The 144,179-nt window shown below is 44.9% G+C and overlaps 1 protein-coding gene across 2 annotated transcripts; it reads left to right on the top strand.

The window, feature by feature from the left end:
* Window positions 1-33,321: 33,321 nt before the first annotated feature.
* Window positions 33,322-126,959, top strand: coq8b (coenzyme Q8B). 2 transcript variants are annotated; one of them, XM_072274502.1, is made up of 15 exons: window positions 33,322-33,407; window positions 39,788-39,966; window positions 52,434-52,820; window positions 57,072-57,138; window positions 57,249-57,326; window positions 60,084-60,206; window positions 76,034-76,119; window positions 89,468-89,608; window positions 99,655-99,736; window positions 99,834-99,927; window positions 114,144-114,285; window positions 114,938-115,045; window positions 119,170-119,235; window positions 121,934-122,020; window positions 126,132-126,959. In XM_072274502.1, coding segments are annotated over exons 1-15 (1,956 nt in total). In that variant the 5' UTR covers window positions 33,322-33,406; the 3' UTR covers window positions 126,447-126,959. The 2 variants fall into 2 exon arrangements, with proteins under 2 accessions (XP_072130603.1, XP_072130604.1); XM_072274503.1 differs by having other exon boundaries at window positions 33,322-33,418.
* The last annotated feature ends 17,220 nt before the right edge of the window (window positions 126,960-144,179 follow it).

The following is a 144,179-nucleotide window of genomic DNA, read 5'->3' as shown; positions in this document are numbered from 1 at the left end:
TTTTCTAAATCAGTATATAGAGGGACCAGCTAGAGGGGATGCAATATTGGATCTCCTGTTAGAAAACGAATTAGGGCAAGTGACAGAAGTCTGTGTAGGGGAGCACTTTGGTTCCAGTGATCATAACACCATTAGTTTCAATTTGATCATGGACAAGGATAGATCTGGTCCTAGGGTTGAGGTTCTGAACTGGAAGAAGGCCAAATTTGAAGAAATGAGAAAGGATCTAAAAAACGTGGATTGGGACAGGTTGCTCCCTGGCAAAGATGTGATTGGTAGGTGGGAAGCCTTCAAAGGGGAAATTTTGAGAGTACAGAGTTTGTATGTTCCTGTCAGGATTAAAGGCAAATTGAATAGGAATAAGGAACCTTGGTTCTCAAGGGATATTGTAACTCTGATAAAGAAGAAGAGGGAGTTGTATGAAATGTACAGGAAACAGGGGGTAAATCAGGTGCTTGAGGAGTATAAGAAGTGCAAGAAAATACTTAAGAAAGAAATCAGGAGGGCAAAAAGAAGACATGAGGTTGCCTTGGCAGTCAAAGTGAAGGATAATCCAAAGAGCTTTTACAAGTATATTAAGAGCAAAAGGATTGTAAGGGATAAAATTGGTCCTCTTGAAGATCAGAGTGGTCAGCTTTGTGCGGAACCAAAGGAAATGGGGGAGATCTTAAACAGGTTTTTTGCATCTGTATTTACTAAGGAAGCTGGCATGAAATCTATGGAATTGAGAGAATCAAGTAGTGAGACCATGGAAACTGTACAGATTGAAAAGGAGGAGGTGCTTGCTGTCTTGAGGAAAATTAAAATGGATAAATCCCCGGGACCTGACAGAGTGTTCCCTCGGACCTTGAAGGAGACTAGTGTTGAAATTGCGGGGGCCCTGGCAGAAATATTTAAAATGTCGCTGTCTACGGGTGAAGTGCCGGAGGATTGGAGAGTGGCTCATGTTGTTCCGTTGTTTAAAAAAGGATCGAAAAGTGATCCGGGAAATTATAGGCTGGTGAGTTCAACGTCAGTAGTAGGTAAGTTATTGGAGGGAGTACTAAGAGACAGAATCTACAAGCATTTGGATAGACAGGGGCTTATTAGGGAGAGTCAACATGGCTTTGTGCGTGGTAGGTCATGTTTGACCAATCTGTTGGAGTTTTTCGAGGAGGTTACCAGGAAAGTGGATGAAGGGAAGGCAGTGGATATTGTCTACATGGACTTCAGTAAGGCCTTTGACAAGGTCCCGCATGGGAGGTTAGTTAGGAAAATTCAGTCGCTAGGTATACATGGAGAGGTGGTAAATTGGATTAGATATTGGCTCGTTGGAAGAAGCCAGAGAGTGGTGGTAGAGAATTGCTTCTCTGAGTGGAGGCCTATGACTAGTGGTGTGCCACAGGGATCAGTGCTGGGTCCATTGTTATTTGTCATCTATATCAATGATCTGGATGATAATGTGGTAAATTGGATCAGCAAGTTTGCTGATGATACAAAGATTGGAGGTGTAGTACACAGTGAGGAAGGTTTTCAGAGCCTGCAGAGGGACTTGGACCAGCTGGAAAAATGAGCTGAAAAATGGCAGATGGAGTTTAATACTGACAAGTGTGAGGTATTGCACGTTGGAAGGACAAACCAACGTAGAACGTACAGGGTTAATGGTAAGGCACTGAGGAGTGCAGTGGAACAGAGGGATCTGGGAATACAGATACAAAATTCCCTAAAAGTGTCGTCACAGGTAGATAGGGTCATAAAGAGAGCTTTTGGTACATTGGCCTTTATTAATCGAAGTATTGAGTATAAGAGCTGGAATGTTATGATGAGGTTGTATAAGCATTGGTGAGGCTGAATCTGGAGTATTGTGTTCAGTTTTGGTCACCAAATTACAGGAAGGATATAAATAAGGTTGAAAGAGTGCAGAGAAGGTTTACAAGGATGTTGCCAGGACTTGAGAAACTCAGTTGCAGAGAAAGGTTGAATAGGCTAGGACTTTATTCCCTGGAGCGTAGAAGAATGAGGGGAGATTTGATAGAGGTATATAAAATTATGATGGGTGTAGATAGAGTGAATGCAAGCAGGCTTTTTCCACTGAGGCAAGGGGAGAAAAAAACCAGAGGACATGGGTTAAGGGTGAGGGAGGAAAAGTTTAAAGGGAACATTAGGGGGGGCTTCTTCACACAGAGAGTGGTGGGAGTGTGGAATGAGCTGCCAGACGAGGTGGTAAATGCGGGTTCTTTTTTAACATTTAAGAATAAATTGGACAGATACATGGATGGGAGGTGTATGGAGGGATATGGTCCGTGTGCAGGTCAGTGGGACTAGGCAGAAAATGGTTCGGCACAGCCAAGAAGGGCCAAAAGACCTGTTTCTGCGCTGTAGTTTCTATGGTTCTATGGTTCTAAGATGGCAGCGCGACACAGCACGTGCAGCTCTCCGGTGAAATGATATCGTATTTTTAAGTAGGATGCCGTGCACAATTCTGATTTGATGGAGACAGATGTGAAAGCACAGAGGAACATCTGGGAAAATTTCTGAAATGCCCGGTTCGCTGCCGCTGCTACTGTGCGATCGAGAATCTCCGGAGGGAAGGCCCCAAAATCCCCGGCTTTACCTGCTGCTGGCGACCGAGGCTGAGGTCAAAGCGTTCGGCAGAGATGGTGCTCGGTATTCGATGTCGGAGGGCTGATCAGAGGCACGAAGTTTTCGGATGACTCAGAGTCGGACTGTGGTCGGGCATGGCAGGGAGAGTTTTCTTCCTTCTCCCGTCTGAGTGGGATGTGGGACTTCCGAGAGACTTTGAACTTTTTTACTGTGCCATGGCCTGTTCTTCATCAAGTTATGGTATTGCTTGCACTGTTATAACTATATGTTATAATTATGTGGTTTTTATTAGTTTCTCAGTCTTGGTCTGTCCTGTGTTTTGTGATATCACACTGGAGGAATATTGTATCATTTCTTAATGCATGCATTACTAAATGACAATAAAAGAGGACTACGTGTCTTCATAATCCAATCTAATCATCTCCAGCTGCCCAGTAAAAGCCAAGCGCTCTCCAGTAGACTGAAGGGTACTGGTGAGCGTGACCCCTGTCCGACCCTCCTCGACACCACTCACTCTCATACCTGCTTCTCTGGAGTGGGGCATCCAACACCGAGCAGTCTCCATCTTGGTTGATTCTGGTGCGGAGGGGTGTTTTATCGATTCCGGCTTGGCTGCCCAGTGGGGACTATCCACTTCTGCTCTCCAGTCACCATTGGTGGCCAACGCCTTGAGCAGTCAGAGACTGGCCAACATCACCCATGTCACCACCCCGGTGAGTCTCAGTTTATCCAGCAGCCATCATGAACAGTTAACCCCTTACATTATTGACTCTCCTCAAACTCCCATTGTCGTGGGCCATCCCTGCTTAGTCAGACACAACCCCCACATTGACTGGCTCAGTCACAAGATTGTAGGCTGGAGCCAATTCTGTCACTCCCACTGCCTCCGCCATGCTCAGATCCTCTTGTCTCCAAGCCCAGATCCCTCGAGGAATTTCCGGACCATAGTGCCATCCCTCCTGAATACATGGACCTTAAGGCTGTGTTTAGCAAGTTCCGGGCCACCTCCCTGCTGCCTCATCGTCCATACAATTGTGCCATTGACCTCTTGCCTGGCACAACTCCCCCAAGGGGCCGCCTGTATTCCCTGTCCGTACCTGATACAGAAGCCATGAATAAGTACATTCAAGAGTCTCTGGCTGCATGCATTATCCGGCCGTCTTCCTCCCCTGCTGGGGCCGGTTTTTTCTTTGTTGAAAAGAAGGACGGTTCCTTACGTCCATGCGTTGATTATCGGGGACTGAATGAAGACACTGTTAAGAACTATTTCCCTCTTCCAATCAGGACCACGGCATTTGAACTACTGCAAGGAGCCTCAGTTTTCACTAAGCTTGATCTCCATAACATATACCATCTTGTACGCATCCGTGAAGGGGACGAGTGGAAGACAGCCTTCAACACCACCTCAGGCCATTATGAGTATCTGGTTATGCCATTCTGCCTCACCAATGCCCCCGGCCGTCTTCCAAGCCCTGGTAAATGACGTTCTCAGGGACATGATCAACCAATTTGTTTTTGTGTATCTCTACGACATTTTGATTTTTTTCTCTAAAGTCCCTTGCTGAACATACAGGTCACGTCCACAGAGTTCTACAACGCCTTTTGTAGAACCAGCTCTTTGTGAAGGCTGAGAAATGTGAGTTTCATCGCAATACAGTCTCTTTCCTGGGGTATGTAATTTCAGGTGGTTCCATTCAGATGGACCAACAAGGTCAAGGTGGTGGTCGATTAGCCCCAACCCTTGACTTGTCAGGAGTTGTAACACTTCTTGGGCTTCGCTAACTTCTATCGCTGCTGCATCAGAAAGTACAGTACACTGGCTGCACCACTCACTGCTCTTACCTCATCAGCTGTCAGATTCTCCTGGTCCCCTACTGCTGAGAAAGCATTCTCTGAACTGAAAGAACGTTTCCCCTGTGCCCTCATCCTGATTCAACCCGACACCTACCGGCAGTTCATTGTGGAGGTGGATGCGTCTGATATTGATGAAGGAGCTGTTCTCTCTCAGCGCTCGGCTAAGGATGAGAAGGTCCACCCCTGCGCCTTCTTCTCTCACCGCCTCACTCCCACCAAGCAGAATTACGATGTCGGAAACCCGGAGTTGCTGGCTGTGAAGCTAGCTCTGGAGGAGTGGAGGCATTGGCTGGAGGGAGCAAAGGTGCCATTCTTAGTCTGGACTGATCACAAGAATCTGGAATATATCTGTACTGCCAAGCGTCTCAACTCCTGTCAAGCTCGTTGGTCCCCGGTTTTTCTCAAGATTCAATTTTACTCTGTCCTTCCGCCCCAGTTCCAAGAATGGAAAACCTGATGCCCTCTCCTCTGAGACCCTTGGGGTCCCCAATGCTATCCTCCCTGCTCACTGTCTCGTGGGTGCAGCACAATGGGACATTGAATCCATTGTGCGAGCTGCTCACAGAGCGAGGCAGCCCCTAGTCAATGCCCCACTAACCGTGTTAATGTTCCCAGCTCTGTCCGCTCACAGGTATTGCAGTGGGGTCATTCTTCCCAGTTATCCTGTCACCCTGGAACCAAACGTACTCAGGCCTTCATCGGTCGGCAGTTCTGGTGGCCCTCCATGGAAGATGACATCCGCAACTTTGTCTCAGCCTGCTCGGTCTGTGCTCAAGGCAAAAACTCTAACTGGTCACCTGCTGGTCTGTTACAATCCCTGTCTATCCCCAAGAGACCCTGGTCCCACATTGCCCTGGATTTTGTCACCGGTCTTCCCCCATCAGATAGTAACACCTCCATTCTCACAGTAGTTGATCGTTTCTCCAAGTCTGTACACTTCATTCCTTTACCTAAACTCCCCTCGGCCAAAGAAACTGCCAAATTACTAGTACTGCATGTTTTTAAATTACATGGTCTATCTGTAGATGTTGTGTCAGACAGGGGCTCTCATTTCACATCCAGCTTCTGGAGGGCATTCTGTAATCTTCTGTGTGCCTCTGTGAGTCTGCCTTCAGGATTCCACCCACAGACCAATGGCCAGACCGAGCGGCCAACCAACAGCTAGAGACTGTATTGCAGTGCCTGGCTACCAACCTCCACTGTTTCCTGCCCAGGAGGAGGAGATTGGCGTTCCATCTGCCGAGGCATTCAGCCGCCGTTGTCAGCTGATGTGGAGGCACATTCGCTCTGCCCTTCTCCGTGCCTCTGCTAGGATCAAGCGTCAAGCTGACCACCATCACTCCAAGGCCCCATGTTGCCGCCAGGGACAGCATGTGTGGATTTCAACCCGAGACCTGCCCCTCAAGGTGGATTCCTGCAAGCTCGACCCCCCCGCTTCATTGGCCCCTTTCCCATTGCTAAAGTCATCAGCCCTGCTGCCGTCCGTCTCAAGCTCCCCTCCACTCTCCGCTGCATTCATCCCACCTTCCATGTGTCCCGCATCAAGCCTTTCATGAGCTACCCCCTGTGTCCTGTCCCCAAACCCCCACTCCCCACGGCTCATCGATGGGTCAGAGGCCTTCACGGTGCATCAGCTGCTGGGCGTTCGTCGCCAGGGCTGTGGCCTCCAGTACCTTGTGGACTGGGAGGGCTACGGTCCTGAGGAGAGGTGCTAGGTCCCTGCCTGTAACAGCCTGAACCCCTCTCTCATCAGAGACTTCCATTGCCAGCACCCAGCTCGACCTGCCGTGATGCCAGGAGGTGTCCGGGGGTGGGGGTACTGTCAGTACCTCCAGTTGAACTCTGTCTTTTTGTGTGTTTTCCCCCTAGCCGTCAGTCTGTGGTTTTGTATTGCCACATGCTCTTGTTTGTTTTCATGCCCCATGTGCTCCTGTCCCCACTCCTGATCTACTGGGGCCCCTGTGTTACTGAGTACCCCGCCTCTCACCTGTTTCTCATTATTACCTGTATTGCTGCCACTTCTGTCTCATTGTGCTCCACCTATCATCTGCCTCTCTGTTTACTGTTCAGTGTATTTCAGTCCTGTGTTTTCACCTGATTGTTGCCAGATTGTGCCAGTGAATTTTCCTGAGTCTTTCCAGTGTTTGTGTTTGTATCTGTACTCTGTCCATCTGAATATCGACTTTTCCTGTTTCCCGATTCTGGTTTTTGGATTTCTCTGGATGTTTTGATCTCTGCTTGAACTTTGACGTTGACTTTGTTTGCACCTCGGGATTTGTTACTCAATTAATATCACTGTGAGCACAGTACTGGGTCTGCAATTGGATCCCTGCTCCACGCCCCGACATATTGCCAATGCACATCATGACAAATGGGTTAAATTAATCTTTCTCATGCCCGTTATACCTCTGTTATTTAGTGCAATGAAGATCCTCCATCACTGGCAGTCCTCAGGGCTTCCTTCATCGTGTCAGTAGCTTCCTCTCAGTTTTCACTACTGTCGGTCATGCACGTCCCGGGTGGAGACTCAGGAATACTGTCACACTCAGATGTAGAAGGGTTCTTCATTGCTGTTTCCATAACAGTTTTGTTTGACCAGTCAGGGTTGCTAGCCTTGAGCTAAACCCTCCAAACCTGGATGACCGGTGGACCACTCTTAGTCTGACCTCTACCCTTTGACCTGTTTGGCATGGGTGACCTGACCAAGAGCCAAAGCATAAAGCCCTGACTCCAACCAGCGTAGCTCTCTGGGTCATCGAGGTACGCAAACCTCCAAACCCTACGACAAGGTTTTGGTCCTCTTGGAAGTAGGTTGATCTTGGAGTAGGTTAAAAAGTCAGCAGAACATTGTGGGCCAAAGGGCCTGTACTGTAGTATACTGTTCTATGTTGTTTGTTCTATAAAAGCTTGTGACCTAGATGGGAATTGGACAATCTTTCTTGCCTGTTCCAATCTATCTTGCTTGTATCACATAGATTTAGCCAGACTCAAAACGAGAGCAAATTAATTCATCTTCAGGGCTAGTCAGCATTTTGTGTTCGATAAGAGCCAGTAAACTAGACAGACAGATTGGAAAATAATCCCTTTTATCCCCGCGACAGATGGGGAGCGGATATAGCAGGCTGGACAAAGGCGAATTAAACTTTGAAGAGCGAGATTGGAGGGCAGAGTAAATGTGGAAACCAGGTAAGGGCAGAAGCCGATGGTCTTCGCTGAGAGATATCTCCATTTTTAATAAAGTGCCGCACTCAGATACAATATCACTCACATGCAATTACTGGAGGAGGGTTGGTGGGGGGGTGGGGGGAAGAGACTGAACAAGCTGGCTGTCTGCTTCAAACCCTGGGGCCATGGCTTATAGGAGACAGATTAAAAATCTGGCTGAGTGGTGCCACAACAACAACTTCTCACTCAAATTCAGCAAAACCAAAGGGCTGATTTTTGACTTCAGGAGGAAGAAACCAGAGGTCTTTGAGCCAGTCCTTATTGGGAGATTGGAGGTGGACAGGATTGGTAACTTTAAATTCCTTGGCATTATCATTTCACAGGGTCTGTCCTGGACAGAAATGGCATCATAAAGAAGGCACAACAGTGCCCCTACTTTCTGAGAAGTTTGAAAAGATTCAACGTGCCACCAACAACTCTGACAGCTTCTACAGATGCACAGTGGAGAGTATCCTGACTGGTTGCATCACAGTCTGGTATGGAAACACCAATGCCCGGGAACAGAAAGTGTGGACACTGCCCAGTCCATCACAGGTAGAGCTCTCAATACTACCAGTGCTTTATAAAGTTTCAACATTACATCCTTGCTTTTATGTTATAGTCCTCTTGCAATGAATGCTTACATTACATTTGCCCTCCTCTGCAAATTAATCTTTAGGGAATCCTGCACAGGGACTCCCAAGTCCCTTTGCAGCACCATTTTTTGTATTTTCTCTCCATTTAGAAAATAGTCAACCTTTTCATTTCTTCACCAAAGTGCATGACCATACACTTCCTGACACTGTATTCCATCTGCCATTTCTTTGCCCATTCTCCTAATCTGTCTAAGTCCTTCTGTAGCCTCTCTACTTCCTCAAAACTACCTGCCCTCCACCTATCTTCATATCATCTGCAAATTTTGCAATAAAACCATCAATGCCATTATTCAAATAATTGACATACCGTATAATGTAAAAAGGATCAGTCCCAACACAGACCCCTGTGGAACACCCACTAGTCACTGGCAGCCAGTCAGAAAAGGCTCCCTTTATTCCTACTCTTTGCCTCCTGCCAATCAACCTCTGCTTTATCCATGCTAGAATCTTTCCTGTCATACCATGAGCTTCCAGCTTGTTAAGCAGCTTCATCTGTGGCTCCTTGTCAAAGGCCTTCTGAAAATCCAAGTACTCAACATCAACCAGTGTTACTTTGTCAATCCTGCTTGTTATTTCTTCAAAAATTTCCAACAGATTTTTCAGGCAAGATTTTCCCTTGAGGATACCATGCTGACTAAGGCCTATTTTATCATGTGCCTCCAAGTACCCTGAGACCTCATCCTTAATAATCGACTCCAACATCTTCCCAACTGCTGAGGTCAGACTATAGTTTCATTTCTTCTGCCTCTCTCCCTCCTCGAAGAGTGGAGTGACATTTCCAATTTTCTAGCCTTCAGGAACCATTCCAGAATCTAGTGATTCTTGAAAGATCATTGCTAATGCCTCCACAATCTCTTCAACCACCTCTTTCAGAACTTTGGGGCATATACCATCTGGTCCAGGTAACTTAACTACCTTCAGATCTTTCAGTTTCCTAAGAACCTTCTTCCTTGTAATGGTAACAACACACACTTCATGACCCTTGATACCTGGAACTTCCACCACACTGCTAGTGTCTCCCACAGTAAGACTGATGCAAAATACTTATTCAGTTCATTCACCATTTCCTTGTCTCCATTAGTGTTCATCCACTGTCAACGTTGATGGGGACCTCAACACCAATATGATGGTGTCGAGACAAGCGCTTGATTTGGATTTAAGTGACGGAGAGTTGTGCAGCGTCAGCCTCACTCTCTCTTCCCAATTTCCATCTGGATCCAGTGGCAAGACAGAGTTGAGATGGCTGGAGACGGAATTAGGCGCAGTGGATGACCAGGACATCTTCTGTATCTTGTCCTGCTCTACACGTTCCACGATGCTCGCAGAGACCGCCTTCTTGACTGTTGGACCTTCCATCGGTCTCGTCCGCTCAATCCGCCAGAGTCTGTCTTCACATGCTGGGATAGACAACTCCCTATCTCACGGAGGGTTTGAGACCCCTCGACTACCTTCACCTGGTTTAGCCAGCTTGACGAAGCTGTTGCCTGGGGTATGGCCACTGTTGCATGCAAACAGCTCCAGGGAGCCACAGGTGAGAGCTGAGTGCCAGTTGGGGACCAAAAGTGGACTAATCGCCTTGAAAAGGACGTGACATGTTCCCCCACCAGAGGTGCTACCCCTCCCTGACACCCCATACACCCCAAACAACCGATTACAACCTCTCCAGCATCGTTTTCCAACTGTCTAATATCCATTATCACCTCTCTTTTACACTTTATGTATCTGAAAAAACTTCTGGTATCCCTCCGTAATATTATTGGCTAGCTTACTTTTGTATTCCATCTTTACCTTATTGACTTTTTTAGCTGCCTTCTGTTTTGAGTGATGATAAACCTGATTCTGATCTGGGTCTCTATTGTGGACTGAGAGTGGGAAAGGGACAGGGAGAGGGGAATCATGGTTGGGGAGAGGGGAGGGAGCAAGAAGCACCAGAGAGACATTCTGTAATGATCAATAAACCAATTGTTTGGAATCAAATGACCTTGCCTGGTGTCTCAGGGCTGGGTGTGTCTGCACCCTCACCACATCTCACCCCTGCCCCTCTGCCACCTGTCCCACACCCCACATCCCTCCCACGGCACTCCACCCTCACCATTCCTAACATCCTCTGCTCCCACCAGATTTACCAACTCGCTCTCTGCTCCACTTTGTCAAATACCGTGCTGTGCAAATGTCTCAGGCACCCCAGCTATATATATGTGCCTAAGACTTTCGTGCAGTACTGCACATCCCAAGTGTGACTTCTCCTCATGGCTTTAGGAGCTTTGGGATGTTAGATTAGTTTTAATTATTTGTGAAGCGTGTTATTTTATGCCAAATCAAATCAGCGGGGACTGTGCTGGGGCAGCCCGCAAGGTCACCACACTTCCGGTACCAACAGTAGCTCACTGATCCTAATCCGTATGTGTAGTGGTCAGCACGATGCCTCGGCGACCTGGGTTCAATTCCTGCCACTGCCTGTAAGGAGTTTTATGTTCTCCCTGTGTGCGTGTGGGTTTCCTCCGAGTGCTCCGGTTTCTTCCCACAGTCCAAAGACTGACCAGTTGGTAGGTTAATTGGTCAATGTAAATTGGCCTCTGATTAGGTTAGGATTAAATTGGGGGATTGCTGGGCAATGTGGCTCCAAGGGCTGGAAGGGCCTATATTGAGATACAATAATTGGCTAGAGGAGGTAGTGCAGACAAGCTCCCACTACCTATTAAATGGCATGTGCCTCAAATAGCCTCTGATAACCAAGTCCAACTCTTGGCCTTCATGAGTGGCTTAGCTACTAAGCCCTGTGGAACCGTTTCTACTGACAGGAGAATGGACGAAGGCAGGTTACAGGCACCTTAAAACCAGTCGTTTTCGGCATAAGACCATAAGATCTAGGAGCAGAAGTAGGCTATTAGGCCCATCGAGTCTCCTCCACCATTCAATCATGGGCTGATCTAATTCTTCCAGTCATCCCCACTCCCCTGTCTTCTCCCCATACAATTTGATGCTCTGGCTAATCAAGAACATATCTATCTCTGCCTTAAATACACCCAACGACTTGGCCTCCACAGCCGCTCCTGGCAACAAATTCCACAGATTTACCACCCTCTGACTAAAGTAATTTCTCCGCATCTCAGTTCTAAATAGATGTCCTTCAATCCTGAAGTCCTAGACTCCCCTACCATGGGAAATAACTTTGCCATATCTAATCTGTTCAGGCCTTTTAACATTTGGAATATTTCTATGAGATCCCCCCCATCATTCTCCTGAACTCCAGGGAATACAGCCCAAGAGCTGCCAGACATTCCTCATATGGTAACCCTTTCATTCCTGGAATCATTCTTGTGATTCTTCTCTGAACCCTCTCCAAAGTCAGTATATCCTTTCTAAAATAAGGAGCCCAAAACTGCACACAATACTCCAAGTGTGGTCTCATGAGTGCCTTATAGAGCCTCAACATCACATCCTCTTATATTATATACCTCCACAAATGAATGCCAACATTGCGTTTGCCTTCTTCACCACCGACTCAACCTGGAGGTTAACCTTTAGGGTATCCTGCATGAGGACTCCCAAATTCCTTTGCATCTTTGCATTTTGAATTCTCTCCCAATCTAAGTAATAGTCTGCCCGTTTATTCCTTCCACCAAAGTGTATGACCATACATTTTCCAATATTGTATTTCATTTGCCACTTCTTTGTCCATTCCCCTAAACTATCTAAGTCTCTCTGAAGGCTCTCTGTTTCCTCAACACTACCCACTCCTCCACCCATCTTTGTATCGTCAGCAAAATTAGCACAAATCCATTAATCCCAGTGTTCAAATCATTGACATACATAGTAAAAAATAGCGGTCCCAACACCAACCCCTGTGGAACTCCACTGGTAACCGGCAGCCAGCCAGAATGGGATCCCTTTATTCCCACTCTGTTTTCTGCCGATCAGCCAATGCTCCACCCATGCCAGTAACTTCCCTGTAATTCCATGGGCTCTTATCTTGCTAAGCAGCCTCATGTGCGGCACCTTGTCAAAGGCCTTCTGAAAATCCACATACACCACATCTACTGCATCTCTTTTGTCTACCCTGCTTGTAATTGCCTCAAAGAATTGCAGAAGGTTTATCAGGAAACCATGCCTGCTTTGGCCTATCTTGTCATGTGCCTCCATGTACTCCATTATCTCATCCCTAAAAATCAATTCCAACAATATCCCACCCACTGATGTCAGGCTAACAGGTCTATAGTTTCCTTTCTGCTGCCTTCCACCCTTCTTAAATAGCGGAGTAACATTTGCAATTTTCCAGTCATCTGGTACAACGCCAGAATCTATTGATTCTTGAAAGATTGTCGTTAATGCTTCTGCAATCTCTTCAGCTACTTCCTTCAAAACCTGAGGGTGCATTCCATCAGGTCCAGGAGATTTATCCACCCTCAGACCATTAAGCTTTCTGAGCACCCTCTCAGTCGTAATTTTCACGCACATACTTCACTTTCCTGACACTCTTGAATGTCCAGTATACCGCAGATGTCTTCCACTGTGAAGACTTATGCAAAATACACATTCAGTTCCTCTGCCATCTCTGCATCTCTCATTACAATATCTCCAGCATCATTTTCTATTGGTCCTATATCTACCTCAACTCTCTTTTACCCTTTATATACATAAAAAAGCTTTTAGTATCTTCTTTGATATTAGTCTCCAACTTCCTTTCATAATTCATCTTTTCCTTCCTAATGCCCTTCTTAGTTTCCTTCTGCTGGTTTTTAAAAGCTTCCCAATCCTCTATCTTCCCACTAGCTTTGGCTTCCTTGTATGCCCTCTCTTTTGCTTTTACTTTGGCTTTGACTTCACTTGTCAGCCACGGTAGCATCCTTCTTCCTTTCAAAAATTTCTTCTTTTTGGAATATATCTGCCTTCCACTTCCCTCATTTTTTGAGAAATTCCTGCCGTTGCTGCTCTGCTGTCCTTCCTGCTAGTGTCCCTTTCAGGAATTACAGGGAAGTACCAGTCAACTTTGGCCAGTTCCCCTCTCATGCCATTGTAATTTTCTTTATTCCACTGAAATACTGAAACATTGGAATTTAGTTTCTCCTCAAATTTCAAAGTGAACTCAATCATATTGTGATCACTGTTCCCTAAGGGTTCCTTAGCCTTAAGCTCTCTTATCACCTCTGGATCATTGCCAAACACCCAATCCCCTAATGGGCTCAACAACAAGCTGTTCTAAAAAGCCATCCCTTAAACATTCTACAAATTCTCTCTCTTGAGGTCCAGTACTGGCTTGGTTTTCCCAATCCACTTTCATGTTAAAATCCCCCATGATTATCATGACATTGCCCTTCTGACATGCCTTTTCTATCTCCTGCTGTAATTTGTAATCCACATCCCGGCTGCTGTTTGGAGGCCTGTATACAACTGCCATTAGGGTCCTTTTACCCTTGCCATTTCTTAACTCAACCCATAGAGACTCTACACCTTCCAATCTTATATCATCTCTTTCTAACGATTTAATATTATTTCTTGCACACAGGGCCACACCACACCCTCTGCCTACTAACCTATCTTTCTGATACACTGTATATCTTTGGATGTTCAGCTCCCAATGGCAACCATCCTTTAGCCCAGTTTCAGAGATGGCCGCAATGTCATACTTGCCAATCTGTAGCTGAATTTCAAGATCGTCCATTTTATTTCTTATGCTGCGTGTATTCAAATACAACACTCTCAGTCCAATATTTGTTGCTTTCTGTTTTAACTGCACCTGTAACTCATCGCACTGGCTGTGATTATGCCTCACCTCCTGCCTGTCCTTTCTATGGCGGATGGCGCTTGTCAGCTGCAGTTGGCAGCTCATCTCGAAGAAGGAAGACTCTGATCTCAAACCTCCGCTGCCTTGCAGCTACACTCACACATGGGGAAGGCTTCGGGAGTAAACCATGAGGGAAAAATCCGGAGCTGGGGTCCCTAAGGCAGTCCTACATTGAGTCCTGCGACAGTGTTGGTACCAAACTGTAACGGTCTCCACCATTCCTTTGGGTTCATCGGATGTGCGGAGAATGGGAGCTGGCTACATGGGCAACAGCTTGCTCTCCATATCGTGCTGCCCAGGCTTGCCGACCTAGAGAGCCGGGATGAAACATTCATGGTCAACCTGGACCGATGGAAGTCTCACCTCATTACCTCGGTGAATTACTTCATGCCATACATCCTGAGCATGTGAAAGGTGCTAAAGAAATGTCGCTTTCTGCTGGCATTTAGTGGGTTATTTTCAAAGTGAATTTATTATCAAGGTACATATACGTCACCATATACTACCCTGAGATTCATTTTCTTGCAGGTATTCACAGGAGAACAGAGAAGTACAATAGAATTTATGAAATATGCAAGTAAAAATAGACAAACAACTAACATGCAATGTTTGCCAGTTCTGCCTGCTGCTGCATGACGTTTACTCCACTCTCCATGCCACTGAGGCTGAGCCTGTGGCCTTGACCGGCTGCTCTGAGCTTTGAGCTCCATGACCATTTGCCCCACTGTGTGATGAACTGAGGGTGAGGTTGTGGGCCTGCTCTGGGCTTTGTGTCTGTGGACTCACTTTCATTCTGAATGCTGTTTGTTTGATTTTATTGTTTACGCAATTTGTGTTTTTTACTCTCTCTTCACAATGGGTGTTTTGTTAGTCTTTTTTAAAATGGGTTCCTTCAGGTTTCTTGTTTGTGGCTGCCTATAAGAAGATGAATCTCAAAGTTGTATAATTTATGCACACTTTGACATTAAATGTACTTTGAACTTTGGTGTGGGACCTAAGCCTGCTGTACCCCTTTTCTGAAGAGAACATGGCATGAAATCGTAACTAGATTTGCCCAACCCATGTGACAAATTACCCATCATAAACACACAACACAAAATACAATACAGACACAAAATTGATACTCGGCTCCTAGAGTAAAAATACAAAAACAAATACAACTAATACTTACCAAAAATACATAATAAAGACCAACAAATTCAAATGATAAACACAGAGAATGCCAAAAGAAACCAAAAACAATCCAACACATTACAGGATCCTGTAGCAGTTTAACTCAATCTGATTACTTAAACAGTAATCAAGTGGTAAACATCATTCACCAAAATGTTGCTTTAAAAAACAAACTTAAAACAGACAAATATCTTACTATAAATACAAATCTGATCCAGTATTAGAGTCAGTTTCCCACAAATTCTATTACAGTCGACCCGTTTTTACAGATAGGACAATCCATAATAACTGTCTGGATATAATATTACAGGATAAACAAGCAAGAACAACTTACTTAATAGATATAGCCATTCCAAACACACACACCATACAGAAATCAACAAGTGAAATACACTAGCGATATGCTGAATTAAAAGAGGAAATTGAAAGACTTTAGAACACGAAGAGGGTATACATTGTCCCAATAGTAATATCTACAACTGGTGTCTTCCAGAAGACACTACACAATAGCATTAAACAATTAGGGCTACAAGAATAATCCAAAAGTTCTTAGCGATTGACAAATGAGTGTGCTTGGCTATGCCCATACCTCAGGTTTTACCAGCTTGAGCTGAGAAAATGTAAATAATAATAATAAAAGAGTTAATAATTAATATTGAGAACATGAGTTGCAGCCCTTGATAGTGAGTCCATAGGTTGTGGAATCAGTTCAGTGTTGTGCTGAGTGAAGTTATCCACACTGGTTCAGGAGGCTGATGGTTTTGGGGTAATAACTGTTCCTGAACCTGGTGATCTGGGACCTGAGGCTCATTGAGGTGAGTGAAGTTATCCACACTGGTCCAGGAGCCTGATGGTTGTGGGGTAATAACTGTTCCTGAACCTGGTGGTCTGGGACCTGAGGCTCATTGTGGTGAGTGAAGTTATCCACACTGGTCCAGGAGTCTGATGGTTGTGGGGTAATAACTGTTCCTGAACCTGGTGGTGTGGGACCTGAGGCTCATTGTGGTGAGTGAAGTTATCCACACTGGTTCAGGAGCCTGATGGTTGTGGGGTAATAACTGTTCCTGAACCTGGTGGTGTGGGACCTGAGGCTCATTGTGGTGAGTGAAGTTATCCACACTGGTTCAGGAGGCTGATGGTTGTGGGGTAATAACTGTTCCTGAACCTGGTGGTGTGGGACCTGAGGCTCATTGTGGTGAGTGAAGTTATCCACAGTGGTTCAGGAGCCTGATGGTTGTGGGGTAATAACTGTTCCTGAACCTGGTGGTGTGGGACCTGAGGCTCATTGTGGTCAGTGAAGTTATCCACACTGGTTCAGGAGCCTGATGGCCCGATTCAATGGGAACCGTTGCCTGCTGGGACATGTTGATGGTGGAGCTGCTATTTCACAGATCCAGAGACCCAGTTTTGATCGCTACTTCTGGCGCTGTCTGTGTGTGGAGTTTGCACATCCTCTTTGTGACCACCTGGCTTTCCCCATGTTCTCTGCTTTCCTTCCACTTTCCAAAGGTTCAGCCTGTGGGTTGGTAAATTCACTTGCCACTGCAAATTGCTCCTAGTGGGAGTAAAATTTGTGGGGAAAAAAAAGTGCAGGATTAGCATGGGCGGCTGGTGAGCAACAATGCCTACATTTTATTAGGCTTTTGAGGAGATTAGGTATGTCACCAAAGTCTCTTGCAAAAGTCTACAGATGGACCTTGGAGAACATTCTAACTCCTTGCATCACCATCTAATATGGAGGGGCCACTGCACAGGATCTGCAAAAAATCTGCAGATGGTTGCAGACTCCGTCAGCTCCATCATGGTCAGCAGCCTCCCCAGCACTGAGAACATCTCCAAAAGGTGATGCCTCAGATAGACGGCACCCATCATTAAGGACCCCCATCACCATGGCCATAAGACATAGGAGCAGAATTAGGCCACTTGGCCCCATCGAGTCTGCTCCACCATTCTATCCTGGATGATTCTTTATCCCCTCTTCAGCCCCATTCCCCAACCTTCTCCTCCCGTGGCTAAGCAAGAACCTATCAATCTCCACCTTATATACACCGAGTGACCTGGCCTCCACAACAAGTTCCACAAATTCACCACCTTCTGGCTAAAGAAATGTCTCTGCATCTGTTTTAAATGGACACCCCTCCATTCTAAGGCTGTGCCCTCTTGTTCTAGACTCCCCCACCATGGGAAACATCCTTTCCACATCTACTCTGTCTAGGCCTTTCAACATTTGAAAGGTTTCAATGAGATTCCCCCTTCATCTTTCTAAATTCCAATGAGTACAGATCCAGAGCCATCAAATGTTCCTCATAAGATAACAAAATTCTATTCCACCATCTAAAACATTGATATACAGCATAAAAAGAAGCAGTTCCAACACTGACCCCTGTGGAACACCACTAGTCACTGACAGCCAATTAGAAAAGGATCCTTTTATTCCCACTCGCTGCCTCCTACCAATCAGCCAATGCTCTAACCATGTTAGTAACTTTCCTGTAAAACCATGGGCTCTTAACTTGGTAAGCCACCTCATGTGTGGCACCTCATCGAAGGCCTTCTGAAAGTCCCAATATACAACATCCACTGCGTCCCCTTTATCTATTCTACTTGTAATCTCCTCAAAGAATTTCAACAGGTTTGTCAGGCAAGATTTTCCCTTAAGGAAACCACGTTCTATCTCTGTTCTATCTTGTCTTGTCACCAAGTACTCCATCATCTCATCCTTAACAATTGACTCCAATATCTTCCCAACCACTGAGATCGGGATAACTTGTCTATAATTTCCCTTCTGCTGTCTTCCTCCTTTTTTAAAGAGTGGACTAACATTTGCAATTTTCCAGTCCTCTGGCATAATGCCTCCACAATCTCTACATACCCAACAATCTGTGATAGCTGAACAAGATCATTCACCTTATTTCTTCTACTCTGTGCATTGAGATATAACACTTTGAGTACTGTATTTGCTACCCTTTTTGATTCTGCATTCCTAGTGCACTGATACTCACCCTGCTGGCTGCAATTTTGTCCTATCATCTGCCTGACAGTATAACTGCACGTTATCTTTGCTTTTTTACCAACCATCCTATCCTGAGTCTCTTCACTCTGGTTCCCACCCCCCTGCCAAATTAGTTTAACCCTCCCCAACAGCTCTAACAAACCCGCCCACAAGAATATTGGTTCCCCTCGGGTTTAGGTGCAACCCATCACTTTTGTACAGGTCATACCTCCCCCTGAAGAGATCCCAATGATCCAAGAACCTGAAGCCCTGCCCCCTGCACCAGCTTCTCAGCCACACATTTATCTGCCAAATCATCCTGTTTCTAACCTCACTGGCGCGTGGCACAGGCAGTAATCCAGAAATTACTACCCTGGGGGTCCTGTTTCTCAGCTTTCTACCGAGCTCTCTAAATTCTCTTTTCAGGACCTCTTTGCTTTTCCTTCCTATGTCATTGGTACCAATATGTACCAAGACATCTGGCTGCTCCCCCTCCTTCTCCAAAATGTTGTGGACACGATCCGAGACATCCCTGACCCTGGCACCTGGGAGGCAACATACCATCCGGGTGTCCCGTTCACATCCACAGAATCTCCTGTCTGTTCCCCTGACCATTGAGTCCCCCATCAGTAGCACTTCCCTCTTCTCCCTCTTTCCCTTCTGCACCACAGACCTATGCTCAGTGCCAGTAACCCAGTCTCTGTGACATTCCCCTGGGAGTCATCCCCCACAACAGTATCCAAAACGGTATACTTACTATTGGAGGGATTGGCCACAGGGGTGCTCTGCGCCAACTGCCTATTCACATTTCCATTTCTCTTGACGGTCACCCAGCTACTCGCCTCCTGCAACTTCGGGGTGACCACTTCCCTGTAACTCTGATCGATTATCTCTCACTTTCCCACACAAGCTGAAGGTCATCCAGCTGCTGCTCCAGATCCCAAACATGGTGTTCAAGAAGCTGCAGTCAGATGCACTTCATGTAGATGTAGCTCCCTCAGAGACGCTGGGTCTCCCAGGACTCCAACATCTGGCATGAACACCCAACGGCCATTTACTACACTAGGTACAGAAAGATGGAAAAAAGGGAACCAATAGAAACTTACCCAGAGCCAATGCCTCTTTCGAGTCGAAACCTCCTTTGACCCAGGACGTGCCTCTTCTCATTGTTATCATCAGGAAGGAGGTACAGGAGCCTGAAGACACACACCATGAATCAGGAACAGCTTCTTTCCCTCTGTCATCCGATTTCTGAATGGACATTGAACCCATCTACAATTTTCTATAACAAAAAGTAAAAAACTTTATTTGAATACAAAAAACATACGAAGGACAGGGGTTGCAATCCTGTTGCTAAATTCAAATTGAAATAGAGTTAAGACCATCTGTAATACACTCAATTCCCTGGAGGGCCCACTGTTTTCAGAAATCTCTCACTAACCATGTACACCACCTCACTAGCTTTCCTGCTTTATTTCTGCAGTTATAGTTTTATAATTTATTGCAATGGACTGTTATCACAAAACAACACATTTCACAACATATGCCGGTGATGATTCTGATTCTGGGGACTCAATGATTAATGGGTAATTGACAAACTTCTACAGATGCCCAGTGGTTAGTATCCCAGCCCATCACAGGCAAAGCCCTCCTCACCATTGAGTACATTTACAAGGAGCGCTGCCACAAGAGAATATCTATCATCCAGGATCCCCACCATCCATGCTCTCTTCTCACTACCACCATTGGGCAGGAGCTACAGGAGCCTCAGGTCCCACACCACCAGGTTCAGGAACAGTTATTACCCCACAACCATCAGGCTCCTGAACCAGTGTGGATAACTTCACTCACCACAATGAGCCTCAGGTCCCACACCACCAGGTTCAGGAACAGTTATTACCCCACAACCATCAGCCTCCTGAACCAGTGTGGATAACTTCACTCACCACAATGAGCCTCAGGACCCACACCACCAGGTTCAGGAACAGTTATTACCCCACAACCATCAGGCTCCTGAACCAGTGTGGATAACTTCACTCACCACAACGAGCCTCAGGTCCCACACCGCCAGGTTCAGGAACAGTTATCACCCCACAACCATCAGGCTCCTGAACCAGTGTGGATAACCTCACTCACCACAATGAGCCTCAGGTCCCACACCACCAGGTTCAGGAACAGTTATTACCCCACAACCATCAGGCTCCTGAACCAGTGTGGATAACTTCACTCACCACAATGAGCCTCAGGTCCCACATCACCAGGTTCAGGAACAGTTATTACCCCACAACCATCAGACTCCTGAACCAGTGTGGATAACTTCACTCACCACAATGAGCCTCAGGTCCCACACCACCAGGTTCAGGAACAGTTATTACCCCTCAACCATCAGGCTCCTGAACCAGTGTGGATAACTTCACTCACCACAATGAGCCTCAGGTCCCACACCACCAGGTTCAGGAACAGTTATTACCCCACAACCATCAGGCTCCTGAACCAGTGTGGATAACTTCACTCACCACAATGAGCCTCAGGTCCCACACCACCAGGTTCAGGAACAGTTATTACCCGACAACCATCAGGCTCCTGAACCAGTGTGGATAACTTCACTCACCACAATGAGCCTCAGGTCCCACACCACCAGGTTCAGGAACAGTTATTACCCCACAACCATCAGGCTCCTGAACCAGTGTGGATAACTTCACTCACCACAATGAGCCTCAGGTCCCACACCACCAGGTTCAGGAACAGTTATTACCCCACAACCATCAGACTCCTGAACCAGTGTGGATAACTTCACTCACCACAATGAGCCTCAGGACCCACACCACCAGGTTCAGGAACAGTCATCACCCCACAACCATCAGGCTCCTGAACCAGTGTGGGTAACTTCACTCACCACAATGAGCCTCAGGTCCCACACCACCAGGTTCAGGAACAGTTATCACCCCACAACCATCAGACTCCTGAACCAGTGTGGATAACTTCACTCACCACAATGAGCCTCAGGTCCCACACCACCAGGTTCAGGAACAGTTATTACCCCACAACCATCAGGCTCCTGAACCAGTGTGGATAACTTCACTCACCACAATGAGCCTCAGGTCCCACAGCACCAGGTTCAGGAACAGTTATTACCCGACAACCATCAGGCTTCTGAACCAGTGTGGATAACTTCACTCACCACAATGAGCCTCAGGTCCCACACCACCAGGTTCAGGAACAGTTATTACCCCACAACCATCAGGCTCCTGAACCAGTGTGGATAACTTCACTCACCACAATGAGCCTCAGGTCCCACACCACCAGGTTCAGGAACAGTTATTACCCCACAACCATCAGGCTCCTGAACCAGTGTGGATAACTTCACGCACCACAACTCTGAATTGACTTCACAAACTACACTTTCAAGGACTTTACAACTCATGTTCTAACTGTTATTTATTTTTTATTTGCAGAATTTGTCTTCTTTTGCACATTGGTTGTTTGTCAGTATTCATGTATAGCTTTTCATAAATTCTATTGCAAGAAAATAAATCTCCAAGTGGTATATGGTAGTTTACAGGTACTCAAACTCATTCATAAGGCCAGTGTTGTTGTGGGGATGGAACTGGACTCTCTGACGGTGGTGTCTGAAAAGAGGATGCTGTCTAAGTTGCATGCCATCTTGGACAATGTCTCCCATCCACTACATAATGTACTGGTTGGGCACAGGAGTACATTCAGCCAGAGACTCAGTCCACCGAGATGCAACACAGAGCGTCATAGGAAGTCATTCCTGCCTGTGGCCATCAAACCTTACAACTCCTCCCTTGGAAGGTCAGAGACCCTGAGCCAATAGGCTGGTCCTGGACTTACTTCCTGGCATAATTTACATATTACTATTTAACTATTTATGCTTTTATTACTATTTATTATTTATGGTGCAACTGTAAGGAAAACCAATTTCCCCGGGATCAATAAAGTATGACTATGACTATGACTACCTAGGCAATTAATGTACTTTGATTTTGACATTGTTTTTCCTAAGGTATGGCTGAAGGTGAGGGTAGATTTACCTCTATTCCTGGGTCCACATGTAAATAGGTCTGGCGTCTGCTGACGATATCTCCAGCCTCTCAGCTCTGCCAAAAGCAAGCAGAGAGGGAATTGTTTCCACCTCAAGAGACACAGTGCTTAAAGGGAGATAGTCCTGCCCAGAGCGAATCTTGACTGACACAAGCCTGTGAATCTAGCAGGGGAGGCAGATTCATTTCAGAAACTAGCCAAATACGTGATTCTACTACCCAAGCAGGTTCTCCACTCTCTCTCTCTCTCCCCCTCTCTCACTTGTCTCAGTCTCTGTCTCTCTCTCTCCTTGTCTCTGTCTCTTTATCACACTGTCTCTCTCACTCATTCTCTCTCTTCCTGTTTCTGTCTCTCTCACTCTGTCTGTCTGTCTCTCCCACACATACACACTGCCTCTCATTCACTCTCTCTCACTTTTTTTTCTTTCTCTTTGTCTCTCTTTCTCTCTCTCAGTGTCTGTCCGTCTCTCTCTACATCTCACACTGTCTCTCTCACTAATCTCTGTCTGTTTCCCTCTCTCTCACACACTCTGCCTCTCTCTCTTTCACTCTCTCCCTCTGCTCTGTTTTTCTCTAACTCTGTCTCTCTTTCTGTCTCTCTCTCTCACTGTCCCTATTTCCTTTTCTCTCTCTTTATCTCTCTCTCGCTGTCTCTCTTTCTCTCTCTCTACCTCTCTTTCTCACGCTCTCTCTCTCTCTCTCTCTCTCTCTTTTGGTCGAGAGATCTAACTTATATTTGCCTTGCAGGGAACAAAAACAAGCAAGAACCCTCGATTTCTTTTGAAGGGCTTCGAGTTGATCCTGATGTGGGACAGTTTCAGGAAGAGAGGCGCCTTGGCTGGGAATTGTTTGACAGCTGGGCAATCCCACCTCAGTCAGACAAAGCCTCCTGTGTAACCTAATTGGGCACGGATGCCCCGAGAGCTACGAGAAAGCTCAACTTTAAAGAAGGAAGGCGCTCTTCCCGGTCAGGAGGTCTGTCGGTACAAAACTCGGTTGCCAAAATTTTGACTGACGCACCCTTTTTGATATTAGTTTTTACTTAGGCATGCAGTATGGTACCAGGCCCTTCTGGCCCAATGAGCCTGCGCTGCCCATGTGACCAATTAACCTATTAACCTGTAATCTTTGCAATGTGGGAGGAAACCAGAGCACTTGGAGAAAACTCATGTGCCTTGTGGCAGGAATTGAACTTGCTCCCAGGTCCTCCTCGCTGGACTGGTTTGATTAACTGCAAAAGTGGCGAGGGGAGAATGAGAAAATGGGGTTAGTATGGTTAGCATGAGCTGAAGGTGCCGGTGTCCTTGCAGTCCAAATATTCATTGTCTTAGAGTGCTCATGTTTTAAATTGTGAAAATATTATTATATTTATTCATTCTAAAATAAATTTAAATTATTATTTATTTAGTATACCAACAACTCAGTAACCTTAACTGATTGGAGGATTGTGACTAGTGGTGTCCCACAAAGATTTGTTCTGGGACCTCTACTTTTATTAACGACCTGGATGTGGGGTAGGAGGCTGGGTTGGCAAGTTTGCAGACGACACAAAGGTTGGTGGTGTTGTGGATAGTGTAGAGGATTGTCAAAGATTGCAGAGAGACATTGATAGGATGCAGAAGTGGGCTGAGAAGTGGCAGATGGAGTTCAACCCGGAGAAGTGTGAGGTGGTACACTTTGGAAGGACAAACTCCAAGGCAGAGTACAAAGTAAATGGCAGGATACTTGGTAGTGTGGAGGAGCAGAGGGATCTGGGGGTACATGTCCACAGATCCCTGAAAGTTGCCTCACAGGTGGATAGGGTAGTTAAGAAAGCTTATGGAGTGTTTGCTTTCATAAGTCGAGGGATAGAGTTTAAGAGTCGTGATGTAATGATGCAGCTCTATAAAACTCTGGTTAGGCCACACTTGGAGTACTGTGTCCAGTTCTGGTCGCCTCACTATAGGAAGGATGTGGAAGCATTGGAAAGGATACAGAGGAGATTTAACTGGATGCTGCCTGGTTTAGAAAGTATGCATTATGATCAGAGACTAAGGGAGCTAGGGCTTTACACTCTGGAGAGAAGGAGGATGAGAGGAGACATGATAGAGGTGTACAAGATAATAAGAGGAATAGATAGAATGGATAGCCAGCGCCTCTTCCCCAGGGCACCACTGCTCAATACAAGACGACATGGCTTTGAGATAAGGGGCAGGAAGTTCAAGAGGGATATTAGAGGAAGGTTTTTCACTCAGAGAGTGGTTGGTGCATGGAATGCACTGCCCGAGTCAGTGGTGGAGGCAGATACACTAGTGAAGTTTAAGAGACTACTAGACAGGTATATGGAGGAATTTAAGGTGGGGGTTTATATGGGAGGCAGGGTTTGAGGGTCGGCACAACATTGTGGGCTGAAGGGCCTGTAATGTGCTCTACTATTCTATGTTATACATCTGTTGGAATGTGTGAGGAAACCAGAGAGAACGTACAAAGACCATACGGGATTTGAACCCATGTCACTGGCTCGGTAATAGGGTACACTAGCTGCTATGCTACCATGCCACCGCTGAACAAACTCCCAGCTTTGCTTCACATCCTGAGCTCAAACACGGAGACCCTGCTCATCCTGTCCTGGTGAGCAACCTGCCCCATCAGGGAGTCGAGCCAAGGCCTCTCTTGCTCTTTTAACCGGACGCTAAGGATTGCCACAAAGACAACAAATTTCAAGTCATCTGCCGGTGACATCAAACCTGATTCTGATTCTGAGCTGTCCCAGTCTGGACACGAGAAACCACTTTACCAGAATGTGTTACGTCATCACGCTACCACGTAATACGTATGTGCTTCGCTTGAAGTAAAAACTAAAGGCAGACTTGCATTCCCGTCTCCCTTGTTCTTCTATTAATGATTTAATGTTTTGAAGTTACAAGACATGCCAGAAAAGCCTTGTGATATTTCATTGCGTTATCCAACACTCGATAAGGGGCAGCATGGAAGGTTGTTGTGAAAGACAAGCTCTGGATGTGGGAGGGAATGTATTGGAACGGACGGAATAGCAAGATAACGGGAAGCAGGGAACAGGGACAAGTGGATCTTTTTATCTGGTTGGCAAAATATACCAAGTGTTGCGTCAGAGAGAGAGAGAGATCAGTTCTGGAGCTTTACCTTCCTGTAAATGATTTGGGTAGATGCACACCGGGTGGAGATACGTCTCTACCAAAGGAGGTGTGAGGCGCTCCATCCCTCCACTAGCCTGCAGGTCACCCTTGGGCAAAGTGTAGTAACTGTTAACCCCCTCCCCCCCCATCAGGGTCACGTGAAGCCATGGGATCAGGTGGTGGATGGTCGTATGAGCAGCTGGTGCATATCACAAGTCCTGCTTATGTGACCACTGACACCAGGCGGACAATCTCTGAAGAGTATTGGTAATAGCCGGAGTCACCCATCTTGTAAAGACACTGCCAAGAAGAAGGTAATGGAAAACCACTTCTGTCGAAAAAAAATTGTCGAGAACAATCATGGTCATGGAAAGACCATGATTGCTCTCGTCAAACGACACAACAATGATGATGAAAGGCAACAAACACATAGACAGATCTGGCACCCGCTGGCGATATCTCCAGCTCTGCACTGGAGATGAAGGATCATAGAGGGCTATGGGCTACTCAGAAGGAAGGGGTTAGATTAATCACGGAGAGATTTTTTTTACAATTATTTTGTTTAGAAATACAGTTTGGAGCTGACCTTTCCGGCCCAATGAGCGTTGATGTTCACCAACCCAGCTTTTTACCCCTAGCTTAACCACAGGACAATTTACAATTACCTGCCAACCAGTAGGTCTTTGGACTGTGGGAGGAAACTGGATCACCCGGAGGAAAGCCAGGCAGTCATGGGAAGAATATACACACTCTGTATGGACAGTGGTGAGAATTGAACTCTGACGCCCTGGGCACTAACCGCTGCACTGGCATGGCGCTCTGTGGGGTAGAGGTGGGTCAGGCTGAAGAGCCCATACTGTGCCACACTGTACTATGCCCTTTGTTCAATGGCTCCATCACCAAATGGGCCAGGGTTTCAGGAGAGGACAGTACTAACTCTGCTGGGATTGGATGAAGCTGATCAGACAGACAACTAGGTCCAGCAACAAGCTTAGATGTGTTTGCCATGTGCCAGAGGAAGATAAGTGTCCCACCAATACCCTATAAATATTCTGAATGCCATCTAAGAATACTCTGCAGTTACTCAGAGACCAGGAAAGTCTACCACCCTGTATAGCAGGGGCATGGAAATACCAACCCCTTCCCACCAGAATCATCCCAGGAATGAAAGGGTTAATGAATGAGTCGCTTTTGATGGCTTTGGGCCTGTACTTGCTGGAGTTTAGGAGAATGAGGGGGGACCTCACTGAAACCTACCAAACTTTGGAAGGCCTACACAGACTGGATGTAGAGAGGATGTTCCTATAGTGGGAGAGTCTAGGACTGGAGAGCACAGCCTCAGAATAGAGGTGACTTCTCGAACTTCTGGTAATTGCCTCCCCTCTCCTTCACCACTCCCCATTCCTGTTTCCCTCTCTCACCTTATCTCCTTGCCTGTCTATCACCTCCCTCTGGTTCTCCTCCCCCTTCCCTTTCTTCCATGGTCTTCTACCCTCTCCTATCAGATTTCTCCTTCTCTAGCCCTGTATCTCCTCCACCAATCAACTTCCCATCTCTCTACTCGACCCCCTCCCAGTTTTACCTATCCCCTACTACCATGTACTCCTCCTCCCCTCCCCGTACCTTCTTACACTGACTTCTCAGCTTTTTTCCAGCCCCTGTCCAAAACGTTGACTGTTTACCCTTTTCCATAGCTGCTGACTGGCCTGCTGAGCTCTTCCAGCATTTTGTGTGTGTTGTTCAGAATAGAGGAACATGCACTTAGAACAGAGACGAAGAAAAAATTCGTTAACCAGAAGGTGGTGAATCGGTGGAATTCATTGCCACAGGCGGCTATGCAGCCCAGCTCATTGGATATATTTAAGGCAGAGGTTGATAGATTGGTGATTAATCAGTCTTTGGAGGGAAGGCAGTAGAACGGGGTTGAGGGGGTAACAAATCAGCCATGATGGAATGAAGGAGCAGACCTGAAGGGTCTAGTAGCCTAATTCTGTTCCTATGCCTCATGATCTTATGGCTCCCCCACCCAGCTCACACACTCTCTTGACTTACAGAACATAGTTATTGAGCCCATCATCCCTAGTGCTCATCAGAGTCCTCTGTCCCAGGTGGACCTTGGAGAAGATTAAGGGGGAGTTTCCAGACAAAGAGCCATCGATCCAAGCACCAGCCCAATGGTGGAGCCGGCAGGAGATGATGTCACATCACAATGGCTGCGGCAGATTAGGGTCCCCGGTCATTTTACACTCCATGTCACTGGACCCTGACCCCGATCTGTCAAAGACTGTGTGGTGACTCCTCCTGCATCAGCTTTCCCATGTTAAATGAAGTCACCATTAATGCATTCTGCATTAAGGGAATCTGCCCTAATGCCCCAGATTAACACATCGGAATATGTGAATCCCAGATTGGCCTCTACAGCCACCTGAAGATCCAGCAATAGAGGACAACCTCTGAGGAGAACATTGTACTCAACTCAAGTGGTCGCACTGCAGGTGAGTGTTAAAATCTGAGGGGTTGGAAGGTTAAAGGGAACATGAGGAGGATTGAAAAAGGGAATGGAGGTAGGATGAATATAAAGAATCGTTGAGGGTCAAAGTGGACCCAATGGGCTAATTGGCCTGTTTCCCCTATGAATTCTATGAATCATTTCTTTGAATCTTTCCTGAACCTGGAGCAACACACACCAAATGCTGGGGAACTCAGCAGGTCAGGCAGCATCTGTGGAGAGGTCTAACTAGTTGACATTCTGAGCACCTGCCCATCTTTTCTCTCTAGTTCCCCTTGTGAACCTCTTCATGGTTTTTAACCTTCACCCTTCCTTTGCATTCACCAAAAGACCAACCTCCACCATCTTATTTTCTCCTCTCTCCTCCCTCAGCTTCCCCCCAACCACACCCTCACCAGAGGGGATGCAGTGGTTCCTAGAGGTGCTTCACCCCCGCCTCCTCTTTCAGCAGCTTATTTTGATCCTGTGCAGTGCCCCCCCCATACCAGATGGTGACGCAGCCTGTTAATATGCTCTCCACAGTATACCTGTGGAAATTTGCAATCTCCTCAAACTCATAATGAAATATAGCCGCTACATCGATACATTGGGAATAGGTTGGAGTATTGTGTACAGTTCTGGTCACCTAACTATAGGAAGGATATCGGTAGGATTGAAAGAGTGCAGAGAAGATTTACTAGGATGTTGCTGGGTCTTCAGGATTTGAGTTACAGGGAAAGATTGAACAGGTTAGGACTTCATTCCTTGGAGCGTAGAAGAATGAGGGGAGATTTGATAGAGGTTTACAAAATTATGAGGGGTATAGACGGAGTAAATGTGAATAGGCTCTTTCCACTTAGATTAGGAGAGATAAATACGAGAGGACATGGCTTTAGGGTGAAAGGGGGAAGGTTTAGGGGGAACATTAGGGGGAACTTCTTCACTCAGAGAGTGGCGGCAGTGTGGAATGAGCTGCCATCTGACGTGGTAAATGTGAGCTCACTCTTAAGTTTTAAGAATAAATTGGATAGATACATGGACGGGAGAGGTCTGGAGGGTTATGGACTGGATGCAGGTCAATGGGACTAGCAGAATAACATTTCAGCACAGACTAGAAGGGCCAAATGGCCTGTTTTTTGTGCTGTTGTGTTCTGTGGTTCCATAATTAGGTCCTCAGAAATATTGACACCCAGGGACTTGAGATTGCTCACTCTCTCCACTTCTGATCCCCCTATGAAGATTGGTGTGTGTTCCCTCATCTTACCCTTTCTGAAGTCCACAATCAGTTCTTTGGTCTTACTGACGTTGAGTGCAGGGTTGTTGCTGTAACACCACTCCACTAGCTGGTATATCTCACTCCTGTATACCTTTCACCACCATCTGAAATTCTGCCAACAATGGTTGTATCATCAGCAAACTAAAAGTTGGCATTTGAGCTGTGCCTAGCCACACAGTGATGAGTGCAGAGAGAGTAGAGCAGTGGGCTAAGCACACACCCCTGATGTCTGCCAGTGTGGATTTCCTCCAGCGAGTTCAAACCCGGAGCTCAGTTGTTAAGTCATAGTCACAGATCTCTCATTATGCGATCAGTACATATCATCTCCCTGCTGCTCTCTCCCCTTCCCAAGGCCCAAAGGCATAACTCAATACTCCTTCCGTCTCAACTTTCTGATGTACTAATCCCGACAGAATGCATACCACGAGCTACGGCTGGTTAGCGTAAGGCGAGAGGTGACTGGTCTTGCCGCCCCCCAGCTGGTGAGGCTCCTGTTTACAACACTGCGTGGGCTTGTTGGGTTTGACACGGGGTGATTGAAGGGGAGTCGGTGAGCGGCCCCCCCTCCCCTCCCCACCCCACCCCACCCGCCCCCGTTACGGTGTGGTGGCGTTGGGCTATGCCGCTGGAGGCGAGTGGGCATTAAGTCTATCTTGGCATCTCCCAGCACTAATCCAAGCAAAGAACACTCCAGGAGATTTCCCGGTCGATCTGTTTAACTTTCCAACCTGTCAGTCAAAGCTGGTGCTTTGGACCCGAAGGAAAGCTACCCACCCCTTCACCCTTTCGGCTTTTCCATCCTCCCACCCGCTCAGATTCAGATTCATTTATTTATCACACATATACGTACATCAAATCATACAGTAAAATGTGTCTAATGCAGGCGACCCGGTTTCAATCCCCACTGCTGCCTGGGAGAGTTTGTACGTTTTCCCCTGTGACCGTGTGGGTTTCCTCCGGTTTCCTCCTGGGTGGCAGGTTGATTGTAAATGGTGCTGTGATTAGGCCAGGATTAAATTGGGTGACTACTAGACAGCATGGCTCGAAGGGCCAAAAGGTCCTAATCTGTGCAATATCTCAATAAATAAAAAATAAATAAAACAGTTAATGTGCAAAAGAAGATAAATTGTGCAAATAAAAAATAAATAATACTGAGAACATGAGTTGTCGAGTCCTTGAAAGCGAGTCTGTAGTTTGTGCAATCAGATCAGAGTTGTGGTGAGTGAAGTTACCCACACTGGTTCAGGGGCCTGATGGTTGTGGGGTAATAACTGTTCCTGAACCTGGTGATGTGGGACCTGAGGCTCATTGTGGTGAGTGAAGTTATCCACACTGGTTCAGGAGTCTGATGGTTGTGGGGTAATAACTGTTCCTGAACCTGGTGGTGTGGGACCTGAGGTTCATTGTGGTGAGTGAAGTTATCCACACTGGTTCAGGAGCCTGATGGTTGTGGGGTAATAACTGTTCCTGAACCTGGTGGTGTGGGACCTGAGGTTCATTGTGGTGAGTGAAGTTATCCACACTGGTTCAGGAGCCTGATGGTTGTGGGGTAATAACTGTTCCTGAACCTGGTGGTGTGGGACCTGAGGTTCATTGTGGTGAGTGAAGTTATCCACACTGGTTCAGGAGCCTGATGGTTGTGGGGTAATAACTGTTCCTGAACCTGGTGGTGTGGGACCTGAGGTTCATTGTGGTGAGTGAAGTTATCCACACTGGTTCAGGAGCCTGATGGTTGTCGGGTAATAACTGTTCCTGAACCTGAGGCTCCTTTACTTCCAATGGTAGGAGTGAAAAAAGATAATGGCGTGGATGATGGGGTTCCTTGATGATGGACGCTGCTTTCTTCTGACTACGCTCCTTGAACGTAAATGTGCTCAATGTCTGAGAGGGCTTTGCCCGTGATGGACTGGGCTGTATCCATCACTTTCTGTGGAATTTTCTGTTCCTGGACATGGGTGTTTTCATATCAGTTGGGATATTCCCAACTGTGCATCTATAGAAGTTTGTCAACATTTTAGGTGACATGCTGAATCAAGGGAAACCTCTAAAAATGTAGTGTGCTCTCATGCCTTATTGGTGATGGCACTTACGTGTTGGTCCCAGGATATAGGGCTTAGTGCTGATATGATAATGATAAGGAATTTAAAGTTACTGACCCTTTCCCCCTCTAATCCCTTAACGAAGACTGTCTCATGGACCTCCGGATTCCTCCTTCTGTAGTCGATGATCAGCGCTTTGGTTTTGCTGGCACTGAGTGGTTGTTGTGGCACCACTCAGCCAGATTTTCAATCTCTCCCTGATACTCTGATTCATCACCGCCTTTGATATGGCCCATGATAGTGGTGTCACCAGCAAACTTAAATATGGCACTGGGTCTGTGCTCAGCCTCACAGTCTTAAGTGTAAAGTGAGTATAGCAGGGGGCTAAGCACACATCCCTGTGGTGCACCTGTGCTGATGGAGATCATGGAGGACTGACTGTGGCCTACAAGCGAGGAACTCGAGGATCCAATTGCACAAGGAAGTATTGAGGTCAAGGACTTGAAGCTAATTGATCAAGGGGCTTCAGTGACTCCTCCATCCTTCAAATCGTTCGTCCAGTCTCTGCACTTGTCTCCCTCTCTCCTAAGCACATTTTGTTATCTATTTAGGGACAAGTTTACAAATTCTGCTTACAATCTGCTTTCAGATTCTTATGTAACGCGCTGTAAGGTTTCACTGCTAATGTAATGGCTTCTCTGTAATGTTCACTGTTGAGGTAATGGTTTCTCTGTAGCAGCAATGTTTGGGTTATGGCTGGAGATAACAGGACTGTAGTATGCATGTTAGCCAATCGGAGATTGTTGTTTTGTCTTGTGTACCTGGAAGGATGTTGTTTTCGCAGTCTTTTGTCGAGGAGAGATGAAGAGGGAAGATGCGTGTGGAGAGAGCTGGTAGGCCACCGGATGGAGTGGACTGGGATCTGAGGGTCTGAAGGTCGGCGACTTTCGGAGATCGATGGTGGAAGAATGACTACTGAACGTGAACTTTTGACTTTTCCTTGAAATAGACCCTTTTTAAATTTTCATTACTGACCCTATATTCAGATTAAGATTCATAAAGTTCAATCATGTAATTGCATATGGTGTACTGTCTGATATTTTGCGTTGTGGGTTTGTAACTGGGGGTACATTACACAGCATCCACACAAACGTGATTTCTCAGTTTGGCAGGGCTGTTTCCCCCAGACGAAAACGAGCTGGGCGAGCCTGAGGGTTACACTTACAACCCCCCCCCCCCCCCCCCCCCCGCCTCGACCTCAGTATTCACACACACACATACACAACTAACTAGCTTGCCTCTCCTTTTGTTCACTGTTCCGGTCAGAATCGGAATCAGGTTTATTAGCCGAGAAAGATGGATGCATCATGGAGAACATTCTAACTGGCTACATCACTGTCTGGTACGGTGGGGTGGGGGACTGAAATAAGCCGCAGAAAGTTGTGAACTCAGTCAGCTTCATCATGGGCACTAGTCTCCATGGTGTCCAGGACATCATCAAGGAGCGATGCCTCAAAAAGGCGGCATCCATCGTTAAAGACCCCCATCACCCAGGACATACCCTCTTCACATTGCTACCATCAGGAAGGAGATACAGGAGCCTGAAGACACACACTCAATAGCATTTTGACCCAAACCTTTGACTGTCTGTTTCCCTCAACAAAGGCTGCCTGACGCACTAAGTTTCCTCCAGCACTATCTTAATGATTCTTGACATTACCAGTGTTAATTATCAGTGATCTGTTCGCTGTTCCCTTTATGGGAATTCACTATGTACAATAGAGCTGCTCTATTTTCTGCATTGCAAAATAATTACAACTAAAAGAAAATCGCTGGGATAAAGTTACGAAAGATATGCTGAACTCTTTATGTAATTCCACCGCTTTGATCCCACATTGATCGTGTTTGCAAAGTTTGATTGGTGACAAATTATGTCAATCAAAATGATAAGTGGGCGTACCCTTTATATCTCTTGTTGATTGGTGAATTTATCTGTCCATCATAGTTAGTGGGCAGGCAGAGACGATCTCGGGACTCGAGACGTCGGAGAGGGCCGATTGGTGGAGACGGACGCCAGTCAGCCGTTCGGGGCGGGACGTGGCCTGGCGGAGGGAGGCTGCGAGTGGACGTAATTCCCGGCGCCGGAGTCCGGGAGTGAAGTAGGTTCGGGGTGAGTGTGAGTGGAAAAGGTTGGGGGGTGGGGGTGAGTGTGAGCAAAAAAGGTGGGGGTGGGGGTGGGGGTGGGGGGTGAGTGTGAGTGGAAAAGGTTGGGGGTGGGGGTGAGTGTTTGTGAAAATGATGGGGGGTGGGGGGTGAGTGTGAGTGGAAAAGGTTGGGGGTGGGGGTAAGTGTGAGTGGAAAAGGTTGGGGGTGGGGGGTGAGTGTTTGTGAAAATGATGGGGGGTGGGGGTAAGTGTGAGTGGAAAAGGTTGGGGGGTGGGGGTGAGTGTGAGCAAAAAGGTGGGGGTGGGGGGTGAGTGTGAGTGGAAAAGGTTGGGGGTGGGGGTAAGTGTGAGTGGAAAAGGTTGGGGGTGGGGGGTGAGTGTGAGTGGAAAAGGTTGGGGGTGGGGGGTGAGTGTTTGTGAAAATGATGGGGGGTGGGGGTGAGTGTGAGTGGAAAAGGTTGGGGATGGGGGTGAGTGTTTGTGAAAATGATGGGGGTTGGGGGGTGAGTGTGAGTGTAAAAGGTTGGGGATGGGGGTGAGTGTGAGTGGAAAAGGTTGGGGGTGGGGGTAAGTGTGAGTGGAAAAGGTTGGGGATGGGGGTGAGTGTTTGTGAAAATGATGGGGGGTGGGGGGTGAGTGTGAGTGGAAAAGGTTGGGGGTGGGGGTGAGTGTGAGTGGAAAAGGTTGGGGGTGGGGGTAAGTGTGAGTGGAAAAGGTTGGGGGTGGGGGGTGAGTGTTTGTGAAAATGATGGGGGTGGGGGTGATTGTGAGTGAAAAAGGTTGGGGGTGAGTGGGCCATGACCACAAAACATAGGAGGAAAAAACAGGCCATTCAGCCCTTCGAGTCTGCTCCGCCAATCCATCATGGTTGATCCCGGATCCCACTCAACCCCATACACCTGCCTTCTCGCCATATCCTTTGATGCCCTGACCGATCAGGAAACTATCAATTTCCACTCTAAATAAACCCAGGGACTTGGCCTCCACTGCAGTCTGTGGCGCAGTATTCCACAGATTAACTACTCTCTGGCTAAAAAAAAAAATCCTACTTACTTCTGTTCTAATTTTGAGGCTGTACCCCCACCAAAAGGAAACATCCTCACCACATCCACCTTATCTAGTCCTTACAACATTTGGTAGGTTTCAATGAGATTCCCCCCCCCCCCGCCCCCGCCCCCGCCCCCACATTCTTCGGAATTCCAGTGAGTACAGGCCCAAAGTTGCCAAACAAACACTCCTCATATGTTAACCCCTTCATTCACTGAGTCATCCTCATGAACCCCTCTGGACTCTCTCCAATGACAACACATCCTTTCTGAGATATGGGGCCCAAAACTGTTGACAATACTCCAACTGCAGCCTGACTAGTGTCGTATAAAGGCTCAGGATTATCTCCCTGCTTTTATATTCTGTTCCCCTTGAAATAAATGCCAACATTGCACTTGCCTTCTTTACCACAGACTCAACCTGTAAATTAACTTTCTGGAAGTCTTGCATAAGGATTCCCAAGTCCCTGTTTAAAATTTCTCCCCCTTTAGATGATAGTCTGCACTATTGTTCCTTTTACCAAAATACATTACCATCCATTTCCTACACTGTATTCCATCTGCCACTTTTTTGCCCATTCTTCCTCAGCACTACCTACCCCTCCACCTATCATCGACAAACTTTGCCACAAGGCCATCAATTCCATTATCTAAATCGTTGACAAACAATGTGAAAAGTAGCGGTCCCAATACTGACCCTTGAGGAACACCACTAGTCACTGGCAGCCAACCAGAAAACGGCCCTATTTATTCCCACTCACTGCCTCCTGCCTGTCAGCTATTCCTCTATCCATGCCAGTATCTTTCCTGAATCCAATCATATTATGATCACTGCCTCCGAAGGGTTCCTTCATGTTAAGCTCCCTAATAAGATCTGGGTTGTTACACAACACCCAATCTAAGATAGCCTTTGCCTGAGTAGGCTCAAGCACAACCTGTTCTAAAAAGCCATCTGGCAGGTATTCAACAAATTCCATCTCTTGCAACCTGATTTTCCAACTCCCCTTGTGTGCTGAAGTCTTCCATTACAATTATGACATGCCTTTTCCAACCCCACATTTTAGCTACAATTTGGAGGCCTTTTTATGGTTTCCCATAATGTTTTTTTTTGCTGTTTCTAAACTCTATCCACAAAGGTTTGACATTCTCTGACCCTATGTCACCTCTTTCTAAAGATGTAATTCCATCTCTTACCAACAGAACCACACCACCACCTATGCCTTCCTGCCTGTCCTTTCAATACACAGTATATCCTTTGATGTTAAGCTCCCAACTATTGGCATTCTTTCAGCCATGACTCAGTGATGCCTGCAACGTCATTCCGACCAATCTCTAATTGCGCCACAAGTTCATCCATCTTATTCTGAATACTATGCGCATTTACATACAGCACATTCAGTCCAACATTCCTCACTCTTTTGAATTTTGCCTCTGGTACAATGTAACTCTGTCTACATTTGTATCCAATCATTGGCTTGTCCTTCCTTACATTCATGTTATATCACCTACTTGTAAACCTGCTGGCTCATCCTCAGCTCTGTCAAACTGGTTCCTATCCTCCTGCCATATTAGTTTAAACCACTCCCAACAGCTCTAATAAATTTGCCCACGAGGATATTGATCCCCCGCAGATCTTCTTCTTCTTCTGTTGTTTTATGGTGGTTGGCAAACCAGCTTTAAGGTGCATTACTACCACCTGCTAGACTTGTGGTGTTCCGATTTCAACCAAGTATGTCCTGGAGTACTGTACTTCAGCCAAGCTAGTTCAGCCTGCAGATCTCTGTTTGCATCACACTGTAATTGCAATTCCTCTTGCGAATGCTGTATGTGCTCATTAGATAGCAGTGCCACAAACTGTGCTTCTTCCCGAGTTTTTGTCACATGGTTTTCAAGTAATTGCATTACCTCAATTACATTGATTTCATCTGCATCATTTGTAAGACTAAAATCTTCTTGTTTAAGAATATTAATTATCGCATGCTTCACTTTTAAAATTGCTGTTTTTCAGGTCTATCTGCTATTTCCAAGTTTTCCTTTCCTTGAATCATAGCCTGTAATTGTTTACTGAGATCTCGAAGTTCTTCATTTGTTTCCATGTTTTCATTTTATAATCTGAATGTAAATAATTCATTTTGCAACAATTCCTTTTCCTTTTGTAACTTTGTAATAAGTTCCTCCATTTCCAATCTCTTTTCCAACTCAGTTGTTCTTATTGAGTACTTCTATTTGTTGTTGGAGTTCTGCACAGTTACCCTGGGTTTCAAACATGTTTCTTGTATACATAAAATCTGAGGTTTTTCCTTAAGTTCTGATACATATTTCTTAAATTCTTGACCATTTGCGATAAGACTCCTTGCATTCCATTGTAAAATATATACTGCCATTAATATCCCGCCTCCCCTACCTGTGAACAGTTTGATCCTCCGTTCAGCATCTCTGACTACTTCCCACCTAACCCCTGTAATACCAAGATATTTTTCTGCAGACTTGACTATAATCTTAATTTTTTCAGTTCTTTTGTTTGTTTGCGCTCTTAACACATCTACCCTAAATAAGCTTTAGTCAGCAATCTTTCTTCATCAAAGTTAATCATAATCGATAAACTATCACACTTTTTTCTATTTCTTGTAACTTTCAAATGTTTGGTCTCAATAATTTTTGCTCCTTTTATAAAAGTTGCTGGTGAACGCAGCAGGCCAGGCACCGTCTCTAGGAAGAGGGACAGTCGACGTTTCGGGCCGAGCTCCTTCGTCCATCCTGACGAAGGGTCTCAGCCCGAAATGTCGACTATACTTCTTGCTAGAGATGCTGCCTGGCCTGCTGCGTTCACCAGCAACTTTTATGTGTGTTGCTTGAAATTCCAGCGTCTGCAGATTTCCTTGTGTTTGCGCTTGCTCCTTTTATGTTCTGTTTAATCTCATCCACGGTAACTTTTGTTGGTATCCCTGAAATAACTCCTCTAGTCCACTTTCTATTGTTGGGTATTGAGCATTGTACTTTTTTGCCGTCTATTTTATTTAATCTTATCACTTTGCCTTGCTGAGCACTATCCTGACAAATCACTAATAGCGATGCATTTCGTAAAATTCTTGCTCTTTTGACCTCGCCTATAAGTTTGTTGATTATCTTCGTCAAATGAAGAGTTCCAGTCACCAAAAGACGCCCTGTCTTCACTCAGTTTTATAATTGCTTTAATCTCATCTTTTTTCCATTGTTTTGCTATCCTATTTTGATCATCCCCTGACTCCTCAGAGTTTGACATCTCATACCTCTGTTTTCTTTTCGTACTGTTTCCACTCCATTCCTCTTTCCCGCCAACCTCCATCTCTAACTCACTTCCACTATCTGGTTCACCTAGAAACCATAGAAAAACTACAGCACAGAAACAGGCCTTTTGGCCCTTCTTGGCTGTGCCGAACCATTTTCTGCCTAGTCCCACTGACCTGCACACGGACCATATCCCTCCATACACCTCCCATCCATGTATCTGTCCAACTTATTCTTAAATGTTAAAAAAGAACCCGCATTTACCACCTTGTCTGGCAGCTCATTCCATACTCCCACCACTCTCTATGTGAAGAAGCCCCCCTAATGTTCCCTTTAAACTTTTCCCCCCTCACCCTTAACCCATGTCCTCTGGTTTTTTTCTCCCCTTGCCTCAGTGGAAAAAGCCTGCTTGCATTCACTCTATCTATACCCATCATAATTTTATATACTTCTATCAAATCTCCCCTCATTCTTCTACACTCCAGGGAATAAAGTCCTAACCTATTCAACCTTTCTCTGTAACTGAGTTTCTCAAGTCCTGGCAATATCCTTGTAAACCTTCTCTGCACTCTTTCAACTTTATTTATATCCTTCCTGTAATTTGGTGACCAAAACTGAACACAATACTCCAGATTCAGCCTCACCAATGCCTTATACAACCTCATCATAACATTCCAGCTCTATGTAGAAAGTATTTCAAATACTTACTATATTCCATCACCAAGGGTACTTATTTCCACTGATTCCAAAATACAACCCCTCCCCCCACCTCTGTACTGTATATTCCCTGAGAAAACTTTGCCTTCTTCATTTTTCCCTCCTGTTGAGATCCCCTGTGCACCAATATATCCTGAACTCCATTAACTGGATCATGACTGTCTCTCCTATTCCATTATTTCCTTCCCAACACTAGATTCTTATCACTAACACTAAAAAATCCCTTCATATTGCTCTGTAACATCTCCACCTATGCTTCTGCTCATGAGATCTGAGTTGTCTCTGGAGTATTCACTTTGGTCCTACTCCTGACCAAAACTCTCCCTGCTGCCTTACTCATCCTCTTCGCCCCCCCCTCCCCCCGATCAAGTGCAACCTGTCCCTTTTGTACAGGTCCCACCTGCCCCATAAGAGGTTCCAATAATCCAGAAATCTGAATCCCTGCCCCCTCCTCCAATTCTTCAGCCACGCATTTATCCTCCACTTCACTCTATTCCTATCCTCACTGTCCCGTGGTACAGGCAGCCATCTGAGATTACTACCCTTGAGGCCCTGCTTCATACCTTCCTCCCTAACTCCCTATATTCTTGTTTCAGGACCTCCTCCCTCTTTTTAAACCTGTGTCAATATGTGCCATCACATCTGTGAATGGGCCCTTTCAGTGTGAGTAAAGTGTGTGGGGGAGGGGGTGAGTGGGCCCAATGAAAGTGAGCAAAGGGAGGTAGTGGGCCCTGTGAAAGTGAGCAAAGGGAGGTAGTGGGCCCTGTGAGTGTGAGCAAAGTGAGGAAAGGGAGGTAGTGGGCCCTGTGAAAGTGAGCAAAGGGCTGGTGGGCCCTGTGAGTGTGAGCAAAGTGTGTAGTGGTGAGTGGGCCCATTCAGTGAGTATGGGGGGAGGGTCCCTGTGAGAGCAGAGAAGGGAGGCAGAGGGGGCCTGGTGTGTGTGAGCAAAGGGGGTTGACTGGGCCCAGTGAGTGTGAGCAAGGGGGTGTGAGTGGTGAGTCAGCCCAGTCAGTTAGTAAAGGGGGAGGGGGAGGGGGTTGGTGAGTGTGAGCCAAGGGCATTTTTCCCAGAGAGAGGAGGGCGGTCCCTACAAGTGTGAGTCTACAGTGAGTGAACGAACACTGGTACAAGCTTCCCTGTGAGTATGGGCAGAGTGTGTTGGTGGGTTTCTGGAGTTAGTGCAGACAAGTGTTTAAATGACAGAACAGTTTCAAGGGGCCTTCTGCTGCCCTTATCGAATACCAGTCCCACCTGTTGCTGACTGCAGTGTGCATTTTGACTCTCATGACCTCTGACTGCTACATCTCCTTTGCTCGTTAACAACTGGCCGCCGTTTGGTTGCAGTGATGTGGAGAGAGGTGGTTAGCGTCCTGCGCGGCGCTGCCCTGGTGGGCAAGGCTTTCGCGGAGACACGGGTGGATCAGCTGCGATTTTCTGCCTGCAACTCCATGCTAAGCGTCGGGGTGAAGAAGGCGCAAGTCTCCGCCGAGCAGTGCATCAGTTCTCTTCTTACGCAACGGCAGGTAAGGGCCTGGACGATGCTTTGTGTTGCTTGGTTGGGTGGTGGTCAAAGTGGCATTTTGCAGCTCACATGAGATGCTTCAGCATCATTTTGACCCAGACATGCCAGGTTATGGATTTAGTCCTGTTAACATTGTCCAGGACATCTTCAAGGAGGGATGCCTCAAAGAGGTAGCATTCATCATTAAATCCCATATTACCTAGGACGTGCCCTCTTCTCATTGCGACCATCAGGGAGGATTAGATTAAATTAGATTAGATTATGAAGACATGCAGTCCTCTTTTATTGTCATTTAGTGATGCATGCATTAAGAAATGATACAATGTTCCTCCAGAATGATATCACAGAAACACAAGACAAACCAAGACTAAAAAAACTGACAAAAACCACATAATTGTAACATATAGTTACAAGCAATACCATAATTTGATAAGAACAGACCATGGGCATGGTAAGAAAAAGTCTCAAAGTCTCTCGAAAGTCCCATCATCTCACGCAGGTGGTAGAAGGAAGAAAAACTCTCCCTGCCATGAGCTTCCAGCGCTGCAAACTTGCCGATGCAGCACCCTGGAAGCACCCAACCACAGCCGACTCTTGAGTCCTTCTGAAAACTTCGAGCCTCCGACCAGCCCTTCGACACCGAGCACCATCTCTGCCAAGCGCTTCAACCCCGGCCCTGGCAACAGGCAATAGGCAAAGCCGAGGATTTGGGGCCTTCACCTCCGGAGGTTTTCGATCGCACAGTAGCAGCAGCAGCGAAGCAGGCATTTCAGAAGTTTCTCCAGATGTTCCTCCGTGCTTCTCACGTCCATCTCCATCAAATCAGGATTGTGCACGGCATCCCACTTACAAATACGATATCATTTTGGAGCGGCCGCGCGCACTGCATCGCGCCACCATCTGCTCCTCCCCTCAGGAGCCTGAAGACACACACTCAGCGATTCAGGAACAGCTTCTTCCCCTCTGCCATCTGATTTCTGAATGGACATTGAACCCGTCAACACTAACTCACTACTTTTTTAACATTTTTATTTTGCACTACTTATTTAATTTAGTTATTAAATATATATAGTAACTGTAATTCAGTTTTTTCTATTATGTATTGCATTGTACTGCTGTTGCAGAGACAACAAATTTTACGACATATTCCAGTGATATTAAAGCTGATTCTGAAATTGACATACTGTATGTTGTGAGATTCCCCCTTCTCCAGCCCCTTATCTCTTTCCAGCAATCAACTTACCAGCTTTTTATGTCACCTCCTTCCCTTCCCCTTTCCTGGTTTCACCAATCAGCTACCATCTTGTATTTCTTCCTCCCCTCCACCCACCTTCTTACTCTCGACTATTCCCCCTCCTTTCCCGTCCTGATGAAGGGTCTTGGCTCAAAATGTCAACTGTTTACTCTTTTCCATAGAGTCTGCCTGGCCTGCTGAGTTCCTCCAGCATTTTGTGTGCATTGCTTTGTGTCTTGAGCATCTGCAGATTGCTTTGTGTTTGTTGTGAAATTTGTTGTTTTGTGGGAACAGTACAGTGCAAGGCAATAAAATCACTAAGAGACATCAATCAATCAGTAATTAATTTGAAAGAGGAATAGTGAGGTAGAGGCACTCATGGACTGTTCAGAACTCTGCTGGTGGAGGGGATGAAGCTGTTCCTAAATTGTTCACTGAGTGTGCACCTCCTCTCTGATGGAGGAGTAATGAGAAGGGGGCATGTTCTGGGTGGGGAGGGTCCTTAATGATGGATGCTGCCTTCTTGAGGCAGCACCTTTTGAAAGTGTCCTCGATGGTGGGGAGCATTCAGAATCAGGTGCTGTAAGTTACCAAAGATAAGGAATGCAAAAGAGGAACAGTGAGGTAGTGTTCTTTGGACTGTTGAGAAATCTGAAACACGCAAGAGCAGTGGTCCCCAACCACCGGGCTGCGGACGGGTACCGGGCCGCGAGGAAACTATGTGAGTCAACTGCACCTTTCCTCATTCCCTGTCACGCCCACTGTTGAACTTGAACGCACGCAAGGTCATCAGTCGGTCATTAACCTACAACTACTCGATGAGTAAAAAATAAACGTCGCTTGAGAGTTTCTTTGGAAGAGATGGTAGGGGACATAAAAGGCCTAACGATGATGATAATGCAGAGACAGCTGAGGCTGAGACTGCAAAAAAAAGAAAGTTTCTTCAACAGAAAATACGATGAGTCATACATAAAATATGGCTTTATTGCGACCGGTGATTCACACGCACCAAGCCCCCTGTGTGTGATATGTGGAGACAAGCTGTTTAATGAGGCAATGAAGCCCTCAAAACTGCTTCAGAACCTTGAGTCCAAGCACCCTGCACTTAAAGACAAACCCGCTGAGGTTTTTGAGTGGAAAAAATGTGAGCAAGCGGGTCAGAAGCAAGTGCTGAGAGCCACCACCTCCACAAATGCTGCTGCTCTGAGAGCATCGTACTTAGTGGCTAGCCGTATTGCAAAGGCTAAGAAGCCTTTCACTGTTGGTGAATTGACTGTGCCTGCTGCTAAGAATATGTGCCGTGAACTGTTGGGAGAAGCTGCAGCTAACAAGATGGCACAGGTTTCTCTTTCAGCTACCACAGTTTCAAGGAGAATCAATGACATAGCGGAGGACATCGAAGCACAGCTGTTGGAACGGCTTAACGAGTCTGGTTTCACCACCCGAGTCAGAGAGGTTGCTCCTGAATGCCAGTCTACAAACTGTGTCACACACAGGGAAACGCTGGCTAGCCGAAAAATGTCACCTGATCTTAACAGCATATTGAGTGAAGTTGTTGAAGTTATCAATCACATCAAAGCAAAAGCCCTCAACTCACGTCTGTTTGAGCAGATTTGTGAGGAAATGGATGCAGAGCACAAACGCCTTCTCTTACACACTGAAGTCAGGTGGCTATCAAGGGGGAGAGCCCTGGCCAGGGTTTTTGAGTTAAGAGAGCAGCTACAGAGATTTCTTTCAGGAATAAAGTTACCACTGGCAGCCCACTTCAGTGACAAGGAGTGGATAGCAAAACTCGCTTATCTGTGTGACATCTTCAACCCGCTCAATGAACTCAATTCGTCACTTCAGGGGAGAATGACAGCTGTCTTCAAATTGGCAGATAAAGTGTCTGCTTTCAAAGCCAAACTGGAACTGTGGGGATGGCGAGTGGGCAGGGGCATATTTGACATGTTCCCAACATTAGCTGGGATTTTGGGAGAGAATGAGGCTGCACCGTCCTTCTCACAGCTGTCGACCGAATTCGAGCGTTACTTCCCAACCACAAATGACCCAAGACGTGCAAAGGAATGGGTCTGTGACCTCTTTGTGAATGTCCCGGTGAATCATCCATGTCAGCGCGGGAAGAAGGTCAACTCCTTGAGCTTGCAAATGACGGTGGGCTGAAATGTATGTTTGACATAACATCTCTGCTGGCATTCTGGATCAAAGTCAAGGCTGAATATCCTGAGATAGCCACGAAAGCACTGAAAACTTTGCTTCCATTTCCAACATCATATCTCTGTGAAGCGGAGTTTTCTGCAATGAATACAATGAAAACTAAATTGCAGAATAGACTGGACATAAGGAACCCCCTTATGACTTGTAATTGACTTATCACTATATTCATGCAAGGAAAATATGCGCTGTGTGTTGTTAGATAAACCCTTTTAGAAACAAAATTGAGTTTATTAGCCACTGATAAGTGACTTATAGTTGACTTATCACCAATATTCCGGTCGTGATTAACACCACCCCGGCGCGCACCCCCCCCCCCCCCCCCCCCAGTCGGTCGGTCCGCCCGCAAGAATATTGTCAATATTAAACCGGTCCGCAGTGCAAAAAAGATTGGGGACCCCTGCACAACTGACTGAATCTTGTTCTTAGTTTGTGACCTGGATTATAATGGGTGAATCATAGTCACAGAGCACAGAAACAAGCTTCTTGTTCTACTGAGCCTGCAACAGTAGGTCATAGAACATCATAGCACTGTACAGGCCATTCGGCCCATAATGTTGTGCTGACATTTTACCATGCTCTAAAGATTAATCTAACCCTTCCCTCCTGACTTGATGCACAAGGGCGAGGGTTCCCAACCTGGGGTCCATGGCATAAAAACGATTGGGAATCCCTGCACCAGGGGAACTTTACAGCGGCCAGTCAACCTTCCAAATTGGAAGGTTGGAGCACCCACAGGAAACTGGAGCACCCACAGGAGTCCCACACGGTCACAGGGAGAATGTATAAATACCACACACATTACCAAAGCAGGATCACTGAGGCAAGGGCTCTGCAAATTGTACTGCCATCCCACTCAACGCCACTGTGTACATACAAAGTATGCACTTAAAAAACGCTTGGGGCTGCAATTGTTAAAAAGTCGTCTCAGTGTCCAGGAAACCATCTGCTAAGAGGCCAGCATGAATTTAAGATTAAAACTCTACCCAGCGGCAGTAAAGCAGAGGAAAAGACTTGATAGAAATAGAATGAGGTGGCAGATAAATGTGTGGAGCAGGGGGCAGAGATTCAGATTTCTGGATCCTTGGGACCTCTTCTGAAGTGGGTGTGATCTGTACAAAAGGGACAGATTGCACTTGAGTCCCAGGGGGTCCAACATCCTTGCAAGCAGGTTTTCCAGAGCTGTTGGGAGTGGTTTAGCCTAATATGGCAGGGGCATGGGAATCAGTATGATAGAGCGGATGATGAGCTAGCAGAATATGAATGTAAGGAAGGACAAGCTAATGATTGGGTACAAATGCAGACAGTTCAAGGAGTTAAATTGTACCACAGAGGCAAAATTCAAAAGGGGCGAAGAATGCAGGACTGAAGGTGCTGTATTTACATGCACATACTATTTGGAATAAGGTGGATGAACTCGTGGTGCAATTGGAGATTGGTTGGTATGATGTTGTGGGCATCACTGAGTCGTGGCTGAAAGAAGGTCATAGTTGGGAGCTTAACGACACAGAATATACTTTGTATCAAAAGGACAGGCTGGAAGGCATAGGCAGTGGAATCACATCTTTAGAAAGAAGTGATGAATGTCGAATCTTTGTGGGTGGAGTTAAGAAACTGCAAGGGTAAAAAAAAAACATTATGGGAATCATATATAGGCTCCAAATAGTAGCCAAGATGTGACGTTGAGATTGCAAAGGGAGCTGGAAAAAGTATGTAATAAGGGTAGTGTCACAATTTTAATAGGGGACTTCAATTTGCAAGGGGATTGGGAAAATCAAGTTGATGTCATGACAAGAGAGGGAATTTGTTGGATGCCTACAAGATGACTTTTTAAAGCAGCTTGTGCTTAAGTCTACTTGGGGAAAGGCTATCTTAGATTGGGTGTTGTGTAATAATCCAGGTTTTGTTAGGGAGCTTAAGGTAAAAGAACCTTTAGGAGGCAATGATCATAATATGATTGAATTCGTACTACAATTTGAGAGGGTGCAGCATAACTCACATGTATCAGTATCGTATTGGAATAAAGGGAATTACAGAGGCATGAGAGAGGAGCTTGCCCAGATGAATTGGAGGAGGATACTGGCGGGGATGACGGCAGAGCAGAAGTGGCTGAAGTTTCTGGGAACAGTTCACAAGGCACAGGATAGGTATGTCCCACAGAAGAAATTGTTCTCAAATGGCAAGGGTAGGCAACTGTGGCTGACGGGAAGTTATTGAATGCATAAAAGCCAAGGAAAGGGCATATAAGGTAGTAAAAGTGAGTGGGAAGTTGGATGATTGGAAAATCATCCAACAAAAGGCAACTAAAAAAGCCATAAGAAGGGAAAAGATGAAATATGAGGGCAAACTAGCCAATAATATAAAGCAGGACATTAAAAGTTTTGTTCAATTTTACAAGGATTAAAGGGAGGTGAGAGTTGATATTGGACCACTAATACTGGTGAGGTAGCAATGGGGGCCAGAGAAATGGCGGAAGAACTTAATGGGTATCTTGCATCAGTCTTCACTGTGGAAGACACTAGCAAACAGTGTGTCTGAGGTTCGTGAGTGTCAGGGAGCAGGAGATAGTAGATGCATTGGGTATGATCTTTCAAGAATCAAATAGATTCTGGCATGTTTCCGGAGGACTGGAAAATTTCAAGTGTCACTCTACTCTTTAAGAAGGGAGTAAGGCAAAAGAAATGAAAGTAGCCTAACCTCAGTGGTTAGGAAAGTGTTGGAGCCTACTATTAAGGATGAGGTTTCAGTGTACTTGGAGACTAATGATAAAATTAGTCAAAGTCAGCATAGTTTCTGTAAAGGGATATCTCGCCTGACAAGTCTGTTAAGAGTTCTTCGAGGAAGTAACAAACAGGGGGACAAAGGAGAGGCAGTGGATGTCATTTACTTGGATTTTCAGAAGGCATTTGATAAGGTGCCACACATGAGACAGTCCCATGGCTTTACAGGAAAGATACTGGCATGGATAGAGGAATGACTGACAGGCAGAAAGCACCCAGTGGGAATAAAGGGGGCCTTCACTGGTTGGCTGCCAGTGACCAGTGGTGTTCCTCAGGGGACAGTATTGGGACCGCTATTTTTTACATTGTTTGTCATTTATTTGGATAATGGAATTGATGGCTTTGTGGCAAAGTTTGCAGATGATACGAAGATAGGTGGAGGGGTAGGTAGTGCCGAGGAAGCAATATGATTGCAGCAGGACTTAGACAAATTGGAAGAATGGGCAAAAAAGTGGCAGATGGAATACAGTGCTAGGAAATGTATGATAATGCATTTTGGTAAAAGGAACAATAGTGCAGTCTATTATCTAAATGGGGAAAAATTCAAATATCAGAGGTGCAAAGGGACTTAGAAGTCCTCGTGCAAGACTCCAGAAGGTTAACTTACAGGTGAGTCTGTGGTAAAGAAGGCAAATGCAGTGCTGGCATTTATTTCAAGGGGAATATAATATAAAAACAAGGAGATAATGCTGAGGCTTTATAAGACACTAGTCAGGCTGCACTTGGAGTATTGTCAACAGTTCTGGGCCCCATATCTCAGAAAGGACGTGTAGTCATTGGAGAGAGTCCAGAAGAGGTTCATGAGGATAACTCCAGGAATGAAGGGGTTAACATATGACGAGTGTTTGGCAGTTTTGGACCTGAAGTCAGTGTAATTTAGAGGAGAGAGTGAGTGTGTGTGTGTGTGTGTGTGAAATCTCATTGAAGCACTACTGAATGTTGAAAGGACTAGATAAGGTGGATTGGAGAGGATGTTTCCTATGGTGGGGATATCCAGAATTCAAGGGCACAGCCTCAAAATTGAGGGGCAACCCTTTAGAACTGAGGTAAGGAGGAATTTTTTTTAACCAGAGTGTAGTGAATCTCTGGAATGCTCTGCCACAGACAGCTGTGGCAGCCAAGACCGTGGGTATATTTAAAGCGAAAATTGATAGTTTCCTGATAGGTCAGGATATCAAAAGTTTTGGTGAAGAGGCAGGTGTATGGGATTGAGTGGGATCCGGAACCAGCCGTGATGGAATGGCAGAGCAGACTGGGTGGGCTGAATGGCCTAATTCTGCTCCCATGTCTTGTGGTCTTATGGATTTGGTGTCTCTGAGCTGCGTAAATGCATGGCTATGCTGAAATGGCCCCACGCATAAATCCTTTGTTGCTGCGCAGCTGGAATTGGAAACAGCCTGAAAAAGCTTATGAAATATGAAAAATTTTCTTTATTATACTGTATTTCATTTTACCCTTCAATTAATAGATAAAAACAAAACTATATGATTTTTCAGTTTTCATTCTAAATATTCATTGTAAGGATATTACAAACAAAAAACATTTAAAGTACTGCACAGTTTTCAGGCCGTGTAAAAGTTTACTGTTCAGAGCAATGGTTGGTTTGCACAGCTGTAAAATAAATTCGAGCGAATGTTGCTGGCGCGTATCCTAGTATTCCAACTATAGGAAAATACAGGCCACACCTGCATTACGGCCTTTCATAGAACTATATGGCACAGACAGTACAGGCCCTTTGACCCACAAAGTGCTGTCAGCCTTTTAACCTACTCTAAGATCAATCTAACCCTTTCCTCCTACAAAGCCCTTCATTTTTCTTTCATCCACGTGCCTATCTAAGAGTCTTTTAAAGGTCTCTAATGTATCTGCCTCTTCCACCACTCCATACACCCACATTCTTTGCAGATAAAAAAAATTATTTTTGGGGACATCTCTCCCCAATACTTTCCTCCAATCACCTTAAAATCATGCCCACTCGTATTAGCCATTTCTGCCCTGGCAAAAAAGGCACCGGTTATTCATTTGTCTCTGGAATCCACATGGAGGGGAGGAGAAGATGATGGCGTGACGCAGCGTGGGCGGCCGCTCCGAATTGATATCATATTTGTTAAATAGGGGCCATGCACAGTCCTGATTTGATGGAGGCGGACGTGAGAAGCACGGACAAACATCTGGAGAAACTTCTGAAATGCCTGCTTCGCTGCCGCTGCCACTGTGCAATCAAGAATCTCCAGAGGGGAAGGCCCCAAATCCTCAGCTTTGCCTATTGCCTGTTGCCAGGGCCGGGGTCGAAGCGCTCGGCAGAGATGGTGCTCTGTGTCAGAGGCTCGAAGTTCGGACGGACTCAGAGTCGGACTGTGGTCGGGTGCTTCTGGGATGCTGCATCGGCAAGTTCGCGGTGCTGGAAGCTCATGGTAGGGAGAGTTTCTCCCTTCAACCATCTGCGTAAGATGATGGGACCTTCGAGAGACTTTGAGACTTTTCTTTTACCGTGCCCATGGTCTGTTCTTCATCAAATTACGGTATTTGCTTTGCACTGTTGAAACTATATGTTATAATTATGTGGGTTTTGTTAGTTTTTTTTTAGTCTTGGTTTGTCTTGTGTTTCTGTGATACCATTCTGGAGGAACAAATTGTATCATTTCTTAATGCGTGCATTACTAAATGACAATAAAAGCAGACTGTGTGTCCTCATAATCTAATCTAATCTAATCTAATCTCATCATCTGGTACACCTTGTATCAAGTCACCTCTCATCCTCCTTCACTCCAAAAAGAAAAGCCATCACTTGCTCAGCGTATCCCCAGCAAGGGAAATTCTCCCTTGCAGAAATCACATAATCACCTAAGAATCTGAGGTGGTGGAATGAATCTCCTCCAATGGAATTCATATGTGGATGTGAAACTTTTTTTTAAACTGTTAACCACGAGAAATTCTGCAGATGCTGGAAATCCACAGCAACACATGCACAAAATTCTGGTGGTCAGGCAGCCTCTATGGAAATGAATAAACAGTTGATGTTTGGGGATGAGACCCTTCATCAGGACTGGAAAGGAAGATGCCAGAATAAAAAGGTAGGAAGAGGGCAAGGAGGCTAGCTGGAAGTTGATAGGTGAAGCCAGGTGGGTGGGAAAGATAAAGGGCTGGAGAGGAAGGAATCTGATAGGAGAGGAGAGTGGACCGTAGGAGAAAGAGAAGGAGGAGGGCACTCAGAACGAAGTGAGAAGAGGTAAATGGCCAGAGTGGGGAATAGAAGAAGAGGGGAGGGGGAGGGAGTTTTTTTTTTACCGGAAGGAGAAATCAATATTCATGCCATCATCTTGGAGGCTACCCAGACAGAATATAAGTTGTTGCTTCACTACCCTGAGGATGGCCTCATCCTGGCACAAGAGGAGGCCATGGACTGGCAGGTTGGAATGGGAATGGGTATCTGAAGTGAAATGTTTGGCCTCTGGGAAGTTCTACTTTTGGTGGGTGGAGCAGAGGTGCTGGACAAAATGGTCCCCCAGTTTACGACTGGTCTCACCAGTGTAGAGGAGCACCAGACACAGCAGACAACCCCAGCAGATCTGCAGGTGAAGTGTTGCCTCACCTGAAAGGACTGTTTGGGGGCCCTGAATGGAGGTGAGGGAGGAGGTGAATGGGCAGGTGTGGCACTTATGCTGCTTGCAGGGGATAAGTGCCAAGAGGGAGATTAGCGTAGAGGTTTGAATGGACAAGGGAATTGTGGAGGGAGCAATTCCTTGTGGAGAGTGGAGAGAGTGGAGCGGTAAAGATATGTTTAGTGGTAGGATCCCTTTGGAGATGGTGGAAGCTGTGGAGGATAATGTGTTGTGATACATGGAGATGATAAGACCACATTACAGAAAATCATGATAGGACTGTTTACTAGGAATGGAACTCCACTCCCATAATTCAGGGCTTGTCTATATCTTGTAAATTATCCTGACCTGGAGGGTACTGAGGTGGGTAAACATGCCACTGCGCATGTCCACCCACCCAGGCATTCTGTCAGAGAGCACTGAGTGAGAATGTGCCCTCAGTGGCCACTTTATGCCTGTGGTCAGGTGGTACATTTGCTATATTGAAGAGGCATTTGAATAGCTACATGAAGTGGAGGGGTTATGGGCTGAATGCAGACAACTGGAACTAGCAAAGGGGATGCTGTGGTCAGCATGGGCCAGTTGGGCCGAAGGGCCTGTTTCTATGCTGGATTACTCTACGTACACTTTATGTACAGTATGTGTGTACACCTGCTTGGTAATAATCTAATCAGCCAATCATATGGCAGCAACTTTTTTATACATAAAAATCATGCAGACACGGTCAAAAGATTCAGTTGGTGTTCAGACCAAATGTCACTATAGGGAAGAAATGTGATCTAAGTGACTTTGCCTGTGGAATGATTGTTAGTGCTAGATGGGGTGGTTTGAGTATCTCAGGAACTGCTGATCTCCTGGGATTTTCATGCATAATAGTCTCTAGCTCTTGAAGAGAATGGTGTGAAAATCAAAAAAAAATCATCCAGTGAGTGGCAGTTCTGTGGGTGAAAGTGCCTTACTAATGAGAGAGGTCAGATGAGAATGGCTGGACTGGTTCAAGCCAACAGGAAGGTGATAGTAACTCAAATAACCACACGTTACAACAGTGGTGTGCTGAAGAGTATCTTTAAATGCACAACATGTTGAACCTTGAAGTGGATGGGCTACAGCAGTAGAAGACCAGGTTCCACTCCTGTACCTTATAAATTAGCCACTGAGTATATACTGAAACATGTATTTTTATGCAGATGCTGCTGGGCTAGAGAGCTGAAGATATTAGCCATGCAAGAGAATGGGTGGTGGCCGAGCTTATAAGTTTGTGGACACTCTTAGCCTTTCCCCAGGGTTGGGGAGTCCAAAGCTGGAGGACATGAATAGAATAGAACTTTGTTGCCATTTCTCAGTACAACGAGATTGTGGTGCTCCAATCCGTGCAAAACAGATATTTACAATGCATGTGCGACGGTTTAATAAAAAAGTCCATTTACATGCAACAAATGACTTTGATAGTCCATAACACTGGAAGGCCATGGGCAAGCCGTGAAGTAGCATTATTCAGCTGCACAACAGCTCTCAGCACACCATTGGCATCGAGAGTTGTAAGATAAGAGGGGAGAGATTTGAAAGAGGTCAGAGAGCTAACTTCTTTACACAGCGTAAATGAGCTGCCAGAGGAAGTGGTCAGGTGGTACATTTGCTATATTGAAGAGGCATTTGAATAGCTACATGGAGTGGAGGGGTTATGGGCTGAATGCAGGCAACTGGAACTAGCAAGGAGGATGCTGTGGTCAGCATGGGCCAGTTGGGCTGAAGGGCCTGTTTCTATGCTGGATTACTCTATGAAACATTATACCAGGGGTTCCCAATACTGTTTATGCCATGGACCCCTACCATTAACTGAGGGGTCTGTGGACCCAGGTTGGGAACACCTGCCTTACACAAATCGCTGGAGGAACTTAGCCAATCAGGCAGCAACTGTGGGGGGGGGGGGGTGGAATGGACCATTGATTTTTTGGGTCATCTTGACTGAAAGATAGAGTAGAGGTAGCCAGCCATTTGTATTAAGTCAAATCAGCGAGGATTGTGCTGGGCAGCACGCGAGTGTCTCTGTGCATCCAATATCAACATAGCATGCCCACGTTTGTCTTTGGAATGTGGGAGGAAACTGGAGCACCCAGTGACCCAGGCTCAGTCGTGACCTCCAGCGCCGTCTATGTGGAGTTTACACGCTCTCCCTGTGGATTTCTGCGTGCTCGGTTTCCTTCTATATCCCAATGATGAGCAGGGTTGATGGGCTAATCAGCCAGTGTAAATTGTCCCCAGTGTGCGTCTGAGGGGCAGAATCTGGGGAAGGAGAGGTTATTTATCTATATTTATTTATTTGGAGTTACAGCGCAGAACAGGCCCTTTAGTTATTTATTTATTAAGGTGCAAGAGGCCCTTGGAGCCGTGTCACCCAGCAACCCATGTGGTTACAGGGAGAACATACAAAATCGTTACAGCCCTTTGCGGGAATTGAACTCCACTCTTACAGCTGGCACTGTAAGGGGTTGTCCTAATCGCTGACCTACCATGCTGTGAAGCAAGAGTTGGTAGGTGATATTCTGAAACTGAATTGCATACTTAGGTCCCATTGGGCCTGGTAGCTAGTCTTTTCATCTGCCTTTTGTCATGTGTCATGTTGTTAATTAACTTGCAGAGGGGTGTCCGAGAATTTGAAGAAGAAACAGCTTCTTATGAGGCAGAAGATGATGCTTCGCTGTGGAACTTTGCGTCGGAAATGGCTCCTGAGTACTCTGCCGGCGATAGAACAGGAGGGCACCACGGATCGCCAGACTCTTCGCAGGGTGGGAGTCCGTCTGGCGCTGGAGCTGCACAGAAACAGGATGTTGCCCCTCCAGCAGGCAGGGGTTTTGCAAGAGGTGGCAAGGATTTCGCAGGGCCAACTAGCCCTGGTGTGGGGCAGACGAGGTCGTTCCATGACAAGACCTCGGTGAGGGGCCTGACACCTGAAGACATTGCCCAAGCCAGAGACACCAAACAAAGCAGAGAGAAATTGACTCAGCACAGAACACCGAAGCAAACGGTAAGGTCTCTGTAAGTTGTTTATGTTACATGGAAACATACAGTGAAGTGCTTCATTTTTGTGTCAGCAACCAACACAGTCCAAGGTTAGTGCTGGCGGTAGTCCACAAGTGTCAGCATGCTTCCGGTACCAACAGAGCACGCCCACAACTCACTATACCCAATCTGTATGTCTTTGGGATGTGTTCTCTCATCTTCGGAGGTCAATTTTCCTTTAGTGAAAAGACTTGCTCTAATTTTTGGTGCTGGACTCATCACCAGCCAAGGAGAGATCAAGACAAATTGTCAGCTCTGTTTGTACCCTCAACACAGGTGCACCAGAAGGCTGTATTCCAAGTTCAAAGTAAATTTTATATCAAAGTACATATATGTCACCTCATACATCCCTGAGATTCACTTTTCTTGTGGGCAAACTCAATAACTGTAGAAATGTACCTATAACAGGAGCAATGAATATCTGCCCTTCTGAGGAGTTCAAACAGCGTGCAAAAGATGACAAAATGTGCAAATACAAAAATAAATAATAATAAATAATTAAGCAATAAATATGAGAGTGAGATGAAGAGTCCTTGAAAGAGAGTCCTTGAAAGTGAGTCCATAAGTTGTGGGTACATTTCAATGATGGGGTAAGTGAAGTTATTCCCTTTGGTTCAAGAGCCTGATGGTTGAGGGGTAATAATTGCTCCTGAACCTGGTGATGTGGGTCCTGAGGCTCCTGTACCTTTTTTCCTGATGGCAGCAGCAAGAAGAGAGCATGTCCTGCGGGGTTGGGGGTGTCTCTGATGATGGATGCTGCTTTCCTATGACAGAGTTTCATTTAGATGTGCTCCATGGTGGGGAGGGTTTTAACCATGATGGATTGGTCTGAATCCACTACTTTTTGTAGAGTTTTCCATTCAAAGGCGTTGGTGTTTTCATACCAGGCTGTGATGCAGCCAGTTAATACACTCTCCACTACACGTTTATTGAAGTTTGTCAAAGTTTTAGATATCAGGCCAAATCTTTGCAAACTTCTCAGGAAGTAGAGGCACTGTCATGCTTTCTTTGTAGTTGCATTTGTGTGCTGGCCCAGAACAGGTCCTCTGAAATTCCTCTGAGGAATTTAAAGTTGCTGTCTCTCTCCACCTCTGATCCTCCAATGTGGACTGGCTCATGAACCTCTGGTTTCCTTCTCCTGAAGTCTATAATCAGCTCCTTGGTCTTGCTGACATTGAGTGAGAGGTTGTTGTCATGACACCACTCAGCCTTTTGCCACTCAGATTTTCAAACTCCCTCCTATGTGCTGATTCATCTGCACCTTTGATTCGGTCCATGACAGGGTGTCATCAGCAAACGTGAATATGGCATTGGACACACGGTCATAAGTGTAAAGCAAGCGTGCTTAACCCCCTGCCCTAGTTATGACTGTGAGGCTAAGCGCAGCTTCAATCACATTTAACTTTCCTGATGATGCTAATGTTGTAGACCGAAGCAAAGATGATGGAATAAGCATATAAGAGGGAGGTTGAAAATCTGCCTGAGTGGTTCCACGATAACAACATCTCACTCAACATCAGCAAGACCAAGGAGCTGATAAGTGAATTCAGGAGGAGGAAATCAGAGGTCCATGAACCAGTCCTCATCGGGGGATCAGAGGTGGAGACAGTCAGCAACACACAGAAAATGCTGGCGGAACTCAGCAGGTCAGGCGTCATCTGTGGAGGGAAATAAACAGTCGTGTTTTGGGCCAAGACCCTCCTCCAGGACCAGAAATGAAGGGGGAAGATGCCAGAATAAGAAGGTGGGGGGAAGGGAAAGCGAATAGCTGGAAGGTGGTGGGTGAAACCAGGTGGGTGGGAAAGGTCAAGAGCTAGAGAGGAAGGAATCTGATACGAGAGTGGACCGTTGGAGAAAGGGAAGGGGGGGGACCCATGGGGAGGTGATAGGCAGGTGAAAAGAGATGTTATCATTTCAGAGGACCTGTCATGGGTTCAGCACACAAATGCTATTCTGGAGAAAGCATGGCAGCACCTCTACTTCGTTTGGAGTTTGTGAAGATTCGGTGCGACATCTAAAACTTTGACAAACTCCTATAGATGTGTAATGGAGTGTATATTGACAGGTGTTAGAATTCTGGTAAATTTGATCGTCTCAAAATCCTGTATTTCCACAAGCAAGGGCTGCTCAGACAAAATGTCTGCTTCTCCCCGGGGGTGAAGGGCTTGCGAATCAGGATCATGGGCTGGCTCAGGTCGTCAGGATTCTCGACCTGATGATATCTGACCTCAGTAGTTGCCATCCCAACAGATTTTCCTGGGGATAATCTATCCCTCAAATATTTCCCAAAATATACAGAGGCCTCCATAGGTCAGGGTTGACCATGGATATTGCGTCCTAGCTATCTAGATATGTAAGCCAAGGCAGTACGATATGGAGAGTGAGCTGCTGCCCATGTAACCAGCTCCCCCTATCCATTCATCTGATGAACCCAAATGAATGGCATGGACTGGTACAGTTTGGCACCAGCAGCATTGCAGGAGTTGCCAGTCAGTGTTGAACTCAATGTAAGGCTGTCTTAGGGACTCCCCTTGTGGTTTCCTCCTGAAGCCTTCCCTATGAGTGGTTATAGCTGAAAGGCAATGGAGGTTTGAAGTCAGAGTTTTCCTTCTCCTAGATGAGCTACCAACCACGGCTGACAGGCCTCATCTGTCCAAAGTGACTGGTTTTAAGGCACCAGTAATCTGCCTTTGCCCCTTCTCCTATCAGTAGAAACGGTTCCGCCAGACTTAGTAGCTAAGCCACACGTGAAGGCCGGGAGCTGGACTTGGTTGTGTCAGAGGCTATTTGAGGCGCACGCCACTGGGAGCATTTAATAGGTAGTGGGAGCTTGTTGCCATTACCACCCCCGGCTATAACAACCTTAAGGAACCAAAATACAAAGAATGGATACAAAATGAAACAGTACATACTTAAAACCACAGAATATGTACTCTGCAATCTTCCACTTCTGTGCTGCTGAACTCATGCCTGTTGTATTCCCTTGCATTTAAAATGGTTGTTACCAAGGTTTCAGACTTGCTCTGAAACACGTAGAAGTACTTAGAAGTCCCAACAAGGGAGTGTGTTGTTCTCAGGGAATGAGACAGGGCAGCTGTCAGATGTTTATGCAGGGAACACTTTGCATCTAGTGATCATAATGCCTTCAGTCTGAAGGTAATATAGAAAAGGATAGGTCTGGTCTGCGGGCTGACATTCTGAATTGGAGAAAGACCAATTTTGATGGTTTCAGAAAGGATCTGACAAGTGTGGACTGGGACAGGCTGTTTTCTGGCAAAGGTGTACTTGGTAAGTGGTAGGTCTTCAAAAGTGAAATTTTGAGAGTTCAAAGCTTGAATGTGCCTGTCAGAATAAAAGGTAAAGATAACAGGTTTAGGGAACCTTGGTTTTCAAGAGAGGTCAAAGCCCTGCTTAAGAAGAAAAAAAGAGGTGCATAGCAGGCATAGGCTGGTGGGAACAAATGAAGTACTTGAGTACACTTAAGGAATAAATCAGGAGAGCTAAATGAGGGCGTGAGGTTGCTTTAGCAGACAGGTGACGGAGAATCCAAAGGGATTCTACAGGAATGGTAATGGCGCTGAGGAGTGCGGTAGAACAAAGTGGTTTGGGAAATCTGGTCCATAATCCATGGAAAGTAGCAGAGCAGGTAGATAGGGTCATAAAGAAAGCTTTTGGCACATTGGCCTTCATAAATCAAAGTTATGAGTACAGGAGATGGAATGTTATGTTGAAGTTGTGTAAAAGGTTGGTGAGGCCTAATTTGGAGTATTGTGTGCAGTTTTGGTCACCTACCTACTGGAAAGATGTAAATAATGTTGAAAGAGTCCAGAGAAAATTTACAAAGATGTTGCCGGGTCTGGAGGAACTGAATTATAAGGAAAGATGGAATAGGTTAGGACTTTATTCCTTGGTACATAGAAGATTGAGGGGAGATTTGATAGAGGCATACAACACTAATGAGGGGTATAGATAAGGTAAATACAGGCAGCCTTTTTTCTACTGAGGATGTGTGGGACTACAACTAGAGGTTATGGGTTAAGGATGAAAGATGAAGGGGAACATGAGGGGAAACTCCTATGTCTTATGGTCTACAAATGTTTTGAAAATTTTGACTGCCTTAGCACCACCAGGAGATGAAAAGGTCTGACTAAAAGATTAGTGTCCAGTGTGTTTGGACTTTTCACTGATTCCTTATCTTCCATTGACTTTTGCCTAGCTAAGCGACCGAGCTCGGGAAAGAAAAGTTCCTTCTTCACGAATCAGTCGACTGGCCAACTTTGGAGGTAAGCAATGAATGTGACCTTAGAACACAAGAATATTTTGGCAGCGGATTCCTCTGTTTCTGTTTTGTGGAGGTGTGCACTGAGATACATCTCTCTGCTTTTGTTGACAGGTTTGGCAGTAAGTTTGAGCATCAGTGCCTTAGCAGAAGTAGCCAAAAACTCATTGAATGGGAGACAGACATCGAACGGTGAGCTCTTGCTTCAGAGCTAGAAGTCCAGATAGATTTTATCATAGCATCTCATTGTTATTGTTAAATCTGCGGTAGCAGTACGATGCAATATATGATAAATATAGGAAAAATCTGTAAATTGAAGTGTATATATGCATGTATTAAATAGTTAAATAAGTAATGCAAAAATAGAAAATAAAAGTAGTGTTTATGGGTTCAATGTCCATTCAGAAATTGGATGACAGAGGGGAAGAAGCTGTTCCTGAATCATTGAGTTTGTGCCTTCAGGCTCCTGTACTTCCTCCCTGTTGGTAGCAATGAGGAGAGGGCATGTCCTGGGTGATGGGGGTCCTCCATGATGGATGCTGCCTTTCTGAGGCACTGTTCGAATGACAATAAATAATCTTGAATCCTGAATTCAGTGCCGAGTGAGGTCAAGATTAAAATGAGGTTTAATATCACTCACATATGTTGTGAAATTTAATTTTTTGCAGCAGCAGTACATTAAAAAACTATAAACTACAGTATGAAAAATGCATAAAAAGTATTGAAATCATTTCAATTTCACTCTCGGCCACTTCTGATATCTCCAAGCCTGAACGCTTGAAAGCACACTGAGCAAAACAGTTCTGAATTGTCTGCTTATTTCTTGCCAACTATCAGTGACAAAAAAATATACAGAATGAAATTAGATTAGTGAGGTAGTGGTCATGGGCTGGTTCATTGTCCGTTCAGAAATCTGATGGTGGAGGGGAAGAAGCTGTTTCTAAAGCATTGAAGAGTTAAAGGGCCATTAAAACAAAAACATCACTCTATCTTATAAATTTCTTCCCCCCAGGCAGTTAATCTGATCAACCATTCTAGCTTCTCCCCCACCACCCCTCCTATCCACTGCATTGTAAACACTTTAAACCACTTTAAGCTGCTCTTTGCATTTTATTCCATATTTGCACTTTAACTTTAGTTTTTATATAATTATAATTGTTGAATTTTGTTTTTGCATGTTGTGCCCTGGACCAAATACCATAGCAAATTCCTAATACATGTAAGTGAGTTAATCCTTGATATTGGGCAAATGTTTGGGGGTCCTTGGAAAAGTAATGGATGTTGTGGATGAAGAGGGGATGTTGGAAAGCATTTGGAAGATTTGAGTGTTATGGGGAATTGGCACAGAAGAAGTGTTGAGGTCAATAAAAACCAGCCATGATTGAGTGGATGAAGCAGGGTTGAGGGGCCAATTGGCCTTTCCCTGTTTCTTTCGGCCTGGTATGGAAACACCAATGCCCTTGAACAGAAAATGCTCGAAAATGTAGTGGATATGTTTCAGCCCATCCCCACCATGGAGCACATCGACACAAAGGGAGCACTGTTGCAGGAAAGCAGCATCCATGGTCAGGGATCCCTCGACTATGTTTTCTTCTCACTGCTGTGGTCAGGAAGAAGGTACAGGATCCTTAGGGCTGTCACCACCAGGTTCAGGAACAGTTATTACCCCTCACCTATCAGGCTGTTGAAACAATGTGGATAACTTCATTCACCCCATCACTGACCTGTTCCTACAACCAATGGTCTCACTTTCAAGGACTCTTCATCTCATGTTCTCGATATTTATTGCTTATTTATTAAGAACTATTTTTTCCTTTTTTTTTCATTTGTATTTGCCAGTTTGTTGTCTTGTTCACATTGGTTGTTTATCCGTCCTGTTGGGTTTTTCATTAATTCTATTATGCTTTTTGGATTTACTGAGTATGCTTGCAAGAAAATGAATCCAGGGTTGTACAAGGTAACATATATGTACTTTGATAATAAATTTTTGGGCTGATGGAGCAATCTGGGGCTTTGCTGTCTCCGAGTGAGTTTGGTGAGGTTTTGTGCGAAGTGTGTGGCCTAGAGGTCAAGAAGCCTGGAGATGGGGCATAATCCCACAATCGACTCTATTTCTTGTTGATCTTACCAATTAAAGAATCGAGGAAGATGGAAATCAACAAGGACGAGAGTGGAAGGCAAGCGGGTGTTCAGCACCATGTAATGGGTCTCTCTCGCTCCCGTCCACTGCTCCAGAGGAAGGTGCTTGCATTTGACTGGTCTCTCTCTCTCCCTCCCTCACTCAATGGTGCCAGGGTCTTGGGCGAGCTTTAATTGACACAGTTTGTGGTTTGGACTCTAGTTCATATCATGGTTTCTGGTCACTCCTTTTCTTTTGTTCCTGTATTGTGTAATTTTTTTGCTTGGGTCGGACTAGCGCTGTGGCCTGCAGATAGCGAGCGACAGTGCTGGATTGAACTGAACTGATCTGAATATACCTGAATTCTTTCGAAGACTTTATGATTTGGTGTTTTGTATTCTGTGTCTTTCACTCTTTTCCTGCCATTTGTGCGATTTGTTCTTTTTTATTGCGCATTATTGGGCTTTTGATGCTTTTCTTTGAATGGGTTTGTTCCATGGTGTTTCTTTGTTTCATGGCTGTCTGTAGGAAGACGAGTATCAGGGTTGTATACTGATTACATACTTCGATAATAAGCATACTGCGTATCTTTGAAATTTACTTGAACTTTATGATCTTATGCTGAGTTTTCTGAACATTTTCTGTTTTCATTTTAGATTTCCAGCTGATATTTTGTTTTATAAATTAGTGAATCAAATAAGCAGCTTTATTTTCTCTGCTGTAATGAATTGTGAATTCACTCATGCAGTGTTGGCAGAGGTTCTATTGGCCTGAATTTGTAGCTTGCTTCTGTGCCTCACTAATCCTCTGTTATCCTTGTGTCGGCACAGGTAATAAGGCGCTCCTTGACTCCAACCCCTTCCTCTCAGAGGCTAATGCAGAACGAATCGTTGACACCTTGTGCAAGGTGCGAGGAGCCGCACTGAAGATTGGACAGATGCTGAGCATCCAGGGTACATTTTTACTGGGCACACACCCCTTTCAACCTTGTTGTCACTTTCTTTCTGACCAGCTGTTTCCCTTTAGTGGCACACCAGGGTACCCGATCCCTTCCCCATTCCCCATTACTGGTAAAGTTGGCGTTTATATATTCGTTTATATAGATATAGCACGGTATCAGGCCCTTCCAGACCAATGAGCCCATTCCACCAATTACAGCCCAGTGATCAATTAACTAACCAACTTTGGACTGTGGGAGGAAACTGGAGCACCTGGAGGAAACCCATGTGGTCATGGGAGAACATACAAACTCCATACAGACATTGATAGGAATTGAACCCAGGTCACCAGCACTGTAATTGCGTTAAGCAAACCGCTAAGCTATTGTGTAGCTTCTGTGACCCTGATTCTCAGCTAGCTCAACTACAAGGATGTTGCTGGGACTGGAGGACCTGAGTTACAAGGAAAGATTCAATTAGTTAGGACTTTATTCCTTGGAACGTAGAACACTGAAGTGAGATTTGATAGAGGTATTCAAAATTATGAGGCATATAGATAGGATAAATGTAGGCACTGAGGTTGTGCGGGACTACAACCAGAGGTCGTGGGTTAAGGGTAAAGGTGAAAGTCTTAAGGGGAACATGAGGGGAAACGTCTTCACTCAGAGGGTGGAGAGAGTGTGGAACGAGCTGCCAGGACAAGTGGTGAATGCGAGCTCGATTTCAATGTTTAAGAGCAGTTTGGGTGGGTACATGGATGGGAGAGGTATGGAGGGCTACGGTCTGGGGTGTAGGTTGATGGGACAAGGCAGTCTAAATTGTTCAGCATGGAGTAGATGGAACAAAGGGCCTGTTTATGTGCTGTACTTCTCTGTGACTCTATCTGCTCAATTCAAGGGCATTTAGGGTGGGTAATAATAGACAGCATTGCCAGTGGCATTGGCATCATGTGAACAAGCACTCTGAATAAATAGAATAACACCACCAGTTGGGAGGAGTGTTTGATGTCTCTGGGCCTGTACTCACTGGACTTTGGAGAATGAGGCGACCGGAGGGGGAAAGAGGCTATTGAAGGGCCTGGATAGAATGGGTGTGGAGAGGCTCTTTCCAGTAGTGGGAGAGTCTAGGTCTAGAGGGCACAGTCTCAGAATAGAAGGGCATCCCTTTAGAACAGAGATGAGGACGAATTTCTTTAGCCAGAGTGTGGTGAATCTATTTATTGAGATCTGGACCTTCGAGCCATGTCACCCAGCGATCCTCTGATTGAATCCTAGCCTAATTTCTGTAGCCAGAGAGTTGTGAATTTGTGGAATTTGTTACCTCAGCCAGCTGTGGAGGCCAGGTCATTGGGTGTATTTAAAGCAGAAATTAATGGGTTCTTGATTGGACATGGCATCAAAGGTTACAGGGAGAAGGCTGGGGAGTGGGGTTGAGGAGGGGGAGAAAAGGATTAGCCATGACTGAATGCCAGAGCAGACTCGATGGGGCCAAATGGCCTAATTCTGCTCCAATGTCTTATGGTTTTATGGTCTAATCACGGGACAATTTACAATATCCAATTAACCTCCCAACTGGCACGCCTTTGGACTGTGGGAGGAAACTGGAGCGCCCGGAGGAAACCCACGCGGTCACAGTGAGAATGTACAAACTCATTACAGACAGCGGCAGAAATTGAACTGGGGTCGCCTCATTACCACAGGCGGTTGTGGAGGCCAAGTCATTGGGTATATTTAAAGTGGAGTTTGATAGTTTCTTGATTAGGGCATCAAAGGTTACGGGAAAAAAGCAGGAGAAAAGGATTGAAGCAGTTAATAAATCAGCCATGATAGATTCGATGGGCTGAGTGCCCCAATTCGGCTCCTTTGTGTTATGGTCTCATAGTGTTTTGTGGTTAGTGAAACAGAAGCGAAGTTTGATGCAGCACCAGAGCAAGTAGCAGATGCTGCAAATGGTGTATGCATGGACTAGATGGGCTAAAGGGCTTGTTTCTGTGTTGTTCTTTTCTATGACCCAGCTTCCACTCTAACAACACACAAGCTAATGGAGGCACTGAGGCGGCATCTGTGGAAGGAAACGGTTGACGTTTTGGGTCGAGATTCATTTGATTCATAATGTCGACTGTCCATTTCCCTCCCCAGATGCTGCCTGACCCTCTGATTTTCTGCGGTATCTTGTGAGTTGCTCCAGATTACAGCACACGCGGTCTCCTCTGTTTCTGCTGTGCTCTACTGATGAAGTTGAAGTCTTAGATGTAATGGACATGGAGAGGATGCTTCCTGTAGTTGGAAGAGTCTCAGACCAGAGACCACAACCTCAGAATAGAGCAGGGGTTCCCAACCAATTTTTTTAAATGCCATGGACTAGTACTATTAAGCAAGGAGCCCGTGGGTATAGTGAAACAGAGGGTCTGAATGGTCTTGTAGCTGAAACATCAAGTCTGGCCAGGACACCAGAACCCAAACCCCACTATGTTTTGAAATAGCTCACCATGAGACAGAATTAGGCCATTCAATAATGGCTGACTTATTTTTCCATTCAATCCCATTCTCCTGCCGTTCTGATTGAGTCCCATTGAAACTACTTAGGGGAAAGAGATACATCTTCCTTGTATATTTCTGGAGCCATCCATCAACACTGTAGCAAAAAGAGATGTATTTTTGGGTACCTGGCTTTGCAACAGACTATTCAAAGGGGGTCTGCTTATTTATGTGAAACTTCTTCACCCACCTGGAGAGAGCAATCAGAATTGGAGCTGGAACATCTCCAATAATATATTTCAATTTGATTACTCTGGATGAGTAATTAGTAATATTGGTGTCTGCAGAGGAAGGATAACTAAGAAACAATTTGCCCATGAGATGTAGGAGCAGAATTAGGCCATTCGGCCCATCAAGACTTCTCCGCCATTTCATCATGGCTGATCCATTTCCTCTCTTCTGCCTTCTCCCCAAATCCCCTGATGCCCCGACTAATCAAGAATCTATCAACCTCTGCCTTGGATATACCCAATGACCAGGCCTCCACAGCATCCTGTGACAACAAATTTTACAGGTTCACCACCTTCTGGCTAAGAAAAATTCCTTCTCATCTCCACTCTAAAAAGACGTCCCTCTATACAGAGGCTGTGTTCTCTGGTCTTAGACTCCCCCCACGCTAGGAAACATCCTCTCCACGTCCACTCTATTGAGGCCTTTCAACATGCGATAGGTTTCAATGAGGTCACCCCTTAATCTTCTGAATTCCAGTGAGTACAGACTCAGAGCCATCAAATGCTTGTCATATGACAAGCCTTTCAAAACAATATTCCTAGTGAGGCTTCACCAGTGCTTTATAAAGCCTCAACATTACATCCTTGCTTTAATATTCTCGTCCTCTCAAAATGAATGCTAGCATCACATTTGCCTTCCTCACCACAGACTCAATCTGCAAATTAACCTTCAGGGAATCCTGCATGAGGACTCCCAAAGAATATTCGACGTTTCGTCGTTCACTTCAAATACTTGGTGGAATTGTGTAATATTGATCTTGTTTTAAAATAATTAACGTTATTGACTGTCTAATTACAATCTGATCCGCACTGACCTTGCAAGTTTTTACCTCAGCTTTTGGACCTCGAAGGCCAGAATAAAGCCAGATATGCCTGTCCTAAGGTTTAATTATGAGAAAAGATTACACAGACTAATCTTGTGTTCCCTGGAGGCAAAGGTTAAGTGGTGATTTGGATTTTAGAATCTTGAAAGTAATTGATTAGGTGGTTGGCGGAGCATAGAACAGGGAAATATAATATCTAATCTCTGATAGAGGTGAACATAGATCGAGTGGACAGCCAAAGACTTTTTCCAAGTGCAGAAATGGCTAATACCAAGAGGGGGGGATAGTTTTAAGGTGATTGGAGAATAGATGTCAGAGAGTCCCTTATCTAAGAAAAGGATGTGCTGATGGAAAGGGTTCATAAAATTGATTCCAGGATTGAAAGGCTTGTCATATGAGGAATGTTTAATGGCTGTGGGTCTGTACTCACTGGAATTCAGAAGAATGGTGGGTGACATCATTGAAATCTATCGAATGTTGAAAGGCCTCGATAGAGTGAATGTGGAGGGGATGTTTCTTATGGTGGGAGAGTCTAAGAGCAGAGGACACAGCCTCAGAATAGAGGGACGTCCTTTTAGAACTAAGATGAGGAATTTCCTTAGCCAGAGGGTGCAGAATCTGTAGAATTTGTTGCCACAGGCAAGCTGTGAAGGCCAAGTCATTGGGTATGTTTAAGGTAAAGGTTGATAGATTCTTGATTAGTCATGGTATGAAGGGATACGGGGAGAAGGCAGGAGATTGGGGGCTGAGAGAGGAAGTGATCAGCCATGATGAAATGGCAGAGAAGGTTCGATGGGCCGAATGGCCTAATCCTGCTCCTATATCTTATGGGCAAATTATACTCCCCCCACAGTAAAGAGAGCTTTTGGTACATTGGCCTTTATAAATCAAAGTATTGAATATAAGAGTTGGAATGTTATGGTGAGGTTGTATAAGGCATAGGTGAGGCCGAATTTGGAGTATTGTGTGCAGTTTTGGTCACCAAATTACAGGAAGAATATTAATAAGGTTGAAAGAGTGCAGAGAAGGTTTACAAGGATGCTGCCGGGACTTGAAGAAAAGTTGAATAGGTTAGGACTTTATTCCCTGGAGCGTAGAAGAATGAGGGGAGATTTGATAGAGGTATATAAAATTATGATGGGTATAGATAGAGTGAATGCAAGCAGGCTTTTTCCACTGAGGCAAGGGGAGAAAAAAGCCAGAGGACATGGGTTAAGGGTGACGGGGAAAAGTTTAAAGGGAACATTAGGGAGGGCTTCTTCACACAGAGAGTGGTGGGAGTGTGGAATGAGCTGCCAGATGAAGTGATAAATGCGGGCTCACTTTTAACATTTAAGAGAAACTTGGACAGGTATATGGATGAGAGGTGTATGGAGGGATATGGTCCGTGTGCAGGTCAGTGGGACTAGGCAGAAAAATGGTTCGGCACAGCCAAGAAGGGCCAAAAGGCCTGTTTCAGTGCTGTAATGTTCTATGGTTCTAATAACAAAGCCCATTCCCTCCCCAACGGTAAATTACAGCAACAATAACAATCTCTATCCCCTTCCCCTCAGTAAAATACAGCAACAATAACAATCTCTATCCCCTCCCCCTCAGTAAAATACAGCAACAATAACAATCCCCGACCCTCCCCCACAGTAAAATACAACGAAAATAACAATTCCTGTCCCCTCCCCCACAGTAAAATACAGTAACAATAACAATCCCCATCCTGTCCGCCAGAGTAAAATACAGTAACAATAACAATCCCCATCCCCTCCCCCTCAGTAAAGTACAGTAACAATAACAATCCCCATCCCCTCCTGCACAGTAAAATACAGTAACAATAACAATCCCCATCCCCTCCCCCACAGTAAAATACAGTAACAATAACAATCCCCATCTCCTCCCTCACAGTAAAATACAGTAACAATAACAATCTGCATCCCCACCCCACAGTAAAATACAGTAACAATAACAATCCCCATCCCCTCCCCCACAGTAAAATACAGTAATGATAACAATCCCCATCTCCTCCCTCACAGTAAAATACAGTAACAATAACAATCTGCATCCCCACCCCACAGTAAAATACAGTAACAATAACAATCCCCATTCCTTTCCCCACAGTAAAATACAGTAACAATAACAATCCCCATCCTGTCCGCCAGAGTAAAATACAGTAACAATAACAATCCCCATCCCCTCCCCCTCAGTAAAGTACAGTAACAATAACAATCCCCATCCCCTCCTGCACAGTAAAATACAGTAACAATAACAATCCCCATCCCCTCCCCCACAGTAAAATACAGTAACAATAACAATCCCCATCCACACCCCCACAGTAAAATACAGTAATGATAACAATCCCCATCTCCTCCCTCACAGTAAAATACAGTAACAATAACAATCTGCATCCCCACCCCACAGTAAAATACAGTAACAATAACAATCCCCATCCCCTCCCCCACAGTAAAATACAGTAATGATAACAATCCCCATCCCCTCCCCCACAGTAAAATACAGTAACAATAACAATCCCCATCTCCTCCCTCACAGTAAAATACAGTAACAATAACAATCTGCATCCCCACCCCACAGTAAAATACAGTAACAATAACAATCCCCATCCCCTCCCCCACAGTAAAATACAGTAATGATAACAATCCCCATCTCCTCCCTCACAGTAAAATACAGTAACAATAACAATCTGCATCCCCACCCCACAGTAAAATACAGTAACAATAACAATCCCCATTCCTTTCCCCACAGTAAAATACAGTAACAATAACAATCCCCATCCTGTCCGCCAGAGTAAAATACAGTAACAATAACAATCCCCATCCCCTCCCCCTCAGTAAAGTACAGTAACAATAACAATCCCCATCCCCTCCTGCACAGTAAAATACAGTAACAATAACAATCCCCATCCCCTCCCCCACAGTAAAATACAGTAACAATAACAATCCCCATCCACACCCCCACAGTAAAATACAGTAATGATAACAATCCCCATCTCCTCCCTCACAGTAAAATACAGTAACAATAACAATCTGCATCCCCACCCCACAGTAAAATACAGTAACAATAACAATCCCCATTCCTTTCCCCACAGTAAAATACAGTAACAATAACAATCCCCATCCCCTCCCCCACAGTAAAATACAGTAACAATAACAATCCCCATCCCCTCCCCACAGTAAAATACAGTAACAATAACAATCCCCATCCCCCACAGTAAAATACAATAACAATCCCCATCCCCTCCCCACAGTAAAATACAGTAACAATAACAACCCCCATCGCCTCCCCCACAGTGAAATACAGTAACAATAACAATCCCCATCCCCCACAGTAAAATACAGTAACAATAACAATCCCCATCCCCTCCCCACAGTAAAATACAGTAACAATAACAACCCCCATCGCCTCCCCCACAGTAAAATACAGTAACAATAACAATCCCCATCCCCCACAGTAAAATACAGTAACAATAACAATCCCCATCCCCTCCCCACAGTAAAATACAGTAACAATAACAATCCCCATCCCCTCCCCACAGTAAAATACAGTAACAATAACAATCCCCATCCCCTCCCCACAGTAAAATACAGTAACAATAACAACCCCTATCCCCTCCCCCACAGTAAAATACAGTAACAATAACAATCCCCATCCCCCACAGTAAAATACAGAAATAATAACAATCCCCATCCCCTTCCCCACAGTAAAATACAGTAACAATGACAATAACCCCTCACTCGCAGAAAAACAAGACGGTGACGATTGCAACGGATCCCCAATCCCTCCCCTGCAGAGAGAGAAAAAACAGTGACCAACCCCCTCACTCGCAAAAAAGAATAGTGACAGTAGCATCAAATACCTTCACACACACACACACCCCCTATACACACCCCTACACACACACACCCCCTATACACACCCCTACACACACACACCCTACACACACACACACACACCCTATACACACCCCCTATACACACACACACACCCTGTACACACACCCTATACACACCCCCTATACACACACAGACACACACCCCCTATACACACACACACCTCTATACACACCCCCTATACACACACACACCCTATATACACACACACCCTATACGCACACAGACACACACACCTATACACACACACACACCCTATACACACACACACACACCCCCTATATACACACACACACCCCCTATACACACACACACACACACACACCCTATACACACACAGACACACACACACCTATACACACACAGACACACACCCCCTATACACACACACACCCCCTATATACACACACACCCCCTATACACACACACACACCCTATACACACCCCTACACACACACACACACACCCTATACACACACCTATACACACCCCTACACACACACACACCCATACACACACACACCCCCTATACACCCCCCATACACACACACACACACCCTATACACACACACACACCCTATACACACACAGACACACACACCCCCTATACACACACAGACACACACACACCCTATACACACAGACACAGACACACACACCTATACACATACACACCCTATACACGCACGCACACACGCACACCTATACGCACACACCCTATACACACACACCCACACCCTACACACACCCACACACACACACACCCACACACACACACACCCTATACACACACAGACACACACACACCTATACACACACACACCCTATACACACACACACACCCTATACACACAGACACACACACACCCCCTATACACACACAGACACACACACACCTATACACACACACCCTATACACACACACCCTATACACACACACACACACACCCCCTATACACACACACACCCTATATACACACACACACCCCCCCCCTATACACACACAGACACACACACCCCCTATACACACACACACACCCTATGTACACACACACACACCCCCCCTATACACACACACACCCCCTATACACACACAGACACACACACCCCCTATATACACACACACACACACACCCATACACACACACACACACACACACACACACACACACAGACACGCCCTATACACACACAGACACACACACACCCTATACACACACACCCTATATACACACACACACCCTATACACACACAGACACACACACCCCCTATACACACACACACACACACCCTATATACACACACACACCCTATATACACACACACACACACCCTATACACACACACACACACCCTATACACACACACACACTCTGTACACACACAGACACACACACACCCTATACACACACACAGACACACACACACCCCCTATACACACACACACCCCCTATACACACACACACCCTATACACACACACCCTATATACACACACACACACACACCCTATATACACACACACCCCCCATACACACAGAGACACACACACACCTATACACACACACACACACCCTATACACACACACACACCCTATACACACACAGACACACCTATACACACACACACACCCTATACACACACACAGACACACACACACACACCTATACACACACACACACACCTATACACACACACACACACCCTATACACACACACACACACACCTATACACACACACACCCTATACACACACACACACCCTATACACACACACACCCTCTATACACACACACACACACCCTACACACACACACACACACACACCCTATATACACACACACACCCCCTATACACACACACACCCCTATACACACACACACACACACACACACCCTATACACACACACACACCCTATATACACACACACCCCCCCTATACACACAGAGACACACACACACACCTATACACACACACACACACCCTATACACACAGACACACACACACACACACCATATACACACACAGACACACCTATACACACACACACCCTATACACACACACAGACACACACACACACCCTATACACACACACAGACACACACACACTCACCTATACACACACACACAGACCCTATACACACCCCCCCCTATACACACACACACACCTATACACACACACACACCCTATACACACACACACACACACCCTATATACACACACACCCTCTATACACACACACACACCCTATACACACACACACACCCTACACACACACACACACACACCCTATACACACACAGACACACGCACACACCTATACACACACACACACCCTATACACACACAGACACACACACACCTATACACACACACCCCTATACACACGCACCCTACACACACACACACCCTATACACACACACACCCCCTATACACACACACACACCCTATATACACACACACACACACCCTATACACACAGACACACACACCCTATACACACACAGACACACACACACACACAGACACACACACACACCTATACACACCTATACACATCCCTACACACCCCTACACACACACACACACACCTATACACACCCCTACACACACACCTATACACACCCCTACACACACACACCTATACACACACACCTATACACACACCCCTACACACACACCCCTACACACACACCCTACACACACACACACACCTACATACCCTTACACATCTACATATACACACCCTTACACACACCCTACACACACACCCCTACACACGCGCACGCACACCTACACACGCGCACGCACACCTACACACGCACACACACCCCTACACACACACACACACCCTTACATGCACACACACACACAACTACACACACACACTACACACACACACAGCTACACACACACACAAATGTACACACACCCCTACACACACACAAACCCCTACACACACACAAACCCTACACACACACACCCTACACACACACACACACACACACACACACACCCTATACACACACACCCTATACACACACACCCTATACACACACCCCTACACACACACCCCTACCCACACCCCCCTACACACACCCCCCTACACACGCACACACCCCTACACACTCACACCCTACATACACACCCCTACACACACACACACACACACACCCTACACACACACCCCTACGCACGCACACACACCCCTACGCACACACGCACACTCCCACACACACCCCCACACACCCCCTACACACACACACACACCGTACACACACACCCCTACACACGCACACACATATACACATGCACACACACCCCTACACACACACACGCACCCCCCTACACACACACGCACCCCCCTACACACACACGCTCCCCCCTACACACACACACACAACAGCTACAGATTGGCAGGTATGATATTGTGGCCATCACTGAGACGTGGCTAAAGGGTGCATGTCTCTCGGAGCTGAACGTCCAAGGATACACGGTGTATCGGAAGGATAGGAAGGTAGGCAGAGGGGGAGGCGTGGCTTTGTTGGTAAGAAATTATATTAAATCATTAGAAAGTGATATAGGATTGGAAGGTGCAGAATCTTTATGGGTCGACCTAAGAAATAGCAGGGGTAAAAGGACCCTGATGGCAGTTATTTATAGGCCTCCAAACAGCTGCAGGGATGTGGACTACAAATTACAACTGGAAATAGAAAAGGCTTGTCAGAAGGGCACTGTTATGATAATTGTGGGGGATTTTAACATGCGAGTGGATTGGGAAAATCAGGTCGGCACTGGATCTCGAGAGAGAATTTGTAGAATGTCTGCAAGATGGCTTTTTAGAACACTAGGGGATCGGCTGTACTGGATTGGTTATTGTGTAATGAACCGGAGGTGATTAGAGAGATTGAGGTGAAGGAACCCTTAGGAGGCAGTGATCATAACATGATTGAGTTCACTGTAAAATTGGAAAAAGAGAAGCTGAAATCTGATGTGTCGGTATTTCAGTGGAGTAAAGGAAATTACAGTGGCATGAGAGAGGAACTGGCCAAAGTTGACTGGAAAGGGACACTGGCGGGAAAGACAGCAGAGCAGCAGTGGTTGGAGTTTATGTGAGAAGTGAGGAAGGTGCAAGACAGGTATATTCCAAAAAAGAAGAAATTTTCGAGTGGAAAAAGGATGCAACTGTGGCTGACAAGAGAAGTCAAAGCCAAGGTTAAAGCAAAGGAGAGGGCATACAAAGAAGCAAAAATTAGTGGGAAGGCAGAGGATTGGGAAGTTTTTAAAACCTTACAAAAGGAAACCAAGAAGGTCATTAAGAGGGAAAAGATTAACTATGAAAGGAAGCTAGCAAATAATATCAAAGAGGATACTAAAAGCTTTTTCAAGTATATAAAGAGTAAAAGGCAGGTGAGAGTAGATATAGGACCGATAGAAAATGATGCTGCAGAAATTGTAATGGGAGATAAGGAGATGGCAGAGGAACTGAACGAGTATTTTGCATCAGTCTTCACTGAGGAAGACATTAGCAGTATACCAGACACTCAAGGGTGGCAGGGAAGAGAAGTGTGCGCAGTCACAATTACGACAGAGAAAGTACTCAGGAAGCTGAATAGTCTAAAGGTAGATAAATCTCCCGGACCAGATGGAATGCACTCGCGTGTTCTGAAGGAAGTAGCTGTGGAGATTGCGGAGGCATTAGCGATGACCTTTCAAAAGTCGATAGATTCTGGCATGGTTCCGGAGGACTGGAAGATTGCAAATGTCACTCCGCTATTTAAGAAGGGGGCAAGGAAGCAAAAAGGAAATTATAGACTTGTTAGCTTGACATCGGTGGTTGGGAAGTTGTTGGAGTCGATTGTCAAGGATGAGGTTACAGAGTACCTGGAGGCATATGACAGGATAGGCAGAACTCAGCATGGATTCCTTAAAGGAAAATCCTGCCTGACAAACCTATTACAATTTTTTGAGGAAATTACCAGTAGGCTAGACAAAGGAGATGCAGTGGATGTTGTATATTTGGATTTTCAGAAGGCCTTTGACAAGGTGCCACACATGAGGCTACTTAACAAGATAAGAGCCCATGGAATTACGGGAAAGTTACATACGTGGATAGAGCGTTGGCTGATTGTCAGGAAACAGAGAGTGGGAATAAAGGGATCCTATTCTGGATGGCTGCTGGTTACCAGTGGTGTTCCACAGGGGTCTGTGTTGGGGCCGCTTCTTTTTACATTGTACATCAACGATTTGGATTATGGAATAGATGGCTTTGTGGCTAAGTTTGCTGACAATACGAAGATAAGTGGAGGGGCCGGTAGTGCTGAGGAAACGGAGAGTCTGCAGAGAGACTTGGATAGATTGGAAGAATGGGCAGAGAAGTGGCAAATGAAGTACAATGTTGGAAAGTGTATGGTTATGCACTTTGGCAGAAAAAATAAACGGGCAGACTATTATCTAAATGGGGAAAGAATTCAAAGTTCTGAGATGCAACGGGACTTGGGAGTCCTTGTACAGGATACCCTTAAAGTTAACCTCCAGGTTGAGTCAGTAGTGAAGAAGGCGAATGCAATGTTGGCATTCATTTCTAGAGGGATAGAGTATAGGAGCAGGGATGTGATGTTGAGGCTCTATAAGGCGCTGGTGAGACCTCACTTGGAGTACTGTGGGCAGTTTTGGTCTCCTTATTTAAGAAAGGATGTGCTGATGTTGGAGAGGGTACAGAGAAGATTCACTAGAATGATTCCGGGAATGAGAGGGTTAACATATGAGGAACGTTTGTCCGCTCTTGGACTGTATTCCTTGGAGTTTAGAAGAATGAACAGCATGGACAGAGTGGATGTGGCAAAGTTGTTTCCCATGATAGGGGAGTCTAGTACGAGAGCTCATGACTTAAGGATTGAAGGGCGCCCATTCAGAACAGAAATGCGAAGAAATTTTTTTAGTCAGAGGGTGGTGAATCTATGGAATTTGTTGCCACGGGCAGCAGTGGAGGCCAAGTCATTGGGTGTATTTAAGGCAGAGATTGATAGGTATCTAAGTAGCCAGGGCATGAAAGGTTATGGTGAGAAGGCGGGGGAGTGGGAAATAAATGGAAGAATGGATCAGCTCATGATAAAATGGCGGAGCAGACTCGATGGGCCGAGTGGCCGACTTCTGCTCCTTTGTCTTATGGTCTTATACCAATTTGAAGTACAATCCGATCACGTAAATCTCAGAATATCCAAAAGTCATTCCGTGACTCGGAACTCCTGTCTGGTCTGAGCAGTGGCCAGATCACTGACCCTCTGGCCCTATTGGGAGCAACTGCCGACTGGGTCCGAATGCGGTCGTCCTGGCGGTGGGCCCAGGACATGGCCTCCATCGGGAGCGCTCACTGACTGGGTCCGGAACCTTCACCTCGATGCTTCAGTCTTCTTCCCCACTTCGAAATGGATTTGTTCGTGACCCTGTGTCCCATCGTTGGATTTTTCCATGTACCAGCTTGGTCTTTGGTCCTTTTCGTGTTCTTCTCGCTGATCTCCACGAGGCAACTCTCCAGACATAGCAGAGTGCTGGATCCTTCAATTGATATCTAAACTACACGTCACAGGCTCCAGCGGTTTCCCTAACAGAAGCTATACAAAAGAACAAGCAGTGGCGTAGGAAAACTGAAGTAATTTTGGAAGATTGTTACCCAAGGAATCATTGTTCACTGACGCCATCTTGCTCGGTAGATGCAGATATTCCAGGGGCATTTAAGAGACACTTAGACAATAGAAAATGGGGGCTGTGTGGGAGAGAAGGATTAGGCTGATCTTAGAGCAGTTTAAAACATTAGCAAATCATCATTGGCTGAAGGGCTTGTACTGCTGTACTGTTTTTATGTTCAGGAGCGGTTAAGGGAAGCACCTCAGTGGGATAGGTTGGAACAGTGTGTGCCTCTCTGCCACTCTTAATTTAAATGCTGTGCTGTTTTTCTAGATGTTGCTATGGATTTGTGGTGGTTAGATGAAGTTTGGATTGACCATGAGCATTGAAAGGTGTATCTAGTTGGAGGCATTGATCAGCTTCTCATTTCTGTGCTCAAGGGTGAACGAGGTCTTTTTCTAACGTCTTTCAAGTTGCCAGCTGTGTGTTTGAAGTACCTCCAGACTCTGTGACTTCCAGCACTGTCAGATGTCTGCAAACTTTGGGTGTGACTGGGTGTATATTCTGATAAAGACATCTGTTCTGGTTGGACTGACCTGGCTGTTGTGCTTGAAGTTTGGCATGTGAGCTCTGTACCGGACCGATTGTACCAGTGTAGCAGGTCCCTTTATCCCCACTTCCTTGCCAGTGCTTTCGGCTGGAGAAATTTGTGAGTTTGGGTTGGGTCAGTTCAGCGTTAACCATGGTCAGGTTCTGAGTTGGGTCCTGGTAATGTTGAATCCTAGTAACACCCATTTTGTGATCCTGGTCCTGGTCTTGTTCAGGGTTAGAGTCATTGAGCACTACTGAAACAGGCCATTCAGTCCATCTATTCCATGCTGAACTTTCATTCTGTGTAGCCCCATCGATCACGCCTGGACCATAGCCCTCCATATTCTTCCATCTATGTACTTACCCAAATTTCTTTTAAATAGAAACATAGAAAACCTACAGCACAATACAGGCCCTTCAGCCCACAAAGCTGTGCTGAACATGTCCCTACCTTAGAACTACCTAGGTTTTACCCATAGCCCTCTATTTTTCTCAGCTCCATGTAGCCATCCAGGAGTTTCTTAAAAGACCCTATCGTTTCCGCCTCCACTGCCGCCGGCAACCCATTTCACGCACTCACCACTCTCTGCATAAAAAAAAACCTTACCCCTGACATCTCCTCTGTACCTGCTTCTAAGCACCTTAAAACTGTGCCCTCTCATGCTAGCCATTTCAGCCCTGGGGAAAAGCCTCTGACTATCCACACGATCAGTGCCTCTCATTATCTTGAACATCTCTATCAGGTCACTTATTGGAATGTAAATGTTGGAATTGAACCCATATACACCACTGGCACCTCATTCCACAGTTGCACCAACTGCTGAGTGAAGAAGTTCCTCCTTAGGTTTCACCTCTCACCATTAACCTATGACCTCTTGAACAAGTCTCACCCAGCCTCAGTGGAAAAGCCAGCTTGCATTAATCTAATCTATACCCCTCATGGTTTTGTATACCAAAATCCTGTTGTCAGTCTTGGGTCCTGTCTGGGTTGATTGCGATGGGGCTAGACCGGGATTGGATTGCATCTGGGTTGACGATGGTTGGGTTGGGCTCAGCTGGTTTAATTATCAGCTGGAACTGCACTCTAGTTTAAAGTTGACCCATTCATCTTATCAACTTTCTGTGTGTGCAGACAACAGTTTCATCAACCCCCAACTCCAGAAGATCTTTGAGCGTGTGCGACAGAGTGCGGATTTCATGCCCGCTTGGCAGATGATGGTGAGTGTGGTGAGACCAGCTCCTTAAACAAATTTATTCAGAATCACTTTTATTATCACCGATATATGTCATAAAATTTGTTGTTTTGCGGCAGCAGTGCTTGCAATACATAAAAATATACTATAAATTACAAAAGGAACTATAAATACATATATGAAAAATGATCAAGTGCTTTCTCGGCGATAATGACGAATAAACTCTTGGGCTTCCAGCTGGGTACAAGTATTGATTTTAACCAATGTTTTGATGACAAACTCCGCCATCTTCATCAGGGATGATGCCTAGGCAGTGGTGTTTATACCCCTGTTGTCCATCCCTCCTGATTGGTTAGACCTCATCTAATCAGGTTTTGGCTGTCTCAACTTGTTTACCATTTGTACAATTGAATTCCAGTTCTTACTTAGAGCGAGACCTTTGTCTTTGTTAAAGTTCCTTTTTTCTAGTTTTATTTCAACGGCTTGCTTCACCAGGTGGTACCAAAAGCATGGCACAGTAGTTTTGTGCCGTCAAAGTCAATCCTACGGCCTTTGCAAATGCAATGTTCTGCTATCACACTTCTGTTGTCACCATCACATCTCCTAACATAGAACATTCTTTCTACTTTGATTAACCGTGCGAAAGCTATTTCGGACCTGGGGAGTCTCCATAAGGAAATAAGAGGGTTATTCTTAATATTCCTACAGAATGGCTACAAGGTGAAAGAAAATAATTGGGTCCTGAAAAAGGCCAATGGAAAAACCAGGAAGCCTAACAATGAGGAGGAATCCGTCACTACCACATGTCTTCCCTGTATTTCCACGGTTTCCAGAAGGATCGCCAGGATCCTGAAGGAATACCAGATTAATATCATCCACAGACGTAAGGAAGCTTAAGTCACAGCTTATGTCTGTCAGCGATGACGCAGAACTCAGGATGGTTGGCGTTTACAGGATTTCCTGTGAATGCGCAGCAGCGTTTATCAGCCAAACAGGGCACACGGTGGAAACGTGTATCAAGGAGCACAGAAGGTGTATCCGTTTGGGTTATCCGGAGAAATCGCCAGTAGCAGAACATTGCATTCACAATAGCAATAGGATTAACTTTAGCACAAAACTACAGTGCTGCACCAATGCCTTTTGGGACCACCTAGTGAAGGAAGCCATTGAAATAAAACTAAAAAAAAGAATTTTCACAAAGTCAAAGGTCTTGCTCCAAGTAAGAACTGGAATTCGATGTAAACAAGGTAGGTCAGCATAAACCTGATTGAAAGAGGACTAACCAATCAGGAGGAACAGATGATGGTGGTATATATACCACCAGTCTAGACATGCCTAGGTATCATCCCTGATGAAGAAGGCGGAGTTTGTCATTGAAATGTACGTTAAAGTCGATACCTATACCCGGCTGGAAACCCGAGAAGAGTTTATTCATGAAAAACATGTATATTAATATTTCATTTACACCTCATTGAAACCTATTGAAAGGATCAATAATGTGTATGTGGAGAGGGTGTTTCCTATGGTGGAGGACCAGAGTACATAGCCTCAGAATGGAGGGAGATCCATTTAGGACAAAGATGAGGAATTTCCTTTGCCAGAGAGTGGTGAATCTGTGGAATTTGTTACCACATTTGGTTGTAGAAGCAAAGTCATTGGGTATATTTGAGGCAAAGGTTGATAGGTTCTTCACTGGTCAGAGCATGAAGGGTTACGGAGAGAAGGCAGGAGATTGGGCTGTGAGGAAAATAGATCAGCCATAATGAAATGGCAGAGCAAAGTCAATGGGCCAAATGGCCTAATTCTGCTGCTATATCTTATGGATTTATGGTCTTATGGACAGAACACTTATTAGATCACAGAGCAATTTCTCATCCCCCCGCCCCCCCCACAACGATCTATAGCTAAAAACAGTACATTCTTTCACTGTCAACCTTGTAAAATTTGACCAGTGCTTCCAAGTAGCTACTCTCAAAGCTTTGAAATCCTCTGTAACTGGGGTCCCCAACAATTTTTTTTGCTTTGAACCCATGCCATTAACAGAGGGGTCAGTGGACTGCAGGTTGGAACTCTTGACCAATAAGAATTCCTTCATATTCTGACCATTAAAAGCATTTGAAAAAAGTTTTGAAGGGGAAATATTGTGATGGGAGAGGTTTGGGAGAGAGGGGAGTGGGTCATTCACAGGTTTTAAGGAACTATCCCCAAACAAAGGAACTGGTTGGTTCATAGGTTAGGATGGAAACACCAATGGCCAAGAAAGGAAAAGCTTATGAAAAGTGGTGGATACAGCCCAGTCCATCGCAGGAAAAGCCCCACCAGCAATTGAGCACATCTACAAAGAATGCTGCCACTAAAAAGCAGCATCCAACATCAAAGGTTCAGTCTGTGCTCTCTTCTTGCTGTTGCCATTGGGTAGGAGGTACAGAAGTCTTGGGTCCCACACCACCAGGTTCAGGAACAGTTATTACCCCACAACCATCAGGCTCCTGAACCAGTGTGGATAACTTCACTCACCACAATGAGCCTCAGGTCCCACACCACCAGGTTCAGGAACAGTTATTACCCGACAACCGTCAGGCTCCTGAACCAGTGAGGATAATTTCACCCACCACAATGAGCCTTAGGTCCCACACCACCAGGTTCAGGAACAGTTATTACCCACAACCATCAGGCTCCTGAACCAGTGTGGATAACTACACTCACCACAATGAGCCTCAGGTCCCACACCACCAGGTTCAGGAACAGTTATTACCCCACAACCATCAGGCTCCTGAACCAGTGTGGATAACTTCACTCACCACAATGAGCCTCAGGTCCCACACCACCAGGTTCAGGAACAGTTATTACCCGACAACCGTCAGGCTCCTGAACCAGTGAGGATAATTTCACCCACCACAATGAGCCTTAGGTCCCACACCACCAGGTTCAGGAACAGTTATTACCCACAACCATCAGGCTCCTGAACCAGTGTGGATAACTTCACTCACCACAACTCTGAACTGATTCTAGAGCCCATGGGTTCACTTTCAAAGACTCTACAACTCATGTTCAAAGTATTTATTTATTAATGTCACCCCGAACAAGGTGTAGCACCTGCTTAGCTCCTCCCCCACCCCCAATCAGAGTCATGTGAAGCCATGGGAGCAGGTGGTGGATGGTTGTCTGAGCAGCTGGTGCACATCACATGTCCTGGTTATGTGACCACTGACACCAGGTGGACAATGTCTGAAGGGTATTGATAATGGCTGGGGTCATCCGTCTTGTACAGACGCTGCCCAGAAGAAGGCAATGGTAAATCATTTATGTAGAAAAATTTGCCAAGAACAATCATGGTCAAAGACCATGGTCACCCACATCATACGACACTGCACATAATGATGATGTTTATCTATTTATTCATGTATCTATCTCTTTTTTTGTATTTGCACTGTCTGTCAGTCTTTGTGTGCAGTTTTCCATTGATTCTTTTGTACTTTGTTCTACTGTGAATGGCTGCAAGAAAATGAATCTCAAGATAGTATATGGCGACTTATACAATTTTTTGAATAATAAATTTACTTTGAACTTGGAATGTGGAACAGAGATGGCCCATGTAGCCCCAGACCTATTGTTGAATAAGATGGAGTCTTGGCTTCACAATCTACCTCATTATGATTTTGCACTTTATTGTTTACGAGTTCTGCACTTTTTTGGTAGCTGTTACCCTTAATTCTGCATTGTTGCCGTTTTATATTGTTCTATCTCAGTTCACTGAGTAATTGTTCATTCAGCGGCCACTTTGTTAGGTTCACCTGTTCGTTAATACAGATATCTGATCAGCCAATCATGTGGCAGCACTCAGTGCATAAAAGCATGCAGACACGGTTAATAAGTTCATTTGGTGTTCAGACCAAACATTAGAATGCGAAAGAAATGTGATCTAAGTGACTTTGACTGTGGAATAATTGTTGGTGCCAGACAGGATGGTCTGAGTATTTCAGAAACTGCTGATCGCCTGGAGTTTCCACGCACAACAGTCTCTAGAGCAGGTATTCCCAACCCAGGGTCCATGGACCCCTTGCCTTAATATTGTTGGTCCATGGCATAAAAAAGGTTGGGAAACCATGCTCTGGAGCTTGTAGCGAATGGTGTGAAAAACAAAAAGCATCCAGCAAATGGCAGTTCTGTTGGCAAAAACGCCTTGTTAATGAAAGGGGTCAGAGGAGAATGGCCAAACTGGTTCAAGCTGACAGAAAGGCAACAGTAACTGAACCACCCGTCTCAACACTCGGTGTGCATAAAAGCGTCTCTGAACGCACAACACGTTGAACCTTGAAGTGGATGGGCTACCGCAGCAAAAGACCACGAACGTGCACTCAGTGGCCACTTTATTAGGAAGTACAACTGAAGTGGCCAAGCAGTGTATATAGGAAATTATGTAAAAACTTAAAGCAAGCACAGAAAAGTTAAACTACAGGGAAAAATACTAGAAAAATAACTATTCTACACCATAATCCAACAGCGTGCTACATTCGATCAGTGATTTATCACAACGTTTTTTTCTGGCATTATAAATTCCATTCCTAGTTCTGGTTTAAACAAGGAGGAAAACGTGTGGCTACTGCAAGTAATCTCTCAGCTTTAGATTTGGTGCTTTTGCTACTGGTTGCAAGCCTTTCATTGCAGGAGTCGGCATGAATTTGCCCTGTTACATGTAACAGTATAATGTCCGACATAAAATGGTCACCAAACTGACTAACAACTAGAATTATTAATGACTTGGAATTCTCAATTTCTTTTTGGGAGTTGGGTAATCAGCAAATTCAGCCAAGTTACTGTTATGAAACTGCAGAGTGGAAATTGCAAGCTCGTTGAGGAGACCCTTTCAAGGATTCTTCATCTCACGGTCTCTTAATTTATTTATTTGTTTATTATTTCTTTATTTGTTTATTCTTTCTTTCTTTTTTTCTTTCTTTCTTTCTTTCTGTAATTGCACAGTTTGTTGTCCTTTGCACTCCGGTTGATCACCCAAGTTGGTGCGGTTTTTCATGGATTCTGTTACGGTTATTATTTCATGGGTTGTATCTGGCGACATATGTACTTTGATAGCAAATTTACTGATGAAGCACTTTGGCTGAAACGTAGACTGTTTATTCCCTTCCTTTGATGCTGCCTGACCTGCTGAGTTCCTCCAGCAATTTGTGCATTGTTGCAGATTTTAAGAGTCTGCAGAATCTCTTGTGTTTCTTGCTCATCCAAAACTAAATAGCAGTGAGGAAGAAGGCAGTGGAAGGGGAATTCCAGAGCACTGGATTGAAGAGCTTAGAGGATTCAAAGTGCATTTATTATCGAAGTATGTATGCAGTATACAACCCTGAGATTTGTCTTCCCCACCGACAGCCACGAAACAAAGAAACACCATGGAACCCATTCAAAGAAAATACCCCCCCATGCGCAAATAACAAATTGCACAAATGGCAACAAGAACATTAATCCCCATGCACAAAAAAGAAATCACGCAAACGGCAACAAGAAAGAATGAGGGAAAACACAGAAAATAAAACACAAAATCGAAAGCATCTATATTCAGTTCAGTTTAGTGTTCATTATCAGGCTGCCATGATTCAAAAGTTGCCCAGAATAGCAACAGAAAAGGGAGTGACCAGGAACCACAGTCCAATCCACAAACTGCAGATCCAGAACTTCAGTACCATCCTCTGACAGCATTGAGGGAGAGAGAGAGAGAGCGAGAGAGACCATTGGAACACCAGGACCTTCTCTCGGGCACAGCAAGCAAGAAGGAGAGAGAGATTGTCACACACAGACACCCTCCTCCGTCAGCAGCAAGCAAGAGGCTGGTAGACGGCACTCTATTCTACACTCGCCTTGATGTTTTCAATCTTTCTCTCTAAGCTTCCTGACCTCAATCTGCTCACCTCCTGGAACCCTCAATCTGCCCGAAAGCACACCATCAATCTATATATCACAGGCTCCAACAGTACCAGAACACAATTGAAAGGAAAAGAAGATGTAAAAGTTGTGAAAGGCACAGTTTTGCGGACCATCTGGAGAATGCCACTGTAGTAGTGTTGTTCACTGGGGCTATCTAGTAGGCAAGGTTACCAATGGTACACCAAAGGATACAGTTCATTATTAGCATTCTGGTTAGTTACTGTACTGCAGTAAAAGAGATAAGTGAGAGATCAGCTTTCTTTCTCAGGTGCATCAGAGTATGCAGTGAAATGCATTGTTTGCATCAGTGGCCGTACGATCGGAGGACGTGCCAGGGCAGCCCGCAAGTGGCACCAACATAGCATGCCCACGACTTTCTCACCTTAACTTTTACACCTCTGGAACTCAGGAAGAAACCGAAGTATTGGGAGGAAACCCACACGGCCGTGGAGAATGCACAGGCAGTGGCAGGAACTGATCCCCAATCACTAGCGTAGCCTAGTCACGGGACAATTTACAATCACCAATTAACTTCCCAACCAGTACATCTTTGTACTGTGAGAGGAATCTGGAGGAAAACCATATGGTCATAGGGAGAGCTCCTTACAGAGAGCATCAGGAACTGAACTTTAATCAGTGACTGCTGGCATTTTAAAACATTATGCTAACCACGATACTACTATGCTGCAGTTAGCCTACCCTCATTTTACTGCCATTTCTAGGATGCAGGCTACAGTGTTTCACATACAACCCCTCCTTCTAAATTACATATCTTCCTGTCTTTAAAATACAGTGGATTCTGATTAATTGGGACACATCGGGATCAGTACATTTTGGCCCAATTTAATGGCTGCCCCAATTAGATGAAGCCAAAGTAGTTGAAAGGTAAACAGAAAAGGCAAACTACTGATTAACTTAGTAACAAATTATGTATTTAAATGAAATACAGAACAAATTAGAACACTACAAATAATACTACTACTCATCATCATCAATCATGGTGACCATGATTGTTCTTGACAAATTTTCCTACAGAAATGGTTTACCATTGCCTTTTTCTGTGCACAGTGTCTTTATGAGATGGGTGACCCTAGCCATTATCAATACTCTTTAGATACTGTCTGATTGGTGTTAGTGGTCACATAACCAGGACTTGTGATATGCACCAGCTGCTCATATGACCATCCACCACCTGCTCCCATGGCTGCATGTGACCATGATCTTGGTCCAAGGGTGACCTGCAGGTGAGGGGAGGGGAAGGAAGGAGTGCCTTACACCTCCTTTGGTGGAGACACATCTCCACCCTGACACCCATACAAAGGCTATTACAGTACTATAAAACTGTATTAATTCTTAATATTTAGCAATGGGGAAATGCATCCAGTGTATGATGCTATGTCCTTTTGATTGACTGGAAGTGAACAAAATCAGTGCAGGCACCTCATGCAGACAATAGACTGCTTTTGTACAATGCTTTTGCTGATTGTATCCTCCAAATTTTAATTTTCATTATAACATTCAAGATGATTGCTGATACCTTAATTCTTCGTAGTTCCGATCTTGTTGAAGTAGCAAAATCATTTCCTTTTTACTCCTGTCCTTTTCTGGTATATCCAATTCTGAAAGTTTGAAACCACAGTGAGTAAATCAGATTTGATTTGTCTTGCGGCTTATTTCTCACCAACTGCTGGTAACAAAAATCACAGCTTTTTGAACATAAGTGCATGCAAATGATGCTATTTTAAAAACTGTTCAGTCTAGGCACAGTGAACACTGTTGACAACCACAGAAGTACACGCAGCTAATGCCAGTTAAATAACTGTGCGGCAACAGTCTCCTGTCCTAATTAAGGGGCATAATGTCCCAAATAAACAAAGGGAATCCTGGCTATTTTTTCCATTAGTTTTGAGGAGTTGTCCAAACAAACAGCTGTCCCAATTAACCAGAATCGACAATCTATTCTGATTCATTCACTGTTACTAGATCTCCCTCACCAGCCACACCATGGGAGCACCTTCACCACAGAGACTACAGCATCCATCATTTAGGACTCCCATCTCCCATGCCCTCTTCTCATTGTTACCATCAGGAATGAGGTACAGAAGCCTGAAGACACACACTCAATGATTCAGGAACAGCTTCTTCCCCTCTGCCATCGATTTCTGAATGGACATTGAACCCACGAACGCTACATCACTACTTTTTAATTTTTTGCCTCTCCTTTTGAACTACTTAATTTATTTTTATATCATCATCATTATGTGCTGTGTCATATGACATCATCATTCTGTGCCGTGTTGTATGACATGGACGATCATAGTCTTTGACAATGATAGCTCTTGGCAAATTTTTCTACAGAGGTGGTTTGCCATTGCCGCCTTCTGGGGCAGTGTCTTTACAATACCCTTCAGAGATTGCCTGGCATCAGTGGTTGCATATCAGAACTTGTGATATGCTAAGCAGGTGCTACACCTTGCCCAAGGGTGACCTGCAGACTAGAAGAGGGAAGGAGCATCTTACACCTCCTTTGGGTGTAAGACTAGGGTTGCCAACTGTCCCGTATTAGCCGGGACATCCCGTATATTGGGCTAAATTGGTTTGTCCCATACGGGACTGCCCTTGTCCCGTATTTCCCCCGCCAAGGTAGAGCGTTCCTATGAAACCTTTCGTGCCAAAATGGTGTAAAGCGAAGAAGCAATTACCATTAATTTATATGGGAAAAATTTCTGAGCGTTCCCAGACCCAAAAAAAACCTACCAAATCATACCAAATAACACATGAAACCTAAAATAACACTAAGATATAGAACATAGAATAGTACAGCACAGTACAGGCTCTTCTGCCCACAATGTTGTGCCGACCCTCAAACCCTACCTCCCATATAAGCCCCCGCCTTAGATTCCTCCATATACCTGTCTAGTAGTCTCTTAAACTTTACTAGTGTATCTGCCTCCACCACTGACTCAGGCAGTGCATTCCACGCACCAACCACTCTCTGAGTAAAAAACCTTCCTCTAATATCCCCCTTGAACTTCCCACCCCTTACCTTAAAGCCATGTCCTCTTGTATTGAGCAGTGGTGCCCTGGGGAAGAGGCGCTGACTATCCACTCTATCTATTCCTCTTATTATCTTGTACACCTCTATCATATCTCCTCTCATCCTCCTTCTCTCCAAAGAGTAAAGCCTTAGCTTCCTCAATCTCTGATCATAATGCATACTTTCTAAACCAGGCAGCATCCTGGTAAATCTCCTCTGTACCCTTTCCAATGCTTCCACATCCTTCCTATAGTGAGGTGACCAGAACTGGACACAATACTCCAAGTGTGGCCTAAGCAGAGTTTTATAGAGCTGCATCATTACATCGCGACTCTAAAACTCTATCCCTCGACTTATGAAAGCTAACACCCCATAAGCTTTCTTAACCACCCTATCCACCTGTGAGGCAACTTTCAGGGATCTGTGGACATGTACCCTGAGATCCCTCTGCTCCTCCACACTACCAAGTATCCTGCCATTTACTTTGTACTCTGCCTTGGAGTTTGTCCTTCCAAAGTGTACCACCTCACACTTCTCTGGGTTGAACTCCATCTGCCACTTCTCAGCCCACTTCTGCATCCTATCAATGTCTCCCTGCAATCTTTGACAATCCTCTACACTATCTACAACACCACCAACCTTTGTGTCGTCTGCAAATTTGCCAACCCACCCTTCTACCCCACATCCAGGTCGTTAATAAAAATCACGAAAAGTAGAGGTCCCAGAACAGATCCTTGTGGGACACCACTAGTCATAATCCTCCAATCTGAATGTACTCCCTCCACCACCACCCTCTGCCTTCTGCAGGCAAGCCAATTCTGAATCCACCTGGCCAAACTTCCCTGGATCCCATGCCTTCTAACTTTCTGAATAAGCCTACCGTGTGGAACCTTGTCAAATGCCTTACTAAAATCCATATAGATCACATCCACTGTACTACCCTCATCTATATGCCTGGTCACCTCCTCAAAGAACTCTATCAGGCTTGTTAGACACGATCTGCCCTTCACAAAGCCATGCTGACTGTCCCTGATCAGACCATGATTTTCTAAATGCCTATAGATCCTATATTTAAGAATCTTCTTAGTAAAAGCAGGAATGATATGATAAATACACAGCCTATATAAAGTAGAAATAATGTGTGTACAGTGTAATTTCACTGAACAGAATCGCCAAAACCGATTTGTAGAAAAAAATCGGCATGTACACGCATGCGCACATCATGCATGCGCACACAGGTGCCCACGCAAGGCTTCATGGTCATGGTAGTCTTTCTCGGGGTAAACACAAGTGTCCCATATTTGACTGCTACTTTTGTCCCTTATTTGGGAGTGAGAAAGTTGGCAACCCTATGTAAGACAGTGGTGGTTGGGACGAGAGCCGATTTCACTCATTTTCTGAGATGGTCAGCTCCATGGCGCTGAGGCTGTGAAGACTGCCCCAGCCGCTGTGCTCTGTGACTGCTGATATGAACTGATAAGCAAGGTTTTGGGCCTACTCATGGCTGTGGATCTGAGGATTCATTTTTGGTTCAAAATGCTGTTGTTCATTTCAATTGCATGATTTGTGTTTTTTTCCTTTCTCTCGCGCACCGAGTATTTGTCTTTCACATTTTTTAAATTTAATTGGGTTCTTTTTTCTTTTGGGTTTCTTACTTTGTGGCTACCTGTGAGCAAGCAAATCTCAAGGTGGTTTAATTTATACGTACTCTGATAATGAACTTGAATCTTAAATGTGCATGCACATGTGCAAGCACACACGTACATATATGTGTATATACGTGTGTGTATGTGTATATATATGTATATATGTGTGTGTGTGTGTATGTGTGTGTGTGTGTGTATATATATATATATATACACACATTCACATTAATTTCTTATTGTAATTTATAGGTTTTTTAAAATTATGTATTGCATTGTACTGCTTCTGAAAAGCAACATTTTTCACGGCATTTGCCAGTGATGTTAAACCTGATCTTAATTCTGAAATTTAGGTCATTTGTCCTTGCCACTGCGGTTATAATAGTGACACACTTCTGACTTAGTGACTGTTCTCTCTTCCCACTCTGGATAATGGACAACTTTCCTTGCACTCTTGTCAGAATCAGGTTTAACATCACCAGTGCATGTTGTGAAATATGTTAACTTTACGGCAGTAGTACAATGAAATACATGATAAGTACAGTAACATACAGAAAAAATAGGGTAAGTATATATCTAGAACACTAGACACTAGAATACTACAGCACAGTACAGGCCCTTTGGCCCTCGATGTTGTGCTGACCCATATATTCCTTAAAAAAAAGTAGTAAACCCACACTACCCCCTAACCCTCTATTTTTCTTTCATCCATGTGCCTGTCCAAGAGGTTTTTAAATACCCCTAATGTTTTAGCCTCCACCACCATCCCTGGCAAGTCATGCCAGGCACCCACAACCCTCTGTGTAAAAAACTTACCCCTGATGTCTCCCCTGAACTTCTCTCCCGTAACTTTGTACATATGCCCTCTGGTGTTTGCTATTCGTGCCCTGGGAAACAAGTACTGGCTATCCACCCTATCTATGCCTCTCATAATCTTGTCGACCTCTATCAAGTCCCCTCTCATCCTTCTATTCTGCAAAGAGAAAAGTCCCAGCTCTGCTAACCTTGCCTCATTAAATAGTTATGTTAAAATAAGTAGTAAAAGACAAATAAATTTTTAAAAAGTAGTGAGGTAGAGTTCATGGGTTCAATGGCCATTCAGAAATCGGATGGCAGAGGGGAAGAAGCTGTTCCTGAATTGTTGAGTGTGTGTCTTCAGGCTTCTGTACCTCCTCCCTGGTGGTAACACTGAGAAGAGGGCATGCCCTGGGTGATTGGGGTCCTTAATGATGGATGGTGCCTTCGTAAGGCACTGCCCTTGAAGATTTCTTGGTTACTATGGAGACAAGTACCCATGATGGAGCTTCCTTCAATCTCGTGCAGTAGCCCCCCCCCTCCTCCCCCATACTAGACAGTGATGCAGCCAGTCAGAATGCTCTCCACGGAATATTTGTAGAAATTTCCGTGTGTTTTAGTTGACAAATCAGATCTCCTCAAACTCCTAATGAAGTATTGCTGCTGTCTTGCCTTTTTTATAGCTGCATCAATATGTTGTGTTCTCAGAGATATTGACACACAACAAGTTAAAATTGCTCACTCTTTCCACTTCTGATCACCCTACGAGGATTGATTTGTGTTCCCTCGTCTTACCCTTTCTGAAGTTCTCAAACAGCTCTTCGGTTTTGCTGACGTTGAGTGCCAGGTTTCTGCTGCAACACCACTCAACTAACTGGTATATCTCGCTCCTGTACACTCTTTCATCACCATCTGAAATTCTGCCAACAATGGTTATATCATCAGCAAATTTATAGATGCCATTTGAGTTATGCCTAGCCAGACAGTCATGGGTGTAGAGAGAATAGAACAGTAAACTAAGCACACATCCCTGAGGTACGCCAGTGTTGATTGTCAGTGCGATGGAAATGTTATTTGCAATCCACACAGATTGTGCTCTTCCGGTTAGGAAGTCAAGGATCCAGTTGCAGAAGGAGGTACAGAGGCCTAGGACTGTGGGAATGATGGTGTTAAATGCTGAGCTATAGTCAATAAGCAACTTCCTGACATAGGTTTAACACTTGCTTTGCCTAGTAGCATGATCTCGGGGGTGGTAACCCCACTGCCCGGCCAAACTTTAGAACTCCCGGCCGGCTCCCTTTCACGCTCTCCAGCTAACAAAAAAAAACCTGGAGAGGGATGGGCTCCACCAGGTTTCAGATGCCCAAAACATGCCGTATGATGAGCGTACCAAAAGCTTGTCATGATGGCATGCACGTACGTCTACAAAAACACACACACACACGCACACGTTTTTCAGTCTGGTGGCCCTGGCGTGGATACTACGTAGAGTGGGACAAACAGTCCATGAGCAGAGTGGGAGGAATCCTTCATGTTGTTATTGGCCTTTTTCCAGCATCTTTCTGTGTATATATCCTGGATGGTGAGTAGCCTGCTGCTGGTGATTCTTTCGGCAGTTTTGACAAGCTGTTGTAGAGCATTACAGAGGATTCCTAAACCATAAAGATATTTGCTGTTGGTCAAAAGAATCTTGTTAAATGTCACTTATCTACTGCCATTTGTAAATAGATTTCACTGACTGTTGTAGTACTTTATTGGATCAGACCACTTTCGGTGTATAAACAGATATTTATCTGCTGTTAAATATCCTTGGACTGTGAGTTCTGCTACAGTCTCCCTCCTGCTTCCAGCACCTTGCGCTGTTTGGAGAGAAGGGAGACTGCAGGAAAAGTCACTAGAAAACGTCGAGCTGGTTGGGTCATGACTAGCGAACTGAACCAACCTCTTCAATATTCTTTTCTCAGAGAGTCCTAGACACGGAGCTGGGCCCAAACTGGCGCGACAAGTTGGCGGTGTTTGAGGAGAAACCATTTGCCGCTGCTTCGATCGGACAAGTACATCACGGAGAACTGAAGGACGGCCGAGAGGTAGCCATTAAGATCCAGGTACCTCCATTTCCCTTGCTGAGAGTCCAACTCTCATTTGGATGACGAGATTCCATCTCTTCAAAATTCAAACTAAATGTTATTATCAAAGTACATCTATGCCACCGTATACAATCCTGAGATTCATTTTCTTGTGGGCATATCCAATAAATCTATAAAATAATAACCCCAACAGAATCAATGAAAAACCGCCAACTAGGGCTTTCAACCAGAGTGCAAAAGACAACAAACTGTGCAAATACAAAAAGTAAAAATAAGAATAATAAATAAATAAGCAATAAATATTGAAAGCATGAGACAAAGAGTTCTTGAAAGTGAATCCATGGTTTGTGGAAATATTTCAGAGATTGTCTCATGGCTGTAGAAAAGGAGGAGGTCTTGGAGGGATTGTCTACTGGGTTTCTGTGGGTGGAAGTTAGGAACAGGGAGGGTTCAATAACTCTACTGGGTGTTTCTTAAACCACCCAATAGTAACAGGGATATCGAGGAGCAGATAGGGAGACAGATTCTGGAAGGGTGTAATAATAACAGGGTTGTCGTGGGAGATTTTAATTTCTCAAGTATTGATTAGCATCTCCCTAGAGCAAGAGGTGGCGTTTGTTAGGTGTATTCAGGAAGGTTTCCTGACACAATATGTAGATAAGCCTACAAGAGGAGAGGCTGTACTTGATCTGGTATTGGGAAATTAACCTGGTTAGGTGTCGGGTCTCTCAGTGGGAGAGCATTTTGGAGATAGTGATCACAATTCTATTTCCTTTGCCACAGCATTGGAGAGGAATAGGAACAAACAGGTTAGGAAAACGTTGAATTGGAGTAAGGGGAGATATGAAAATATGAAGCTATCAGGCGGGAACTTGGAAGCATAAATTGGGAAGAGATGTTCTCAGGGAAATGTACGGCAGAAATGTGGCAAATGTTCAGGGGATATTTAGGTGGTGTTCTGCATAAGTACGTTCCAGTGAGACAGGGAAAGGATGGTAGGGTACAGGAACCGTGGTGTACAAAAGCTGCTGAAAATCTAGTCAAGAAGAAAAGAAAAGCTTACGAAGGGTTCAAAAAACTAAGTAATGATAGAGATCTAGAAAATTATAAGGCTAGCAGGAAGGAGCCATGAGAAGGGCTTGGCAAGCAGGATAAAGGAAAACCCTAAGGCATTCTACAAGTATGTGAAGAGCAAGAGGATAAGATGTGAGAGAATAGAACCAATCAAGTGTGACAGTGGAAAAGTGTTTATGGAACCGGAGGAGATAGCGGAGGTAATTAATGAATACTTTGCTTCAGTATTCACTACGGAAAAGGATCTTGGTGATTGTAGGGATAACTTACAGTGATTTGAAAAACTTGACCATATAGACATTAAGAAAGAGAATGTGTTGGAGCTTTTGGAAAGCATCAAGTTGGATAAGTCACCGGGATCAGACAAGATGTATCCCAGGCTACTTTGGGAAGTGAGGGAGGAGATTGCTGATCCTCTGGCAATGATCTTTGTGTCATCAACGAGGACGGGAGAGGTTCCAGAGGATTGGAGCGTTGCAAATGTTGTTCCCTTATTCAAGAAAGGGAGTAGAGATAGTCCTGGAAATTAAGGACCAATGAGTCTTACTTCATTAGTTAGTAAGTTGATGGAGAAGATCCTGAGAGGCAGGAGTTATGAACATTTGGAGAGGCATAATGTGATTAGGAATAGTCAGCATGATTTTGTGAAAGGCAGGTCGTTCCTTACAAACCTGATTGAATTTTTTGAGGATGTGACTAAACACATTGATGAAGGTAGAGCAGTAGATGTAGTGTATAGGGATTTCAGCAAGGCATTTGATAAGGTACCCCATGAAAGGCTTATTGGGAAAGTAAGGAGACATGGGATCCAAGAGGACCTTGCTTTGTGGATCCTGAATTGTCTTGCCCACAGAAGGCAAAGAGTGGTTGTAGACAGGTCATATTCTGCATGGAGGCCAGTGACCAGTGGTGTGCCTCCGGGATCTGTTCTGGTACCTCTCCTCCATTATTGGGGTAATGTTGCAGCTGTATAGGACCCTGGTCAGATCCCACCTGGAGTATTCTGCTCAGTTCTGGTCACCTCACTACAGGAAGGATGTGGAAACTATAGAAAGGGTGCAGAGGAGATTTACAAGGATGTTGCCTGGATTGGGGGGCATGCCTTATAAGAATAGGTTGAGTGAACTTGGCCTTTCCTCCTTGGAGCAATGGAGGATGGGAGGTGACCTGATAGAGGTGTATAAGGTGATAAGAGGCATTGATCATGTGGATAGTCAGAGGCTTTTTCCTAGGGCTGAAATGGCTAACACGAGAGGGCACAGTTTTAAGGTGCTTAGGTACAGAGGGGATGTCAGGGGTAAGTTTTTTACGTACAGAGTGGTGAGTGTGTGGAATGGGCTGCCAGTGATGGTGGTGGAGGTGGATACTAAAGGGTCGTTTAAGAGACTCCTGGATAGGCACAGGGAGCTTAGAAAAATAGAGGGCTATGGGTAACCCTAGGTAGTTTCTAAGGTAGGGACATGTTCAGCACAGCATGGTGGTCCGAAGGGCCTGTATTGTGCTGTAGGTTTTCTATGTTTCAATGATGGGCAAGTGAAGTTAAATGAAGTTAGCCCATTTGGTTCAAGAGCCTGGTGATTGAAGGGTAGTAACTGTTCCTGAACCTGGTGGTGTGAGCCAAGAGGCTCTTGTACCTTCTTCCTGATGGCAGCAGTGAGAAGAGAGCACATCTGGTGGTGTGGATCCTTGATAGTGGATGCTGCTGTCTGGTGACAGCATTTCACGTAGATGTGCTCAGTGGTTGGGAGGGCTCTACTCATGAAGGACTGGGCTGAATCCACTACCTTTGGTAGGATTTTTCCATTCAAGGGTGTTGGTGTTTCCATACCATGTTGTGATGTAGCTGGTCAATATACTCTCCACCACACATCTATGGAAGCTTGTCAGAGTTTTAGAAGTCATGCCGAGTCTTTGTAAACTCCTAAGGAAGTAGAGGCGATGCCATGTTTTCTTTGTAATCACGCTTACATGGATGGGCCCAGGACAGGTCCTCTGAAATCATGACACCAAGGAATTTAATGTCCACCTCTGACCCTCCACTGAGGACTGGCAGATGGACCACCAGTTTCCTCCTCTTGAAGTCAATGATCAGCTCCTTGGTCTTGCTGACATTGAGCAGGAGGTTGTTGTGGCACCACTCAGCCAGATTTTCAGTCTCCCTCCTGTGTGCTGATTTGTCACCACCTTTGATTCAGCCTATAACAGTGATGTTGTAAGGAAACTTAAAAATGACATTGGAGTTGTGATTAGCCACACAGTCATAAATGTAAAGTGAGTGAGAAGAGCAGGGGCTGAGCACACAGCCTTGTGGTGCACCTGTGCTGATGGAGATGTTGTTGTCAATCTGAACTGACCAGGGTCTACAAGTAAGGAAATTCAGAATCCAATTGCACAGGTATTGAGGCCAAGGTCTTGGAGCTTATTGATGAGTTTATATTGGTGTGCTAATATCACCAGGGCCCTCACCATCCAGGATGTCACACACAAAATGCTGGAAGAACTCAGCAGATCAGGCAGCATCTTTTTTTTCCAATATTTTTATTGATTTCTTACATAAAAGAATACAGAGTACAGTAAGGTATATAATATATATCGATTACAATATATTGCAATCACATATATAGTTTCATTACCTCATATCCATATACATTAAATTTAAACATAATATTGAAAAGATATACTTTGTTACACAAAAAAAATCTAAACCCACTACCAGAAAAAAAAACTGTTTGGTTAAGAAGAAAGAAAAGGAAAAAGTCCTTATCATATAATAAAACATACTGTTAGCCAACATCTGTGCTTAATAGCAAATCAAAGATTTTGAAAATAATTCAAAAAAGGTCCCCACAATGTTAAAAAATCTTGTCTAGGTTCAGAAATTGAACAGCGGATCTTCTCTAAATTTAAACATGACACAACATCATGTAACCAATGAGTATGAGTAGATGGAGAAGCATCCTTCCACTTAAGCAACAATGTCCTCCTGGCTATAAGAGACATAAAGGACAAAATATGCAAATCATGTGACTCCAGCATAATATCATTTCCTCCAACGATACCAAATAAGGCAGTCAAAGGATTAGGTTTAAAATTTACTTTAAAAAGCACCAAAAAAGTTTGGAACACTTCCTTCCAATATTTTCCAAGACTCGGACAAGTCCAAAACATATGAATTAGTGAAGCTTCTCCATTGCTACATCTATCACAATAGGGAGATGTATCCAAATAAAAACGAGACAGCTTATTTTTAGCCACTTTAAATTGTAGAAGGGAATGACGGGCACATAGCGATGAGGTATTAACCAATTTAAAAATTTCATTCCAAGTATCCTCAGAAATTGGAATCTGTAAATCTTGTTCCCAGAGATTTTTAATTTTGTCTAAAGGAATATTTCTCATTCCAAACAACATACCATAAATATCAGATATAAATCCATTATGGAAGGGTTTCAAATTAAAAATTGTGTCAAGTAAATTCTTATCTGGACTTTTAGGAAATGTATGTACTTGAGAACGCAAAAAGTCTCTAATTTTAAATAACGAAAAAAGTGGGTTTTGGGTAGGCTATACTTAACTGACAGTTGTTCAAATGAAGAGAGACTATCTCCAACAAACAAATCCCGAAAATGTTTCATACCCAATCTATTCCACTCTTTAACAACTACATCAGTCATAGAAGGTTTAAAAAAAAAAGTTAGAAAATATGGGATTTGAAAGTGAAAAACGCAATAAACCAAAATTTTTCTAAATTGTACCCAAATCCTCAAGGTGTGTTTAACTACAAAATTATCAGTTAAATTACTTAAAGATAAAGGAATTGAGGATCCGAGAAGAGAAATGATAGAAAATTTATTAACAGAATTAGCTTCTTCTAAAGAAACCCAGACTGGACAGTCCTCTCGATTAATATAATATAACCAAAACATAAGATTCCGTATATTGACTGCCCAGTAATAAAACCTAAAATTGGGTAAAGTTAAACCTCCTTTCTTTTTAGCTTTTTGAAGATGAACTTTACTTAATCGAGAAATTTTATTTTTCCATATATACGAAGATATAATAGAATCCAAACAATCAAAAAAAGGATTTAAGAATAAAAGCAAGTACCGCCTGAAATAAATATAAAAATTTAGGCAAAATATTCATTTTAATAGAATTAATTCGGCCAATCAACGATAAAGAGAGGGGTGACTAATTTGATAGTGCTTTCTTAACATAATTCAGAAGTGTAAAAAACTTCAAATTAAAACTAAATATGATCTGCTTTTAACTTATCCAATTGAAACTCAACTTTTAAAAGATAAAAGTCAGTTTTATGTTCATGGGGATAAAACGGCTAAACTATTGGCTAACCAATTAAAGACCTTTATAGTTAAACGCCAACTTAAGGAAATTTGTAAAGCTAATGGTGATAAAACATCTGATCACTTAGAAATAAATGATACTTTTAGAGAGTTCTATTCTAAACGTTATCGTTCTGATCCTCCTAAAGATAATACTGTAATGAATAATTTTTTAGATCGATTAAACATTCCTACACTTTCTGATGAATTGAAAATTGCTGGATCAACCCATTTCTTATGAGGAAATTGCCGAGGTTGTTCACCCTTTGCACTCGGGGAAGGCTGCAGGTCCTGATGGATTTTCTGCAGAGTTTTATAAGGCTTTTTCCTCTTTGCTTATACCTCACTTATAAGGGCCTTAATTCAATTTCTTAATATAATTGAATATCTTATTACGTTTCACAAGATGGTTTAACCCTTTCACATTAAGACTAAGTAAATTAAAAATATGGTCCATTTTAAATATTGCTTAAAGGAGATGTTTGAATAAAAACCACTGGAATATATATTAAATCCAAACAATGAGCTTTAAGAAAAAGTAACCAAGCAACAAATGAAGCTTAAGAGAACCAAACAGCTATAGAAAAAAAGAAAAACACCCACCACCCAAAGAGAGAAAATCGACCAAAGGGTACCATCCCTCCTAAAACAAAAAAAAAATTTTTCAAGGCAAAACTGCATTCCAACAAGACACAACAGAAAAACAGCAAAATTAAACATATTTTAAAAAACTTATAAAAAATTATAGCATAGAAATATTAGAAAGAAATATGAAAGTTCAAAGCATATTAACGTAGAAAGTTTTAACTCAAAGAAAACTTACTAATATTAAGTCCTTAATTTTTTAAACAAGGAAATAAAAGTACAAAAAAATTAGATATGGAGGTATGCCAAAAGTAAAAAAAAAACGATTGTTCATAAAAGAAAGTAATGAACAGTTAGACTGCTGATTCTAAAAAAACGATCCATCAGGCAGACGCAACATAAATTTGTGTAAAGAGTTATTGAACTTCTGAAATTGATCCGGCAGTCAAGAAATCCTGCACTTCTTGACGGTCGAGCAAAACCATCTCTGAGAACCATTTTTCAAGATGATTCTAAGATGAGCGGGGTGACAAAGAGAGGGTTTAAAACCTTTATTGTACAGCTCAGACATGACTTTCTTAAACTTGAAGTGTTCATTCAACAGCTCGGGTGAAAAATCTTCCGCAATTCTGAACTTCTGGTCTTCATAATCAATCATACCTTTCTGACAAGATTCACGAATTAAAAGTTCCTTTGTTTGAAAGTCGTGAAGACAAATTATCACTGAGCGGGATCGTCCTCCCGGAGGAGGTCTTGGTACAGGCGATCTGTGAGCTCGATCTACTTTAGGTGGAGATTTTAAAATATTCAGAAATAAATTAGCCAGAAGGTTTGCAAAAAATTCCGAAGGCTGATTGCCTTCCGATGACTCTTTAAAACCCAGAATGTCTGTCTGTCTGTCTAGGTACCATATCCGATGCAAACCTTGGTGACCTTGGTTTTCCATATAGATCTATCCTTCGTTTTTTGGATGACTTCCATTTCCCCGATTTGTAGCCACCTGGCTAGGCTTTTGATGTACATAAGCCGAGGTCCTCCTCTAGGTTTGCTCCCCTCAATCTTTCCAGGGAGTATAAGTTTTTCTAGTTCATCTTTCCGAATGATGTGTCCTAGGAATCTGAGTTGTCTTTCTCTTATTGTTGGTATGAGTGATCGAACTGCTTGGGCTCTTCTGAGAACTTCTTCATTTGATGTGTGTGTGGTCCATGATATTTTTAACATTCTCCTGTAGAACCATAATTCAGCTGCTTCTAGTCTCTTTTCCATCGCTGGGGAAATGGTCCAGCATTCACTTCCATAAGTCAGGATAGAATAAATGTAGCAATGCAGTATTCTGTTTTTAGTGTGCGTGCTCATCTTTCTGTCTGTTAATATGGTCTTCATTTTTTGGAAAGCTTCTTTCGCCATTGCTATTCTGTATTTGATATCTGTGTCACACCTGCCATTACTTGTTATTAGGCTGCCAAGATATCTGGATTTGGTGACTTGTATGATGTTTGTATTTCCAATCACAAAACCCAGAATACGTAGATTATTTCTTCTGTTTCTATTTTCTAAGTCGATAATCTTCTGTCTTAATGTTTCATTAACCTTTAACTGTTTCTCGCCGATCTGTGCCAGGTCGTCAATCTTCGAGTCGAATGTCGTCAAAATATCTCCGTTCTCTTTTATCCGTTTATCGTGATCACTTAAAGTTTTTTGAATAGAATATAATTTTCCATCCATCGGTTTAAATTTAGTGCTGAGTTGCTGTAACTCCTCCGAAAGTTCATTTTTATGTCGCCGAAGTGTCACCGTAATAGATTCCAAAGTTACCAGAGGGTCCTCCTCTTTTTTAGTAGCTTTAGAACGACTCATCATAAAGCAATACTGCGTTTAAAAGTAAGTTTTCAAAACAAGTTGGAATTAGTAAATTAAAAAGAGTAAGAGCACCTATAAAAGTGCTGCTACTCCATCAACAGCCAGTAGGATCTGTTCAGGCAACATCTATGGAGAGAAATAATCTATGGACGTTTTGCCCAAAATATCAGGAGCCTGATAGTTACAGGGTAATAACTGCTCCTGAATGTGGTGGTGTGGGACCTAAGGCTCCTGTATCTCCTGCAAGATGGTAGCAATGAGAAGAGAGCGTGGCTGGATGCTGGAGGTCATTGATGATGGATGCTGCTTTCTTGTGACAGCGCTCCTTGTATGTGTGCTCAGTAGTGGAGAGGGTTTTGTCTGTGATGGACTGGGCTCTATCCATTGTAGACTTTTCTGTTTCTGGGCATTACTGTTTCCATACCAGGCCATGAAATAACCAGTTAGCATACCCTTTACTGTGTATCAGTAGAAGTTTGCCAAAGTTTAAGATGGCTTGCCAAATTTACATAACCTTCTAAGAAAGTACTGGCACTGTCGTGCCTTCTTTGTGATGGCAGTACCTGCTGGCCCCAGTGAGTGCACTTCAGCTGATATAACACCACTGAGCGAGACTCCCAGAGGACGGACAAACTTGTGTTCAAAGTGCAGTCCAGTGGCAGCCTATGGACTGTATTGGATCAATTGCGAAAATGTGGCAGAATGATCACACAATGAATTGATCTGACCAACACGTGGAGGGCTCTCGCGCTGGTTTTCAAGTACACACGCTTTTGGATTGGCAAGCCCTGGTTTGTGGCTCCTACACTGTCAGTTGCCCAGGATGTGCCATTACTAACGTGACTCAGTAAAATGTTTTATTCTGCTACTACGGTGTCGTTTTTGCCCCGTGTAGACAAACAGCCCAGAGGCTCCTTTGTCCCACAAGACTTGTGACTGGGCAGGTGATGCTACCTCATGGAGGGTGACTTCTTGGTCCTGAAAGCTGTTTGAATTGCTCTCCAACATAAATAAACATGTAAACAAAACAGAAGTTTTTTTTGTGTGGAGCCTGGAGCCAAGATTTTTCTTTATGAACCCATATTACGACCAGTGGTGACTGTGTAGAGAAACGTCTTTACTGAAGGAGGTGTAAGTGCTCCTACCCTCTGCTAGCCTGCAGGCCACTCTTGGGAAAGGTGTAGCACCTGCTTAGCCTCTGCCCCCGCCGATTAGGGTCACGTGAAGCCATGTGAGGAGGAGGTGGTGGATGGTCGTATGAGCAACTGGTGCATATCACAAGCCCTGGTTATGTGACCACTGACACCAGGCAGACAATCTCTGAAGAGTATTGATCATGGCTAAGATCACTTGTCTTGTAAAGGCACTGCCCAAAAGTAGGCAATGGCAAACAACTTCTGTAGAAAAATTTGCCCATAACAATCATGGTCATGAGATCATGATTGCCCACGTCATACAACGTGGCATGTAATGATGATTACAACCATGGGTTTGCTGGACATTTCCGACTCCCACCACAGCTCTCTGACCCATGAACACAAGACATTGGGGAGGCACAGTAACAGGGCTACTGCACTGACGACAAGGGTTCAGTGCTTGCTGCTGTCTTTAAGGAGTTTGTACGTTCTCCCCATGACCATGTGGGTTTCCTCCAGATGCTCTGGTTTCCTCCCACATTTCAAAGACGTACAGATTAGGATTAGTAAATTGTGAGTATGTTACGTTAGCGTCAGAAGCACGGTGACACTTGTGGGCTGCCCCCAGCACGTCCTCACACTGTGCTGATTGTTGATGTGAACAACGTATTTTATGGTATTTTTCAATATATGCTTAACAAATAAAGCTAATGTCTTTTCACCTTTCACCCTTAACTCATGACCTCTCGTAATCCAACCTAACCTCAGTGGAAAAAGCCTGCTTGCATTTACCCTATCTATACCCCTCAGAATTTTGTGTACCTCTATCAAAAGGTCTTGGACCAGAGGGCACAGCCTCAGAATTTTTGGGACGAGGTCCTGATAGCTCAATTTACATGTGACCAATGAAGCTAATTTTTATCTTTAAAATAGTCATGCTTTGATTCACTGAAAAAGAGTACAGTTGTCTTTGAGCTAGGAGACCAAAAAAATGCTCATTTGCAGTTCCCTTTGAGCTAGGACAGCGAAAACATGCTCATTTATTGTGCTTGTTCTGTTTTGTCAGTATCCAGGGATAGCTCAAAGCATCAAGAGTGACGTTGAGAACCTCCTGTCTGTGCTGAAGATGAGCATCCCCCTGCCTGAAGGTAAAACAGAGATGGCGAAGCCCTTTCACCTGCTCGTTGTTCAGAAACAGGGCCCATTCCAATCCTTCACTGCCTCTTTTCCCACCCTCCCTTGTAGGTTTGTTTGCTGAGAGCGCCATTGTGGTACTGAGGCGTGAGCTGGAATGGGAGTGCGACTACATTCGGGAGGCTACCTGTGCCAAGAGATTCAGGTACGACCAACCATCATTGAGGAAAATGCACTCCACAATAGAGCCTTCATTTTAATTGCACTATTCATGAAATAACAAGGCACTTCGCTAGTGAGTGAACAGGCAGATGTTGGATCTGTGGAATTTACTTACACAAGATGGTTGTGGAGGCCAAGTTATTGGGTATATTTATAGCAGAGGTTGATAGGTTCTTGATTAGTCAGAGCATCAAAGGTTACGGGTGAAGGCAGGAGAAGGGTGTTGAAAGGGATAATAAATTAATCATGACAGAAAGGCAGAGTAGACAAGGTGGGCTGAATGGTTCAACGTTGCATTTAATCTCAGAGAATTTAAACAGTATACACCTTGAAATTCTTACTCTTCACAGACATCTACAAATCAAGAAAAACCCCAAAGAATGAATGGCAGAAAAACATTAGAACCCCAAAGCCTAACCACCTCCTCCCTTCACACAAGCGGCAGCAGCAAAGCATCAATCCTCCACCCTCCCCCCACCTGCCTCAGCAAAAAACATCAGCCCCCCACCACCACCACCCACCATGCAACGTTGACAAAGATACCATGATCTAAAGTCCATCCAAAACTACTGTTCACCTCAACAGTTTGAGATGCCTCGGGATCTCTCTCTCCTCCTAGTGAGGGAAAGAGAGATATCACTCCTGCCACAGTGAGAAGGAGACCAACAGCTGGCTGCTTCGATGTTATAGTCTGCAGCATTGCTTATTTTGACAGCTGCGTACACTGTTGTCTCGATGTTCTGATCTCCCACCGTGCTTCCGTCAGTAACAGCGGCGTGGAATCGGTTCGTCCACAGGCCACAGGGCCGCACCCCGAAGGTGCCAGTCTTCTAGGCCACTCCTGGAGATAGCGAATTCACTAGTCGGCTTGGTGAGCTCCAAGAATGGGAGCCCACCGCCGTGAAAAAGTGCAGTTTGAGGGCAGCTGTACATCACAGACTCTGACAGGACCCCAGCCACCTTGAGAAGGGGAAAAGAAACATTAGAAGAGTTATAAACTGTTTCACAGATGGACTGACACATGTCACCCTCTGGCACCATCTTCAGCTCCTCCAAAAATGGCCTAATTCTGCTCTAATAGTTTATGGTCTTATGATGACAGTTAGCCATGGACAAAGATATTGGGACATGTGAGCATAAGTTCGGTCCAACAGATTAGATATTCTATTCAAAGTCAGTTTCATTTATTTATCACAAGTACATCAAGGAATCAAAGTGCATTCATCATACAGAAATTCGTCCTCCTGTAGGCAGCCTCAAAATAAAGAAGCACTACGAAACCTGTCAAGAAAACGTCAAACACCCAACCCGCAGAAAAGGAGAATGAACAGCACATAGAATATCAAACATCAAACTAGTGATATTCAGTTTAGTTCAGTTCAGTGCCATGCTGCTAACCAATGCAGGCCGTAGAACCATTCCCTAGAACCATAGAATTACCATTCTCTGCTAAAGCATTCTAGTCTGCATCAATCAAACTGCTCAAAAATAGCAAGCTGAAGAGTAACCAGGATCCTGGATCATATCATGTGCAACATAAATCCCGAAGTTACCCAAACGAGTTCACAGCCTCTCTGATTGATCCTAGCAATGTGGATCCCAAGACTCTTGCACTTTCCTCTGATGGCAGCTGGCGAGAGGAGATGAAGACCGGTCAAATGCAGATGGACAGTGCTGAGCACCCACCTGTCCTCTGCTCTCCTCTCATCAGCCTTGCTCGATGCCTCATTCAGGGAGGAGCAATGGAGACAATCATGGGCTCATACCCTCCACATCTCAATTGGAGAGAAGTAATGGAGTTGATCATTGGCTCACATCCTCAACACCTCAATCGGAGAGAAGTAATGGAGTTGATCATGGGCCCGTGCCTTCGATGCCTCAATAAGAGAGAAGCATATGAGTTGATCATGGGCTCTAGGCCTCAATATTTCAATCGAAGAGAAGCAATGGAGTCGATCACAGGCTTGCACCCTCGATGCCTCAATTGGAGAGAAGCAATGGAGTCGGTCATTGGCTCACATCCTCAACACCTCAATCGGAGAAAGGCAAATGAGTTCATCATGGGCTCCAGGCCTCAATGTCTCAATCAGAGAGAAGCAATGGAGTCGATCATGGGTTCGTGGCCTTGACGCTTGAATTGGTGAGAAGCAATGGAGTCGATCATTGGCTCGCATCCTCGATGCCTCAGTCGGAGAGAAGCAATGGAGTGAACCCATGATACCAGGCCTCCAGGCCGCACAATCCACTCGAAACCTCACTGAACTCCCTTGAAGACAGCAAAGCACCAGATCACTTAATTGGCCCAAAAACACATCATCAAAATGTAAATCACAGGTGCCAATTACACGCAGCGTAGTAGTAGAATCATATTTGAAAGTGTATTTATTAAAACGTTAACTGAAATCGGTCTTTTTTGTTAACAACCAACACAACTTACGAAGTGCTGGGACAGCCCACAATGCTTCGCAACATCAGCAGCAAGAGCCAACAAAATAACAACAGCAAAACGTCCTTCCTCCCAGTGACACACTCAGACAGTCCTCGACCCCAGGACAGGCCACCAGCGTGCTTCCAGCCTCCAGTAGACTTAGTGGGGAGAGAGGCTGAAAGACATCTTAGGGCGTGGTTAGCAACTGCAGGGAAGCCCACCAAAGATACAATCAAAATCGGGTTCAATATCACTGGCATATCTTGTGAAATTTGTTGTGAAAAGCTATGAATTGCAGGAAGAAATATATATATATAAAAGTAGTGAGGTAATGTTCATGGATGCGTTGTCCATTTAGAAATCAGATGGCAGAGGGGAAGAAGCTTTTCCTGAATTGCTGAGTATGTGCCTTCAGGCTTCTGTACCTCCTCCTCGAAGATAGCAATGAGAAGAGGGTACGTCCTGGGTGTTGGCCGTCACTGCCTTTTTGAAGCACTGCTGGATGCTGGGGAGGCTAGTGCCCATGATGGAGCTGACTGAGTTTACAACTTTCCGGAGCTTACTTTGACCCTCTGCAGTATCCCCACCTTTCCCCTACCCCCATACCAGATGGTGATGCAGCCAGTTAGAATGCTTCTCATGGTACATCTGCAGAAATTTGCAAGTGTCTTTGATGACATACCAAATCTCCTCAAACTCCTAATCAAATATACAGCCACTGTCGTGCCTTCTTTGTAACTGCATCGATATGTTGGGGCCAGGATCCTCAGAGACATTGACACCCAGGAACTTGATTAAATTCTGAAAGTAGTGTAAGTATATTTTGTTATTTTAAATTACTAGTCCCCTACGGCAGGGTTCCACACAAAAAGATACTGGAGGATCTTCAGGCAATGTTCATCATCAAAGACCCCCCCCCCCCACCAAATCACCGTCAGGTCCATGCCCTCTTCTCGCAGCTACCATCAGGCAGAGAAGCCTGAAGTCCCACGTAGGCAGGTTCAAGAACAGCTACACCTCTTTAACCATTCTTAAACCCAACCTGCATAACCCTCATCAAAGTCAAGCTGACTGTCATCTGCACAAGTGCAATGAAAAACTTACTTGCAGCAGATACGCGTCATTCATGTTAAAAAAAAACATAATTTTGGAGAACAAAGATTTTGCTTCCTGAATAATTTTGGGTGTATCTTATGGATTTTGGGCTGCTGATCATGAAAATCACCATGAAAATTTCCCTATCACACCGTTTTATAAAAATTGCCTGTATTTCTTATTTCAATCCATAATTCAAGTCAGAAGAACTTGAAGCCAAGATTAGGGAACACATTTTTGTGGGTCCACAAATCAAACAGGTCATCAAAGACAGGCAATTTGAAGAACTTCTAGTGGAACCAGAGAAAATCACATGGAAGGCGTTCAAGGATGTTGAAATTTTTCTTGGCATCTACAGAGCAACAAACTACGTGCAGCTGGTTGACAACATGCTTCAAGCATACAAAACCATAAAGTGCAACATGTCACTAAAGGTTCATTTTCTGCATTCCCATTTAGACTTGTTCGGTGCAAATCTTGGCGCTGTCAGTGATGAGCACGGTGAAAGGTTTCACCAGGACATTGCGGTCATGGAGAAACGGTATCAGGGCAACTGGAATCCATCAATGCTGGCTGATTATTTTTGGACACTTAAGCAAGAAGCCTCAAACACTGAGCACAAATGAAAATCATCAACAAAATATTTTTAGCTTAGTTGAACTATTGCAAAGTGTCAGTGCCATTATGCAATTAAACGCATTATATTCAATAAAAGTTAATTTCTTGTTTCTTCAAATTCCAAAATGACATAAATAGTCTGAAATTATATTTGCGTTCAGCTTCAAGCAGTGTATGATAAACAAAGAAAAATTTCTGAGGAAACAACTTTTGAAAAAAATTGTCCAGTATCATACACAATTTTTACAAGAACGAAGACAATTTAAACTAAAACAAAAACCAAGTCCTTTTGCGTGCAAAGTGATAAATGTCGATTAGAGTTGTATCAAATAGTTCAAGAACCGAGTGAATGAAGAGACACAGCAGTTCTTGAACTTGGTGATGTGGCACTTCAGACTTCTGTACCTCCTGCCCAATGGAAGCTGCAGGAAAATGGCATGGCCCTGAGGGTGGGGATCTTTGATGAGGCAGTGCCTCCTGTAGGTAGGATGGGGGGGGGGGGGATGTTCCCATGATGTTCTAGGATGAGTCCACTATTCTCTGCACATTTGAATTGCCATACCAGACCACGATGCAACCAGTCAGGGAATTTTCAGCAGTATATCTGTAGACCAGGGGTTCCCAACCTTCTTTATGACATGCACCAATACCATTAAGCAACCTTCCTTATGACATGCACCAGTACCATTAAGCAAGGGGCCCATGGACCCCAGTTTGGCAACCCCTGCTGTAGATGTTTATGAGAACGTTCAATGACAATCTGCCTTCTCCTCCTAAGAAAGATGTTAGCATTCACTCTCCCTTCTCTCTTTTTCTATTCCTTATTCTGGTTCCATTCTCGCTCCTCCTCACCTGCCCATCACCTACACCTTCCCTTTCTCTCATGATCCACTATCCTCACCTATCAGATTCCAGCCTTTTACCACTTCCATCTATCACCTGCCGGCTTCTTATTTCATTCTCTCTTCCCACCTGCCTACATTCCCTCTCACCTTGTCTCACCTGTCACTTGCCACCTTCTTATTCTGGTTTCTGCCTTCTTCCTTTCCTGTCCCAGTAGAATTATAGAAAAATACAGCACAGAAACGGGCCCTTCAGCCCATCTAGTCCATTTAAACAGCTTACTCCCATCAACCTTCACGTGGACCACAGCCCTACCATGCATGCTGGCAGCTCATTCCATACTCTCATGACCCTCCGAGAGAAGTGTCCCCTCATGTTTCCCTTAAACTTTTCACCTTTCACCCTTAACCCATGACCTCTAGTCGTAGTCTCAGCCCGAAATGCTGACCATTTCATCCTCTCCATAGACGCTGCCTGACAGGCCGAGTTCCTGCAGCATTTTCATGTGTGTGTTGCTCTGGTTTTCCAGTATCTGCAGAATCTCTTGTGCTTTTATGCTCTCCTTGTGGTTGTAAAGCAGATGATAAGGAATTACTTTGCTCCTGTGTCACAGGAGTCAGTGGAAGTAAAAGTTGGTAATCGGGAACTGTGAAACAGGCGTGGTGGAGATACATCTCTACCAAAGGATGTGTAAGGTGCACTTCCCTCCACTAGCCTGTGGGTCATCCTTGGGCAAGGTGTAGAGAGTGCTTAGCCACCTCCCCCCCCCCGCCCCCCCACCTGATATCAGGGTCATGTGAAGTCATGGGAGCAGGTTTGGATGGTTGCACATATCACAAGTCCTGGTTATGCCACCACTGACACTAGGCAGACAATCTCTGAAGAGTATTGATAATGGCTGGGTGGCGGGAGGTTGTGTAATGGCTGTCTGTAAAGACATTACCCAGAAGAAGACAATGAAAAGCCACTTGTGCGGAAAAATTTGCTCAGAACAACCGTGGTCATGGATAAAGAGAGGAATCAGAATGGCAGTGTGGGGAGGCAGGTGGTGCGAGTCTTCCCCACAGGCAGATTAGGGATGAATGGAAGACCATGATCGTCACGTCATACGACACGGCACATAACGATGATGAAAGCAGGTTATGTATCCTCACTTGCTGCTAGCAATCTGTGATACCTTCAGTGAGAGTTAAAAACCAAGAGAATTCACATCATTTCCCCAGGGCAGTGACTGTAAGTCAGCACTCTGCCACTGGGTGGGGCCATTGTCTCAGTTTACCAGGTTCCTTTGCCAGGCGTCTGTGTCTTTAACAACACTGGCGTGCTCACTCACTCACAATCCTGCAGTACCTTGATCTGTAAAATTGTTTACAGATCCATCCATGGCTTTGACCCACCCAGTATCCGTAATCAGCAGCCCTGCAACCCTGAGGTGGTGAATCCAAGCCTCTTTAACTCCTGGAGTAAAAGAAAGGTTTGCCTTGTCCTGAGTGGCAAAAGTATCCTTACACGGTTCATTGTCACCGATGTGCGTGACAGGAAATTTACAGTACAAAGATGTAAAATTACTATAAATTGCAAAAATAAATCGTCCAGAAAGAATAAGGAATAATAACATAAGTTCATGGACTGTTCAGAAATCTAATGGTGGATGCGAAGAAAATGTTCCTGAATCGTTGAAAGCAACACACATAAAAACCTGGAGGAACTCAGCAGGTCAGGCAGCATCCATGGAAATAAATAAACAGTCGACATTTTGGGCCGAGATCCTTCTTCAGTACTGTATGTGTGTCTTTAGGCTCCTGTGGCTCCTCCCAGATAGTAGGAATGAAAAGAGGACATGTCTAGACGGTGAGGGTCCTTGTTGATGGATGCTGCCTTCTTGAGGCATCGCCTTTGAAGACGTCCTCAGTGGTGAGGAGGCTCGTGCCTGTGACGGAGCTGACTGAGTCTCTTACCGATCCATGCATTGGCCCCTCCATGCCAGACGGTCAGAATGGTCTCCACAGTCCACCTGTAGATATTTGCTGGTGTCTTTGGTCGTTCCTCACTCTCGGATTTGGGCTCTGCCACTTCAGTACGACCTGTACCTCACCTTTCCAATTCAGCTTGGCTCTTAAATCGGCCAGACCTTGGACCTCTCCTCGCCTCCCCTTGCCTCAGCTCCACTGCATCTTATTTCCTCCAAGTCCACTCGAGCTCGGACATGCTGCAACCGTCCTGCCTCAACGAGACTCCGGCCACTCCTTAAAAACGCCAGATCGAACAGGCGACTCTTCTCAACTCCAACTGGGAAGCCACAGGCCCCCGTCGCAAAGATCATTTACCAGAAAAAGAGCGAGTAACCAAGTATTTGAGACCTCATTAAGAGATTAGGGTCCAGTGATATAAAACTGAGGAATTTTCCAGACAGATGAGCTTTGGAGGTTGGATCATTGGAGACGTTTGAGGAGGAGGCAAATGAAAGATTTGGGGATTGAGGAGTATGCACAGGAGAGGAACAAAGAACAGCTCAGGCCCTTCGGCCTGCGTGTTGTGCTTCCACTTTAACCTACTCTATGGTCAACCCTTCCCTCTGACATAGCCCTCCAGTTTTCTTCCATCCATGTGTCTTCCAAATGTCCATAATGCATCTGTCTCTACCACCCACCACACTCTGTGTAAAAAAAAAGTACCTCAGGCATTTCCACCCTGGGAAAAAGTCTGTGGCTGCCCACTCAATCCATGCCTCATTTCATTTTGTATACAGTGGCATGCAGAGGTTTGGGCACCCTGGTTAAAATTTCTGTTACTGTGAATAGTTAAGTGAACAGAAGATGAACTGATGTCCAGAAGTCATAAAGTTAAAGATGAAACATTCTTTTCAACATTTTAAGCAATATTAGTGTACTATTTTTGTCTTGTACAATTTTAGAATGAAGAAAAGGAAAGGAGCACCATGCAAAAATTTGGGCACCCGAAGAGATTTGATCCTTCAGATAACTTTTACCAAGGTCTCAGACCTTAATTAGCTTGTTAGGGCTATGGCTTTTTCACAGTCATCATTAGGAAAGGCCAGGTGACTCAAATTTCAAAGCTTCATAAATACCTTGACTTCCCAAACCTTGTCGGAAAAATGAGCAGAGATGGGCTCCTCTAAGCAGCTTCCTAGCACTCTGAAAATTAAAATAAATGATCCCACAGAGCAGGAGAAGGCTATAAGAAGATAGCAAAGCGTTTTCAGGTAGTTGTTTCCTCAGTTCGTAATGTAATTAAGAAACGACAGTTAGCAGGAGCGGTGGAGGTCAAGTTGAGGTCTGGAAGACCAAGAAAACTTTCCGAGAGAACTGCTCGTAGGATTGCTAGAAAGGCAAATCAAAACCCCTGTTTGACTGCAAAGGACCTTCAGGAAGATTTAGCAGACTCTGGAGTGGTAGTGCACTGTTCTACTGTGCAGCGACACCTGCACAAATGTGACCGTCATGGAAGAGTCATCAAAAGAAAACCTTTCCTGCGTCCTCACCACAAAATTCAGCGTCAGAAGTTTGCAAAGGAACACCTAAACAAGCCTGATGCATTTTGGAAACAGGTCCTGTGGACTGATGAAGTTAAAATAGAACTTTTTGGCCGCAATGAGCAAAGGTATGTTTGGAGAAAAAAGGGTACAGAATTTCATGAAAAGAACCCCTCTCCAACTGTTAAGTACGGGGGTGGATCGATCATGCTTTGGGCTTGTGTTGCAGACAATGGCACGGGGAACATTTCACTGGTAGAGGGAAGAATGAATTCAATTAAATACCAGCAAGTTCTGGAAGCAAACATCACACCGTCTGTAAAAAAACTAAAGATGAAAAGAGGATGGCTTCTACAACAGGATAATGATCCTAAACACACCTCAAAATCCAAAATGGACTACCTCAAGAGATGCGAGATGAAGGGTTTGCCATGGCCCTCACAGTCCCCTGACCCTAAACATCATTAGGAATCTGTGGATAGACCTCAAGAGAGCAGTGCATGCAAGACGGCCCAAGAATCTCACAGAACTAGAAGCCTTTTACAAGGAAGAATGGGCGAAAATCCCCTAAACAAGATTTGAAAGACTCTTAGCTGGCTACAGGAAGCGTTTACAAGCCGTGATACTTGCCAAAGGGGGTGTTACTAAGTACTGCTATGCAGGGTGCCCAAACTTTTGCTTCAGGCCCTTTTCCTTTTTTGTTATTTTGAAACTGTAAAAGATAGAAATAAAAAAGTAATCTGGCTTAAAATATTAAAGAAATGTGTCATCTTTAACTTTATGCCTTTTGGAAATCAGGTCATCTTTTACTTGCTTAGCTATTCACAGTAACAGAAATTTTGACCAGGGGTGCCCAAACTTTTGCATGCCACTGTACCTCTCATCTTCCTCCACTGCAAAGGGAAATGCCCTCGCTTGCTCAAGCTATACTCATCAGAAATGCTTTTTAATCCAGACAGCATCCTGCTGAATCTCTGTAGTCTCTCTAAAGCTTCCACATCCTTCCTAAAATGTGTCCAGAACTGAACACAGTACTTCAAGTGTAGTCTAACCAGAGTTTTATAGAGCTGCTGGGAGGCACGCTGGAGATATGTCTCTAACAAGGAAGGTATAAAGCACTCTTTTCCTCGGCTAGCCTGCAGGTCACCCCTTGGCAAGGTGTAGCATCTGCATATTACCCCCCTGGATTAGAGTCATGTTAAGCCATTGGAGCAGGTGGTGGATGGCCGTATGAGCTGCCGGCGCCTGTCGCATGTCCCAGTTATGTGACCACTGACCTGGGATGTTCAGAGTGAAGGGGCTTGCCGTGCCCATTCTGGGGCAGCTCACTCACCTCTGGTCCCCACCAGACACTCACCTCTCACCTGTAGCTGTCTGCATGCAACAGCAGCCACACTCAGGTACACCACTTCGACGGGCGGGCTAGCTAGGTGAGGGTATCCGGCGAGCCTCGTACCCTGGTGAGATAGGGACATGCCTATCCAGTGGAATGGGTGGATGAGGTCTGCAGTGAGGGAGCGAAAGGCATGACAAGCGTAGAAGACGTCATGGTTATCCACTGCAACCAAGAAAGACCCCGGTTGTGACGATTACTCGTTCCACTGGACCCAGATTTCCGAGGTCAAGAGAGTGGAACTGCCCAGTGCAATGGGTTTTCCAATTTAAAAACTCTCCCGCACAGGTTTCCTGTCATTGTTGGACACAGTGGACAACCACCATCACAATTACCACAACCCCTCTGTCCAACGCAGGCAGTGGTAAATTTTTTCAATTAATGAATTAGATTGTTATTGTTACATGCCCCGAGGTATAATGGAAAAATGCCATCCATGCAAACCCTTACAATACTGTGCTGAGATAGAACAAGGGAAGACAATACCAGAATGCAGAATAAAGTGTTGCAGTTCCAGAGAAAGTGCAGTGCAAGGAAACAATAAGGTACAAGGCCACGACAAGGTAGATTGTGAGGTCAGGGGTCCATTAGACCATCAGACATAGGAGCAAAATTAGGCTGTTCGCCCCCTTGAGGCTCCTCCATCATTCCATCATTTAATGTCCCTTTCAACCCATATCTCCCCCCCCTCCCGGATTAGAGTCACGTTAAGCCTGCCTCCTCCCTATAACCTTTGATGCCCTTACTAATCAAGAACCTATCAACCTCTGCCTTAATGTTCTCTCCAGCCATCTGTGGCAATGAATTGCTCCTCATCTCTGTTCTAGTGGGACATCCTTGTATTCTGAGGCTGTATCCTCTGGTTCTAGACTCCCCCACTATAGGAAGCATCCTCTCCACATCCACTCTATCTGTGTCCTATGGTTCCAGACTCCCCCACTATAGGAAGCATCCTCTCCACATCGAGGCCTTTCAATATTCAATAGGTTTCAATGAGATCCACCCCCCCCGCCCCCTTCATTCTTCTAAACTCCAGTGAGTTCAGGCCCAGAGCCATCAAACATACCTCATACGTTAACCCATCCATTCCCCAGATCATGTATCACCAGGAACATTTCAATTTGACTTCCTATTCCCATTCTGGCATGTTGGCCCATTGCTGCCTCTACTGCCATGATGAAGCTAAGCTCAGCTTGGAGGAGCAATGTTCAGTCTGGGTAGCATCCAACCTGGCTCAAGGACAGCTTCTAGTCTGCTGCTATAATCCTACTGAATTATCCCCTAGTACAGTAAGATAGGTCTTGATCATTATGATCTTGCACCTTATTGCCCACCTGCACTATACTGTCTGTAGCTGGTACACTTTATTCTGTTATTGTTTTACCTTGTACTACCTCAGTGTACTGGTGGGATAACATGATCTGTACGGATGGCGTGCAAAACAAAGTTTTTCACTGTACCTCAGTACATGTGACAGTAAAAATATATCAATTTACCGTGGTCATTCTCTCTTCTCCATTCTGCTGTCGGGCAGAAGATACAAAAGCCTGAAAGTACGTCCCACCAGTCTCAGTGCCAGCTTCTGCCCCACTGCTGAACATTTTACGGTACAATGATAAACTTCTAAGTGCCACAGTAAAGCAGCCAGCGTCTGCAAAGACCCCTCCCACCCCAGATATTCATCTCCCCTCTACCATCAGGCAGAAGATACAAAAGCCTGAAAGCACATGCCACTAGCTTCTATCCCGCTGTTGAACACTCTGCAGTACGCTGATACACTCCTAACTTACTGCTCATTGCTCACTGGCATTAGGACAGCATCTCTGGGGGTGTTCAGGGCTTTCTTTATCGTGTCGGTAGCTTCCTCTCAGTTTTCACTCCTGTCAGTCCTGGGTGGAGACTCAGGAATACCGTCACACTCAGGTGCAGGCGAAGGTTACATTGCTGTTTCTGTAACAGTTTTGTTTGACCAGTCAGGGTTATCAGCCTACAGCTGAACCCCAGAACCTGGAGGACTGGCAGACCACTTTTAGTGTGGCCCCTCCCCTTTGACCTGTTTGGTATGGGTGACCCTACCAAAAGCCTTTACTCCGGCCAGCATAGCTCCTCATGAGGCACACAAACCTCCAAACTCTACAACAAGATGGTGGTTCTCGTAACAACAGGTTACGAACAGTCCACAGGAACAGAGCCCTGCTGCAAACTGGGACGACCTGTGTAGCTTTAGAAGAGGTTGGCAGAGACCTTTGGCGATGATAGATGGCACTCTGCAGGCTGGAGAAAAATCTAAATTCTGCATTTGTTCAAATGTTGCTGCAACTGTGTGAGTTAATTTGCAAGTGATTTAATCCTGCCGAGTCAATTAAATTCAAGCAGAAAGTGCCAGTGTCCATACCGTGTAAGTAGCAACACCATTAAAGATTTAAAGAGGCTTATTCCAATCAACACTATAGCATAGCCTTGTGTGATCCTGCTATGGTTTACAGCCATTGAAGTACTTTTCATAAAGGCACTGCTGTGGTATATAAAGACAACGTGGTGTTAGAAATCCAGGAATCTGCAAGCAGCCGTCTAGTGTGTGGCTCACTGTGGCAGGGCAATAGGCTCTTGTGCTCGTGTGGTGTTGACCAACGAAGGTGTAACCCTGGTTCTGAATTACTGTTTGGACTATTGCGTTAATGGACAGTGGACTTTCACAGACTTACGGTTTTTATATTTTGTGTTTTTCACCCATTTCTTTCTGCTTAGTTGTGCAAGAGGCAGGGTTTTGGGATCGATGTTCTGTTTTGTGCAGGGGAATGGGGTTTGGGGTTGATGTTCTTGTTTTTTTGTGCGGGGGAAAGGGTTTTGGGGTTGATGTTCTTGTTACGTTTTGTGTGGGGGAAGGGAGTTTGGGGGCGATTTTGTTTTGTGGGAGGAGGGTTTGGGTGTTGATGATTGGGATGCTGTTTTTTTGTGCGGATGGTGGGTTTGATGTTCTTTCTTTGTTTCGTGGCTATCTGGGGAAGAGGAATCTCAAAGTTGTATAAGGATATGTTGATAATGTACAAAATTATGAGGGGTATAGGTAAGGTAAATGCAAGCAGGCTTTTTCTACTGAAGCTGGGTGGAACTACAACTAGAGGTCATGGGTTAAGGGTGAAAAGTGAATTTTGCATGCACCCATTTATATTTGTGTCAAAATTGCTGCTGTAAATTTTTCATTGCTCCTGTGCAGTTATGTATAAAAATCAGATTTATTATCTCTGACATGATAATAAATGTCAGAGATATGTTTCTAGTTTTGCGGCAGTAGTACATTGCAATATATTTTTAAAAACTATAAGTTACAATAAGAAATATTTATAAATATTACTGTGCAAAAGTCTTAGGCACGTACTTTATATATAGCTAGGGTTCCAAAGACCTTTGCACAGTACTGTAGTAATGTTATGTATTGCACTGTACAGCTGCTGCAAAAAACAACTAATTTCATGAGATATGTGAGTGATGATGAACCTGATTCCGATATGAGTCTCTATTGTGGACTGAGACTGGGAAAGGGACTGTAAGAAGGGAATCATGGTTGGGAAAAGGGGAAGGGAGAGGGGAGGGAGCAGGAAGTACCAGAGAGACATTCTGTAATGATCAATAAACCAATTGTTTGGAATTAAATGACTTTCCTTGACACTCTTTCCGTGCCACCTGTTCCACACCCCTCCTGTGGCACTCCACCCTCGCCATTCCCAACATCCTTTCCTCCCACCAGATTTACAATCTCACTCGCCACTCCACGTCGACAAATACAGTAATACAGTATTGTGCAAAAAGTCTTGGGTACCCTCACTGTATATTTATCTATATAGATGGATATATCTGGGATCATTGTTCATTGAGAAATCTGTTGGCAGAGGGGAAGAAGCTGTTGCTGAACCATTGAGTGTGTGTATCCCCTCCCTGATGGTAGCAATGAGAAGAGGCCACGTCCTGGGTGATGGGGGTCCATAATGATGGATCCGCCTTTCTGAAGCATCGCCTTTTGACGATGTCCTGGATGGTGGAGAGGCTAGTGCCCGTTTTGGATCTAGTGGAGTTTACTGCCCTCCGCAGCTTTTTCCGATACTCCATACCAGACGGTGATGCAACCAGTTAGAGTTCTCTCCATAGTACTTGTGCACACAGTAATAAACTGTGGTCATAAAGCCCAAATAGTGATGTGTAACTGTCGGAGGCAGCAGTTGCTTCATAATGCCCAGAGTTGTCCTGTATTCCCTCTTCACGTGAATCAAAGTCTGTGAAGAGCCTGTACTTGATTCTGACCAGCATCTTGTGTCTTGGCTTGAATCACAGGGAGCTCCTGAAAGACGATTCTTTCCTATACGTTCCAGCGGTGATCGACGAGCTCACAACGAAGCGAGTTTTTACTGCAGAGTTGGTGTCGGGCGTGCCCCTGGACAAGTGCGGTGATCTCGATCAGTGCACTCGGAATAAGGTATGCTCGCAGTTTGTCTGTTCGTCAGGATGGTTCTGGGGAAGAGTTGGGGGGAGCAAGCCAGCGTGGTAGCCCTCTGCAGCGCCAGCGATCTGGGTTCAGTTCTCATCGCTATCTGTCTGTAAGGAGCTTGCATGTTCTTCCCGTGATCAGCTGGTGTTCCAGTTTCCTTTCCTGAGTGCCTTTGGTGACATACCAAACTCCTCCAACTCCTAAAGAAATGTAGCCGCTGTCGTGCCTTCTTTCTACCTGACTCTAATTAAAATATTTTTCTTTATGAACGAGGGAGAAAGTTGTTAACTTCAATGGTTTCTTCACCTAAGCCAGCAATCAAAACAATCTGTCATTAGGTACATTAGTTGCAAGTCCACCTACCATCAAACAAACTCTTTAAGGCAATGTTAGCTTTGCAACCATGACTTACTTAAGCCCATCACTCCTGCTGGGGCACAGGTCAGCCGGTCCGCAAGAATATTGTCAATATTAAACCAGTCCGCGGTGCAAGAAAGGTTGGGGGCCCCTGCTGTAAAGCATTGTGCTAACCACTACGCTACCGTGCTCCTTTGTCAGAAGTGATTGATTTGAATGTCATCGCTTTGTGTTTCCCTATGAATCCTGCTTTTGGATAAACGTTCTGTGTTCCGATTTTCAGATTTGCTCCAACATACTTGAGTTATGTCTCCGTGAAGTGTTTGAGTTCAGGTTCATGCAGACTGATCCAAACTGGTCCAATTTCTTTTTTGACGCAGAGAAGCAGAAGGTGAGGCACATTTACTGTTCCTTCACCTACAGTGTTGCAAAGTTCAAAGTGCATTTATTATCAATGTATGTATATATTACACAGCCTTGAGATTCGTTTCCTTACAGGCAGCCACAAAACAAAGAAACCCAAAAGAATCTATTAAAAAAAAGACTGTCAAACGTCCAGTGTGTAGAGAGAAAAAAACAAATTGTGCAAACAATAAAAGTAAGCAAATATCATTCAGGACTGAAGGTTATGAAAAAGAGTTCATCCACAGACACTAAGCCACAGCCTCAGTTTAGCGCAGAGCCGAGTAAACGTCGTGGAGCGGCAAGCTGAACCGCAACAACTTGGACTTCCATGATTATTTTCTTCTCTCTTGGTCCCAGATCCCAGTGCCATGACACGGACCAGGATAAATAAGACTTATCCTACGAGAGGTGGGACACAAGGGTAGTTAATGGAACAGAGGGACTGTAATATGGAAGATTAACTTATTTGCCGAATGAAAATTGTTCTAAAAGCCACTTCCTCCCTGCTGGTTAATGATGGGCCTGTTCAAGGTATGTATCTGCCTTCCCATTAGATTAGATTCAACTTTATTGTCATTGTGCCGAGTACAGATACAAAGCCAATGAAATGCATTTAGCATCTGACCGGAAATGCAAAGAATAGTGTTATTTACAAAATAACTATGAATAAAAGAAGTGCTTACAGCACACAGATATAAAAGTACTGAGACAGTACAATACGGATGCAATACTGCTTAGCGCTGTGATGAGAGGTTCAGCAGGGTCACAGCCTCAGGGAAGAAGCTCTTCCTATGCCTGCTGGTGCGGGAGCGGAGGCTCCTGTAGTGCCTACCGGATGGGAGGAGAGTAAAAAGTCCATGGTTAGGGTGAGATGCATCCCTGATAATGCTTTTCACCCGCCCAGGCAGCGTTTATGGTAGATGTTCTCAATGGTGGGCAATTGGGTGCCAATAATCTGCTGGGCAGTTTTCACCACACGCTGGAGTGCTTTGTGGACCAATACGGGACAATTGCCATACCACACTGAGATGCAGTTGGTGAGTATGCTCTCAATGGTACAGCAGTAAAAATACGTCAGTATCCTGGGACAGAGGTGAGATTTCTTGATGCTCCGCAGGAAATAAAGGCTCTGTTGCGCCTTTTTGATCCGGATGGAGGAGTTCAGGGACCAGGTGAGGTCCTCGGAAATGTGGACATCAAGGAATTTGAAGCTTGATACACGCTCCACTACAGTTCCGTTGATGTAGATGGGGACGTGAGTGTGACTCCTGGCATGCCTAAAGTCCACAATGATCTCCTTGGTCTTCTGGGTGTTAAGGGCCAGGTTGTTGTTGGCACACCATGCAGCCAGGTGCTGGACTTCGTCCCCGTAGGCCGTCTCATCATCCCCTCTGATCAGGCCAACCATCGTGGTGTCGTCTACGAACTTGATTATGGAGTTAGAACCATGTACAGGAACGCAGTCATAGGTGAAAAGGGAGTACAAAAGAGGGCTCAGTACACAGCCTTGAGGCACGCCGGTGTTCAGGGTGAGAGTGGAGGAGGAGAGGTTGCTCCTGCTCCTGTGCCCTGTGGCACTGGTTTCTGGTCCTAGGCCATGTGCTGCGATTACATTGACTGGCTTCCAGTTCTCAGGCGTATAAAGGTGAACACACGTGTGCGCAGCTCCCTCTTGACCCTGAGCTACTCCGGGCTGAGAGCCACAGGCAGTGCTGGAGAAACCATTTGGAAAGTGTGTTACAGTTAATAGGGGGAGGGTCTCATATTTTGGGTGGACACATAGTTAAGTAGATGTTTATTGCTTGTTTAATCTTGTTGTGCAAATTGGAGAGATTTAACAAGTGTATTGAGAGCTTAGTGTTGTAGTTTCTATAGTTTATGTGGAACTATATCTGTAACCCTGGTCTTTATGAATTTGTAACTTTTGTAAAATGTGACGTGACAAACTTGAACCTGTGTGGTCCCAGAGTGTGTTGTTAGTTCATTAGGATGGGAGGCTTACAAGAAGTGTTTGTGTGTGTTTTATAGCATGGGTGTATTTATGATGAGGAATGTTTTGGTAACAGAGAAAAACAGGATACAGCTTTTATTGGGGGGGGGGGGAGTGGTGGTGGTGGAGAAGAAGCCACAAAAGACAAATGGACTGATTGTGCTACAGATGCTAGGATGTCATTATCAGATGGAATGATCTCAAGCAGATGAAGTTAAATTACTGGTCTCTGTAAAAAAATATAAAAATGGTTTGTTCTGAGCTCTAAGATTGAAGCTACTTTCCAGTGACAACGTATGGAGGTAGACATTCCCTTTCAAGTAATAAATGTGCTTATAATTTGATCCACTCTGAAACTGTTGTTGTTTGTTACTCTATATCAGAGGACCTAACTGAATGGTGCATGGACATTTGGGTGACTTGGATGAGTGCTTGTTTGATGTACAGGGGCGTGTACAGTGTTTCATTGCTTGCTTGTGAATAAACAGTTGCTGTACTTACCCACAATCAGCGTCTGCTGTTTCACTTACCGAACCCGCAAATCTCCTTCTGTGTGACGGAGCACAGAGCACTGGAGCATAGTTCATTGAAAGCGGCATCACAGTAGACCGAGTGATGAGAGAGGTGTTCAGCATGCTGGCCTTCATCAGTCAGGGCTCTGTGTACAGGAGTTGTTGTACCATAGCAGATCAATTGCAAGAACGTGGCAAGTGGCTGATCGATGACCCAGTGAATCGATTAGGCCTTCCTCACATGGAGGACTCTTTTTTGGGCACAGGTGCTTGAGTGCCCAGGTTTTTGTCCTGGTGGATCTGGATGGAAAGATGTAAATAAGGTTGACAGAGTACAGAGAAAATTTACAAGGATGTTGCTGGGTCTGGAGGACCTGAGCTGTAAGGAAAGATTGAATAGGTCTGGACTTTATTCCTCGGAACATAGAAGATTGAGAGAAGATTTGATAGAGGAATACAAAATTATGAGGGGCATAGATAGGATAAATGCAAGCAGGCTTTTCACTGAGGTTGGGTGGGATTACAACTAGAGGTCATGGGTTAAGGGTGAAAGATGAAAAGTTTAAGGGGAATCTGAGGGAGAACTTCATTCAGAGGGTGGTAAGAGTGTGGAACAAGTCGCCAGCGCAAGTGGTGCATGAGAGCTCGACTTCAAAGTTGAAGAGAAGTTTGGATGGGTACATGGATGGGAGGCGTTTGGAGGGTTATGGTCCTGGTGCAGGTTGATGGGAGTAGGCAGTTTATATTGTTCAGCATGGTCTGAATGGGCCAAGGGCCTATCTCTGCTGTATTTTTCTAAGACTCAGTCCTGACAACATCCTTATAAATCTCCTGTGCACTCTTTCCAGTTTAATAACATTTTTACCTATAGTGGGGTAACTAAAGGCTAAGTCAATTCTCAATGGAAGTTAACATAATGAGAAGTAACCTTATTCCGTGGAATCTCAACGAGATGTTTTCCCTGATGGTGAATTGTAGAATTAGGGAGCTTAATTACAGAATACGGGGTTGTCTGTTTAAGGTAGAGATGAAAGCATTCTCAGAATTCTCTATCCCAGAAAGCTTCAAAGACTGAATGTCTTCAAAGCCAGGCTGGATATCTGATAGTCAGGGGAGGTTTGTTTTTGCAAAGATCTAGCCAGAAATTGAAGTTGTGGCCAAAGAGAGCCTGTCTGAGACACCAGAGTGTTAGGATGGACTGTATTTTTAATGGACTTCAGATCACTGTCTCTTTGGGTTTTTGCTGGTGGTTGGGGGGAGGGGGAGAGTTGATGCTTTTGCTACTGCTTGTGTGTCAGAGGGGGAGCAGGAGCTTTGTGGGTCTGACATTCCTGTCATTCATTCTTTGGGGGTTTTTCTGTATCACGGATGTCTGTGGAGAGTAAGAATTTCAGGTTGTATACTGTCTACATTCTCTGATATTAAATCGAAGCATTTGAACCATTGAAAGATCCAATTAATGCTGATCCTATTAAATGGCAGAACAGGCTCAAGGGTTGTATGTTCTTTCACAATGTCTTGAGAACACAAGATATCTCGTCGTGCGATGCTGCCTTTTATCCTGTGAGTTTAACAGCAAGATTTAATTTTGTATTTCTTGCCCAACAGTTAACATTATTGGATTTTGGAGCAAGCAGGGAATATGGTAAAGAATTTACGGATAACTACATTGAGGTAGGTGGAAAGTATCCATGCTATTCTTGTTAAATGTAAAGCACGTTAGTGCCGATGTTGGAGGACGAGATATCTCAGCTCACCAGGTGAGCACTTTACACAGTGGCTGAGTGGGTACTTACTGCCTGTTACCTTGCTGGTGTTTAGGACAGCAGTGAAGTTTCTCTGGCAGTGTTCAGGGCTTCCGTCATCGTGTTAGTAGCTCAGTTTTCACTACTGACAGTCATGTAAGGCCAGGGTGGAGCCTCAAGACTACCGTCTCACTCAGGTGAAGAAGGATTCTTCATTGCTGTTTCCATAACAATTTTGTTTGACCAGTCAGGGTTGTCAGTCCTGAGCTGAACCCCTGAACCTGGAGGGCTGGTGAATCACTCTTGGTCTGGCCTCTACCCTTTGACCTGTTTGACATGGGTGACCCTACCATGAGCCAAAGCATAAAGCCGTGATTTCCAGCCAGCAGAGCTCTCCGGGTCATTAAGGCACGCAAGCCTCCAAACCCTACAATAAGGTTGTGGTCCTCTTGGATGGACTCAGCGAATATCCTTCCTCAAAGTTAAAAGCAAATTTTTATTATCAAAGTACGTAAATCTTACCAAATACTACCTTGCAGGCATTCACAGAGGAACAAAGAAGTACAATAGAATCAGTGGAAAACTACACAAAGACTGACAAATTATGCAAATACAAAAAAGAAGCACGTCATAATAAATAAATAAATAAATAATGTGGAAAATGTGCAGGTCCGACAGTCAAGGGTTGCACCGAGTTGTTCTCCGATCTTGGCAATTTACTTGCAAACGTTTTGTCACCATACGGGGAGACATCATCAGTGCGCTGTTGATTGTGGAGTGTCCCCGAATGCTTGGCCTTTATATACTTATCAATATAAGGTACAATACGACCAATCAGCTGATGGATAAGTATATAAAGGCTAAGCATTTGGAGGACACACCACAATCAACAGCGCACTGCCAATGTCCCCTCGTATGGTGATGAAACTTTGCAGATAAGTTGCCAAGATTGGAGAACAACTCGACCCAATATGTACATACATAGACGGACAGGCAGGTAGACAAACAAACAGAGAACGTGAGTTGTGGAGCTTGTGAGAGTGAATACAAAGATGTGTCAGTGATCATTTCTGTGTTGTGGTGAGTGAAGTTATCCACACCAGTTCTGGAGCCTGATGGTTGAAGGGTAATAACTGTTCCTGCCAGCCAATCTGAAGGTTGCAGGTTCTAACCCAATCTCAAGCCTATAGCTGCTATTGCAATATGCAGAAATGTATCTATTTAGGAACAGCAAGAGCCCATGCACAGATATATCTGCATTCCCTTTATCTCTTTCACCAATCAACTTCCCAGCTCCTTACTTAACCCTCCCCTCTCCCAGTTTCACCTATCACCCTCCACCTTGTACTTCTTCCTCCCCTCCCCCGACCTTCCTATTCTGACTTCATCTCTTCACTTCCAGTCCTGAAGAAGGGTCTCAGCCTGAAACATCGACTGTTTATTCTTCTCCATAGATGCTGTTTAGCCTGCTGAGTTCCTGAGATTTTATATGTATGTGTTGCTTTGGATTTCCAGCATCTGCAGATATTTTCACGTTTGCTGTCTTTAAAATGTATGATAAGGTGGGCTCTTGACCTCATAGTCTACCTCATCAAGGCCTTGTACCCTATTGCCTGCCTGCACTACACTTTCTCCATAACTGTAACACTTTATTTAGACTGATGAGATGAGGTGATGACATGCAAAACAAAGTTTTTCACTGTACCTTGATGCATGCAACAGTAGTAAACTAATTTACCCATTTTAAATCGTAATAACAAGAGATTCTACAGATGCTGGGCATCACGCTCAAAATGCTGGAGGAACTCGCCTGGTCTCACCTATCACCTGTCAGCTTGTATTTCTTCCATTCCCCCCACCTTTTTATTCTTGCTTCTGCACCCTTCCTGATGAAAGGTCTCGGTCAGAAGCCTGAGAGAGAGAGACCCTGTTGGTCAGGGTCAACAATGGATGTTGCATCCTGGCTGTCTAGATACACAAGCCAGGGCAGTACGATATGGAGAGCAAGCTGTTACCCATGTAGCAAGCTCCCCTCTCCACACATCTGATGTCAGTCAGCATTGATGTCAGGACTGCTTTAGGGATTCCAGCTCCAGATTTTTCCTTCAGAGTTTACTCCTGAAGCCTTTCCCATGAGCAGCTATAGCTGCAAGCCAGTGGAGGTTTGAGATCACAGTTTTCCTTCTCCTAGATGAGCTGCCAACCACAGCTGACAAGTGCCATCTGCCTAAAGCAACTGGTTTTAAGGTGCCAGTAATCTGCCCTTGCCCCTTTTCATGTCAGTAGAAACAGCTCCTTTGGGCTTGGGAGGCTGTTTGAGATGCACATCATTGGGAGCATTGGCTAGGTAGTGGGAGCTTATCCCCATTACCACCCCTGGCTATAACAACCTTAAGGAACTAAGTCTGTTTATCCACTCCATAGATGCTGCCTGACCTGCTGAGTTTTGTGTGTGTTGCTCAAGGTTTCCACTTTCTGTATTTTTTGTGTCTCATGTTTAGAAATAATGAAGTAGTGTTCATGAGTTCAAGGACTGTTCAAAAGGGGGCAGGAGACTGTTTCCGTAACACTCCTTAGATGTCCTGGCTCCAAACTCCAGCAGTCTTATTTTCCCTTTCTCCCCCCAGGTGATCCGAGCAGCTGCTGACGGTGACCGAGGGAAGGTGCTGCAGAAATCTCGGGATTTGAAATTTCTAACTGGATATGAGACAAAGGCAAGTCTGAGATTAGATTTGTGGGCGGGGAAGACGAACAAGACAGGTAGATCCAGTCAGGAGTCTGTCGAACACATCCACGCAAAAAGAAGAGAAAGGGAATTTTCTTTCTACCGACGCATAAACTCTTTTTGGGCTTCCAGCTGGGTCCAGTTGTCGATTTTAATGGTCGTCTCGATGACAAATTCCGCATCTTCATCAGGAATGATTCCTAAGTATGTCTAGACCAGTGGTATATATACTCAACTCCCATCGTCTGTCCCTCCTATTGGTTACTTTCAAAGTTTCAAAGGTACGTTTAATGTCAGAGAAATGTATACAATATACATCCTGAAATTCTTTTTCTTTGCAACCATCCACGAAAACAGAGGAGTGCCCCAAAGAATGAATGACAGTTAAAAGTTAGAACCTCAAAGCCCCTCCCCAGCTCCCCCCTCCCACACACAAGCAGCAGCAAAGTAACAATCCCCCCTCCCCACCAGCAAAAATAGCATTGGTGCCCACCTTTGAGCACTCAAGTGTACAGCAAAGCATCCATAAAGACACAGACTTGCAGTACCCCAAAGACTACTCATTCACCCAGTATTCAACATACCACGGGCTCTCTCTCTCTCTCTCTCCCTAATAAGGGAAAAAAAGAGGTGTCACAGTTTCATTGCGAGAGGGGAGATATAATAATCAACTCACTGATTTATGATGTTAAATGTCCGTTGCATCGCTTTTTTCCAAGGTCTGTGTCCAAAGAACTCGGGTCTCTGGGCACACAGCTAGAGATCTTCCATCTCCCAAACACACTGATTTCCTGCAGAGGGACCAACCTCGAGTCCGCCCACCTCCAGAGACACAAAATCCTGAAACTCCAAAGTTGTGCTAATCTTCTAGGCCATATCCTCGGTATATCAAATAACGGCCAGTCATGAGACCCCAAGAGCGGGTCCCATTCCTGCAAAGATCGAAAGTCAGCATGTAACTCCAGGTCAGGGTCTTCAAAAGAACCCTGAAAGAGAAAAATCGAGATATTAAAGATAGAAATAGAAATGTTCCCAAAGATGCAAGCAAATGAGTCGCTGTTAGGCACCATTGTCTCGTCAACCAATCAGGTTTCTGCTGCCCCACCTTGTTTGAAATCATATTCCAGTTCTTACCTAGAGCGAGACCTTCCTCTTTATTAAAATTGTTATTCTCTAGTCTTAGTTCAAAGGTTTCCCTCACCAGGCAGTCCCAAAAGTCATTGGCACGGCTCACTACTTTTGTACTATTGAAGTCAATCCTGTGGTTATTGTGAATGCAGTGTTCTGCTGCTGCTGATTTCTCTGGGTAACCCAAATGGATACACCTCCTGTGCTCCTGTATACCTCAGTGGAATATGATTTTAAACAAGGTTGGACAGCAGAAACCTGATTGGTTGAGGATTAATCAATCAGGAGGGACAGATGACTGGAGTTGCGTATATATATACCACCTGACTAGACAAGCCTAGCCATCATCCCTGATGAAGATGGTGGAGTCTGTCATCGAAAAATCAGTAAAAATTGATACCTGTACCTGGCTGGAAGCCCGAGAAGTGTTTATTCATCATATATGCCAGGAAAGCACTAAGTGCTTTGTCCTTCCACTCAGCATTAACCTTAAAGGGCTGGGGATAAATCTGATGGAAATTCGCAAACTGCTAATGTTGAGTGCAACAACATATCATCACGTCATACAGCTCAGAATCAGACCATCAACCAATCCCCCTCTCCAGTCATTCACACTGATCCCACAAATTATTTCTCCGCACGTTCTCCTCTTCCTAATACTCACCCACTCATTCAGGGCAATTTACAGAGGCAAATCAGCCAACCAACCTGCAGGTCTGCTCGGACGTGGGAGGCAACTAGAGTACCCACAGGGTGACAAGAACAGCATGCAAACTCCGCGTGGACAGCACTGGGGTCGGGGCTGAACCCAGATCTCTGGTGTGGTGAAGCTGCAGCTTGGTGAGCCAAGCCATTGTGTGAGCCCTTGACCTCAAGTGGCATGGAGCTGGGGGGGAAGAAAATCTGAAAAAAACCTGCAGATGCTGAAACACCTGAAATAAAAACAGAAAATGAAGGAAACCCTCAGCAGTTCAGGCAGCATCTGTGAAAGAGAATATGTTCACACTTCAGGTTAATGACTTTTCCTTTCTCTATAAGGTGTCACCTGACATGCTGAGTTTTTCCATATCTGTTGTTAGGTTTTTTTTGGCAAAGGAACCAAGTTGAGAGGTAGATAATCTATAATGTAATTTAGTGTCTGAACGGCTCAGAAGGGCTGACTGGCCAGTCAGTAGTATAGAAGTCAGCACGATACGGTTACAGCTCAGGGCATCAGAGTTCGGAGTTCATCTCCTGCCGCTGCCTTGAGGAGTTGTACGTTCTCCCTGTGAACGCATGAATTTCCTCTGGTTTCCTCCCACAGTCCAAGGACAGACGGTAAATTGTCCCGTGTAGGCTAGGGGTTAAATAGGTCGGTTGCTGGGTGGTGCAGGTCAGTAGGCCAGAAGGGGCTGAGTGGCGCTGTATTGTTAAAACACAAGTAAATAAATCATGGTTCTGTTACGATATATAGGTTATGACCAAAGGAAAAAATTGCTGGGGTCACTCAGCACTATAGTGCATGTGTGGCTTAAGTGCATCAAAAATTAAACCTACAGAAATGAACGAAAGCAGTGAAAAGAAAACTGCCAATATATACAAAAAGACAGATACCAGAAAATACAATAACAGCTCCATATCTTGTCCTAGAAGCTTCAATCTCGCTCTACCACTGAAAGCAAGCTGCCCCGTTTTTGAGGCAAAAGGACATTCCATCTTTAATTACTCACAAAGTTAACGTAAGACTACACATGAATCAGAATATGATGCACCCCACGATCATATTACAATATAGGCAGAAGTGTCTATCTTAAATACAGTGTACAAACAACATATACATACTTCCATCCCCATCACTAAAGAAGTGGTATACTCTGCCATGTATGGTAGAAAGGCACCATAAAGCCGATTGGGGAAGACATCAAAGTGCAACACCAGCAGATTGACAATGCAACGGTGGTGTGTGGCTGTGTGTAAGAGCGCATGTGTACTGAGCACTTTCCGTCCCAGGCTCAGTGTCCTGTGCACTGCTGTCCCAAGCACAGCTCATACATCATCTGGTGATGTGATGGCAGTTTGTCACCACATTAGCAAGTCATTATGGGGCTGGAGTGAGATTGGGGGTAAATTATTGTGTTGAGTTTTAGCAGGTTTGCCCTTCTGATGCCCCTCCTGGGGTGGTTTGATAGCAGGGAGTTCTCGGGGTTGGATTACCCCATCCCAGAGATACCTCAAGTACTGACAGCTGGAGGGAGGGTTTCAATCCGTTTGTTTATTTATTTATTGAGCTAAGGCACAGAATAGGCCCTTCCAGCCTTTCGAGCCGCGCTGCCCAGCAACCCTGATTTAATCCTAGCCTAATCACAGGACAATTACAATGACCACTTGATCTACCATCCGGTACATCTTTGGACTGTGGGAGGAAACCTAGCACCCAGAAGAGACCTACGCAGACACGGGGATAACGTACAAACTCCTTACAGGCAGCGGTGGGAATTGAACCTGGGACGCTGGTACCATAAGGCGTTGTGCTGACTGTGCACCTTTATCATGAACATGACCATCTTATGTCTGCTTTACAGCCACTGAGCTGCTTAACGACTGTGAGTGAGAATGATCCCAGGAATGAAAGGAAAGGGTTAGCGTATGAGGAGCGTTTGATGACTGTCAGTCTGTACTCACTGGAGTTTAGAACAAGGGAGGATCTCATTGAAACCAACCAAACATTGGAGGGCCTAGTTCAGGGCTTCCTAACCTGGGGTCCCTGCAACCTGCAATGGGATTGGTCTGGCATAAAAAAGGCTGGGTACCCCTGGCTAGATAGAGTGGGCGTGGAGAGGATGTTTCCAACAGTGGGGAAGTCTAGGACCAGAGGGCACAGACTGAGAATAGGAGAAAGAGAACATTGGTGGTATGATTGCATGAACTTGCAGGGATGGGAGATTACTGTGCCCCAGTTCTCTGATCAAGTCAATTTGTTGTGCTGTTTCCAGGTCTTCGAGGATGCTCACGTTGATGCTGTGATGACTCTCGGGGAGGCATTTGCTCAGACCCAGTCCTTCGACTTTGGGTCCCAGGACACCACACGTCGAATCCAGAGGCTGATCCCAGTGATGCTGAAGCATAGGCTGACACCCCCTCCCGAGGAATCGTACTCGCTCCACCGTAAAGTGGCTGGCTCCTTCCTCATCTGTTCCAAACTGCAGGCAAACATCCCTTGCAAGGAGATGTTTGACAAGATCTATGCTGAGTACTTCAACCAACTGGAGGAGGAGCCATTTCAGATGCAGCATCCGTCGGTGGCCTAGGTTCAGAAGAACGGTTTGGGAGCTAGGACACTGATTAAATGTACTCTTTACAGATGACATTCCTATTGGTGGATTCTGAGCACTGTAAGTGGAACCTGACCAATCACGTTCCTTCCACTGTGACCCTCGTCCGATGGAGTGTTCAGCTGCAGGTGGTGGCTTGGTTTATTGTTTACTTCCTCCCTAGCCCTGAAAACTCTTCCAATGTGTACGTGAACATTGACCACCAAGTTCATGAGTCTGCAGGAATGCTATTTTTAAAATAAATTTGTCGTATGTGGGAACTAATATTACTTTGGAATATTTGTACTATCAAACAGGAGAGTATTCGTTGCCTTGGGATGTCGTTTTTATTATTTATTACATGTACGTCAGAACATTGAAACATACCAGTGAAGTGCATCATTTTGCGTAAAATCAAATCCGCGAGGATTCTGCTGGGGCAGCCCGAATAGCATGCCCACAGGTTATTAACCCTCACCCCAACCTTTACGTATGTCTTTGGTCCGTGGAGAGGAAACTGGACCACTCGGAGGAAACTTGCGTGATCACGGGGAGAACGTCAGAATCAGGTTTAATATCACCAGCATATGTCGTGAAGTTTGTTGTCTTTGTGAAAACAATACAATGCAATACATAATAATAGAGAAAAAAACCTGTGAATTACAGTAAGTATATTTAGTTAAGTAAGTATAGCAAAAATGGAAATTAAAAATAAATAGTGAGGTAGTGTTCATGGGTTCAGCGTGCATTCAGAAGTCAGATGGCAGAGGGGAAGAAGCTGTTCCTGAATGGTTGAATGTGTGCCTTTAGGCTCCTGTACCTCCTCCCTGATGGTAACAGTGAGAAAAGGGCAGGTTCTGGGTGATGGGGGTGCTTAATGATGGACGGTGCCTTTTTGAGGGATTGCTCTTTGAAGATGTCCTGGATACTACAGAGGCTAGTGCCCATGATGAAGCTTACAACTCTCAGTAGCTTCTTTCAATCCTGTGTAGAAGCACCCCCTCCCAATCCCAGATGGTGATGCAGCCAGTTAGAATGCTTTCCATGGTACATCTATAGAAATTTGCAAGTGTCATTGGTGACATCCCAAATTTCCTCAAATTCATAATGAAGTATGGCTGCTGTCGTGCCTCCTTTGTAACTGCATCGATATGTTGGGTCCAGGTTAGGTCTTCAGAGATATTGACACCCAGGAATTTAAAATTGCTCACTCTCTCCACTTCTGATCCCTCTGAGGTTGCTTTGTGTTCCTTCGTCTTACCCTTTCTGAAGTCCTCAATCAGCTCTTTTGATGTTGCGTGCAACAGCACTCAACTGGCTGATGTATCTCACTCCTGTGCACCCTCTCGTCACCATCTGAACTTCTGCCAACAATAATTGTGACATCAGCAAAGTTATAGATGGCATTTGAGCAGTGCCTAGCTACAAAGTCGTGGTTGTTGAGAAAATAGAACAATGGGCTGAGCACACATCTCTGAGGTGCGCCAGTGTTAACTGTCAGCAAGGTGGAGATGTTATTTTCAATACACAAGCTGTGGTCTTCCATTTAGGAGGTCGAGGATCCAGTTGCAGAGGGAAGTACAGAGGCCCAGGTTTTGAAGCTTTTCCATCAGAACTGTAGGAATGATTGTGTTAAACACTGAGCTGTAATCAGTAAACAGCATTCTGACATGGGTATTAGTATTGTCCAGGTGATCCAAGGCTGAGTTACAATCCAATGAGATCATATCCGCTGTAGACCTATTGTGGTGATAGGCAAATTGCAGTGGGTCCAGCTCTGTGCTGAAACAGGAGTTAATTCTAGCCATAACCAACCTCTGAAAGTACTTCATCACCGTAGATGTCAGTGCTACTGGACGATGGTCATTAAGGCAGCTCACCCTGCTCTTCTTGGGAACCGGTATGATTGTTGCCCCTTTGAAGCAGGTGGGAACTTCCGACAGTAGCAGTGAGAGGTTGAAAATGTCTTCGAATACCCCCGCCAGTTGGTTGGCACAGGTTTTCAGAGCCTTACCAGGTAACCATCAGATCCTGCCACCTTGCAAGGGTTCACCCTCTTGAAAGACAGCCTGATATCGACCTCCGAGACTGAGATCACGGTTTCAAAGCGAGGATAATAGGCATTGAGCTGATCTGGAAATGAAGCATCACTGCCAATCATGATGTTGGGTTTTGCTTAGTATGAAGTAATGGCCTGCAAACCCTGCCAGAGTTGACATGTATCCGATTCCACCTCCAACCTCATTCAGAGTTGTTTCTTTGCTCTTGAGATAAACTCTGTAAGTTGTACATTGTTTTCTTGTATAGTCCTGGGTCAGCAGACTACAAACCTCCAGGTTCATCCACAGCTTTTGGTTTGGGAATGTATAGTATGTCTTTGTAGGCACATACTCAACCACACAGGTTTTAATGAAGTTGGTAACAACTGCAGCATACTCATTCAGATTCGAAGATGAATCACTGATTACAGTCCAGTGGACTGATTCAAAGCAGTCCTATAGGCACTCCTGTGCTTCCCTTGTCCATACCTTCTAGGTCCTCACTACTGGTGCTGCAGTCTTCAGTCTCTGCCTATACTCAGAGAGAAGGAGTACAGCCAGGTGATCAGACTTTACGAAGTGTGGGCATGGGTTAGTACGGTAGGCCCTCTTGATGGTGGTGTAACAGTGGTCCAGTGTGTTATTTCCTCAGGTACTGCAGGTGATGTGGTGTTGATAATTATTTAGTGACTTTATCAAGCTGGCCTGGTTAAAATCCCCTAAAATGATGAGGCAGGCGTCAGAATGTGTTGTTTCATGCTTGTTGATTACTTTGCTCAGTTCGACTAGAGCCTTGCTTGCGGACAATGGTGAGAATTGAATCCTGATTGCTGGTACTGTGATAGCACCACACTATCCGTGCCACCCAGATTAATAACCAGATATTGGTAATCGTTTAAGCCATTGACAGTCAGACTGGAGGGAATTCTGAAATGGAAATGCAGAAGTATTGGAAATGCTCAATGGGTCAGGCAGCATCTGGGGAGGGAGAAGCAGTTATTGCTTCACACTGGTGACCACCCAAAGAGAAACCCTTACTGCTGTTGTTCGGGATCCTGTGCCTGGAGTTTAGAAGAATGGTGGGGGGTGGGGGGTGGAATCTCATTGAAATACATTGAATATTCAAAGGCCTCAAAAGAGTGGACACGGAGAGTAAATTTCCTATGATGGGGGAGACTAGGACCAGAGGGCACAGCCTCAGAATAGAAGGACGTACCTTCAGAACAGATAAGAAGCATTATCTTTTGACAGAAAGTGGTGAATCTGTGGAATTCATTGCCACAGATGACTGTGGAGGCCAAGTCATGAGGTATACATAAAGCAGAGATGGGAAGGGTCTTGATTAGTAAGGGCATCTAAGGTTATGGGAAGATGTAACAGAGATTGATAGGTTCTTGATTTGTAAGAGAGTCAAAGGTTATGGGGAGAAGGCAAGAGGGATAATAAATCAGCCATGATAGAATGGTAGAGCAGACTCGATGGGCTGAATAGTCTGCTCGGTTCCTATGTCTTATTGTCTTTGGCCTTATGTAGAGCCAAGTCATTGGGTATATCTAAAGTGGAGCTTGATAGGTTCTTCATTAGACAAGGTATCAAATGCTGCAGGGAGAAGAAAGGAGAATGGGGTTGACAGGGCAAATGAAACGGCCATGTACAAATAGCGGAGCAGACTCTATGGGCAGCTCCTATGTCTTAAGGCCTTACGAAGAGCAGGAGCCAAAAGACTGCCCCTAAACATCAGAGAGCCCATCTCCCAGCCTCATTGGATGAACCAGTGAGGATTATGCACTCTTCTCTTTGAATTAGGAGGCACGAGAGAGATTCTGCAGATACTGGAAATCCAGAGCAACACACTCAGAATGCTGAAGGCACCCAGCAGGACATCAGCAACTATGGAGAGGAATAAACAGTTGACATTTCAGGTTGGAAAGGAAAAGGGGTGATGGCCGGTATGAAGAATTATGGATGGGGAAGGAATGGAGCAAGAACTGGTGGGTGATAGGTGGGTCCATGTGAGGAAGAGTACGAGATAGGCAGGTGGGGAGAGGAGAATAGAAATAAAGATGAACGAGAAGACATGATGAGGCCGGTGGGATAAGGGAGTAAAGGGGACAGAGATGAGTGGTTACCAGAAGGAAAATGGAGGGTCTATGTTAGATTGATCTTGGAGTAAGTTAAAGGGTTAGCACAGTACTGTGGGCCAAAGGGCTGTGCTGTCCTATGTTCATGCTGTGAATTAGGACCCATTAACTGCAGAATGAGAACGGCTAGCTCTGAGCTCTGGTTGACAGGCCACACATGATTCAGTAGCGTAACTGCACGGTGGGGAGGGGGTGGCTGTGAGTGAGTGAATGAATGTGCCAGAGCCTGTTTCAGCCTGGAGAGATTTTTATTAAAATACTCCTGATCTTGCAGAAGCCTGTCATCCTCCCCATCTGCACATTAATGCTCTTCCCTTCCAGTTAATAAACCTCCCCTTGTCCGTTTGGAGATGAAAGCATAGACTCTCCATTTTCTCCGTCACACTGTTAAAACTGCATTAAGATCCCACTGATTTCACACTCGAAGAAGCAGAATAATTGCAAATCTGTAGTGAACAGCAAATCCTGGAAACACTCAGCAGGTCAGGCAAGATATTACAAAATATTAACACATTGGCTAATCTTTGGATGCATTTTCAGTGGCCACTTTACTAGGTACACCTGTGCACCTGCTCGTTAATGCAAATATTTAATCTGCCAATCATGTGGCATCAACTCAATGCATAAAAGGCATGCAGGCTTGCTCAAGAGGTTCAAAGGATTCAAAGTACATTTATTGTCAAATTATGTATGCAGTATACAACCCTGAGATTAAAAAGACTATGAGAACGGTCGAGAGAACCACAGGGGTCTCCCAACCGTCCATCGGGGTCATTTATCAGGAGCATTGCATTTGCAGAGCCCGTAGAATTATCAAGGATTCCACCCATACATCCAGCATCCTCTTTGACTTTCTATCATCAGGAAAGGAGACTGCGATGCACAAAAACAAGAATGGTCAGGATGGAAAACCATAGGACCATAAGATATAGGAGCAGAATTAGGCCATTTAGCCCATTGAGTCTGCTCTGCTATTTCATCATGGCTGATTTTCCTCCCAGCCCCAATCTCCTAGCTTCCCCCTGTATCCCTTCATGCCCTGACCAACCAAGAATCTATCAACCTTTACCTTAAATATACGTAAAGACTTGGCCTCCACCGCTGCCTGTGGAAAAGAATTCCACAGATTCACTCCTCTCTGGCTAAAGAAATTCCTCCTCATCTCTGTTCTAAAAGGACAGCCCTCTATTCTGAGGCTGTGTCCTCTGGATGTAGACAGTTCCACCACAGGAAACATCTTCCACATCCCACACTATCAAGGCTTTTCACCATTCAATAGGTTTCAATTAGGTCACCCCTCATTCTTCTGAATTCCAGTGAATAAAGGCACAGAGCCCTCAAATGGCCTATGACAAGCCATTTAATCCTGGAATTATTTTCGTGAACCTCCTCTGAACCCTCTCCAGTTTCAGTACATCCTTTCTAAGATAAGCGGCCTAAACATTCTCACAATACTCCAAGCGAGGCCTCACCAGTGCTTTATAAAGTCTCAACATTACATCCTTGCTTTTATATTCTAGTCGTCTTGAAATGAATGCTAACATTGCATTTGCTTTCCTCACCCCAGACCAATCCTACAAATTAACCTTTAGGGAATCCTGCACAAGGACTCCAAAATCCCTTTGTGCCTCAAATTTTTGTATTTGCTCTCTATTTAGAAAATAATCAACCCTTTCATTTCTGCTACCAAAGTACATGACCATACACTTCCCAATACTGTACTCCATCTGCCACTTCTTTGCCTATTCTAATCTGTCTGTCCTTCTGTCGCCTCTGTTTCCTCAAAGTTACCTGCCCCTCCACCTATCTTTGTATTGTATGCAAACTTTGCAACAAAGCGATCAATTCCAAATCATTGACATAACTTAAAAAGAATCTGTCGCATCACAGACCCCTGTGGAACACCACAAGTCACCGGCAGCCAACCAGAAAAGGCTCCCTTTATTCCCACTGTTTGCCTCCTGCCAATCAACCACTGTTGATTTTATCCATGCTAGACTCTTTTTCGTGACACCATGGGCTCATTGCTTGTTAAGCAGCCTCATGTGTGGCACCTTGTCAAAGGCCTTCTGAAAATCCAAGTACACAATGTCAACCAATTCTCCTTTGTCTATCCTGCTTGTTATTTCTTCAAAGAATTCCAATAGATTTGTCAGGCAAGATTGTCCCTTGAGGAAACCATGCTAACTCCAGCCTATCTTATCATGTGCCTCCGAGTACCCCAAAACCCCCATCCTTAACAATTGACTCCAACATCTTTACAACCACTGAGGTCAGACTAACTGGCCGATAATTCCCTTTCTTCTGCTTCTCTTCCTTCTTGAAGAGTGTAGTGACATATGCAATCTTCCAGTCGACTGGAACCATTCCAGAATCTAGTGATTCTTGAAATATCATTACTAGTACCTCCACATCCTCTTGAGCCGCCTCTTTCAGAACCCTGGAGTGCACATCATCTAGTTCAGGTGACTTATCTACCTTCAGGTTTTTCAGTTTCACAAGAACCTTCTCTCTAGTTATGGTAATCACACACTTCATGCCCCCGTCACCTGAAACTTCCACCATACTGTTAGTGTCTTCCATAGTGAAGACTGATGCAAAATACTTATTCAGTTTGTCTGCCATTTCCTTGTCCCATTACTACCTCTCCAGCATCATTTTCCAGTGGTCTGATATGCACTCTCACCTCTCTTTTACACTTTGTGCATCTGAAGAGGCCTTTGGTATCCTCTTTAATATTATTAGCTACCTTTGTAGTCCATCTTTTCCTACTTTGTGACTTTTTTAGTTGCCTTCTGTTGGATTTTAAAAGCCTCCCAATCCTCTAACTTTCCACTGATTTTTGCTCTATTAGAATGCCCCCTCTTTGGCTTTTATGTTGGTGTTGACTTCCCTTGTTAGAAAACTTCTTCCTCTTATGGATGTATATATCCTGTGCCTTCTGAATGGCTTCCACAAATTCCAGCCATTGCTGCTCTGCCGTCATCCCTGCCAGTGTTCTTTTCCAATCAATTCTGGCCAACTCCTCTTTCATGCCTCTGTAATTCCCTTTACTCCACTATAGTACTGATACATATGCTTAGCTTCTATTTCTCAAATTTCAGGGTAAATTTGATCATATTATAATCACTTGTCCCTAAGTGTTCTTTTACCTTAAGCTCTCTAATCAATTCTGGTTCATTGCGCAACACCCAATTCAGAACAGCAGATCTCCTAGTGGGCTTAACCATGTGCTGCTCCAAAAAGCCATCTTGTAGGCACTCTAGAAACTCCCCCTCTTGGAATCCTGCACCAAACTGATTTTCCTAATCTGCCTATATTGAAATACCCTTGGCTATTGTAACATTGCCCTTTCAGTATGCATTTTCTATCTCCCGTTGTAATTTGTAGAACACATCCTCACTACTGTTTGGGGTCTGTATACAACTCCCATCAGGGTCTTTTTACCCTTACAGTTCCTTAGCTCTATCCAAAATGATTCAATACCTTCCAAACCTATGTCACCTCTTTCTAATGATTTAATTTCATTTTTTACCAACAGAACCAGGCCACCTGCCTGTCCTTTAGATACAATATGTATCCTTGGACATGAAGCTCCCAGCTATAATCTTCTTTCAGCCATGATTCAGTGATGCCTACAACATCATACTTGCCAATTTGTAACTGTACACGTTCATTGATTTATTCCATATATTGTGAGGATTAAAATATAATGCCTTCAGTCTTGTATTCATCCTTTTCGATTTTGTCCACCTTTTACGTTGCAACTCATCCTGTTGACTGTAATTTTGTCCTGTCATCAACCTCTCCTTGCTAGGAGTCTTAGTACACATTGCCTCTGTTTGTACACCAACTACCTCTTCTTCAGCACATCACACTGGTTCCCTTCCCCCTGCCAAATTAGATCAAACCCAATCTGCCTGCAAGGATAATGGACCCCCCCCCCCCCGCAACTTGGGTTCAGGTGTAATCTGTCCCTTTTGTATTGGTCATAATTTCCCCAGGAGAGATCCCAATGATCCATAAATTTGCACCAGTTCCTCAGCCACGCATTCACCCACCAAATCATCCTATTCTTACCCTCACTGGCAATTGGCACAGGCAGCAGTCCAGAGGTTACTATCCTGGAGGTCCTGTTTCTCAACTTTCTACCTAGCTCCCTAAGTCTTCAGGATCTCCTCACCCTGTCCACCTATGTCATTGGTGCCAATATTTACCAGGACTTCTGGCTGCTCACCTTCGTCCTTAAGAATGCCATGGACACCATCTGAGACATACCTGATCCTGGCACCAGGGAAGCAACATACCACTCAGGGTCTCTATTGCACCCACAGGACCCTGTCTCTGTCCCTCTGGTTAAAGAATCTCCTATCAACACTGCAGTCCTCTTCACCTCCCTGCTCTTCAGAGCCACAGCACCAGACTCAGTGCCAGAGACCCGGTTGCTGTGGCTCCCCCCGATAGGTCACCCCCCTCCATAATATCTAAAGTTATATACCTATTACTGAGGGAATGGCCACAGGTGTAGTTTGCACTGGCTGTCCATTCCCCCTCCTTCTCCTGACAGTCGCCCAGTTACCTGTCTCCTGCAGCCTAGGTATGACTATCTCCTGTCTGTCATCTCCTCAGTCTCCCGTATGAGTCAAAGGTTATCGGGCTGCAGCTCCAGTTCCTTGAAACGTTCTCTCAGGATCTGCAGCTCAGTACATCTGGTGCAGGTGTGTTTATCTGGGAGACTAGAGGTTGCCCAGTTTCCCACAATACTTTACAGTACAGGACTAATGACCCGGATTCAATTCCCACTGCTGATTGTAAGGAGTTTGTACGTTCTCCCGATGACCGTGTGGGTTTCCTCCGGGTGCTCTGGTTTCCTCCCACAGTCCAAAGATGCACTGGTTGGTGGGTTAATTGGTCATTGTAAACTGTCCCGCGATTAGGCAGGAGTTAAATCGGGGGATTCTGGGCAGCACAACTCGAAGGGCCGGAAGGGCCTATTCCACGCTGAATCTCAATAATTAATTTATGCACTTTGTTTATTTATGCATAATTCATTTATAGATTTAATTCTTACTTTCCTAAGTTATTGTGTGTTATGTGTACTATTGTGCTTTCCCAGAGAAACGTTTTCTCATTTTGCAGAATTCATGGATATAGTTAAATGGCAATGAACTTGACTTGACTTGAAGATGCTTATCCTCTTCCACCTTCCCATTTAACTTGTTGGCCTAAATCCACATCCCTTTGTCAAGCAGTGAATGGGCCAACATAGAAATCTGTTGCTTATTATTACTTGACCCTTCTCGGGCATGGGAAGACCCCCTTGAGTTTGCCTCCTAGGCCTTTTTAGATTTGGAGAAAATGTCCTGCATGGTTGTCAGGAAGGGATACTTGGCTGTTGGAGGTGGTGGGGGGAGGGATTGCCTCTACTGGAAGCTGGGACGTAACTCTGGGTCAAATCCAGAGAGGTGGAAATTGGTTTTGTGGGGGGCAAATTTAAAAAAAACAAGAAAGTATTGAGAAAACAAGACTGTTTTCTGTAAAGCGATCTCCTGTTTCTGGATTCTTTCCAAGGACATGAATCAATTGCAAAACAAAATGGTCGAACCTTTCAATATTTAAATACTCGGTTAAAAGCTCCCCTACCAATAAAGACCTTGGGAAAGCCACCTATGCAACTTCAGGCTTTTAAACCACTTTGAGGTATGCAGCTACCCATTCAGCTGGAGCCTGTGCATGTAGCTTCAAATGTTTGCACCTGCCATCTGTTACTGGAGTCAAACTGCATTAGGGACCTCTTACGCTGAGTGGCCACTTTATTAGGTACCTCCCGTACCTGAGTGTACATTCATGATCTTCTGCTGCTGTAGCCCATCTGCTTCAGCATTTGACATGTTGTGCATGCAGAGATGCTCTTCTGCACACTACTGTTGTAACATTTGAGTTACTGTCACCTTCCTGTCAGCTTGAACCAGTCTGGCCAATCTCCTCTGACCCCTCTTATTAACAAGGCATTTTCACCCACAGAACTACCACTCACTGGATGATTTTTGTTTTTCACACCATTTTCTGCAAATTCTACAGACGAGAAAATCCCAAGAGATCAGCAGTTTCTGAGATACTCAAACCACCCCATCTGGCGCTAACCATCAATCCACAACCAAAGTCACTTAGATCACATTTCTTCCTCGTTCTGATGTTTGATCTGAACAACAACTAAACCTCTTGACCATGTCTGCATGCTTTTATGCACTGAGTTGCTGCCACATGATTGGCTGATTAGATATCTGTATTAACAAGCAAGAGAGTAGCTGAGTGTGTGTCCTCACTTTATCAAAGGGTAAGTTTTGACAAGAAGACTCACATGGAGCTTTTGAGAGGACATTGATTATGTGAATGCGGACAGTCAGTGTCCCGAAGTTGGGGGAATCAAGGACCAGAGGGCACAAGTTTAAGGCAGGGGTTCCCAACCTGTGGTCCACGACATAAAAAAGGGTTGGGAGCCCCTGTTTCAAGGTGAGAGGGAGAGATTTAAAAGGGATATGAGGGGCAAGTTCTCACAGAGGGTGGTCTGCATGCGGAATAAGCTGCCAGATGAACTGGTTGAGTTATGTACATTAACAACATTTCAAAGTTACTTGGACAAGTGCGTAGATAGGGAAGGTTCATGTTTTTTTAATTTAGAGATACAGCACGGGAACAGGCCTGATGAGCCCACACCACCCTGTGACCAATTAACCTACTCACCCATACGTCTTTGGACCGTGGGCGGAAGCCAGAGCACCCAGAGGAAACCCACAGGGAGAACGTACCAATTCCTCATGTACAACGAGAGAACTGAACCCAGGTTAGGCTAACCGTGCAGAGATCAGTGGGAGAATGAGACTAGCTTAGACAGCAATCTTGGTCAGCATGTGCAAGATGGGCCAAAGGACCTGAGTCCTTGTTGTATGACTGTGTAGGGAAAAACTTTCACCAGGGCAGGGTAGATAACCATAAGGCATAGATTTATGGAGCTTCATCGCTTCTTAGTGTTCCTTGGGCACTGGAGGTGATGACGTGAATTGTTCAAAGCCTTGACTCCATTTTCTGAATCAAAATCAGAATCTGGTTTAATATCATTTGCATACTGTATGCTGTGAAGTTTGTTGTTTTGCAGCAGCAGAGTAGTGCATTGGGCCTCTGTCAGTCAGGTGGACCATGGTTGTTGTGTACCAGAATGTAGACACATGTCAGTTCTTACATACCAGCTGTCTACATGATACGCGAGCCTGGAGAGCATGATACGGAGAGCAAGCTGTTGCCCATGTAGCAAGCTCCCCCTCCCCGTGCATCTGATGAACCCAAGGGAACGACAGAGACTGATACAGTTTAGCATCAGCAGCGTTGCAGGAGTTGCCAGTCAGCATTGAATTCAACACAGGGACCCCAACTCCGGATTTTACCTTCAACGTTTACCCCCTAAGTCTTCCCCATGAGTGGATAGAACCACAAGGCAGCGGAGGTTTGAGATCAGAGTTTTCCTTCTAGATGAGCTGCCGACCACAGCTGACGAGCCCCATCTGCCTGGAGTGACTGGTTTTAAGGTGCCAGTGACTTGCCTTCACCTGTCAGTAGACACAGCTCCACCATACTTAGTAGCTAAGCCACAGGTGAAGACCAAGAGCTGGACTTGGTTGTCAGAGGTTATTTGAAGCACACGCCATTGGGAGCATTTAATAGGTAGTGGGAGCTTATTGCCATTACCAACCCCGGCTATAACAACCTTAAGGAACCAGCGCTGTATGTATGCAGGTGGAGATTATAAGACCATAAGATCACAAGATGCATGAACAGAATTAGGCCATTTGGCTCATCGAGTCTTCTCCACCATCTCATCATGGCCGATCCTTTTTCCCCCTCAGCTTCAATCTCCTGCCTTCTCCACATATCCCTTCGTGCCCTGACTAATCAAGAATCTATCAACTTCTGCCTTAAATACACCCAATGACTAGGCCTCCACAGCCACCTGTGAAAATGAATTCCACAGATTCACCATTCTCTGGTTAAAGAAATTCCTCCCCATCTCTGTTCTAAAAGGAAACCCCTCTATTCTGAAACTGTGTCCTCTGATCTTCTCCCACCATAGGAAACATCCTCTCGATATCCACTCTGTCAAGGCCTTTCAACATTCGATAGGTTTCAATGGGGTCATTCAATTCGTTCATTCATCTGAATTCAAGTGTGTACAGACCCAGAGCCATCAAACACTCCTCATATGACAAGACTTTCAATCCTGGAATCATTCCCATGAATCTCCTCTGAACCTTCTCCAATGCCAACACGTCCTTACTTAAATAAGGGGCCCAAAACTGCTCTTAATATTCCTGGTGAGGCCTCACCAATGTCATATAAAGCCTCAACATCACATCCTAGCTTCTAATTAGAATCAGGTTTATTATCACCAGCATGTGTCATGAAATTTGTTAACTTAGCAGCAGCAGTTCAATGCAATACATAATATAGAAGAAAAATAATAATAAATAAGTCAATTCCAGTATATGTATATTGAATAGATTAAAAATCGTGCAAAAATAGAAATAACACATACCAAAAAGTGAAGTAGTGTTTATGGGTTTAAAGTCCATTCAGGAATCAGATGGCAGAGGGGAAGAAGCTGTTCCTGAATCGCTGAGTGTGTGCCTTCAGGCTTCTGTATCTCCTACCTGATGGTAACAGTGAGAAAAGGGCATGTCCTGGGTGCTGGAGGTCCTTAATAATGGACGCTGCCTTTCTGAGACACCACTCCCTGAAGACTAGCACCCAAGATGGAGCCAACTAAATTTAAGTCCCTCTGCAGTTTCTTTCGGTCCTGTGCAGTAGCCCTCCCATACCAGACAGTGATGCAGTCTGTCAGAATGCTCTCCACGGTACATGTATAGAAGTTTTTGAGTGTATTTGTTAACATACCAAATCTCTTCAAACTCCTAATGAAGTATAGTCATTGTCTTGCCTTCTTTGTAATTACATCGATATGTTGGGACCAGGTTAGATCCTCAGAGATCTTGACACCCAGGAACTTGAAACTGCCCACACTCTCCACTTCTGATCCCTCTGTGAGGATTGGTATGTGTTCCTTCGTCTTACCCTTCCTGAAATCCACAATCAGCTCTTTCATCTTACTGACGTTGAGTGCCAGGTTGTTGCTGTGACACCACTCCACTAGTTGGCATATCTCACTCCTGTTCACCCTCTCGTCACCACCTGAGATTCTACCGACAATGGTTGTATCGTCAGCAAATTTGTAGATGGTATTTGAGCTGTGCCTAGCCACACAGTCATGTGTATACGGAGAGTAGAGCAGTGGGTTAAGCATCAGTGTTGATCGTCAGCGAGGAGTAGATACTATCATTATCCGCCCATCACATCCCTCTAGTGCCCCTTCTCTTTCCCTTTCTTAAAGACCATCACCCCATTGAGGCATTGATCACTGACACCACCTCCCCATTGTCCTCTGTCCTGGCCCAAAGGTAGATTGGACCTGTGGTTTCCGCTTTCACTACACGCCTTAACACGTCTCCCAGGGACAGGGTCCTTGGAGCTTCTGTAGCTCTGGGTTTTTTCCAGGATGGGTTCTAGCCCCATGCCCAACCCTCCTCCCTTTGCAGCAGGCTTGGGACCATTGATGGTGGAGTTCCACTCTCCCCTCCTATCAGATTCCTTCTTCTTCAGCCCAGTTTCACACTTCATTCCACCCCCCCCCACCCACCTACCTTCCCCCTCACCTGTTCTCACCTGTCACCTGCCAGTTTGTACTAATCCACCTTTCCCCAATCTTTTTATTCTGGCTTCTTCCCCTTACTTTCCAGTCCGGATGAAGGGTCTCGACCCAAAAAGTTGACTGTTTATTCATTTCCGTAGATGCTGCCTGACCTGCTGAGTTCCTCCGGCAGATTGTGTGTATTGCTCGAGATTTCCTGCATCTGCAGAATTTCTTCTTTGTGCTTAAGTTGTAGCTCTGATGGCAAATTCTACCAAATCTGTTCACTGGAGGGTAATTTTGTCCTGGGGAGATATTAGGCAAATATGCAGAAGCTTGGTCAAAGTTGGTTTCTAGGAGGAGAGGGAAGTGAGGCAATTTAGTGAAGGAGTTCCTGTATTTGAGGTCTGGATATTGAATGCATGCTTGCCATTTAGGAATGGATTACCAGGAGCATTCTGATCCCTGATGGTTGGATGGGGAATTGAGGTACCATAGAATAGCAACATGAGATATAGGAGCAGAATTAGGCCACTCTACCATTCAACCATAACTCAATCCTTCTCAACCACACTCTCATCCCGTAACCTATTACACCCTTACGAAACAGGAAGCAATCTACCTCCGCTTTAAATATACCCAGTGACTTGGCCACTGCCAAAGACCATAGACTGTTTGGCCCATTGAATCTTTTCCGCCGTTCCATCATGGCTGATTTATTATCCCTCTCAACCCCATTCTCCTGCCTTTTCCCCACAACCTTTGACACCCTGACTAGTCAAGAACCTATCAACCTCCACTTTAAATATACCCAGTTGCTGGGCCTCTACATAAGGTCATAAAATGTAGGAGTGGATTCAGCCTCCAGTCATTAGGGCTCATTTATTAACCCTCCTAACCCCATTTCCCTGCCTTCTCTCTGTAACTTTTGACACCCTTACTAATCAAGAACTAATCAATCTCTACTTTAAAATATACTCAAAGACTTGGCCTCCACAGTTGTCTGTAATGAATTCTTCAGATTGACTACCCTCTGGTTAAAAAGCAATTCCTCCTCATCTCTATTCTAAAAGGACATTCCTCTATTCTGAGCCTATGTCCTCTGGTCTTAGACTCCCCCACTACAGGAAACATCCTCTCCATATCCACTGTATCTGTACCCTCTGGTCCTAGACTCCCCCACTATAGGAAACATCCTCTCCACATCCACTGTATCTGTACCCTCTGGTCCTAGACTTCACCACCGTAGGAAATATCCTCTCTACATCCACTCTATCTGTGTCCTCTGGTCCTAGACTCCCCCACTATAGGAAACATCCTCTCCACATCCACTCTATCTGTGTCCTCTGGTCCTAGACTCCCCCACCATAGGAAACATCGTCTCCACACCCACTCTATCTGTGTCCTCTGGTCTCAGACTCCCCCACTACACGAAACATCCTCTCCATATCCACTGTATCTGTATCCTCTGTTCCTAGACTCCCCTTCTATTTGTTATTTTGCATCAGAAATTCAGTGCAAAGACATAAAATTACTATACAAAATAAATAAAAAGTGTGAAATTAAAAAAAGATTAATGAAGTAATAATCCCAGAGTAGAAAACTGTAGGTGCTGATGTAGTGTCACTGACTGGCATGATGGCTCAGTTTCTCTCTCTCCACAGATGCTGCCTTACCTGTTTGGCCTCTGTCTCCCTCTCCATCCTCCTGTTCCTCACCTTTCCCTTCCCGTCCCATCCCCTCGCCCTCACCCAGCCCCTTCTCTTCCCCATCACCCTCCATCCCACTCCCCCCTCCCCTCACCCTCTGCCCCCTCCCCTCCCCTCTCCTTCCCTCTCTGCTCCCCCTCTCCCTCTCTCCCAGCTGGTCTCCCTCCCTCCCTGGCTATCTCCGTCCCTGTCTTTCTCCGACTGTCTCTCTCATTCTTCCTCCCCCTCCCTCTTCCTCCCCCTCCCTCTTTCTCTTTCTCCCTCTTCCTCCCCCTCTTCCTCCCCCTCCCTCTTCCTCCCCCTCTTTCTCTCCCTCCCTCTTCCTCCCCCCTTCTTTCTCCCTCTCCCTCCCCCTCCTTCTTTCTCCCTCTCCCTCTTCCTCCCCCTCCCTCTTTCTCCCCCTCCCTCTTTCTCCCCATCCCTCTTCCTCCCCCTCCCTCTTCCTCCCCCTCCCTCTTTCTCCCCCTCCCTCTTTCTCCCCCTCCCTCTCCCTCCCCCTCCCTCTTCCTCCCCCTCCCTCTTTCTCTCTCTCCCTCTCTCCCTCTCTCCCTCTCTCCCTCTCTTTTCATGGTAGTGCTGCAGTAGTTGGAATCCAGATGCCGAGTGCTGTTATCCAAGAATGTTACAACAAGTTTTGGTTACCACAATTGTAACATTCACTTGGATCTGAGAGCTGGCATAGTCTCGATGGAAAGAATGGCCTCCTATTTGATAAGAAATATGTGCGGACTTCTCATTTATTCATTGATATATTGATTGATTGATACAGCACCAGACAGGCATTTCTGGCACAACCAGCTGCGCCGCCCAGCAACCCAGCTATTCAAGACAGCGTCCGGACTGCACAATTGCCAGTGACCCATTAAACCACCAACTGGTATGTATTTGGACTGTGGGAAGAAAGCAGTGCGTCTGGAGGAAATCACAGTCACGGGGAGAATGTACAAAGTCCTTACCGACGGCAGCAGAATTGGACTCCAAACTTCGCCACCCAGGCTGTAGTAGTGTTGTGCTATATGCAACGGTGACGTGGCGCTCCGTACTGAACAAGCGTAGTTAAGTGATTGTCAGCACCGTACCCTTGGAAGGAGCTGGTCATCTAATGACCTCTGTTTCTGTTTTGGGACTGATCACCCCAAGGTTTGGTTGAGGTGTCCATTGGTTCCTCATTTGATCTGTAATGAGGCGATTTAGTATAATCACCTGTGATATTTTAGAAGTAGAGAGAGTGGTATTCATTGTCCTTGTAGACTCTGATAGTGACCTCGAGCGCAGTAATGCCCTCTCTTCCTGTCATCAGTCAGCTTGATGCTCGAGTTGTAGCTGCTTTACAACACACTGTCTGTGGTGTGTGTGAGTGGGTGGGAGGGAGGAACAGGGCCTGTGTTGCTGTTTTTTTTTGTTGTTTATTGTGTTCTGTGTTGTTCTGCTGAACACTGAGGGCGTGCTATGTTGGTGCCAGAATGTGTGCCGAGACTTGGGGTCTGCCCCCAGCTCATCCTTGAGTTAGAAACATAGAAAACCTACAGCACAATACAGGCCCTTCAGCCCACAATGCTGTGCTGAACATGTACTTACTTTAGAAATTACCTAGGCTTACCCGTAGCCCTCTGTTTTTCTAAGCTCCAGGAGTCTCTTAAAAGACCCTATTGTACCTGCCAGAGTTGTGGTGGTTTTTAAACGCAAACAACGCATTTCATTGTGTGTTTCAATGTATGTGTGATAAGTAGAGTTCAAGGTCAAGTCAAGTTTACTGTCATTTAACTATATACATGTAGACCGTCAAACGAGCCGTGTCACCCAGCAACCTACTGATTTAACCCTAGCCTAATCATGGCACAGTTTACAATGACCAACTAACCTACCAACGGGCCGGTCTGCACTGTGGGAGGAGACCAGAGCACCCGGAGGAAACCCATACAGTCATGGGGCAGAATGTACAGACTCCTCATAAGAAGCTCTGGGAATTCACCCCAGGTCGCTGGTACCGTAAAGCACGACCGCGCCATTAACGTTTACTACTTGTCCTATCAAAGTAAACCTCTCTGCAAAGTTTCTGTGCGGTGACGTGAATATTTACATTTGAGGCACTGTCTGCATACGGA

This window comes from Mobula birostris, chromosome 12, assembly GCF_030028105.1.
Source record: "Mobula birostris isolate sMobBir1 chromosome 12, sMobBir1.hap1, whole genome shotgun sequence".
In the NCBI taxonomy this organism is placed as follows: Eukaryota; Metazoa; Chordata; class Chondrichthyes; order Myliobatiformes; family Myliobatidae; genus Mobula; species Mobula birostris.
This window is presented reverse-complemented; position numbering and strand designations above follow the sequence as displayed.

Excerpts from the sequence above, each read along its gene's own strand:
- coq8b (XM_072274502.1), top strand. Across the intron at positions 52,821-57,071 it reads ACAGAACACCGAAGCAAACG|CTAAGCGACCGAGCTCGGGA; the intron begins GTAAGGTCTCTG and ends ACTTTTGCCTAG. Across the intron at positions 114,286-114,937 it reads ATCAGTGCACTCGGAATAAG|ATTTGCTCCAACATACTTGA; the intron begins GTATGCTCGCAG and ends TCCGATTTTCAG.